The sequence below is a fragment of the Salvelinus fontinalis genome, chromosome 2 (genome assembly GCF_029448725.1).
Source record: "Salvelinus fontinalis isolate EN_2023a chromosome 2, ASM2944872v1, whole genome shotgun sequence".
Classification (NCBI taxonomy): domain Eukaryota; kingdom Metazoa; phylum Chordata; class Actinopteri; order Salmoniformes; family Salmonidae; genus Salvelinus; species Salvelinus fontinalis.
Window position 1 is genome coordinate 72187500 of NC_074666.1, and position 142306 is coordinate 72329805.

The 142306-nt window shown below is 44.7% G+C and overlaps 10 protein-coding genes and 3 non-coding genes across 14 annotated transcripts in view; 7 read left to right on the forward strand and 6 right to left on the reverse strand.

Moving 5' to 3' along the window:
• Positions 1–6842: 6842 nt before the first annotated feature.
• Positions 6843–12783, reverse strand: LOC129825004 (potassium voltage-gated channel subfamily A member 1-like). Its single transcript, XM_055884637.1, has 2 exons — positions 12049–12783; positions 6843–8933 (listed from the first exon to the last, which is right to left on the reverse strand). Exons 1-2 carry the CDS (start codon positions 12781–12783, stop codon positions 8025–8027), a joined length of 1644 nt encoding a protein of 547 aa, XP_055740612.1. The 3' UTR covers positions 6843–8024.
• A 3724-nt stretch (positions 12784–16507) lies between these two features.
• LOC129825011 (17-beta-hydroxysteroid dehydrogenase 14-like) lies at positions 16508–21355 on the forward strand. The gene is made up of 9 exons (XM_055884649.1): positions 16508–16869; positions 16971–17009; positions 17579–17676; positions 18658–18724; positions 20034–20125; positions 20285–20389; positions 20489–20556; positions 20725–20821; positions 21004–21355. The coding sequence occupies exons 1-9, from the start codon at positions 16779–16781 to the stop codon at positions 21145–21147; spliced, it is 801 nt and encodes a 266-aa protein (XP_055740624.1). The 5' UTR covers positions 16508–16778; the 3' UTR covers positions 21148–21355.
• An 11385-nt stretch (positions 21356–32740) lies between these two features.
• Positions 32741–42869, forward strand: LOC129825142 (branched-chain-amino-acid aminotransferase, cytosolic-like). The gene is made up of 11 exons (XM_055884979.1): positions 32741–32848; positions 35857–35928; positions 36417–36617; positions 36862–36972; positions 37083–37202; positions 37582–37745; positions 38260–38402; positions 40278–40363; positions 40533–40673; positions 40772–40846; positions 41010–42869. The coding sequence occupies exons 1-11, from the start codon at positions 32831–32833 to the stop codon at positions 41049–41051; spliced, it is 1173 nt and encodes a 390-aa protein (XP_055740954.1). The 5' UTR covers positions 32741–32830; the 3' UTR covers positions 41052–42869.
• Positions 42870–43006: 137 nt separating this feature from the next.
• On the reverse strand, positions 43007–48595 carry LOC129825146 (interferon-induced 35 kDa protein homolog). Its single transcript, XM_055884993.1, has 10 exons — positions 48533–48595; positions 48123–48159; positions 47964–48041; positions 45571–45729; positions 45274–45390; positions 45011–45158; positions 44828–44937; positions 44418–44604; positions 44138–44247; positions 43007–43764 (listed from the first exon to the last, which is right to left on the reverse strand). Exons 2-10 carry the CDS (start codon positions 48132–48134, stop codon positions 43555–43557), a joined length of 1131 nt encoding a protein of 376 aa, XP_055740968.1. The 5' UTR covers positions 48135–48159; positions 48533–48595; the 3' UTR covers positions 43007–43554.
• Positions 48596–50446: 1851 nt separating this feature from the next.
• Positions 50447–52597, reverse strand: LOC129825237 (60S ribosomal protein L27). Its single transcript, XM_055885161.1, has 5 exons — positions 52489–52597; positions 51680–51762; positions 51364–51533; positions 50697–50807; positions 50447–50536 (listed from the first exon to the last, which is right to left on the reverse strand). Exons 2-5 carry the CDS (start codon positions 51758–51760, stop codon positions 50488–50490), a joined length of 411 nt encoding a protein of 136 aa, XP_055741136.1. The 5' UTR covers positions 51761–51762; positions 52489–52597; the 3' UTR covers positions 50447–50487.
• Positions 52598–53080: 483 nt separating this feature from the next.
• LOC129825076 (RUN domain-containing protein 1-like) lies at positions 53081–59024 on the reverse strand. The gene is made up of 5 exons (XM_055884839.1): positions 58469–59024; positions 56969–57127; positions 56653–56851; positions 56424–56519; positions 53081–56335 (listed from the first exon to the last, which is right to left on the reverse strand). The coding sequence occupies exons 1-5, from the start codon at positions 58856–58858 to the stop codon at positions 55473–55475; spliced, it is 1707 nt and encodes a 568-aa protein (XP_055740814.1). The 5' UTR covers positions 58859–59024; the 3' UTR covers positions 53081–55472.
• Positions 59025–63723: 4699 nt separating this feature from the next.
• Positions 63724–73077, reverse strand: LOC129825038 (progranulin-like). The gene is made up of 17 exons (XM_055884729.1): positions 72994–73077; positions 71832–71972; positions 71425–71562; positions 70615–70743; positions 70361–70445; positions 70166–70272; positions 69798–69948; positions 69612–69686; positions 69400–69491; positions 69018–69260; positions 68383–68593; positions 68171–68262; positions 67789–68031; positions 67049–67378; positions 65573–65815; positions 65087–65332; positions 63724–64873 (listed from the first exon to the last, which is right to left on the reverse strand). The coding sequence occupies exons 2-17, from the start codon at positions 71970–71972 to the stop codon at positions 64730–64732; spliced, it is 2670 nt and encodes an 889-aa protein (XP_055740704.1). The 5' UTR covers positions 72994–73077; the 3' UTR covers positions 63724–64729.
• Positions 73078–74114: 1037 nt separating this feature from the next.
• Positions 74115–94908, forward strand: LOC129825152 (probable mitochondrial glutathione transporter SLC25A39). Of its 2 annotated transcripts, XM_055885007.1 has the most exons (12): positions 74117–74532; positions 79292–79394; positions 87816–87875; positions 88462–88512; positions 91182–91291; positions 91470–91537; positions 91730–91854; positions 92053–92226; positions 92405–92514; positions 93166–93247; positions 93368–93448; positions 93565–94908. In XM_055885007.1, exons 2-12 carry the CDS (start codon positions 79301–79303, stop codon positions 93681–93683), a joined length of 1074 nt encoding a protein of 357 aa, XP_055740982.1. In that variant the 5' UTR covers positions 74117–74532; positions 79292–79300; the 3' UTR covers positions 93684–94908. The 2 variants fall into 2 exon arrangements, with proteins under 2 accessions (XP_055740991.1, XP_055740982.1); XM_055885016.1 differs by lacking the exon at positions 88462–88512 and having other exon boundaries at positions 74115–74532.
• Positions 94909–95017: 109 nt separating this feature from the next.
• LOC129825128 (60S ribosomal protein L3-like) lies at positions 95018–98847 on the forward strand. Its single transcript, XM_055884953.1, has 8 exons — positions 95018–95103; positions 95750–95942; positions 96208–96376; positions 96815–96950; positions 97225–97411; positions 97606–97964; positions 98269–98388; positions 98727–98847. Exons 1-8 carry the CDS (start codon positions 95101–95103, stop codon positions 98769–98771), a joined length of 1212 nt encoding a protein of 403 aa, XP_055740928.1. The 5' UTR covers positions 95018–95100; the 3' UTR covers positions 98772–98847.
• On the forward strand, positions 97016–97109 carry LOC129833868 (small nucleolar RNA U83B). Its single transcript, XR_008756129.1, has one exon. It is a non-coding gene; the product is annotated as a small nucleolar RNA U83B (small nucleolar RNA).
• LOC129833873 (small nucleolar RNA U83B) lies at positions 97427–97521 on the forward strand. Its single transcript, XR_008756130.1, has one exon. It is a non-coding gene; the product is annotated as a small nucleolar RNA U83B (small nucleolar RNA).
• On the forward strand, positions 98513–98643 carry LOC129833848 (small nucleolar RNA SNORA54). The gene has a single exon (XR_008756124.1). It is a non-coding gene; the product is annotated as a small nucleolar RNA SNORA54 (small nucleolar RNA).
• Positions 98848–124120: 25273 nt separating the features above from the next.
• The window catches only part of LOC129825171 (voltage-dependent calcium channel gamma-2 subunit-like), a 69001-nt gene continuing 50815 nt past the window's right edge, over positions 124121–142306 (reverse strand). Inside the window, exons 3-4 of the mRNA XM_055885052.1 lie at positions 127772–127912; positions 124121–126173 (exon numbers count right to left, since the gene is read on the reverse strand). Coding sequence (XP_055741027.1) covers positions 125611–126173; positions 127772–127912 — 704 coding nt within the window. The 3' untranslated portion in view covers positions 124121–125610. The remainder of the gene's footprint in view (positions 126174–127771; positions 127913–142306) is intronic.

Below are 142306 nucleotides of genomic sequence, written 5' to 3' on the forward strand. Positions count from 1 at the left end.
ACATTTCAGAAAAACATATGGTGGATAGCTAATGAAAGACAGATATCGTGTGAATAAAGCCAATATTTCCGATTTTTGAAGTGTTTTACAGCGAAAACACAATATATCGTTATATTAGCTAACAACATAAGCTAGCATAAGGCAGCACTAGCATAAGTCAAGCGCTAGCCTAGCACAGTTAGCAGAGTTAGCATAGCACAGTTCGACAGATATATGAAAAAGCATCCCAAATTGGGTCCTTATCTTTGTTGATATTCCATCAGAATGTTGTAACGGGGTCCAATGTCCAGTAGAGTCTTTAGTTGGGTTCCAGAACGAACTATTTCCCTCTTTGGTTAGCAAGCACAATAGCATTGCGGCGCTAACCTCTCCTTCTTCAAAAAATTCTTCCAAAACATCACGTCTAAAGTCCAGAATAAATTGCAATAATATAATTAAAGTATATTGAAAAAACATACTTTAGGATGATTTTGTGACATGTATCAAATAATATCGCAGTCAGAGATCATATTCACCGTTATCGACCTTCTTCCAGAAGCCGAGACCAAATTATGCTTCGCGCCCGGATTTTTTTTTTAACTGCGCAGGTCTTACAAGAAGGTGTGTTATTCAGTCCATGGACGAGATATTCGACTGCTTTCAATTCTCACTTCCGCATTACAGCCTGATGAAGGCGTGTGACGTGTTTCTACGGTCCTAAGTGTAATGACCTTTTATAGACAAGGTCTTAAAGAGACACATCTCAATTCGGCTGGGAAAATGGCTGTAAAAATATTTCTGTTCGACTTAGAGAAACAATTCAAACCTTTTTAGAAACTATAGACTGTTATCTATCCAACAGTAGTAAATATATGCATATTGTAAATTAAAAAGTTTCTTAGGAGGCCGTTTGAAAATGTGCACATATTTTCCAGTTTTTTCAATATTCAGCTTGCAGCCCAAACAGGTTAAATTCATTATGTCAAATTACCACGCTGCACATTGGTCCTCTGATCCTTCTCGCCTCTCCTTGTCTGAGGAGGAGGACGAAGTAGACTGCCGTTACAGAACCACTCACCAAACCCGGATCAAGCAGCGTGAGAACGGGCAGCAGCGACAGCAGCGGCGGTACCAGGAGGGATGGTCATGGGAGCAAATATTGAACGGAGAAGGACCCTGGGCTAAGGTTGGAGAATATCGCCGCTCTCGGGAAGCGATGGAGGCAGCTAAAGCCCAGGAGCGGTGGTATGAGGAGGCAGCACGGAAGCGTGGCTGGAAGCCTGTGATGGAAGCCTGTGAAGAAACCCCAAAAATTTCTTGGGGGGCTAAAGGGTAGTGTGGCGAAGGTAGGTAGGAAACCTGCGCCCACTTCCCATGCTTACCATGGAGAGCGGGAGTACGGACAGACACCGTGTTATGCGGAAGAGCGCACGGTGTCTCCTGTACGGGTGCATAGCCCGGTGTGGGTTATTCCACCTCCCCGCACTGGGCGGGCTAGAGTGAGCATTGAGCCAAGTACCATGAAGCCGGCTCTCCTCGGGCCGGTGTATATGGCACCAGCCTTACGCATGGTGTCCCCGGTTCGCCAACACAGCCCAGTGCGGGTTATTCCACCTCCCCCGCACTGGACGGGCTACGGGGAGCATGCAACCAGGTAAGGTTGGGCAGGCTCAGTGCTCAAGGGAGCCAGTACGCCTGCACGGTCCGGTATATCCGGCGCTACCTTCCCGCTCCAGCCCAGTACCACCAGTGCCTACACCACGCACCAGGCTTCCAGTGCGTCTCCAGAGCCCTGTTCCTCCTCCACGCACTCTCCCTGTGGTGCGTGTCTCCAGCCCAGTACCTCCAGTTCCGGCACCACGCATCAAGCCTCCTGTGCGTCTCCAGAGCCCTGTACGCACTGTGCCTTCTCCCCGCACTCGCCCTGAGGTGCGTGCCCTCAGCCCGGTACCGCCGGTACCACGCACCAGGCCTATAGTGCGCATCGAGAGTCCAGTGTGCCCTGTTCCTGCTCCCCGCACTAGCCTTGAGGTGCGTGTCTCCAGTCCGGTACCATCAGTTCCGGCACCACGCACCAGGCCTACTGTGCGCCTCAGCAGGTCAGAGTCGGCCGTCTGCCCAACGCCGCCTGCACTGCTCGTCTGTCCAGCGCCGTCTGAGCTGCCTGCCTGCCCAGCGCCGTCTGAACTGCCTGCACTGCTCGTCTGCTCAACGCCACCTGCACTGCTCGTCTGTCCAGCGCCGTCTGAGCTGCCTGCCTGCCCAGCGCCGTCTGAACTGCCTGCACTGCTCGTCTGCTCAACGCCGCCTGCACTGCTCGTCTGCCCAGCGCCGTCTGAGCTGCCTGCACTGCCTGCCTGCCCAGCACCATCTGAGCCATCCGTCTGCCCAGCGCCGTCTGAGCCATCCGTCTGCCCAGCGCCGTCTGAGCCATCCGTCTGCCCAGCGCCGTCTGAGCCATCCGTCTGCCCAGCGCCGTCTGAGCCATCCGTCTGCCCAGCGCCGTCTGAGCCATCCGTCTGCCCAGCGCCGTCTGAGCCATCCGTCTGCCCAGCGCCGTCTGAGCCATCCGTCTGCCCAGCGCCGTCTGAGCCATCCGTCTGCCCAGCGCCGTCTGAGCCATCCGTCTGCCCAGCGCCGTCTGAGCCATCCGTCTGCCCAGCGCCGTCTGAGCCATCCGTCTGCCCAGCGCCGTCTGAGCCGTCCGTCTGCCCAGCGCCGTCTGAGCCGTCCGTCTGCCCAGCGCCGTCTGAGCCGTCCGTCTACCCAGCGCCGTCTGAGCCGTCCGTCTGCCCAGCGCCGTCTGAGCCGTCCGTCTGCCCAGCGCCGTCTGAGCCGTCCGTCTGCCACGAGCCGCCAGAGCCATCCGTCAGTCAGGAGCCGCCAGAGCCATCCGTCAGTCAGGAGCCGCCAGAGCCGCCAGCCAGTCAGGAGCCGCCAGAGCCGCCAGCCAGTCAGGAGCCGCCAGAGCCGCCAGCCAGTCAGGAGCCGCCAGAGCCGCCAGCCAGTCAGGAGCCGCCAGAGCCGCCAGCCAGTCAGGAGCCGCCAGAGCCGCCAGCCAGTCAGGAGCCGCCAGAGCCGCCAGCCAGTCAGGAGCCGCCAGAGACGCCAGCCAGTCAGGAGCCGCCAGAGACGCCAGCCATATATAGGTGGCTTGTTTTGTGTTGGGGATTGTGGGTGGTTGTTTCCTGTCTCTGTGTTTGTGTTCTGCACCAGCTAGGACTGTGACGGTATGTTCTTTTGTTATTTTGTATAGTGTTTTTGTTTTGTCCATTAAATTCATTATGTCAAATTACCACGCTGCACATTGGTCCTCTGATCCTTCTCGCCTCTCCTCGTCTGAGGAGGAGGACGAAGTAGACTGCCGTTACACACACTTTTTGTGACTAAAGACAGGGATGAAATCCAGTGGACAAGGATATTACTGGACGTTCAAGTTGCAACTGACACACCAAACCTCGCACACGCACACGCACACGCACACGCACACGCACACACACAGCATCACATTTACACATTGATGAGACAAAGACACACAGAGATATCAACACACTTAATCCTCCCAAAGAAGAGTTGGGGAGGGATGGGAGAGGAGAGGAATAGAAGAACGGCAGATGGCCAGAAAGACGTCAATCCAACTCATTCTTCCAGACAGCATAGGGCACTGTGGGTAATTGCAAACAGGACTGACGTTAGTGTTGGGACCCTGCACGTCACGGAGAGGAGGAGAGGATGAGAGAAACAGGTAGATAATGAGGGAAAGCTTCAGGCCACAACAGGCCACCACCACCTAGTGAAGCCAGTGAACAGGGACAGACATGCCTCGACTCTCTGGGTGAAGGTATTCAACAAAACAGACAAACTATGATTCATTTATTTTCGACTCACATACAGGAATTCCTTACACAACAAGATTGCCACTTGTATTTTTTTTGTCAATTCAATGAATAGCAACCAAAAACAAGCATAAATCACTCAAAACCACAAAATGAGTTGTCCATATATCACAGTAGAAACCTCTAACCCACAACACGACATCGGAATGTCAGCCAACCCGGGGGGAGAGGGGGGTCAGGGTATGTAATCATTGGGACAGTCATCAAGCAGTGAGGGCATGAAGAGACTCATCTGCTCAAACCGTCAGTGTTACTGAAAACCCATTCATTTCAACTTCTCTTCAGTCTGGCTTTTCTCCAGTTTTATTTAGAAGCATTTAATTCTCTCTTTTAGCAAAAGTCACTGAGTTTCCTCAGTCCTCCCTGGCAGAGTAGAGGAACGGGTTGATGTTATTTCTATGTAGAGGATGGTAATTGATATCATTACATTAGTGTCACAGTTATTGCATGTTTATTTAATCCCACAATTCACCATTTCTGCCAACTAGGCTTTTATCCCAGTAGCGCGGAGGGTGAAGAATGTTGCAGAAAGAAATGCATTACAGACATGAATCACTGTACTTATGGGAATGTTTTGTATGGTTGTCCCATAAAATGTATGTTGTTTGTATAATTCGTTATTGTTTACATAATTATTTCAATCTGCAATATACACAGTACATGTTTCTTCTGGCTTCATGGCTCAGAAGAAGCAACCACAGAGTCCTCAGTATGATGTCCCTGAGCTGGGATGACTGGGAGGATTTGCACTGAGTGCTTTGACCTCTAGAGACTAAAGAGATAGTTGCAACAACGGAAATCAACTCAATCCTTCGGGGTGCGTGTGAAGTGGGAACTCAAATGATCCAATCTGCTCTCTTACCAAATTAAACAGATGGTATCTAAATCTACCAAAAATATCAGACATTTAACATATTATGTCAACATTTTGAAAGACTTGACATTTTGGTTGTTGTTTTTTAGATAATTGTTTTGTGGTGAAGTGGGCATCTGCTGACTCATCTCCCCTCTGTTAACAAAACAGGGACTCATTTAGATAACTGATAAAATACCATCTTTATTAAATACAACAAATATAAACAGGGTTCACAGTCATAGAACACATACTGGTAACCACACCCACGTGCATACACACACAGACGCACGCACACACGCACGCACACACACACACACACACATATAAACAGGGCTCACAGTCATTGAACACGTACTGGTAACCACACACACACACACACACACACACACACACACACACACACACACACACAGACAGACAGACAGACAGACAGACAGACAGACAGACAGACAGACAGACAGACAGACAGACAGACACACACACATATCAACAGGGCTCACAGTCATAAAACGCATAATGGTAACCGCACACACGTGCATACACAGTCATAGAACACATACTGGTAACCACACACACAGACACACACACACAGACACACACACATACACACACACACACACACACACACACACACATAAACAGGGCTCATAGTCATAGAACACATACTGGTAACCACACACACAGACACACACACACACACACACACACACACACACACACACACAGTCATAGAACACATACACACACAGTCATAGAACACATACTGGTAACCACGCACGCACGCACGCACGCACACGCACGCACGCACGCACGCACGCACGCACGCACACACACACACACACACACACACATATATAAACAGGGCTCACAGTCATAGAACACATAATGGTAACCACACACACAAACACACACACACACGAACACACACAGTCATAGAACACATACTGGTAACCACACACACACACACACACACACACACACACACACACACACACACACACACACACACACACACACACACACACACAGTCATAGAACACATACACACACAGCCATAGAACACATACTGGTAACCACGCACGCACGCACGCACGCACGCACGCACGCACGCACGCACACACACACACACACACACATATATAAACAGGGCTCACAGTCATAGAACACATAATGGTAACCACACACACAAACACACACACACACGAACACACACAGTCATAGAACACATACTGGTAACCACACACACACACACACACACACACACACACACACACACACACACACACACAGTCATAGAATACATACTGGTAATCACACACACATATACACATACACACACACACACAACCTACTCTCTTATACAATCTGTGCAGCTCACAATCTCTGATCATAAGAACATATTTATAAAGCACATTATAAACACTGAACACTGTGCAAAGCATTTTGTTCAGACACATTCTAAGTAGGCAAGGTAATTGAGGCACCATGGTAACATGGACAGGGGCAGGGATGTGTCTTTGGATGACCAGTAAAGTACTTCTACCCAGTCGGGTGAGTATGGATTAAGGCCAGTGGTATCTACTAGTGTTAGCCCTGCACAGCCATTGGGAGGAAGGGTCAGCTGGAAGCCTGACAGGTCCAGGATCAGATTTCCCTGCCGCCCAGCCTAGCTGTCTCCATTACACACTGAAAACTCTCCACTGGCCCAGGACCAACACTTAGTGCTGCTCTCTGTTTGCACCACAGCCCCCAGGCTGATTTCTTTGTGTTCCACGTCAACACAATATCACTGCAAAGCATTTCTGCCATAGTTTTCAGAGACGGGTGTCCAGTCCCATCAGGACATTCAGAGTGTTTTTACACATAGTCCTCTTTAAAAGAACTGATCTTTGAATGAGGACTCAACTCTTTTGTCAGTTCACTTCACCTATTTTGTGGTCCGAGTCCTCTTTGCATTGGCATTGCCATGGTTAGAAAAGAACCAAGATCTTTTTCCAAAATTCAGTCAATGCACTCCGGGTTTTTACAAAGTGCAGTGCAGGACAAGCCATTCCATCAAAACGTGTTATCGGACAGCTATATACACCTGCTTACATTTTGAAAGCTAATAGACTGCATTTAGTGAAAAAAAGGGAGAAATAATCATTTTAATCAGAAGACATTATTAACATGTAAATATTATTGGTACCAGAATAAATAGCAGAAGAATAACTGCCGATTAAATAATACTGTAATTGAAAATTATACACCCAATGTAAGCTACCACCCTTTTAAGAGCTAGAATTGATTTTGGACCGTATGTTGTGATTCTCACCAAATATGTTGTTGTCTTCTCACACTATTCAAACCCCACAATCAGATAAACAGTTTATGAACCTCTCTTAGCCTATAGATCACATATGGGAAACAAATCATCTGAACTAAAAACTAAACATTTCGGTGGATTTTTGACAATTGCTAATCAATATAAAAAAACATCACATTTTTTCCCATGAACCTGCACATCCACTTCTCTCTTTTGTGGCACCAATGTGAGTGTTTAAGGCAGGGAAACAATGCTGCAGTAGTCTAGTGTGTCTCGCGGAAATAATGACAAGTGAACCTGGGGAGCTTCGTGTTCACATTGCACTAAAAAAGGAACCGAACCTCGGAATTCAAGAGAACCGAACTCAGACCAGCTCTCGAGATGATCTCAGTTCGGTTCGCTTAGTGGGCTCTTCTGAGGGGGTCTGAGTTCCTTTGGGAGTGTTCACACTGCACAAAAAAAATTGCAAACTGCACTGGGTTCACAAAAATGTTAGAAACGCCCTTAGTCAACCCTCTACACACATTAAAAATGGCCCTGTGCATTTAGCTAGATAGCACACAATAACAAATAAAATGGCACTGCAATTCACTCATGTCTTAAAAACACCAACATTTACAATTGCTAGAGTTGTATGTACTGTATAGACTGTTATTACAATCTGGTAAATATATAATAAATAAATATACATTCTGTTTCAGCTGTTTTTATTGTCAATATGATGGCATCATACTCGATTCTCAGTGACATTAGCAAAAAGCAAGCTGTCACAATATCTCTGCCATGGTCTCATCAGTTCTGTTTGTAGTAAACGGTGTGAGCCATTGACGGTGCAAGCGTGCAAGTAAGTCCTTGAGTAAAACAGTAATTTTTTTGTATCTCTTCTCCTTTACTTTGCCATCCTCCTTTATCTTTCTCTCTATTTAACTTAGAGGCAGAGTACCAGGGTTGTATTCAGCAGATCCTCTGTCTATCTATCCATCCTGTCTCACACCTGAGTGACCAGGGGTTCCCTGAGGTACACGTTGCCTTTGTTCTCCCACCCGTCCTGCCCCGCACACAGTCCTGACAGCAGTGTCCTATTGAGGGGGTTACAGATTCCCTTGCAGTCGCCCACATACAGGGGAGTGTAATCTCCCTCCCGCTCGTCTCCCTCCTCATCCTCACCCTCCCAGACAGAGGTGCTGATGTGGGTGTACTCACTGATTTTCTCGAGACACTCCGTCTCTCGGTGATAGAAGTAGCTGAAGTTGGACACAATGACGGGGACTGGCAGGGAGATGGTGAGCACGCCAGCGATGGCACACATGGAGCCCACCAGCTTGCCCCCCAGAGTCGTAGGGTACATGTCCCCGTATCCCACTGTCGTCATGGAGACCACGGCCCACCAGAAGGCCTCAGGGATGCTGGTGAACACCGTGTCGGGGCTGTCCGCCTCGGCGAAGTAGACAGCGCTGGAGAAGAGGATGACTCCGATGAAGAGGAAGAAGATGAGCAGGGCCAGCTCTCTCAGGCTGGCCTTCAGAGTCTGGCCCAGGATCTGCAGGCCCTTGGAGTGACGCGACAGCTTGAAGATCCTGAACACCCTGACCAGCCTAATGACCCTGATGATGGCCAAAGACATGCCCGGGTCCTTGTTGGAGGTTTTGTCCCTGGCCAGCTCTGTGCCCAGAGTGACGAAGAAGGGAATGATGGCGAGGAAGTCGATAGTGTTCATCACGTCCTTGAAGAAGTGGAGCTTACTGGGGGAGCTGGCTAAGCGCATAATGAGCTCAAAGGAGAACCAGAAGATACATATGGTCTCCACCTGGAAGAAGGGGTCATGGAAAGCACTGCCAGTGGGAGGGACCAGGATGGTGATGTTGGGGAGGGTAGGATGGGGCTGGTAGGTGAATTTCTGGAGGGAGAGAAGGAGAGAGGGAAAGTGAGTGGTAGAAATTAAGCAGGAGAGATTGAGGGGAGGTAGAACAGTGAAGGGGGGAATGACTGTGGTTTAGACAAGAGATAACAAACAGGTTGTAACGTCTGCTTCCAACTCACACCCTCCAACACGTAGATCCCCTGAACGCTGCTAACTTTCCAGCCCACTTTCCAGCTCACACTCTCAAACACCCTGAACGCAGCTCACTCTCCAGATCCCAATCACCTGAATTCTAATCAACTGTTCACACACCTGTATGTCATTATCACACACTATTTAGTTCAGTTCTTTGCACCCCATCACTGTGAGGTATTGTTTGTTTTGTGACACACGTCTTACACGTCTTTCATAGCACTGGTTTTCCTGTGATTTACGCCTCCCGTGTATGTTAGATTTTGTTTTCCTAACAACGCCTTTTGCCTATTCCCTGCCTGTACTTTAGCCTATCGGATTTCCTGTTATCTACCTATTGCCTGATCTCCCGGACTACATTACTAGCTTTTACCCTGCCTGTACTGTTGCCCTTTTGGACCCCCTGTGTATGACCTTCTGTCTGTCCCTGGACCCAGCTACCTGCCTCCTCCTGTGGTCCTTTACAATAAACACCTGCTGCGCCCTGCGCTTGAAACCAGCTCTCTGTCTCCCCTCGTGTTCATTACAAGGGTAATGAAGGACATCAATTAATAAGAAATAGTAAGGAGGGAAGGTTAGACAGAGATCGGGGAGAACCATGATGACTACAGTAAACATGAGAAGGAGGAGATAGGGAGGAGAAGTGATTATTTTAAAGGTGGCAAAGTCTTTCCTCAGCACATGTGGAAAATGTATCTGTCATCACGGTCTGATTAAGACTGTGATAACTGTAATACTGTGTTAACATAAATTCACTTGTGCAATCACACTCTCTTTCTTTCCGCAGACTTTGATACAAATGTGTTTGGTCTCTATATTTAAACAGAAGAAAAACATTACAGTGCATGACTGCATGTGACAAAGGCTAATGTTACAGCACAGCGTCTGGACTAACGGAGGAATCTGACACTTCATTTCATCCTGACAATGTTTTCTAAGAAGCAGTCTTGGGGTTCAAAGTGGTACAAAGGTTCAAAGGTTTTATGGTATGTCCAGCCATGAGACGGATTGGAGTCTAATGGCTCAGAATCTTTATTGCCTATGATAAAATTATAGTGAAGCAAAAGTCTATGATACTCTGTTTGTGTGTTAGTGCGTGTCCATGTGCCTGCATGAGTGTGCCTGTGTGAGGTACATATACAGCAGTTGTTTGTTTGTGCATATACTGCATATGTTAGTCTTTATGTAGAGGCCTGGAATGCTTTTACCAACTGAAATGACAGTGACATTTGCCCTCACATTTGTCACCCACTTTAGTTCCATTTCTCCTCACCTTTATGAGGTTCAAAAGCCATGATCACACTGCCCCGGCAGACATTCTCACTCTTTGTCACCCAATAACAAAGGTATAACAACTAGCCGCTCATTCCAAATGGTCACAGAACCATACAGCATGTCTTTCAATACTGTATGCAGTGTCTAGAGCTACCGGTGCAACGAGAGGTGATCGTAAAATATTTATTTTCAGTTGCTGCCACCTATGCTGCCATTTTGAGTCTGTACAGAGCACTGTGTGTCTTATGTCAGATGTTCTGATCATGTGAGTGTGTGTGAGTGACTGAGTGAGTGTGAGAGGTCGGGTGTGTGCATATGCGCTTCGGTAAGACCCACCGTATACCTTGTGTTCTGTGCTTTTGCATGATCCCTCAAAATCCAAAAGCAGCTAAGCCAACCTTGTCGGTAAGCCACTTGGCGTGTGGGGTTCATTTCATTTTGTGCGAGTCATCAAATAGGTGTTCTGTACTACTCTTTCCATGCCTCTTTCAGTGGGTATGAGTCAGTGTGTTTATTAATGGGAACCAACGTTTACGTGTTGATGTGCTCTTAGGGTTGTGCTTACGCTATATATAGCTCCTTTAGATCTCTAAGGAGTAACGTGAGACACGCTCCTCTCCACTCTCCTCTGCATTCCACTCTTACTTACCCTCTCTTCCTCCCTCTCTCCCTCTCTCTCTCCCTCTCCCTCCCTCTCTCCCTCTCTCCCTCTCTCTCTCCCTCTCTCCCTCTCTCTCTCCCTCTCCCTCCCTCTCTCCCCTCTCTCTCTCCCAGTTTATATGTTCCTATCAACTCCATCTATTCCCGTACGGAGTCGTCTTGGCAGTGATCCTGGAGCACCAGTCAAAGTGAGACACAGATGGACAGTGATCTGGAGATACCATCAATAAAGCATAATGTTCTTTGTGCAGTCCATATTTACCCCTCCCTTCCTGCCCCTCATCTCTCTCTGTCCCACCCCTTTTTCTCTCCCGCTCTTACCTGCAACCTCCCTCTTTCTCTAGTTCCCTAACTGTGATTCTCTTTCTCCTCCAATCTATTTCTCTTGTATTCCTACCACACTTTCGTTCCCCCTCTCCTCACCACCCTCTCTTCCCATTCCTTTCCCTCAATTTTAACGACATGACTAAAATATTCTCAGAAATGTCTGTCGTGTGTGTGTGTGTGTGTGTGTGTGTGTGTGTGTGTGTGTGTGTGTGTGTGTGTGTGTGTGTGTGTGTGTGTGTGTGTGTGTGTGTGTGTGTGTGTGTGTCGCATGTTGTGTTTAACCCTGTAAGGGGCCTGTGTCGTCACACATGTAGTATTTATGTTCCACAGGGTGACATCTGTCATTGACTTTCACCAACTGTCATCCACTAACTGTCATCCTTCACTAACTGTCATCCTTTATTAATTGTCATTCTTCACTGACTGTTGACGATCACCCCATCATCAGTCTCCCAATGTGCTAACCTCTGTTCTCTTAGCACCCTGTCGAGATGCATTCCTTACTCTTTCATCCTCTCTTCATTCCTCTCCTTCCTCTATCTGTGCTTTATGCACATCTCCCGCAGCCTCTCCTTTCTCCTGGTCCCTTTGTTTGTTTCCTTTTCTACTATTCTCTGTTTCTCTCTCATTCTCTCTCTCCTGTGTGTCATTTCTGTTTGGCCCTCAGGCCCCTGGCCCCACATCGGTCCCCTCTCACCTCTCGGAGCTCCTTCTCATTCCTGAAGTCAGGCAGCGTCTCCAAGCAGAAGATGGCGATGGACACCACAATGACCATGACGCTGATGATGGCGATGATGCGTGCGCCCGAGGAGGATTCTGGATGCTCAAAAAGCATCCAAACCTTCCTCTGCATCTCGTTCTCAGGCAGCGCTGGCACCTCCTCCTTGGGGAAGCCCTCATCCTCCTTGAAGCGTTCCATGATCTCCTCACCAAGCTCATAGAAGCGCAGCTCATCCAAGAACACATCCAGGGGCACGTTGGCAGGCCGCCGCAGCCGCCCGCCAGACTGGTAGAAGTAGAGGATGGCATCGAAGCAGTTCCGGTTCCGGTCCAGGAACAGCTCATTGCGCAGAGGGTCAAAGTAGCGAATTCTGCGGTTAGGGTCCCCCAGGAGGGAGTCAGGGAACTGGGCCAGAGTGCGGAGCTGTGTCTCGTAGCGCATCCCCGACACGTTGATGGCTAGCCGCTCCGTCAGGGCCCAGCCCCCCCTCCACAGGGAGCCTGAGCGACGGCAGCTTTCCCTTTTCCCCTCAACCCTCTCCTTTTCACTGCCGTTGTTCTCTGTCTCCTTCTCTCCCTTCTCCGCCTTGTTGCGCTGGTCCTTGGTCTCCTTGTCGCTCTCGCTCACCTCCTCTGGGAGATGTTTCTTGTCTCCTTCTCCTCCTCCTTCACCTCCACCCTTGTCATGGTTCTCCATTCCTTGGTCTGTCATTCAACTTCTATTTAGTTCTTTGTGAGGACAGTTTGTCCCCTTATTCTAGAGAGAAATGCACAACGCTGCTGAAGTTATCAAGAAACATATCAGGTACTGCAGAAGAAGAGACATATCAGGTACTGCAGAAGAAGAGACATATCAGGTACTGCAGAAGAAGAGACATATCAGGTACTGCAGAAGAAGAGACATATCAGGTAATGGCAGATAAAGAAGTGGGAGGAGAAACAACTCACATTATTGGCAATTTTAATACTCATAATTATTTAACAGAAATGTAAGCTTTAAGTAATTTCAGCCAATTCACCCGCAAATACACTACCGGTCAAGAATTTTAGAACACCTACTCATTCAGGGGTTTTTCTTTATTTTTACTATTTTCTACATTGTAGAACAGCTTTGAACACTCTTGGCATTCTCTCAACCAGCTTCACATGGAATACTTTTCCAACAGTCTTTAAGGAGTTCCCACATATGCTGAGCAATTGTTGGCTGCTTTTCCTTCACTCTGCGGTCTGACTCATCCCAAACCATCTCAATTTGGTTGAGGTCGGGGGATTGTGGAGGCCAGATTATCTGATGCAGCACTCCATCACTCTCCTTCTTGGTCAAATAGCCCTTACACAGCCTGGAGGTGTGTTGGGTCATTGTAACTGACTTGCCTGGTTAAATGAAGGTTACATTTAAAAAATAAAATAAAAATGTCCTGTTGAAAAACCAAATGATAGTCCCACGAAGCCCAAACCAGATGGGATGGTGTATCGCTACAGAATGCTGTGGTAGCCATGCTGGTTAAGTGTGCCTTACATTCTAAATAAATCACAGACAGTGTCACCAGCAAAGCACCCCCACACCATAACACCTCCTCCTCCATTTTATGGTGGGAAATACACATGCGGAGATCATCCGTTCACCCACACAGCGTCTCACAAAGACACGGCGGTTGGAACCAAAAATCGCCAATTTGGACTCCAGACCAAAGGACAATTTCCACCTGTCTAACGTTCATTGCTCGTGTTTCTTGGCCCAAGCAACCCTCTTCTTATTATTGGTGTCCTTTAGTCGTGGTTTCTTTGCAGTAATTTGACCATGAAGGCCTGATTCACGCAGTCTCCTCTGAACAGTTGATGTTGAGATGTGTCTGTTACTTGAACTCTGTGAAGCATTTATTTGGGCTGCAATTTCTGAGGCTGGTAACTCTAATGAACGTATCCTCTGCAGCAGAGGTAACTCTGGGTCTTCCATTCCTGTGGCGGTCCTCATGAGAACCAGTTTCATCATAGCACTTGATGGTTTTTGCGACTGCACTTGAAGAAACTTTCAAAATTCTTGAAATGTTCCGTATTGAGTGGCCTTCATGTCTTAAAGTAATGATGGACTGTCATTTCCCTTTGCTTATTTGAGCTGATCTTGCCATAATATGGACTTGGTCTTTTACCAAATAGGGCAATATTCTGTACACCCCGCCTACCTTGTCACAACACAACTGATTGGCTCACACACATTAAGAAAGATAGAAATTCCACAAAATAACTTTTAAGAAGGCACACCTGTTAATTGAAATGCATTCCAGGTAACCACCTTGTGAAGCTGGTGAGAGAATGTCAATGGTGTGCAAAGCTGTCATCAAGGCAAAGGGTGGCTATTTGAAGAAACTCAAATACAAAATATATTTTGATTTGTTTAACATTTTTTTGGTTACTACATGATTCCATATGTGTTATGTCATAATTTTGATGTGTTCACTATTATTCTACAATGTAGAAAATTGTTAAAATAAAGAAAAACCCTTGAATGAGTAGATGTTCTAAAATTCTTGACCGGTAGTATGCAAGACACATTTTACAACTACAGTACAGAATAACAAATAAAAGCATGAACTAGACAGGTGTTATTTCAATCAGAACCTATATGTTCGGTCAGAATTACTATTTCTTTAATCAGAAGGTTAGTCTTTACAGTCAACACAGCCATTATTAGAATAACACAGAGTCCTACTCATAAACATCCCAGTTACAAGCCATGCCCAAGCATGCTGCTGTGAAGTAAGAACCATATTATTGGTGTTATTTACAAGAAGCAGCCTGCACTGTCCACTCACCCCTCTGTCAGTCAGCTACTGTTGATAGAGACTAATTACTCAAGAGAATCACGGTGCCTCCACTACTGTACCTCCACCACAGGGTATCTGTCTGGCTGTCTGTCTGTCTGTCTGGCCCTCCCTCTGGCCGTCTGTCTGTCTGTCCGTCCAGCCCTCCCTCTGGCCGTCTCTCTGTCTGTCTATCGCCTGTTTGATCTCTCCGTAAGTCTCTATCTCCCGCCTCCCTAGCTGGGGGGGGGGGGGGGGGGGGGGGGGGGGCACCATGGCTCCTTCAGGGGTGGTGTTAATCTGTCTGCTGATACCCCACCATGGGTGAAGTGAAGATAGTTAAGCTTATTTGTAGGTCACAGCCTTCAGTCTCTCCCCTTTGCTCTCTGTCATGCCTACTATTTCTCTGGAGAATGCTGTCAGGTCGAAATTCAATCCACTGCCTTCTCTCTACAACCTCAGCACGGTGTCCTCTTCATACCCCCGCCCCCTAATGTCAGCCCCCTGCCTCTCTCTTAAAGTCTTTAATTTTCCCTCTCTCCCTGTCATAAACAAAACACACAAAAACACACACACACTATCCTCAACACATGTACTGATGTCCTCACGAGACCCAAATGAACACCCATAAAATCCCAGTGAGAATGTATTTTGGAGTTCCATTCTGGCTTCAGTATTTATATTGCTCCTGACTAGGGCACTGTGTTTTTGTGACCATGTCACCTTACCAGGAAACACACAGGGCGCTAAACGAGTTATGTAGCAGAGCCAATGCATTTCCTGGTGAGGTGTGGTCAGGAAAAATGTAGGGCCCAAGTCACATTTACACACATGTTAACACATGTTATGAGACCAAACAGTAAAACTGAAAGTCTACAACAAAAAACCATGACACTCTTTTTCTGATTATCCTTTCATAAGCCTTTATTCAGTTGGCTTAGTGTATGGTATAGTATAGGGTATGGTGCACACGTGTCAGACAGGTAATGATTCACAGGTGTTGTGTCAACAAAAATGTAAGTGACATATAGTGACCACTGTAAGATGTCAACAGCATTATTTCTGGGCTAGAAAAAGGTTGCATGGGGCGGCATGTAGCCTAGCAGTTAAGAACTTTGAGCCAGTAACCGAAAGTTTGCTGGTTTGAATCCCGAGCCGACTAGGTAAAAAAATATGTTGATGTGCCCTTGAGCAAGGCACTTAACCCTAATTGCTCCGGTAAATCGCTCTAGATAAGATTGTAAGCTAAATGACTCAAATATTAAATGTAAAATAAGAATTGATGGTTGAGTTAACTATTTAGAGACGTGTGCCAGTTGGAAGGGGGGGGGGGGGGGGGAACAAGTAAAATGTATAACAGTTATAACACTGATATGAGGTGGATCTTAAAGGAAGGTGAGCATTAAAGTATTTAAAGTATTTTTTTATTATGCATTAAACAATTGCAAAAACCATCCCATTGGCTTCTTGGTTAATTGATGAATGTAATGGCTTATTTTTTCCATTTCAGAATATGCCTCATACATAGACTGAGATACCGTACATGTTGACACAGCAGGTTGCAGCACCAGGATGTGCGTTAGAACTTGCATGGAGCTTAAACTACAAGTCCCACAAAGCCGCTCACCTGTCTTCACAGGCGACAACAAATCCCATGATTTTTGAGGAACTTGGAGGAGGGAAGAGAAAGTTAACGTAGAAATGTAAAAGACAAAAAGACAACGGGAGGGATGCAATTATATATTTAGCTGCATGTAAAGAAATAGAATAAAAAAGTGTAGCTTGGAAAGAGGTCAAGTAACTTTGTTTGCGTCATTCGACCAACACAGTCAACCAGGTAGTGGCGGTTCTTTGCGAACGTATCATCACTGAAATTATCACCGGTGACGGCTTGGCTCTTGTGAACATGTCAGGCAGTACTTTGCGTTACGGAGACAAAGTTGTCATTGTGACCGGCGGGTCCAAAGGGATTGGTAGAGGGATTGTCAGAGTATTCGGTAAGAATCAAAGTTGCTGATTTGAAGTTAGTTTGTTGAGATTTGAGCAGAGTGAGGTACTGGGGAAACAATAATATGCTATTCTGTTGTTTTTTCCCCAGTGGAGAATGGAGCCAAAGTTGTCTTCTGTGCAAGAGGGGGTGAGTGTCAGCACGTTTATTAGATATTTTTGCTCAGATTAAAGTATACCATTGCAGGTGTGGTGGAACTGGTGGCTTCTACGGTTGTGGCTAGATGGAGTACAGCTACGTACCAAAAATTGCATGTTCGAGTTGCGTCGGTGACAACTGTAGGATTGTAGCTAAGCCTAACCTTAAACTTTTTCTCCTAACTTGCTACGTTAATTCTCCTAACCTGCTACTTTAATTCTCCTAACTTGCTACGTTAATTCTCCTAACCTGCTGCATTAATTCTCCTAACCTGCTGCATTAGTTCTCCTACCCATCTAGCCACAACCGTAGAAGCCATCAGTTCCAAGAAACCATCAGAATCACCACACAGGTATCAATAAAGTGTCTCAGAATCTAAATTAATCAGTAATCCATTGTTGAAGACTTTATGAATCATTTAAAAAATCCATCTCTACATCATCTTTACATTGCATATTCATAAGTTTACTGTATTCTTATTATATATATATATATATATATATATATATATATATATATATATATATATATATATATATATATATATTGTTTTTTTACAGTGGCAGCAGGACAGGCTCTAGAGGCCGAGCTGAACAGGGCAGGGCCAGGGTCATGCAAATTTGTACCTTGTGACATCTCCAAAGAAGAGGACATCAAGGTAGGGCTTCTGGGCAATGACATCTTATAGGGCAGTGAAATGAGAGTCAAATGATCACTCATATGCATAACATTTCAACAGAGTTTATATCCTCATTCCTCAATGGATCACATGACCTGTGGTTTATCAGAATGCTTACTATAACGTTTTGTATTGTAATCTACACTCCACCTATCTTTAGTCTTTGTTGGATTTTCCCTGTCTGTGAAAGGACTCTTCTCCACTGAGTTTACTCTAGCAAGCCCCTTGCTCCTCATTTGAAGGTCTGCTTAGAAATTGCTTAGAAATCACTATTAAAGGCCCAGTCGGTCATTATTTGAAGCTCTCTGTTTCCTGTGCCCTGGTTTCCTGTTTTCTTCCCCTGTTTTTTGTGCTTGCCTCCCAGACTGAGAGTTCGCTCAGGCATTGAGGTCTGTGCTGACATACATGTATTAATTAGTATAAAAGATATATATATATACAGTTGAAGTCGGAAGTTTACATACACCTTAGCCAAATACATTTAAACTCCGTTTTTCACAATTCCTGACATTTAATCCTAGTAAAACACTTTCCCTAATGTTTTAAATTTACATTTAGGTCATTTAGCAGATGTTCTTATCCAGAGCGACTTCTTTTTTTTCTACACATCCAATCATCAATCAGTGTCCAGACCCATCCAATCATCAATCAGTGTCCAGACCCATCCAATCATCAATCAGTGTCCAGACCCTGGTGCTTGTGAACAATAGTGACATTGCTATAACCTGTTTTGTGTGTTTGACTGAGGGATGTGTGTATGTTTCTATGTTATTTTAGTGGTGTGTCTAGCTGGTTTTTCAGCTTAGGCTCTATGTAAGTTACCTCTAGCAAGTTAGGTAGGTACATAGTTAATTGGATCATAGGTCCACATACCTGGAGATAGAAATTCTAAACGTCTTACACAGTGTGGTGGTCAATGACAGAGTGCAGTCAACTCAACGTATGATATTCTCTCTGCAGAGGTTGATTTCAGTGACAGTGGAGCATTATGGTCAAATAGACTGTCTGGTCAACAATGCTGGGTGGCGTGAGTATCTGTTATCATTTTGTATGCGCATTGATGTTGTTAAAGAAAGAAAGGAAATTATATATCCACAAATCAGCTGATAGTTGGTATACCAAGCCACGTCCAGGCACTTATTTTTATTGTTATATATATACTTTTTTTACCCCCTTTTTCTACCCAATTTTGTCATATCAAGCCGTACTGCTTCTTGACACAATGCACACTTAACCCGGAAGCCAGCTGCACCAATGTGTCAGAGGAAACACCGAACAACTGTCAGTGTGCATGCACCCGGCCCGCCACAGGAGTCGCTAGAGCGCGATGTGACAAGGGCATCCCGGCCGGCCAAACCCTCCCCTAACCCGGACGGCGCTTGGCCAATTGTGCGTCGCCTCATGGGTCTCTCGGTCACGACCGGCTGCGACTCAGCCCGGTATATAACCAGGATCTGCAGGAACACAGCTAACACTGCGATGCAGTGCCTTAGACCGCTGTGCTACTTCAGAGGCCCTGGCAAGCCATTATTTAAACAGGCATATTCAAGCATGAAAAACACATACACTGAGTGTACAAAACATTAAGAACACCTTCCTAATATTGAGTTGCACCCCTCCTTTTGCCCCCAGAACAGCCTGGACTCTACAAGGTGTCGAAAGCGTTCCACAGGAATGCTGGCCCATGTTGACTAATGCTTCCCAAAGTTGTCTGGATGTCATTTGGGTGGTGGACCATACTTTATACACACAGGAAACTATTTATGGTGAAAAACACAGCAGTGTTGCAGTTCTTGACACAAACCGGTGCGCCTGGTACCTACTACCGTAACCTGTTTAAAGGCAGTTAAATATGTTGTCTTGCCCATTCACCCTCTGAATGGCACACATACACAATCCATGTCTCAATTGTCTCAAGGCTTAAAAATACTTATTTATAACGTCTTCTTCCCTTCATCTACACTGATTTGAAGTGACATCAATAAGGGATCATAGCTTTCACCTGTATTCACCCAGTCTGTCTGATGTGGAAAGAGCAGGTGTTCCTAATGTATTGTACTTAGTGTATACCCTTTGCAGCTTGCAGCATCGAACCGATCACCTCCTGATCGTCACACCCTGACAAAGGTGCAAGTCGCAACGCGGATGTATTTTTAATGCTATACTGGTTTTCATCGTTTTTTAAGATCTGCATACGTTTTTGTACCACTTAACACTTTTTTTGTGGATATGAAATGCATGTTTTTCCCCCTCTTCTACAGTTCAAATACTCCATAGACATTTGGTTTGTGTTTATGCTGTATTCATTGAGTTCCCTCACTTTCATCCCCTTTCAGACCCACCTCATAAACCCACAGATGACACTACTGCAGATGAGTTCAGAGATCTTTTGAATCTTAACCTCATCAGTTACTTCCTGGCCTCCAAAGTAAATAATTCACTCATTATATTTACTTTACTGAAAGCCTTCAGGTATAATGCTTTATTACTTGTTAAAAGCATGTATGAGCCTTAATAATGGGTTATTATATAGCTTATAATATGTTTTATTCATCACGGGATCTCCCCACCTCTCTCCCCTCCTCAGTATGCCCTGCCCCACCTGCGACAGCGCCAGGGGAACATCATTAACTTGTCCAGTCTGGTGGGCTCCATTGGTCAGAAAAATGCAGCACCATATGTAGCCACTAAGGTGAACTAAAAATCGAGATAACAGTATGCATCAGTACTTTATCCCACTGTTTGGAGAAGTAGGCCTAACAGGGGTGATGTGTTTTTTTTCCTCCACAAGGGGGCGATCATTGCCATGACGAAAGCCATGGCTGTGGATGAGAGTCGGTACCAAGTGAGAGTCAACTGGTGAGTAGAACTGGCATCTGTCTCCTTTTACAAACTTTTAGGATTTTCTACAAAATGTTTTCTCTTGCCCTTTTGTCTGTCCTGTTTTAAAAATACTTTTGTATTTTTCCACTTTTTCTCTTATCTCTAGCTCTGTTTGCTGCAGTCTAAATTTGTATTATCTTGTAGCATCTCCCCTGGTAATGTGATGACACCTCTGTGGGAGGAGCTGGCTGGACAGACTGCAGATACCTTAGCCACCATTAAAGAGGGCGAGAACGCTCAGGCAAGTGCTCACTGGACAGGAGCCAATACAAGATATACGATGAAATATAAGATCTGTTACAATGACATATTTCAGAATGCATTGAAAAGGGAGGGTTGTTAGAGACTTCCTAAGTTCACTTGCATCTCTCGTCTTGATGAACCTGATGCCTTATCTTTAACATTCTTCCTAATCTCCAACAGCTGCTTGGTCGAATGGGGACAGAAGCTGAGAGTGGGTTGGCTGCTCTGTACCTGGCTGCTGATGCTACGTTCTGCACTGGGATCGACCTGCTGCTTAGTGGAGGGGCAGAACTCAACTACGGCTACAAGAGCCAGGTCCCATGAGCAGGCCTGTCACTCCGGGCCTTGTGCCTACCTGACCAATAAAAGGACCCGTTATGTTCTATTGCCGTCTTGCTTGAGATTATTGAACCAATCACCCTGTTTTATCCATAGCCATGGGATGTAGAGGTGCTGGAGATGGTACAGCACCCCCTGGTGGTGAGATGGTAAAGCTGCAATCATTTGTGTTGCAATAAAAACGATTAAGCTATTTTTTCCGTTGCATTGTTGATATAAATGATAATGGGATTGGGGTAGGGGGGAGAGAGAAAAAAAACATGGGATATGTATATATGGGCCCTATTTTACACAGAGAGCTCTCAGCTCTGTTTTGTAAGCTGTGCGCTCATGATATGCTCCTATCTATCCAGTGTGGTTGGTTTGGAGTTGGACACGCTCTGCTGTACGTTAGACCGTTTAGGTTAGTTCGGGTCTGACCCTCTCCACTCTCCATATTCTATTCTTGATATCAAGTGATCTGGAGCAGTTTTCGCAACAGTTTTCTACTAACATTTTCTATTAGTTTACCATCCTAAACTTGGCGTAAAGGGAATGGGAACAAAATCAAATTGCGTTCTCTCGCACTTGACTCGCAGGCCTGCTGCTGCCCATGTCAAACACATAGCCGTACTAGTCAACTATTCTAGCAAGCAACACAGTGCTGGGCGCGGCCCAGCAAGTGACGCTTTCCACCCGCTGGTGCTGGATCGTGGTGAGCAATTTTCTCCGCGATGGATCCCATAGCTGTCCATTTGTGCTCAGTTTTAATTGGCACAATCTTAATTACAACGGCCCTCTAGTTATATTTCTCTTAACCCTCCTGTGTTCCGGTCGAATTGGACCACTTTACAAGTTTTCTCTCTGAAAAATGTACACTGCTCAAAAAAATAAAGGGAACACTTAAACAACACAATGTAATTCCAAGTCAATCACACTTCTGTGAAATCGAACTGTCCACTTAGGAAGCAACACTGATTGACAATAAGTTTCACATGCTGTTGTGCAAATGGAATAGACAAAAGGTGGAAATTATAGGCAATTAGCAAGACACCCCCAATAAAGGAGTGGTTCTGCAGGTGGCGAACACAGACCACTTCTCAGTTCCTATGCTTCCTGGCTGATGTTTTGGTCACTTTTGAATGCTGGCGGAGCTCTCACTCTAGTGGTAGCATGAAATGGAGTCTACAACCCACACAAGTGGTTTAGGTAGTGCAGCTCATCCAGGATGGCACATCAATGCGAGCTGTGGCAAGAAGGTTTGCTGTGTCTGTCAGCGTAGTGTCCAGAGCATGGAGGCGCTACCAGGAGACAGGCCAGTACATCAGGAGACGTAGAGGAGGCCGTAGGAGGGCAACAACCCAGCAGCAGGACCGCTACCTCTGCCTTTGTGCAAGGAGGAGTACTGCCAGAGCCCTGCAAAATGACCTCCAGCAGGCCACAAATGTGCATGTGTCTGCTCAAACGGTCAGAAACAGACTCCGTGAGGGTGGTATGAGGGCCAGACGTCCACAGGTGGGGGTTGTGCTTACAGCCCAACACCGTGCAGGACGTTTGGCATTTGCCAGAGAAGAGAACACCAAGATTGGCAAATTCGCCACTGGCGCCCTGTGCTCTTCACAGATGAAAGCAGGTTCACACTGAGCACATGAGCACATGTGACAGACGTGACAGAGTCTGGAGACGCCGTGGAGAACGTTCTGCTGCCTGCAACATCCTCCAGCATGACCGGTTTGGCGGTGGGTCAGTCATGGTGTGGGGTGGCATTTCTTTGTGGGGCCGCACAGCCCTCCATGTGCTCGCCAGAGGTAGCCTGACTGCCATTAGGTACCGAGATGAGATCCTCAGACCCCTTGTGAGACCATATGCTGGTGCGGTTGGCCCTGGGTTCTTCCTAATGCAAGACAATGCTAGACCTCATGTGGCTGGAGTGTGTCAGCAGTTCCTGCAAGAGGAAGGCATTGATGCTATGGACTGGCCCACCCGTTCCCCAGACCTGAATCCAATTGAGCACATCTGGGACATCATGTCTCGCTCCATCCACAAACGCCACGTTGCACCACAGACTGTCCAGGAGTTGGCAGATGCTTTAGTCCAGGTCTGGGAGGAGATCCCTCAGGAGACCATCCGCCACCTCATCAGGAGCATGCCCAGGCGTTGTAGGGAGGTCATACAGGCACGTGGAGGCCACACACCCGACTGAGCCTCATTTTGACTTGTTTTAAGGACATTACATCAAAGTTGGATCAGCCTGTAGTGTGGTTTTCCACTTTAATTTTGAGTGTGACTCCAAATCCAGACCTCCATGGGTTGATAAATTTGATTTCCATTGATAATTTTTGTGTGATTTTGTTGTCAGCACATTCAACTATGTAAAGAAAAAAGTATTTAATAAGAATATTTCATTCATTCAGATCTAGGATGTGTTATGTTAGTGTTCCCTTCATTTTTTTGAGCAGTGTATGATCCCCAATTAGAGGCAACGATTACCAGCTGCCAACATAGAAATATTGAACTAGAACACCCCCTAGTCATGCCCTGACCTACTACACCATAGAGAACCAAGGGCTCTCTATGGTCAGGGTGTGACAGTACTAAAGAACAGCTGTTGAAGGTTGCTGAACACTACAAGGTTGAAATTAGTGATAAACGTCTAAAATTCTATTACTTTAATATTGAAGGCCAATCTGATGGAGAGTGGTATTCTTGAAGTTACCACTGGGGCAGCCTCTGCTGAGGACTCACCGTCTCCCCGTAACGTTACAATGGCCACTCCATCTGTTAGTCCTAGTAGTCTTCTTTTTGAACAGCAGAAAGAACGGCTTCTGTTACAGCTAGAGCATGATCGTGAGAAGCTAGAGCATGATCGTGAGAAGCTAGAGCATAATCGTGAGAAGCTAGAGCATGATCGTGTAAAGTATGAAAAATAATTGGCTGCTGATCGGTTAAAATATGAAAAGGAATTGGAATTGAAACAGGATTTGGAGTGTGCTAAAATCAAGCTGCAACAAGAGCGGCTAGAGTTGGTTAGGGAAGGAAAGCTCTAAGGGGAGAGTTTGCTCTGGGAAGGTGACCCAGATTTACCTAGGGGTCGTTCCTCTTCTGGTCGTGCCCCGGACACATTTGATGTTGTTGGGAACTTACGGTTGTTGCCTCAATTTAATGAAAAAGACCCTGATACATTCTTTTGTTGTTTGAGCGTGTTGCTGACGCTAGGAGTTGGCCTGATTCTGACCACACTTTAATGTTGCAGTGTGTGCTGACTGGTAAAGCGCAGGAAGCATATTCAGCTCTTAGAGTAGCCTACAGTGTCAGTTATGATAAGGTTAAAACGGCTGTGTTACAGATTTACGAATTGGTTCCTGAGATTTACCGCCAACAATTTAGAACTTTAAAAAGGGATGATAAACAGACTCATGTTGAGTTTGCGTGAAAATGATCTTCACAGTTTAATCGCTGGTGTTCCGCCTCTGCAGTTATGACTTTCCAAGGGCTGTGGGATCTGATTGTGTTAGAGCAATTTAAGGACCCAATCCCTGATCGTATAGCCACGCACATTAACGAACGAAAAGTAAAGACTCGCTGAAGATGCGGTTTTGGCGGACGAGTATGTTTTGACTCACAAGTGTCTTTGCAGGGCCTCATATTCGGAGTGAGTGGGGGCGTTCAGAGAGATTTGGGCCTCGCTCACCGAGATACTTTGGTTCACGGGAAAAGTTTCATTCAACTAGGGTTGAGCCTGACTCCCGTGGTAAAGATGACTTTGTTCAAGAGTGTCACTACTGTCAAGGTTCAGGTCATTGGAAAAACGAATGTCCGGTTCTCAGGGCTAGGGGGAAATGCAGTACTTACGTTAAATCTAATTCTACGGCGTTAGCTGTGCCTGTTCCACAACAGTTCACTCCTGACACATTGTCTCAGGCCCAGGGGCATGTGAAAGTCCATATTGACCCAGACTATTTACCTTTCATTATGGAGGGTTTTGTGTCTGTTAGGTAAGGACCTAGTGCCAGTGAAGATCCTGAGAGACACAGGTGCCTCTGAATTGTTTGTGTTGGAGTCTGTTACCCTTCTCTGCTGAGACTGATTCGGGAATAGTGTTCTAATTAGGGGAATAGGTTTGAACACTGTCAGTCCCATTGCATAAACTGATGTTGGATTGTGGACTGGTGAAAGGTGGGGGTGCGTCCTTCGTTGCCAATTGAGTGTATCGACGTTATCCTTGGGAATAACTTGGCTGGTGAGCGTGTATGGCCTGTCGTGTTTCCATCTCTAGTGGTTTCCACTAAGCCGTTAGTTGCAGGGAATCCAGATGAGTGCGCAGAGTTTCCCAGAGGTGTTCTCTGCGTGTGCAGTGAGGCATTCTATGAGCCGTGGCGAACTGGTCACTGCGCCAACTAGCGACAATACCACAAAGAGGTCTGTCACTGCTTTCCCTGTTATCCCGTTATCTGTATCCCGCTCCGATCTGGTCAATGCGCAACGGACTGACCCCACATTGGAAGAGTTGCGTGACCAAATTGTTCCTGTGGAACAGTTGAGAGATGTCGCCCATGGCTATTTTCTCCAAGAGGATGTCCTGATGAGAAAGTGGGTGTCTCATGGTAGTTGTTTTCTGGGGGAGGCGATTAGTCAGGTTGTTGTACCAGTTAAGCTTCATGAGTTGGTGTTGACAACTTCCCACAATGACGATGCTGGACATATGGGTGTGAGGAAAACCTACAATCGCATATTAAGACATTTCTTTTGGCCTAGGTGAAAGAGGGATGTTTCTGAGTTCATCAAAACTTGTCACACCTGAAAATTAACTGGTAAACCTAATCAAGCTATTAAGCCGGTACCACTGTTTCCTATTCCTGTACTCAGCCAACCTTTTGAGTATCTGATTATTGACTGCGTTGGTCCCCTGCCTCGTTCTAAAAAGGGTAGTAGTTACCTGTTCACTGTGATGTGTCAGACCACTAGGTTTCCTGCTGCCTATCCTCTCCGGTCTATCACAACTAAGTCTGTGTTCAAAGCTTTGACTCAGTTTTTCTCACTGTTTGGAATCCCTAAGGTCATTCAGAGTGATCAGGGATCTAATTTCACCTCTAATCTGTTTGGTCAGGTTCTCCAACAGCTCCATATTAAACACAATTTGTCTAGCGCCTATCACGCGCAATGTCAAGTAGCACTGGAACGTTTCCATCAAACACTTAAGTCTTTGTTGAAAGCTTATTGTACTGAGATGGATAAGGATTGGGAGGAGGTGTTGCCTTGGTTACATTTAGCCGCTAGGGAGGTTTCACAGGAAAGCACGGGTTTCAGTCCAAATGACCTTGTGTTTGGAAATAAGGTGAGTAGACTTCTATCTGTTCTCCAGGATGACTGGAAGTCTCCCGAGCCCCCTCAGTCCCTGTTATGGTATGTGTGATTTCCGGCGACGCCTGTTTTCCGCTGGTGATCTGGCTAAATGTGAGATTGCACAGGTGACCGTTACATACCTTGGAAAGGTGGTTGGGCAGGGTGAAGTGTGTCCTGTTCGGGCTAAGGTGGTAGCTATTGATGCTTTTCCACCACCAACTACTAAAAAGGAACTAATGCGTTTCTTGGGAATGTTATTTTGTGTTTGGTTTTCTCCTATTCTGTCGCTCCTGTCTGTTCCCTTCTGGTCTCGTTTTCTTCTTCCTCTTAAAGGTTGCTTCCTCTTCGCAAAGGTTGCTGAGGTCTGGGGAGGATGAGGTTGGCTAGGGCAAATGGACGCAAAGACTGGGTCAACTTGTATTTGTGACTGGTATGGTGTTCCGGGGTCCTTGCTGGTCTCCGGTTTTATTGCACTACTGATTACACACACCATTGTTAATTGTACTTAGTTTACTTTATTTAATAAATATATTTTGTTATGCCATGTCTCCACGTCGTCTCCCTTTTGTTATGAACTTTGAGCCGGTTCGTGACAACATTATGCCCTGACTCTATTCTACCACGCCTAGAAATCTGCTCTTTTTATTCTCTGTCCCCAACGCACTAGACGACCAGTTCTTATAGCCTTTAGCCGTACCCTTATCCTACTCCTCTGTTCCTCTGGTGATGTAGAGGTTAACCCAGGCCCTGTAGCCCCCAGTTCGACTCCTATTCCCCAACCGCTATTATTTGTTGACTTCTGTAACCGTAAAAGCTTTGGTTTCATGCATGTTAACATCAGAAGCCTCCTCCCTAAGTTTGTTTTATTCACTGATTTAGCATACTTCGCCAACCCTGATGTCCTAGCCGTGTCTGAATCCTGGCTTAGGAAGGCCACCAAAAATTCTGAAATTTACATCCCCAACTACAATATTTTCTGCCAAGCTAGAACTGCCAAAGGGGATGGAGTTAATCTACTGCAGAGATAGTCTGCGGAGTTCTGTCATGCTATCCAATTCTATGCCCAAACAGTTGGAGCTTCTATTTTAAAACCCCACCTTTCCAGAAATAAGTCTCTCTCACTGTTGCTGCTTGTTATAGACCTAAATCTGGACCCCTACAAATCAGCTGGGCTAGATAATCTGGACCCTCTCTTTCTAAAATTATCCGCCGCAATTGTTGCAATCCCTATTACTAGCCTCTTCAACCTCTCTTTTGTATCGTCTGAGATCCCTAAAGATTGGAAAGCTGCTACTGTCATCCCCCTCTTCAAAGGGCGAGACACTCTAGACCCAAACTGTTACAGATATCTATCCTACCCTGCCTTTCTAAAGTCTTTGAAAGCCAAGTTAACAAACAGATCACCGACCATTTCGAATCACACCGTACCTTCTCCGCTATGCAATCTGGTTTCCGAGCTGGTCATTGGCTGGCGTTGGCTGGACCTCGCTTCATATTCGTCGCCAAACCCACTGGCTCCAGGTCATCTAAAAGTCTTTGCTTGATAAAGCCCCTCCTTATCTCAGCTCACTGATCACCATAGCAGCACCCACCTGTAGCACGTGCTCCAGCAAGTATATTTCACTGGTCATCCCCAAAGCCAACTCCTACTTTGGCCGCCTTTCCTTCCAGTTCTCTGCTGCCAATGACTGGAACGAATTGCAAAAATCACTGAAGCTGGAGTCTTATTTCTCCCTCACTAACTTTAAGCATCAGCTGTCAGAGCAGCTTACCGATCATTGCACCTGTACACAGCCCATCTGTAAATAGCAGAGGTGTGGACTCGAGTCACATGACTTGGACTCGAGTTGAACTGGAGTCACAAATATGATAACTTGCAACTCGACTTTGACTTTAACACCAATGACTCGTGACTTGACTTGGACTTGAGCCTTATGACTCAACCTGATACCCTCCCCAAGCCCAAATATAAAAAATGATGCTATTAAAAAAAGTGTACAGCGCATCAACTCTTCATTTAACGGATTACAGTTTGAATCGGACAGCAGCCAATCAAATTGTGCCAGCTGAGAAAAAGTTGTGGTGCCAGTGCAGAGGAATGTCTGCGAGTGAATTCAGGTGGAGCCCTTGGAAAGATGATACCCAAAATTATTATTTTCAGACATAAAGACGACGCTGTATCAACAAAAAACGGATTGCAACTTGCAAAACATGCGGGAAGAAAATTACAAACTGAGGCGCAAAAATGTCCAACTTTGTTCGATATTTGAAGCTGCACAAAGAATGCTAATATCGTGGCTAATATAGCCGACTGTCACGACTCCAACCGAGGCAGGCTCTCCTTCCCGTCCGGGTGGCGCTCGGCGGTCGTCGTCACCGGCCTACTAGCTGCCACTGACTCTTTTTCCTCCCCCTCCTTAATTGTTTATTTGTATCACCTGTGTTCAGTTAGTTTTATTAGTGTGGCTTTATTAGCCAGCCCGTACGCTTCGTTGTGCGGGATTGTTTCATTGTAGCTTTTGGGATTTCGGGAGTGTTTATGATTATTGTGGACTGGGTTTGTTTCGCGTGTCATTTGGACCGTTGTGTATGACACCCAGTACGTCCGTGTTGGACATTTCGTTTGTTAGTTGGGTATTAAAGACTCAACATATTGAAGCTCTGCTGTTCCTGCGTCTGACTTCGCACCCCCCGACACCCATTGCGTTACACCGACAGCTATAACTAGGCAGTTGGTAGCCTAAATCCTGCCTGATGTTACTGCTGTTCCTAAAACCATTGACATACGTTAGCCTACTGTAACCACACAGAGAGAGTGTGTGTGTGTGTGTGTGTGTGTGTGTGTGTTAAGGTTGGGCGATTGCGTACAAGCCTACATAGCCCGATTGCGCCCCATAGCGATCCTCGATAGTCGATCACTTTTGGGGGGGTGTCTTTCTCATGGCTACTCATGTGTTTCCATGGAAATATAACGTTTATTTAGAAAGTAATAAATATATAGATATTTTTAAAATCAATCATGATTTGAGTAAATGTAATATACTATTACTCTTGTTAAAAATATGAAATGGTATTACATTTGGTGAAGAGCACATTATAACTTGTTTAGGACTCGAAACTCAAAGTTTAGGACTTGATACTTGACGGTCTTGACTTGAGACTTGACTTGGACTTGCCTGTCTTGACTTGGGACTTGACTTGGGACTTGAGTGCTAAGACTTGAGACTTACTTGTGACTTGTAAAACAATGACTTGGTCCCACCTCTGGTAAATAGTCCACCCAACTACATCATCCCCATATTATTTTTTTGTTTTTTTGCTACTTTGCATCCCAGTATCTCTATTTGCACATTCATCTTCTGCACATCTACCATTCCAGTTTTAATTGCTAAATTGTAATTATTTCACCACTATGGCCTATTTATTGCCTTACCTTCCTAATCTTACTACATTTGCACACACTGTATATAGATTTTTCTATTGTGTTATTGACTGTATGTTTGTTTATCCCATGTGTAACTCTGTGTTGTTTGTGTCGCACTGATTTTCTTTATCTTGGCCAGGTCGCAGTTGTAAATGAGAACTTGTTCTCAACTGGCCTACCCGGTTAAATAAAGGTGAAATAAAAAATACATGTAAAAAATGTTTTGCATGTCAGCACTCAAGTTTTCAAGATATGTTACTTTCAAAATACAGAAATCATCCCCACATGATGCATTTTTCTGTAAAATTACATGTCTTGAAAACTTGAGTGCTGACAAGCAAAACATTTTGGGATTATGTAATCAATGGACTAATTAAACAAATACCAAAATATGGTTTTTGGGTGGAATTGTCCTTTAATCCATGCATTAACCGAATTGAATGTAACCAAATTATGCAGATTAACGGTAAATGTACTACTGGTGACATATGTAAAGGTGAATTTATAAAAAAGAACACTCAACAGTCAAACAATTAATACAAACAAGGAATGCGCAAGAATTGGCGGGAGACAGCTAATCACATTCTGGAGAGCTGAGCGCATTCTGGAGAGAGATGCACCAATATCGCCACATACCCCTCCCCTTCTTCTTGTCTCAACATTTCAAATGATAGTCAAGACACATTATCTTCACACATATTTTAGATGCATTGCTTTTCACTGACAGCCGCATCTCAATAATTAGCTTGGCCTATTGCTACTGTATGGAGGTCAATGAGAGAGTGTAGAATTTGGTCAATAAAAAAGGTAATTGCTAATTTGCTGCAAGAGGCTTGTTAATGGAATAGAAGTTTCGTAATGGTTAGGTTGTTATGAATGCACTGATATAATTGGACGCAGGTGGCATTTCGGCAACTTTGAAAAAAATTGACACTATATCTGAGGTATGCCTGTTGTCAAAGAGATGGATAGAGGACTCATCATGGATCTAACTCGTTTTGGCATGGGCATTGCCATTGAGGAGTGGGGATTCCTTTGAGTTGGGAGCAATCAGCCAATAAAGAAGAAGAAAATTGACTGCTTTGAAATGGAGATAGCTTCAATTGTGCTGCCCATGCTGTCACAGACGCTATAATGGCACAGATACAAAGATGAGTCCTCTATCTATCTCTATGGCCTGTTGTTCACACGCATATCTGCCCTTTTAAATCAAATGAAATCAAATTGTATTTATCACATGCAACAACAGGTGTAGACCTTACTGTGAAATGCTTACTTACAAGCCCTTAATTAACAATGCAATGCAGTTCAAGAAATAGAGTTAATAACAGATTGACTAAATAAAGTAAAAAAATACTACTAATAATAAATCTATCAAAAGGTACACAAGAAATGTACATAACAACAATGAGGCTATAAACAGGAGGTACCGGTACCAAGTCAATGTGCGGGGGTACAGGTTAGTTGGAATAATTTGTAATGTGACTATACATAGATAATAAACAGCAGTGGGGGGTGGGCCTTCCTCTGACAACACTAGTTAGTATTTTTATTTAACTAGAACAAATTCTTATGTATAATGATGGCCTACCCCAGGCCAATTGTGCACCACCCTATCAAACTCCCAATCACAGTGATGTGATGCAGCCTGGATTTGGTACTGCAGTGATGCCTCTTGCACAGGGATGCAGTGTCTTAGACCTCTGCGCCACTCAGGAGCCCTGAGTATATAGGTCCTGGATGGAAGGAAGCTTGGCTCCAGTGATGTACTGGGCCGTACACACTACCCTCTGTAGCGCTTTACGGTCAGATGCCGAGCAGTTGTCATACCAGGCGGGGATGCAACCGGTCAGGATGCTCTCGATGGTGCAGCTGTAGAACTTTTTGAGGATCTGGGGACCCATGCCAAATCTTTTCATTCTCCTGAGGGGGAAAAGGTGTTGTCGGCCCTCATCACAACTGTTTTGGTGTGTTTGAACTATGATAGTTTGTTAGTGATGTGGACACCAAGGAACTTGAAACTCTTGACCCGCTCCACTTCAGTCCTGTCGATATTAATGGGGGCCTGTTCAGCCCTCCTTTTCCTCATTGGCTAGAATGGTCCCACTTGATCTCGCCTCCTCCCGCCTATCTTCCATCTTTGAGGACATACATTTCTATTGTTAGAGCTGCCACTTGACTATCTTTCAATATAATAGACAATCTTTGTGGACACGGTATTGGACAATGCAAGTGTGCTGAATGCTGATGGACAACATTGGCATGTAAAGAAAACGACAGGGTTCAACATATTATTATTACAAAGATTTAGAGAAATTATGCATTATATAACAAATACACATCCAAACGATGGTTACGTTGTAGTATTTAAATGCCAATCCCACCGAAAGCACGACGTCCAGTCAAATAACAAGATTGCTACAACTCCCCGTTCGTAGACCAATCGTGGCCATCTCCACTCTTGGTCGTTTGAATTTGATTAACCTCGTTTATTCGAACCCATCTAACCCTGTCTGTTTTGTCCAACCAGATGGCAGAGATTCGTCACGCATATGTCATCTTCAACAACACACTGCTGTGCTGACTATTATCATCTTCCATTATAATTTGCTGTATATTTTATTAACAATGAATTCAGTATTCATACCAACATGTCTTCAGATGACGTCTTTATTATTTCGTGTAAAGGTAAAATAGCCTACTTGAAATTCAATGGAATTTGCAAACCTATTCTTGCACAATTTACAAATGAAATATATAAGAAATATATATCACATACAAATTTGGACATGGTTGGTGTTTTATTATTTTAATCTCAAGAACATTGTTGTCATTATGCCAAGGTTCAATACGGAACACAAATGACCACTGCTTATAGTATTCGCTCCCACACGGACACCATTCATTAGCTACGTAGCGGCGATGGCAGCTCTGAGGACGGTGAGTCCAAAGATCACTCTCTTATATCGCTATTGTCTCTTTATCGTCTCTGTAAATAGTTAACAATGCGGGGCTAATGTGTTGAACAAGTAAGAGTTAATGGACCTCCACTATTTACTTGTTTAACTGATGTGCTACTAGTCCCGCGCTGCTTTACCTTCAGTCTATCAGCTACACAGGCGCAGCTCCTGCTTTTGGTGACGTTATTCATGTTGGCAGTGTCGACATAAAGCGTGCAGTCACAGATTAATAGGCCTAGGGGTGTCTTTGCGCCAGTATTCGGAGCAGGGTTGATAAATAAATGTGTGGCGTAAAAATACGATCCTTAACAGATTTTCATTGTTATGCAAAATAACAATGCAGTAATGAATATTTAGGGTGGATTACATTATTCAGAATATTTAGCCAGTCAGAAACTACAGATGTAAGCTTTAAAATGTGAAGGGTGTTTTTTTATGATACAAGCGAAATCTCAATGCATGGAAATACAGTGTCAAATTACGTTTCATTGTAAAGAGGTGGTTTTCCCTAGAAATGGCATGGCATGCCTGCTATGAGGTGTTGGCTATGTCTCCAACACACACACGCTCTCTCCGCATACCTTCATCAGACAGGCCAAAACATACAGTACCAGTCAAAAGTTTGGACACCTACTCATTCAAAGGTTTTAATTTATTTTTACTATTGTAGATTTTCTACACTGTAGATTAATAGTGAAGACATTGACTATGAAATAACACACATTATGGAATCATGTAGTAACCTAAAAAGTGTTAAATAAATCAAAATATATTTGAGATTCTTCAAAGTAGCCTCCCTTTGTGCAAAGCTGTCATCATGGCATTCTTGGCATTCTATCAACCAGCTTCATGAGGTAGTCACCTGGAATGCATTTCAATTAACAGGTGTGCCTTGTTAAAAGTGAATTTGTGGAATTTCTTTCCTTCTTAATGTGTTTGAGCCAATCAGTTGTTGTGACAAGGTAGGGGTGGTATACAGAAGATTGCCCTATTTGGTAAAAGACCAAGTCCATATTATGACAAGAACAGCTCAAATAAGCAAAGAGAAACAACAGTCCATCATTACTTTAGGACATGAAGGTCAGTCAATCCGGAAAATTTCAAGATCTTTGAAAGTTTCTTCAAGTGCAGTCGCAAAAACCATCAAGCGCTATGATGAAACTGGTTCTCATGAGGACCACCACAGGAATGGAAGACCCAGAGTTACCTCTGCTGCAGAGGATAAGTTCATTAGAGTTAACTGCACCTCCGATTGCAACCTAAATAAATGCTTCACAGAGTTCAAGAAACGGACACATCTCAACATCAACTGTTCAGAGGAGACTGCGTGAATCAGGCCTTCATGGTGGAATTGCTGCAATGAACCAACTACTAAAGGACATCAATAATAAGAAGAGACTTGATGAGACCAAATTTGAGAATTTTGGTTCCAATCGCCGTGTCTTTGTGAGACGCAGAGTAGGTGAACGGATGATCTCTGCATGCGTGGTTCCCACTGTGAAGCATGTAGGAGATGTGATGGTGTGGGGGTGCTTTGCTGGTGACACTGTTGGCGATTTATTTAGAATTCAAGGCATACTTAACCAGCATGGCTACCACAGCATTATGCTGGGATACGCCATCCCATCTGGTTTGGGCTTAGTCCCACTATCCTTTGTTTTTCAACAGGACAATAACCCAAAACAAACCTCCAGGTTGTGTAAGGGCTTCCAATTCATCCCAAAGTTGTTCAATGGGGTTGAGGTCAGGGCTCTGTGCAGGCCGGCCAAGTTCTTCCACACCGATCTCAACAAACCAGTTCTGTATGGACCACACTTTGTCATGCTGAAACAGGAAAGGGCCTTCCCCAAACTGTTGCCACAAAGTTGGAAGCACATAATCGTCTACAATGTCATTGTAGGCTGTAGCATTAAGATTTCCCTTCACTGGAACTAAGGGGCCTAGCCCGAACCATGAAAAACAGCCCCAGACCATTATTCCTCCTCCGCCGAACTTTACAGTTGGCACTATGCATTGGGGCAGGTAGCGTTCTCCTGGCATTGGCCAAACACAGATTTGTCCGTCGGACTGCCAGATGGTGAAGCGTGATTCATCACACCAGAGAACGCGTTTCCACTGCTCCAGAGTCCAATGGCGGCAAGCTTTACACCACTCCAGGCGACGCTTGGCATTGCGCATGGGGATTTTAGGCTTGTGTGCGGCTGCTCGGCCATGGAAACCCATTTCATGAAGCTCCCGACGAACAGTTCTGTGCTGTCGTTGCTTCCAGTGGCAGGTTGGAACTCGGTAGTGAGTTTTGCAACCGAGGACAGACGATTTTTACGTGCTTCAGCACTCGGCGGTCCCGTTCTGTGAGCTTGTGTGGTCTACCACTTCGCGGCTGGGCCGTTGTTGCTCCTAGACGTTTCTACTTCACAATAAGAGCACTTACAGTTGACCGGGGAAGCTTGAAGAACTGACTTGTTGGAAAGGGTGCATACTATGACGGAGCCACGTTGAAAGTCACTGAGCCCTTCCGTAAGGCCATTCTACTACCAATGTTTGTCTATGGAGATTGCATGGCTGTGTGCTCGATTTTTATACACGTGTCAGCAACGGGTGTGGCTGAAATAGCCAAATCCACTAGTTTTGAAGGGGTGTCCACATACCTTTTTTTGTGTGAGTATATATATTATTAGTGTATTTACAGCCTACTGCTTTGCTCCAGCTGTCTCTTACACAGACACAGTGCAGGTACTGAACAGAATATATATATATATATATATATATATAACGTCACGCCAGACACGTGTGGTGCTTTACTGGTTTACATCTATCTAGAAGAGGGGCAACATTGTCACCTTGGTTGAGAAGGCAAGTTTCCAATGTGGGAGTAGATTGTATTACAAGGCTCTTAGTAGGTTATTTGTCATAATGTGAGTTCTGGTAGCCTATATTCTTTTAACTTTACCGGGATTATTACATGTAATGTTTTCTCTTGTTTATTAGGCACTTCATGGACGGTTCATTCAAGCCATCCCCTACTCTTTGGGGTCGTTGCGGTTTGCCAGCTCATTCAAGGTAATATATAAAGGAGAAGTAATGACCAGACACCTGAGACAGTTTCCTGAGTCATTGTATTACTCTCTATTGTCTGAGTCATCACAACCCCCAACACAGGAGGGTTTTTAGGAGCTTGGCATGACTCTAAGGCACGGCTGTTTATTAACAGAGGCCGGCTGAAGCTTGTCTACAGGCAGAAGTGTCATTTGGCACCAGTTCAGTAGCCTACCAGTCAGCCCGGGGGTCTTTTGATCAAACTTTTTCTTAGTCCACCACGTGACTCTGTACCCTTTCTTCTCTTCTCTCACTTCCTTGTGCTTTGATTATTTAATTCAGTTTAATTGAAGTGCTTAATTGGCTCCCAAGACCACCATTAATTTCCGCTCCAAGCATGCCCTTTCATTACAATAAAGAAAATCATTGTGTTCGGCCCTCGCTCTGTTCCTTTCCCCTCCTCGTCTGTCTGTCCGTCTGTCTCTTCTGCTCCGCCCCGCTTCCTCTCTCAGGCTGCAGACCTCACTATCGAGCGCAACACTGCGGGGAAGCCCAAGCCAGACCCCGCCTCCCTGGTGTTTGGCAAGCAGTTTTCAGACCACATGCTGACCATCTATTGGTCAGAGAAAGAGGGCTGGAAGGTTCCCCAGATCAAGCCCTTTCAGAACCTGTCGCTGCACCCTGCCACCTCTGCCCTGCACTACTCCATAGAGGTGAGAGAAGGAGCCATAGTGCAGACATAGGAGACATTTGACTATGTTAGCCTCGTAAAACCAGACAGACGTCGCAATAGTTCACATTCTGTTTCATAAAGGAAATGTGAGCGCAGCGGTCAATTTTCCTGACGAGGCTAGCACTGTCTTACTAAGACGTCGGCCCTTGATACAAGTCAACTAGCTTATTCTTTCAGAGATGGTTCATTCTGCTTGATGTATGAACAGTGTGTGTGTCTCTCAGCTGTTTGAGGGCATGAAGGCGTTCAGAGGGGTGGACAACCACATCCGTCTGTTCAGACCCAACCTGAACATGGAGAGGATGCACCGCACTGCAGACCGCAGCTGTCTCCCTGTGAGTCTCTCAGACCTGGTCCTGAAGAACCCCATGTAAGCGCTGGTTTTCCACTCAACTGAACTGAGCCAAGTAGTTACAGGTCCTCTGTCCCTCCCGTGTCTGTGTAGTTGTTTGATAAGGTGGAGCTGTTGGAGTGCATCAGGAAGCTGGTGGAGGTGGACCAGGAGTGGGTCCCCTACTCCCTAGATGCCAGCCTCTACATCAGACCCACCTTCATTGGGATTGAGGTGAGCACTGCTCCCCCTCTCACAGACACAGGAGACAGTCTCCATGGTTTCACATTTCACATTTTGGGGGGGGGGGGGGGGGGGCTGCCTAGTGGTTAGAGCGTTGGGCCAGTAACTGAAAGGTTGCTAGATCGAATCCCTGAGCTGACAAGGTAAAAATCTATCGTTCTGCCCCTGAACAAGGCAGTTAACCCACTGTTCGTAGGCCATCATTGTAAGTAAGAACTGGTTCTTAACTGACTTGCCTAGTTAAATAAAAAAAATGATCATATCTATTTTTTAACCATCTACACTTAGCCCTAGCTAGTGACATAGCGCTGTCACTGTTTCCTCCAGTAACACCCCTCTCCTTCCTCCCCTCTCTCCCTCCTGGCCTTAGCCTTCCCTGGGTGTGTCGAGGGCCAGCCAAGCCCTACTATTTTGCATTGTGGGTCCTGTAGGGCCCTACTTTACCACAGGGGGCTTCAGCCCAGTCTCTCTGCTGGCAGACCCAAGCTATGTCAGGGCCTGGAGAGGGGGGGTCGGAGCCTACAAGATGGGGGGGTGAGTATCACACTAACACACAAACTTCCAAGTAGAAGTGACTCAACAATTTGCGAAAGCAACAATGGGTTGCTTTGTTGCGTTGGAATTTCCGAAAAACGAGACCGTGGTTTCTTAATAGCTTATTAGCTATATAACAACTCGTGTATAACGTCATGGAATTATGAAGATAGGGTTTGACTCTGGGGCCCCAAGTTTACTTCTGAATAGAGAAAGCTTGAGGCTTATAATGTAATTGTTTAGCTATTTTAACCATGCACATTCCTCTAGATTACAACATGTTGGCTGCATGTTAGCTGAACATGAACTTAATGTCCTGTCTGTCCTCTGGTAGCCATGTTGCTTTGACCTCTCTCACAAGGTCAGCCCCTCCAGCAGGAGGAGCTGTTTATGAGGATTGTGTGTTTCCAAGGGAGCTGCCTGCTGAAATGAAATATTCCACCACCCCTCCTCTCTCCCACGTCTATTCCGCCCTTTCACTCTCATACTTTCCGTCTCTCTCCCTCTCTGTCAGTAACTATGGGCCTACTATAGCAGTGCAGAATGAGGCTATAAAGCAGGGCTGTCAGCAGGTCCTGTGGCTGTATGGAGAGAAGGAGGAGATCACAGAGGTCGGCACTATGAACCTCTTCATCTACTGGACGAATGAGGGAGGAGGTCTGTTTCACTGTCTATAGTCTGTACAGCGCCTTCAGAAAGTATTCACAACCCTTGACTTTTTCCAAATGTTGTTACAACCTGAATTTAAAATGGATTAAATTGAGATGTAATCACTGGCCTACACACAATAGGCCAGTGATAATGTCAAATTAAAATCCGAAATGTCTTGAGTCTAAGTATTCAATCCCTGGCAAGCCTAGATAGGTTTAAGTCACATAAGTTGCATGGACTCACTGTGTGCAATAATAGTAATCAACATGATTTATTAATGATTACCTCATCTCTGTACACCACACATACAATTATCTGTAAGGTCCTTCAGTTGAGCAGTGAATTTCAAACACAGATTCAACCACAAAGACCAGGGAGGTTGTCCAATGCCTCGCAAAGAAGGGCACCTATTGGTAGATAGATAAAAATAAAATAAAAAAAGCAGACACTGAATATCCCTTTGCGCATGGTAAAGTTAGTAATTACACTTTGGATGGTGTATCAATACACCCAGTCAAACAAAGATGCAGATGTCCCTCTTAACTCAGTTGCCGGAGAGGAAGGAAACCGCACCGGGATTTCAACACGAGGCCAATGGTGACTTTAAAACAGTTACAGAGTTTAATGACTGTAATTAGGAGACCACTGAGGATGAATCGACAACTATGTAGTTACTCCACAATACTAACCTAAATGACAGAGTGGGAAAAAAGGAAGCCTGTACGAACAAAAATATTCTAAAACATTCATCCTGTTTGCAACAAGGCACTTAAGTAATAAGGCAAAATATGTGGCAAAGCAATTAACGTTTTGTCCTAAATACAAAGTGTTGTGTTTAGGGCAAATCCAATACAACACATTTTTTTATTTTATTTTTTTATTTCACCTTTATTTAACCAGGTAGGCTAGTTGAGAACAAGTTCTCATTTGCAACTGCGACCTGGCCAAGATAAAGCATAGCAGTGTGAACAGACAACAACACAGAGTTACACATGGAGTAAACAATAAACAAGTTACATTACTGAGTACCACTCCATATTTTAAAGCATAGTGATGGCTGCATCATGTTATGGGTATGCTTGTAATTGTTAAGGACTGGGGAGGTTTTCAGGATAAAAAATAAATGGAGCTAAGCACAGGTAAAATCCTAGAGGACAACCTAGTTGTCTGCTTTCCACCAGACACTGGGAGATGAATTCACCTTTCAGCGGGACAATAACCTAGGCCAACTCTACCTCAAAATAAGACTGTCAATGTTTCTGAGTGGCCGAGTTACAGTTTTGACTTACATCTACTTGAAAGTCTATGGCAGGACCTGAAAGTGGTTGTCTAGCCATGATCAATAACCAATTTGACAGAGCTTGAAGAATTTTGAAAAGAATAATGGGCAAATGTTACACAATCCAGGTCTGGAACGGTCTTAGAGACTGACCCAGAAAGACTCATTCAAAGCTGTAATAACTGGCAAAGGTGCTTGAACAAAGTATTGACTCGGGTATGTACACGTAAATGAGATTTCTGTATTTCATTTTCAATAAATTAGCAAAAATGTGGTTTTCACTTTGTAATTGTGGGGTATTGTGTGTAGATTGAGAGATTTTTCAAATATTTTTGAATTCAGGCTGTAACACACAAAAATGCAGACTAGGTCAAGGGGTATGAATACTTTCTGAAGGTACGTATGTCTGTTTGACTGTCTCTAGTCTGTATGTTTGTGCTTGTTTGCTTAGTGTCTGCCTGGACTGTCAAAATAGGCTGTGTCAGTGCTTCCCCCTGTTGGTTGTTAATGTTTCTGTTCAACTTGAAATGGTGAATTCTGTTCAACTCCAAACAATGGTGTACAGCTTATGTATGTGAGTAAGAGTACCTGTTTGTATGCAGAGAGAGAGTTGCTGACTCCTCCTCTGGATGGCATCATTCTCCCAGGAGTCACCAGACAGTCTCTGCTTGACCTGGCCAGAGAATGGGTAAGTAGGGGAGGAAGAGGAGGTTATAATGGGAAAAGATAAAAGTTATTTGAGAACGGATATAGAGGATTTAAGACCAGTGTAATCCTTTGACGAAGATGGTTAGCAGAATTATTTTGTTGGAATTATAGTGATGCAGAGTCATACGGACTTGTTTTGTTTCCTTCAGGGAGAGTTCAAAGTGACCGAGCGCACCATGGGCATGAAGGAGCTGCTCGGTGCTCTGGACTCAGGCAAGATTACGGAGGTGTTTGGTGCCGGGACGGCCTGTGTCGTCTGTCCCGTCGGCAGCTTGCTCTACAAAGGGAAGGTAACCACAAGTCTTGGTGTATTTACATTTTTCTGAAACCCTTTTGTTTTGCCCTCAAACAAAATGCTCCAGATTATGTTCTCTCTCCCCTCCCTCAGACCTACCAAATTCCTACAATGCAGAATGGTCCAGACCTGGCCAAGCGATTCCACAAAGAGCTGACAGACATGCAGGTAAGCAGGTCTGCCCTAATGCTTGTTTTGACCCTTAAAACAGAGTACCCTCTGATATTAATTTGAGCTAAATAAATTTTGTCTGCTCTAAGCAACAAAATAAAGATGATGCTCTTTTTTTTGTTTCCACTCTTCACTTCTCCTGGCGCCATCCACTCCTCAGTATGGCCGGAAACAGAGTGACTGGGCACCACTGGTCGTTTAATTGGCAGCTTGCACATGCCAATCAAATCGCGACCAGTACCCCGCTCCATCTTCAAGACCAGCAGCTTCAGCACAACCCATAATGCACTCCTTCTGATAGGCTGGCTGACCGGCAGAGATGAACAGGTCACGTCTGTTACTCTTGGTGTTCCTGCGGGGACTTGTAGGATAGGGTTAGTCTGTCATTCAAATGTTGCAACTTGCATGGAATACCGACAGTTACACAATGCTGTGAAACGGCCGCAGCTTCGGTTCAACCAACCTAGTCTGTATTTCTGTATTAGGAACAAAGTCAGTCTTTTTCCTATGCAGTCCTTTATCATACTGTAGCACAGGTTACAGAAGAAATCGTCCTCCAAGCTATTTAATAAACACTACATGAGATGGTCTATAGGGTTGTCCATGCTATTAGATACAAACTGATATATTGTTGTATTAGTTTAAATATGCAATACGCACAACTATTGTAGGTGATTACTGGTATGTTATATTGGTAATTTGCAATATGGGAATAACTTTTTACAGGTACTTAATAGGAAGAATTGAGTCTGTTAGACATTTTCACTGGCTGACATCAGGAATGTGTTGACTGTACTGTTATTGTTAAGTGACTGTAGGAACAGATCAGATCAAAACCACGTCACAGGATTTGTTACTTTCTAAATGTCACTATATAACCTGAGGAAGTACAATATGATTTAAAATACTTTTTTGTTGCTGTAGAACCCATGTATATCAGGCCAGGAATACAAATGGTTATACATACCATGCTTTTCAACAATCTCCTAGAAATGAGTTTACACTGACCTTAGTTTGATATAAGTGTGTGACTGAGCAGAAGAAAGTCAGTCAAGTGATCGGTGTGTCTTTCTGGATTGGAAAGGTGCCACTAAGAAAGTGATGTTGAAAATATTGAGATTAAAATGGAGAGGTCAAAGTGAACTCAAGCATGCACAAAGAGGTTAGCTATAGCTACATGATATACTTAAGCAATAAGGCCCGAGTGGGCGAGGTATATGGCCAATATACTATGACTAGGGGCTGTTCATATGCGGAGTGCCTGGATTCAGCCCTTCGTCGTGATATATTGGCCATATACCACAAACCCCCGTGGTGTCTTATTAAGCAATAAGGCACGAGGGAGTGTGGTATATGGCCAATATACCACAGCTAAGGGCTGTTCTTAGGCACAACCCTAAGCCATGGTATATGGGCCATATACCACAAACCCGAGGTGCCGTGTTATTTTAAACTGGTTACCAACTTAATTAGAGCAGTAAAAATACATGTTTTGTCATACCCGTGGTATACGGTCTGATATACCACGACTGTCAGCCAATCAGCATTCAGGGCTCAAACCACCCAGTTTATAATTGCTATTATAAACTGGTTACCAACGTAATTACAGCAGTAAAAATAGTCATACCCGTCTGTTACCATAGCTGTCAGCCAACTAGTTTATAATGTAGCCTTCAGAGTACGAGTGAGACCGTAATCATCATGTAAACTTAAGGTAACAATGAGTAGTTATTTGGCTGTGGGTTTTTCTTGTCAATTGGAACAACCGTCTTCCCAATTATTAACTGTATATCCAGGTTTATGTCCTCACCCTGCTGCTTTCCTTTCTATTAATGTATTTGACTCTTTCATATCGTTGGTTTTCTCCATTCCTCCATAAGTGCCTAACTGGGTGTGTGGACTGTCGTTGTCCTGTGGATCTAACTTGTTTTTAGTAGTTGCACTAGGCTATCCTGCTGGATCTTTGTGTTTTTGTTGTGGGACAGTTACTAGATTTTTACAATAAACTCCATCTGTGTTCCATTGTCTGACTGGGTGTGGTTTTGCTAAACTATTTGTACTGCTTTGATGCTCATGCACTTTACTCGATTAACTTAAATCTCACATTGTCAGTGTAGTCCCTTCTCAGTAATAATGAACGAACCACACACACCATCGTAATGTCTGACTTGGTCCATTGGACAGACTTTATTACAGTCACTGATTCTACCGTACAGGATTGCTCATTCAATACTAAGAATGACAGAAAACAATAGAACACCACAATTATAGAACACTAAATAGTGACACCTTTAGAGAGCTGTAGAATACACATTCCTTCTAAATGTTAACTTAAAGATATCTAAATTAGTCTTGTCAAGCATAAGTTACATTTCTTTGGCAACTTTTGTTCTGAATATTTTTTCCTTCACTAAAAACATTTCACCCAAAATGATCTGCATACATAATCAGAAATTCTATATAAATAGATGGTTCTACCAAATTCTGTTTTGAAACAGGAAAAGACAATCTCAGACAAAAGCTTTGGCACAGTGCCAACCCCTAAGATTAGCAATTGATTGAAAGATTGAACATGCTGATAGCAGGCCAGGATTAGATCCCCAGGCTGGATTTAACTGATCCTGTACTGAGATGGGATAGATGAGCGGCAATAGAAAGGTGTCTGTTGAGCTCACTAGGGGGAGTGCTATCAGTGCCTGGCCCTCTCACTGGCTCTGGTCTTCAGTGGGACAGTCCTCCTCGAACAGGGCCAGGGTGTGCTGCCCCAGGGGGTTGTAGAGGAAGGCGTCCACCTCTCCCCCACCGTTACTGGTCTTCTGGAAGTGGATCTCCAGCAGGTCCTGCAGGTTCTCCTGCTCCATGACGGCAGGGATGCCAGTCAGCAGCACAGTACGCCCACACGCTGACAGCCGTGTCTGGTAGAGGGGTCAGATTGGAGGATATTGCCTTACTGCAGACAGCTTCTAGACACTAAGGGTTGGACTAGCTTGTCTGTAAGTTCCAAACAATGAGTTGAGCACCTATTACCTAGTGTATAGGGCCTTGAGTTTCCTAATTGTATAACAATCCCTTTGTAGTTGTAACTTGTAACCAAACTTGAATGGGCGCACAACCACAGACTGATACTGTGTACGGTTTATAACATTGCTCCGAATTGATGATTTCACTAGGCATAAAGGTATTTCTGCTGATAGTGTAGTTGGCCTATGATAAATTGCTTTTTTTATAGTCTGGTTATCATGGAGTTAAAGGGATAAACTCACAGCCATGAACATGAAATCTGCTTACCTGGAAACTTGTGATCTCTCCGTTCAGAAATGGAGTCACCTTCACACTGTGCTTCCTCCCTTTCTCAAACTCCACATCGTGGTACTGCTTGTCAGTCAGGCCTTTGGCAACTGTGGTAAACAATGCATAGTATGCTCAGTTAGTCAAAAGTTGTACATTTCTCATTATATAAAGTCAGAAAGAATGGACAGAAATAACAGTATGATGAAAATTCATTAGTCTGAGCTTTTTCCCTTTATGAAGAAAACTACATTTTCTGAAAGGAACTTGACTTGCGTACTATTGTTTTCTATAAAAGTGATGACCACGTTGCCAGAATCATGCAGCATGTCAGACTCTTCAACCTCCCCCCCTCCATTCTTGCTCTTGGCAAAGTGGATCTCCAGTTTGTCAAGTAAGCGGTCCTCCCCGGCCTTCTTGGGCAGGTTGGAAACCAGGATACGGCGGGAACATACCTCGGTGTCCATCTGAGGTAGAGAGACAGGTGCACACACAGACACTGGTTCACACAAAGAAATGCAATGACATACATACAAATTAAATAAACTAACTGGATGTAATCCAAGTTATTCTGCACATGACTCTGTTCATAACAGAGCCACAGTTGTTCAGGCCCTTGTATTGCACTCATTACATCATCTTCCTGACACCTAAACACTAGTGAATGGAGATGGGTCTCTGTGGTTGTACCTCTACTTGACAGGGCATCAGCAGCCGTACGAGTTTGGCCTCCAGAGTGATGGCACAATCCCCGCCCAGATCCACCTTATGCTCCCTCAGGCTCAGGATCTTCTGGGCCACTGTGGAGGAGAGGCGGTATAATAACCACCTAAATAAAATAGTTGCTAGACAGAGTGAAGGTTTCGGTCTTACCTTCCTCATCCTCAAAAGTGATCAGTGCAGTGCCCTCCTCCATTGGATACACTATATGTGGCTTCACATCAAAATTGAGTGTGTTTGCACCATCACCCGTTTCTCCAGTGAACACAACCTTCTTTTCAGGCACTGCATCAGTAGACACCTAAAACCAAGAGTGACAATCTTCAATAGTCAACTAAATCTCAACACACCTACTACAGTACACAGCCACATCAAGACTAATAATACAGCTCCTTAGTTTTGGGGTTTGGCCCTACATCAGTCTGCTGCTTGAGGTGGTGGGTGCTCTCCTCCTCAAGCTGCAGTTCTTCCTCTGCTCTCTGGATCTCCCTCTTCAGTCTGCTCTCCTCATCATGCAGGGCAGCTATCTTCTTCTGCAGAGAAACATTACTCCTATCAGTCATTCAGGCAGAATCCAAAACCTCGATCAAGACCTCTCTCAACCCCGCAAAAAGCCACTAAGTATAGGAAAAGCGAAATATAGCAATATCCTAAGACAAATGTTAATTCTAGTGTTGATCTTCGGTTTAGTGGTTTGCGAGAGGTTGTCATACCCTTTCAGAGTCTACATCTCTGGCTTGGTTGTTGTCATCCTCTTCCAGAGATATCCTCAATTTGACTACGCGCTGTCTGAACTGTTTAGCAAGGTCCTCCTGGTCATCCCTGGCTCTGGACAGGTCCTGCTGCTCCTTCAGCAACTGATTGTGTTGAACCTGAGAACACAGATTCTATGAGGCCCTTGAGCCATAGGCTACACTCACAAACCAAGGAGATTAAATATGCATTAATTATTATACAGTAGACAAAGCCTCTCTTTCTCTAACTCTCTCTATATATCTATATATACACACACACAGTGGCTTGCGAAAGTATTCACCCCCTTGGCATTTTTCCTATTTTGTTGCCTTACAACCTGGAATTAAAATAGATTTTTTGGGGGGGGTTGTATAATTTGATTTACACAACATGCCTACCACTTTGAAAACAAACATGAAATAAGACAAAAAAAATAGAACATTTGAGCGTGGATAACTCTTCAACCCCCCCAACGTCAATACTTTGTAGAGCCACCTTTTGCAGCAATTAAAGCTGCAAGTCTCTTGGGGTATGTCTCTATAAGCTTGGCACATTTAGCCACTAGGATGTTTGCCCATTCTTCAAGGCAAAACTGCTCCTAGTTGGATGGGTTCCGCTGGTGTTCAGCAATCTTTAAGTCATACCACAGATTCTCAGTTGGATTAAGGTTTGGGCTTTGACTAGGCCATTCCAAGACATTTAAATGTTTCCCCTTAAACCACTCAAGTGTTGCTTTAGCAGTATGCTTAGAGTCATTGTCCTGCTGGAAGGTGAACCTCCATCTCGGTCTCAAATCTCTGGAAGACTGAAACAGGTTTCCCTCAAGAATATCCCTGTATTTAGCGCCATCCATCATTCCTTCAATTCTGACCAGTTTCCCAGCCCCTGACGATGAAAAACATCCCCACAGCATGATGCTGCCACCACCATGCTTCACTGTGGGGGTAGTGTACTCAGGGTGATGAGAGGTGTTGGGTTTGCGCCAGACATAGCGTTTTCCTTGATGGCCAAAAAGCTAAATTTTAGTCTCATCTGACCAGAGTACCTTCTTTCATATTTTTGGGGAGTCTCCCACATGCCGTTCGGCAAACACCAAACGTGTTAGCTTATTTTTTTATTTAAGCAATTGCTTTTTTCTTGCTACTCTTCCGTAAAGCCCAGCTCTGTTGAGTGTATGGCTTAAAGTCGTCCTATGGACAGATACTCCAATCTCAGCTGTGTAGCTTTGCAGCTCCTTCAGGGTTATCTTTGGTCTCTTTGTTGCCTCTGATTAATGCCCTCCTTGCCAGGACTGTGAGTTTTGGTGGGCGGCCCTCTCTTGGCAGGTTTGTTGTGGTGCCATATTCTTTACATTTTTTAATAATGGATTTAACGGTGCTCCGTGGGATGTTCAAAATGTCTGATATTTTTTTATAACCCAACCCTGATCTGTGCTTCTCCACAACTTTGTCCCTGAACTGTTTGGAGAGCTCCTTGGTCTTCATGGTGCCACTTGCTTGGTGGTACCACTTGCTTAGCAGTGTTGCAGACTCTGGGGCCTTTCAGAACAGTTGTATATATGTATATATATATATACTTAGATCGTACACAGGTGGACTTTATTTAACAAATTATGTGACTTCTCGAGGTAATTGGTTACACCAGATCTTATTTAGGGGCTTCTTAGCAAAGGGGGTGAATACATATGCACGCACCACCTTTCCGTTTGTATTTTTGTTTTAAACAAGTTATTTTTTTCATTTCACTTCACCAATTTGGACTATTTTGTGTAGGTCCAGTACATGAAATCCAAATAAAAAAACATTTAAATTACAGGTTGTATTGCAACAAAATAGGAAAAATGCCAAGGGGGATGAATACTTTTGCAAGGCACTGTATATATATATATATATTTAATTCTGCAATTCAAATCAAACTTTGTCACATGCACCGAATACAACAGATGTAGGTAGACCTTACCGTGAAATGCTTATTTAACCAACAATGAGAAAGATTTAAGAAAATATTTACCAATTATAAAAAGTAACAATAAAATAACAATATGGAGGCATTATACAGGGGGTACCGGGTCAATGTGCAGAAGCACAGGTTAGTCGAGGAAATGTGTACATGTAGGTAGGGGTAAAGTGACTATGCATAGATAAACAGCGAGTAGCAGCAGTGTAAAAACAAATGTAAATAGTCCTGGTGGCCATTTCATTGTCTTATGGCTTTTCGGTAGAAGCAGTTAAGGAGCCTTTTGGTCCTAGACTTGGCGCTCGGGCACCGCTTGCCATGCGGTAGCAGAAAGAACAGTCTATGACTTGGGTGACTGGAGTCAGATAATTTTTGGGGCTTTCCCAATCAATATCCTTTCTTTGGTCAAATATACCTTGCATTTGCTGATAGCACGTAGGATTCCATCCAAGGTGTTTTGTGATCCCTGGGTGTCTGTCATTAAGGAGAAATCCTGAAAAACAATTCCATTCCATTAGGTCAGCCGCCTGTTTATAAAAATTATAGGACTCACTGAAGATGGGGTCCCCCTTACCTCATCACACATGACTGTCGGAGAAATTGACGCTAATCTGTAAAGAGTATAAAATGTCGTGGAAAATGTGTTTATAATGAAAAAGAGCTGTGGTAGATCAAAATATCAATTAGTGAAAAAAATATCCGAATTGAGCTGGCTGTCTAAACGGAGCCAACGTCTCCACTGACTGGTGTAGGCTATATTAAAAAAATAATGTTTGAAACGATCTAGTAAAAAGCTTTCGGTATTCATATAGGCTACACATTCCTTTTTGAGTCAGCCCAACTATCAACGCGTCCAAGTACCATTGACCATTAATTTTAAATCTTTAATAAAAAAAGTATGACTCTTAACACATATCCAATCTATTTTAAATTAAAATTAGTTTAAAATAATTTAGTTAAGACAAAGCTGAGTAAACCACTTACCTTAGTTAGCTGTTGTGTAATGGTACGTCTTTTTCTTTCAGTTTCAGTTTCTTCAATCCGACACGGCAGATTTCGACAAGAGGTAGGCGCTTGGGTAGCCCTGACGCGCACTCATTAAATCCTTGATTCTGCTCCAGCACAGCACTCAATACACCAGCTTTTACTGAATATATATATATAAACTCAGCAAAAAAAGAAACGTCCTCTCACTGTCAACTGCATTTATTTTCAGCAAACCTAACATGTAAATATGTGTATGAATATAACAAGATTCGACAACTGAGACATAAACTGAACAAGTTCCACACATGTGACTAACAGAAATGGAATAATGTGTCCCTGAACAAGGGGGGTCAAATCAAAAGTAACAGTCAGTAGTTGGTGTGGCCACCAGCTGCATTAAGTACTGCAGTGCATCTCCTCCTCATGGACTGCACCAGATTTGCCAGTTCTTGCTGTGAGATGTTACCTCAATCTTCCACCAAGGCACCAAGTTCCAGGACATTTTGGGGGGGAATGGCCCTAGCCCTCCGATCCAACAGGTCCCAGACGTGATCAATGGGATTGAGATCCGGGCTCTTCGCTGGCCATGGCAGAACATTGACATTCCTGTCTTGCAGGAAATCACTCACAGAACGAGCAGTATGGCTGGTGGCATTGTCATGCTGGAGGGTCATGTCAGAATGAGCCTGCAGGAAGGGTACCACATGAGGGAGGAGTATGTCTTCCCTGTAACGAAGTGTTGAGATTGCCTGCAATGACAAACTCAGTCCGATGATGCTGTGACACACCGCCCCAGACCATGACAGACTCTCCACCTTCAAATCGATCCAACTCCAGAGTACAGGCCTCGGTGTAACGCTCATTCCTTCGACTATGAACGCGAATCCGACCATCACACAAAACCGTGACTCGTCAGTGTAGAGCACGTTTTTCCAGGCCTGTCTGGTCCAGCGACGGTGTTTGCGCCCATAGGCGACGTTGTTGCCGGTGATGTCTGGTGAGGACCTGCCTTACATCAGGCCTACAAGCCCTCAGTCCAACCTCTCTCAGCCTATTGCGGACAGTCTGAGCACTGATGGAGGGATTGTGCGTTCCTGGTGTAACTCGGGCAGTTGTTGGCATCCTGTACCTGTCCCGCAGGTGTGCCGTTCAGATGTACCGAGCCTGTGCAAGTGTTGTTACGCGGTCTGTCACTGCGAGGACGATCAGCTGTCCGTCCTGTCTCCCTGTAGCACTGTTTTAAGCATCTCACAATGTATTGCCCTGGCCACATCTCCTTGCAGCATGACTAAGGCACATTCACACAGATGAGCAGGGACCCTGGGCATCTTTCTTTGTTTTTCAGTCAGTAGAAAGGCCTCTAGTGTCCCAAGTTTTCATAACTGTGGCCATAGTATCCCAACGACCGTTCCACAGGTGCATGTTTATGGTTCATTGAACAAGCATGGGAAAGTGTTTAATCCCTTTACAATGATCTGTAAAGTTATTTGGATTTTTTACAAATTAACTTTGAAAGACCGGGTCCTGAAAAAAATAAACTTTTTTTTATTTATTGAGTGTTACCTTGAATAGATTTCTCAGGTGTGCTAGGGGCTGGAAAACATGCATTCAGTAGATTGGTGACCACAGTGCCATACTGATACCATTAGACCAATATGATAGTGTGGAAATGGATATGAGCAAAATGTTAAAGAACAAGCTTGAACTTTACTGCGTTTCCAACAAATTTCCACTTATGTTTTTACTTGTCAATGCCATGTTCACACAAGTCTGGTTGGGCCAATAAGTTAATTCATGACATTATCATTAACAAGCAGCTTTTGTAAACACCTTTGAGGCAATAATCAGCTGTATTGCTTAATATCCAACACATCTTACACGTGTCAATAAAACCACAAATGAAAACACCAGTCAACATTTTTTATACATTTATTAGTGAAACCAATTAACGCCTAGAATCTAAGCTTCTGGAAGAACCATTTGTTCTTGCCTGTCTTGTACCTGTGGATAGAAAAAAAACCATTTTAGAAAAGGTTTACAATGGAGCTATTTTATTTTCCTATAGTAGTTAAGCTACTTGTATCATGTGTCAGATATTATCAGGACAAAGAACCTGTGCATTTCTCACAAGTCCTGGTTCCTGGTGTGGGAAAAGACTCACCTCTCCTCAAACTTAATCTTGGCCTCGCGTCTGGCTTTGCGTTTCAGGGCAGGGTCTCTGAAGACATCCTTGTTGACGACGGTTTTGTCCAGAGGAATGTCCACGGAGTATCTGAGCACAGGGAAAAACACAGCAAGAGGCTTAGTAAGACACCTACGTCAAATTCCTATAAAGGACACAAACACAAGTGGATAAAACTTCTCCATCAACTACTCTGAACATTCCAAGAATCAAGAATGAAAATCAAACCAAGCCATCTATCAAGTTTACTAATGCATGCAGAGTTGAAATGTGTTGAGAAGCCAGACTTCACTAGCGTGCTGACCCAAACTGTACTTTGCTGGCTCAGATTGCTCTTTCCAGCACAGCTACTGCAACTATGGTGGATATGGATACATAACCAGGCCAGCTCGCTACAACATGGCTTAGGAGTGTGAAAGGGTAGTTCACCACATCCAACAGAATAGGGCCCACTCTGTACACCATCTATACATTTGACATTGCATCCTACTTAATAGATCCCTGTCAGTTTGGCCACTGCTAGAATACCATAAAAATGTAGACATATTGCATGGATGCAATACTGCTAGTCACCTACAGTTTAGTCTCACATGTCAGCAGGTAGCCACCTAAACAACCATTACTCCCATGTCCACCTGGCACTGACCTGGTGGGCATGAGGTGATTGTAGTTGTACACCTTCACGAAGGCCTTGATCTTGGACCTCTTGGCAACCTTCTTCTTGCCCATGGTTGTGGTCACTTTGCGGGGGTAGCGGTCAATACCCGAGACCAGTGCGTGGCTATAAGGGCGGTCTGAGGTGCCATCGTCAATGTTCTGTAGGAAGAGAATCAATATTTAGTTAGCTCTTCAGTTACCAGTGTTTATGGACCACATTGCAAGAGGATTATCCAAGCAAACAGTAACTAATCAAACTGGGAGTGAAATATGCATATTTAGCAATAACTCAGGATCAAACTTACCTTGACTATAACAGCTTTACGACCAGCGTAGCGCCCAGCAAGGACCATCACCACCTTCCCAGGTTTCATGAACTTGCCCATCTCTGGGTGACAAGAAGTGAGTTACAAAAGAAAAGCATTATTACTAAGACGCCATGGAATGGTCAATATTCACTGCTTCTAGATATCAGTAGTATCTTTGTTATCTACGGAATACCGGTATGCTATTAGCTAAACTAGCTACGTCAGGTTGGACGTCAGATGACCAATGACTGAACGCGATTGCAGGAGCAACAACGACGTAAATTAGCGAAGTCATGCAACGAAAAACAGTATTTTATGAAAAGTTAAATTACATGTCTTAACCAACGTTCTTTTGCTGTTTTTCAGCCTTGAGTACATTTTGACTCGTTCTATTGTACATCCCAGCTAGACAGCCATCACTGTTTATTTACCTAGCTAGCTTATTAACGTTACCATTCAGGTGAGATGTTGTATACATTCATGCAATTACATTTAAATAGGCAACCGAACGCCATTAACCGAGCACATTGTGGTTATCCGATTATATAAATGACAAAACCGAAGTGGTTGGTTTTGAATCGACATGGACCTCATCAAGCCAGCTGCCATGTTGAAACGCTAGCTATATGGATAGCGGACACTATATAAAAGTACACCTTTTTCCAATTTAAATGTCAAATGAAGGGAAATTATCCCCAAACCCGGATCTTAAACGTATACTTTAGGGTAAAAAACAATTAAGACGTATGTAAACGTCAGGATTTATCAAGATGGTTGAAGATTATTGTGTTGAGAAAATCACTCACTGTTGCTATTCTGTGGCCACCGCTAGCAGGAAAGGAAGTTGAGAAGATTTTCGTGACCTTTCACATCAAATCAACGATGCGTCATTTCCGCTGAACGGAACACCTCTATGCTCAGAACTGGCATTGGAACAGTTCTTTATTTTGGAACATCATTTTTTGTTTAAGGCAAGTCATTTAAGGACAAATTCTTATTTACAATGACGGCCTATCCTAACCCAGACGACCCTAGGCCGATTGTGATATAGCCCAGGATCGAACCAGGGTCTGCAGTGATGCTTCTAGCACTGAGATGCAGTGCCTTAAACCGCTGCGCCACTCAGGAGCCATTTATGTCAAGCTTATAAAAGGGAACCTAGTCAGCCCTATATTGAGTTTCTCTGTGACATGTGGCAATCAAGGTGTCCTATTCAGTTGTTGGCACAGTTGCCAGTGTTCTCTGATGCTGCTATGCAAAGTGAAGGCCTGCAACTTGACTAAAGACAAAAGTGGCAGGCATCATTATTACCCCTGTATTTTATATGACTTATTAATGTGCATTGACAACAAGTGTGTTGAAAGCAATGAATGGATACAAATTGTGCATGGGCTGAAATAGGATTTTGAAATAGTTTATTTTCTCACATTCATCGTTATTGAACAACAACAATAAACAGCTGTATAACTTTTTCTCAATCTGACCAGTAGGGTATGCACAAAAAAACAAAAACAAATCAGAGACAGTAACTAAGTCTCATTTTTCATACAGAAATGTACATTTCTTAGTAGTAGTAGTTGTGATGTGTGCGTGTCTATGTTTGTGTTAACAGTAGTTTTGACAAGAGCACAGTGCATTTGAAAAGTAACAATGCAGGCTAAATGAAGGGGGTATTGATTATTCACATTAACACCTCAGAAGTATGCAAACCAAAGTATCGCTTTCGATGTAGGACAACCTGTCCTCCCATACACTACATGGAGATGCACACCAGTAAAGCACAGACCAGATCCAAGCATAGTCTGGTAGTGGTCCGGCTGAGGCATTTGCAATTTACTATACAACAAAATAGATCCCAATACAATACCATAGACCATAAGAGAATAGAACAGAAAGTCTGGGAGTAGCACTTAACCAGTAACAAAGTAGGTTATACCTTAATATGAGGAGGGTTGGAAAAGCCATACCAGGGATGATAAGTTTTCACTCATGTGGAAATGAACAGTATCTATGGTTTGTACATTCAGCTTTTCAGGATACACCCCATGTGATTCACATGTAATAGGAAGATTTCACTTCAAGTGGTTTTCATTCACCATTAAGAAAAACAAATAGAAACAGATTAAACGATCACATCCCACAACCATCTTAAATATTGGACGATTAAATATATAATTACATATAAGCTAAATAGTTAAATCATAAATGTTTTTTTTTTTTTTTTAATCACTTCCATTTGGACCAGTAAAGAAGCAGCAGTTAATACAGGGTCTCTATGTTATCCACCTTCTTTAAGACACGTTAGGCAGGTTCTGCTTATTTCTCAACAGAGAGACACTACATGCTGCCTGAGTGATCCTTTTGATTTTCAGAACACTTGTGACATCTTTAGAATTTTGACCTCTCTTGTACATTCATTGGTGAGAGCATACACTGTTGCCATGTTCATTTGACCTGAGTGCATTGAATAGTGCGCGTCTTCTGTGAACACAACAGGGGAGCTTTGAGTAACCACAGACAGAGAGCAATGCTCAGTGAATGTGAACTGTAGTAACCCATATTATTCTCTTCCGTAGAGAACACAAAATGTACAGTTTAGTGACAGTGCAGGATACTGGTCTGTTTTTGCCCATACTACAGAATATGGGGAGGGAATGACTATACATTTGGTCACATTGATGATCACGCATTCTATAGGTAATCATTATACAGTAGTGAATTACTGTAAAAGGCCAACCTCACGATATTATCTGCATAGGTCTGAGCTACTGTATCTCATCTCCATAGGGACAAGTCAAACAACATCACATAAAGGAAGTGTTTCCTAAGGGGAGGCAACAAGCTCCATATAATGCAACGTAACAAGTCATTAGGATCTTGATATGCTCCCTTTGAGTGGTTATGGGGGGGCATTGATATTTTAAATGTTAGTTACAGATTTGCTATATAAAAATCAGATTTGCTATATAATGCATCAACATTGCACACTTGATTTTTGTTGAACAGCTTTGCACAAAATTCATGCCATGTTTTTAGACAGGATGCTAACAAAAATGTTTTGACCCAGGGGCCTCCCGAGTGGCGCAGTGGTCTAGGGCACTGCATCACAGTGCTAACTGCGCCAGCAGAGTCTCTGGGTTCGCCCCCAGGCTCTGTCGCAGCCGGCCGCGACCGGGAGGTCCGTGGGGTGACGCACAATTGGGCTAGCGTCGTCCGGGTTAGGGAGGGTTTGGCCGGTAGGGATTTTCTTGTCTCATCGCGCTCCAGCGACTCCTGTGGCGGGCTGGGCGCAGTGCGCGCTAACCAAGGGGGCCAGGTGCACGGTGTTTCCTCCGACACATTGGTGCGGCTGGCTTCCGGGTTGGAGGCGCGCTGTGTTAAAGAAGCAGTGCGGCTTGGTTGGGTTGTGCCTCGGAGGACGCATAGCTTTCGACCTTCGTCTCTCCCGAGCCCGTACGGGAGTTGTAGCGATGAGACAAGATAGTAATTACTAGCGATTGGATACCACGAAAATTGGGGAGAAAAGAGGATAAAATGTATTTAAAAAAAATAATAATAATAATATTTTTTTTTTGACCCAATGACCCAAGATACATTTAAAGTAAAACGGATAAAGCAACATTAGCACAAATCTTTTATGCCAATTATAATTTCAGCACTTGAGGGAGACCCAAACCATGCCTTCCGGTCCTCAAAGGCCAGTTGATTGTATTATTTTTTACCCTTAAATCAGGCCTGGTAACCATGTGAGCTGAAAGCATGGTTTTAGGTGTCTCTCGACAGTCCCTTCTCAGAAGGCATCCTTGATGTTCTTGAGCTGCCTCACAGCCAGGTCCACCGGCAGGTTAAACTTGAGGTGGCTGATACGTCCCAGGATGCGCAGGGCTCCCTCGAAGCCTGTCTGGGCCATGTAGCTCCAGTGCTGGTAGTGCGGGTACACCAAGGCCCCTGACTTGCACAGCAGGTTAAGCCATGACACTAGCCTCTGCTCGTTCAGAGCCATGCATACCAGAGCCTTGAACTCTGAGTCTGCTCCTCGCTTGTAGCGATCATGCTCCAGCAACACTGAGTGAATAGCCCAGAGCAGAGACTGCTTGGGTGTGACAGTGACCGGATTGCCCACAACAGGTAGGCTGAAGGACTGCGAGAGTTGGCGGGCTGGCGACTCCACGAAAGCCTTGCCATTTTTGGAGTGGTAGTACTTGACAAAGAGCTCCCAGGGGTGGATGGTTGTTGGGCCAGGTCTGTAGGGCAGCAGGCAGGAGATGGGGGCCAGCACCAGACTCATGCCCTGGGAGGGGGAGTAGAGACCGTGGGCTAGCAGGTCTCTCAGAGCCATGGCCAGCTCCTTCCTCACTGAGGCAGTGAGCTCATCACGGGACCCCAGGGCCAAGCTGCTGTTGTAGCTGACCACGTGATCTACTGAGGGCTGTCTGCACGAGGCCTGCACTCGAACCCGGTCTACAGCCCCCTCCAGACGCTGCAGCAGAGGGCCGTAGTCCTGGCCCCCTTCCCCCTGCGACCACATGCTCTGGGGAACGTGGCCAGCAGCACAGCCAAACTGGCTCACTGCAAAGATCTGCAGCACAGCCAGGGCCCGCTGGATCAGCTGCAAGCCTGTCTGCCTCATCTTCTGGGCCTGCTCTGGGTCCACTATGAGCAGGAGAAGATAATCGTTAGAACAGATGTATTGTGAGTGATGTTGTAGAGCCTATGATAATAATGCTGGGTGATAACTGACTTTTCTTCCTCCCTCCAGGGGCTCTGGTGTTGGGCCCTGCTGTCCTCGGTTGCTGGCTGGGTTTACCATCAGACAGAAGAGGGTTCCCTACCTCATCTGTTGGGTAAAGGGAAAATACAGTAGTAAGTCAGAATATTGGTGGAATATTTCAGTAACAAAGTGTGTATTAGTGAGCTTCCAAGACACCTAACCACAGCCAACATGGCATCCTAGGCCCACTACCACCTACCCTGGATGAAGTTGATGAACATCTCTAGGTCCCTGATCTGGGTCTTGAGCTGGTCCACCAGCTGCTCCTTGACCCTGGCTGGGTTGACTATTTGAGCGATGGCAGCGTCCACTCTCTGTCTTAGCTCCTCAGGCGTCAGGTTCCCTATGTCCTCATTGAAGTTCACATCCAGCTTCTTGATCAACTCGTCAATGATTACCTGGCAGTGGAAGAGTGGAACCGTAATGAGTATTACCAGGATATTACACATGGGAAGGAAACAACATTGTATCGAATAGACTTTTAGGAGACTTCTGGTACATGAACGGAGCCCTACCTTCTGTCTTTCCATGACCACAGACTGGGGCAGGGAGTCGTAGCTGCCCTCCTGGTAGGCATAGCGCTCCAGGTCATCCAACTGGGTCTTCAGCTGGACGATGAGCTCCTTCTGCTTCTCCCTCTGGACCTCCAGACGCTCCCTCTTCTCCCTCTCACTCTGTGTGGAGAAGAGAGAATACAGAATACACTGTCAGTGGAGGACTGGGGTGTACAAAGAGGACAGGGAGTGATGGGGAGGGTCTATACACAGCCCTTATTCATCATGCATGTTTACTAAAGACAGACAGACGAAACAGATGCTGGAGAGGAACAGAGAGCTGTAGCCATACTCACCAGGTCCTCCTACAAGTAAAGCATGTAGACACAGAGGAAATCAGAAAAAGAAAACCTTTAATCAAAGACAGTATTACATAAGCAGGCATTATCTCGAAGGTAAATGGAGAGCTGCAGGGAGCAAACAATGGGGTTTGGTTTAGTTGTGCATACAGAAGCTATTATTACAGAGATAATGATCTTCTGGAAGATGTTAACTGAGCCTGTGAGTCACTTATTCTGTTGATGAGATACCACCCTTTTCTATCTTCCTCTGGAGATAACAGACCTCAGGGAACAGAACAGAGATCACAGCCTTGGTGTTTTGATGCAAACCAAAGCCTTAATCAAAAGCCAGGTAGCCGCAGGATAATTTCATTTCCTGTGAGATGCGGGGCGGCAGGGTAGCCTAGTGGTTAGAGCGTTGGACTAGTAACCGAAAGGTTGCAAGTTCAAATCCCCGAGCTGACAAGGTACAAATCTGTCGTTCTGCCCCTGAACAGGCAGTTAACCCACTGTTCCTAGGCCGTCATTGAAAATAAGAATTTGTTCTTAACTGACTTGCCTAGTTAAATAAAGGTAAAATAAAAAAATAAATAAAAAATCAAAAGCCAGGTAGCCGCAGGATAATTTCATTTCCTGTGAGATGTTTGACAAGACAGTGTGTGTGTGTGTGTGTGTGTGTGTGTGTGTGTGTGTGTGTGTGTGTGTGTGTGTGTGTGTGTGTGTGTGTGTGTGTGTGTGTGTGTGTGTGTGTGTGTGTGTGTGTGTGTGTGTGTACATGTTTCTGAGTGTTGCATCCCAGGGTGTGTCTGAGTCTATATGTGTCCAGTGGTCATCCTCACAGCTGTCCTACTGACACTGAATGATGACCAGCCTACGTAAGGGTAGCAACTAATGTGACCACCACAATCACCCCCATCCCATCACCAGGTATCACTGGTGGAACACTGTACTGACATTGGTGTAGGCCTAAATTGGTGTCTGTCTGTGGTCTGTTTTGTGGGGGACTAACATAACCTATTTTTCTACACGTAATGGATAGCTTATAGCTTGCATAATCACACAACCTCAAGCAATTGAGTGTTTGTGTTGACATCATTTTTCCACTTACTGAAGAGGAACCATTGTTTACATTCTTAGATCTACCAAGTATGACCAGCCGTGGGCTAGATGGACTACTTACCGCGTTTTCAAGCTGTTGAGTATCCTGTGGCCTGCATCCCACAACGTGAGGACAGCCTTTGAAGGCAAACTCCTCGAGTTCTACCAGCATCCTCTCCTTCTCATCAGTCGGAGCGTGAACTATCTGCTTCAAGCGGAACTGCACTTGTGCAAAATGAGATGTCAACGCGAGGAGCGAGGAATTCAGCAGGCCCTGTTCGTCCTCCAGTTTCCTCAATCTTGCGGTCATCTCCGTCTCACCAGACACAGCTGAGCCTTTCCTCCTCGGCTCGACCGCGTTTCCCTTCCCGCTCTCATCCTCCGGACTGGCTACAGCGCCGACGGGCGCCCATCGCTTGCCAGCCCCAGCAACTGCTTCGCTGTCCGAGGTTGACAGTTCCTCTGTCGACATGTTTGAAAGGTAATAAAGACAACGTTGTCCTCCGATGTTATTGTCAACTGGAAACGACGCTTTGTTTTATCGTTTATGTACACCGTTTTAGAAATTAAAAGAATTACCACCGATGAAGCAGGTGCATCGCCATCTTGAAAGATTCATAAATCAAAGGGAGAGGCGGGCTTCCAGACGTCATAAACAGTGCACGTCATCGTAAAAGCACTGATCTGGTGTGCATATGAACTGCCTGCAAGAAACAGCAATATGCCATTTTAACCTATCCGTAGCATAACTTCCAGTGGGGCACAATGACGAGAATAGTAGGAGTACGGTTTGTTGGTGGTTGAGCAGAGTACCAATCTTGAAGAAACCATTTGAGTTATTCAAACTGATGGAGAGAGTACTGGGTAAAGTGAAGGTTGTGAGGATCACGAGAGGCGGACTTGTTTTGATTCTGCGGATGTTAGCTATAATATTGTTATAATGCCTTCATTATTAAAGCAGACGTGGTTGTAACACTTTGCTGCACCCCACAGATGAACCAGTTCTGCCTGTGCCAGATACTAACCTTACTCCCACACACACACACACAGAGAGATGGCTGACACAAACCATTTATGAGCTCTGACCTCAGGGGGGCGCTCTGACCTCAGGCGCCAGTTGCTGGTGTCTGCTTCAACATCTTGTCAATACAAGAGACAACCCAGACCGGCATGGCACTCAACGAGCATGCGCATGCATACACACACACACACACACACACACACACACACACACACACACACACAAACCCCTGTTTCAGGCGGGAGTTCCAAGGACAAAGAACACTACTGAGAACCAATGGAACATTGATATCAGCCTGAAGGGGACCGCCCTCCACTCACAGCGACCAGTCAGGAGAGCAGAACTACTAGAATCTAACTACGTCATTTCACTGTATAAAATGTATTGCACAATATGAGTCGGGGCTCCTCCTGCTAGCTCCCTCTGAGCTAAATGGACGAGCCCGTGCACGTGTTGTCAGATATCTTTGCAACTTATTAAACTGCCTTAAATATCATACCTTATCCACCTGGTCTAGCGTCTCAACTTGGTCTCTCTCTTCTAGTAAATATCATCAATCTTTAACACGGATCAGAAGGAACGTGCCTTAATCGATTTTCTAAGTTGCTAGCCCATCCCATACTGTATTTATTTATTTATCTTGCTCCTTTGCACCCCAGTATCTCTACTTGCACATTCATCTACTGCACATCAATCACTCCAGTGTTTAATTTGTATATTGTAATTACTTCGCCACCATGGCCTAGTTATTGCCTTACTTCCATTATTTTACCTCAATTGCACACACTGTATGTAGACTTTTTCTACTGCATTATTGACTGTATGTTTGTTTATTCCATGTGTAACTCTGTGTTGTTGTATGTGTCGAACTGCTTTGCTTGATTCTTGGCCAGGTCGCAGTTGTAAATGAGAACTTGTTTTCAACTAGCCTATCTGGTTAAATAAAGTTGAAATAAAATAAACAAGTTTAAAGTGTCGTGTGTGTCTTCGGAACAGGGCAACTCTCAAGGGGGTTATATCAGGCCGTCGCAGGCGTCTCGTGGGAAGTTGATTTTGAAGAGATGAAAAATATTCCTGGAGTAATTGAAGCACGTTGGCTAAACCATGTGATGAATGGTGAAAAAATGAAGTCTATTTGTTCTTTTGTTTTTTTGATGTGGAGTCTCCCTACTCAAGTGCAGTTAGGGTATATTTATTACAGAGTCAGATCATTTATACCAAGACCAATGCAGTGTGATCATTGTGAAGCTCTTGGTCATGTAGCAAGTGTTTGCAGAAGGGAGAAACCGAGATGTCCAAGTGGAAGGGACCATGTGTTTATAAAAGTGATGAATATGTGACATATTGCAATTGCGGTGGGAACAACGAAGCCACGTTGTCCAAATGCAGCACAAGGGTGAAAGAGAATGAGGTGGCTTAGTCAGGGTTGAACAAAGTATTTCATATGCAGCAGCTATGAAAAGGTATGAATGGTGCTCCAGAAGAGTCCAAGGTAGTGGATAGGCCTAGCCTGCAGGGGTTGCCTTTCACCAGCAGGACCCTGATGTTTTAAAGGTTAAGAAGGTGGACCTTGTGGCATTTATAGCTATCGTAATTATTGGCACCGCCAATGTGGGGAGAAGGTTCAGGAAGATAGAAATCATAGTGATTGAGGCGGAGCGATTCCTGGGGCAGAAAGATTTCACAGCAAAGGAGTTATGGAATATTGCCCCAAGCCGTACCACCCTCTCAGGTCCTAGAGCCTAAGGGAGATATGGGGATCTAAAATAGAAGTGGGAGTTTGTTTTGTCTATATACAATTTTTTTATTGGGGTGGATTAAGTTAGTATCATTATTACGTATGGATTTATTCATTTTATTTTATTGGTTTCGAACCGTCCAGTTGGTGGCGCCAATACACCTTTTTGGGTGTAAATCAAATCAAACCAAATCAAATTTATTTATATAGCCCTTCGTACATCAGCTGATATCTCGAAGTGCTGTACAGAAACCCAGCCTAAAACCCCAAACAGCAAGCAATGCAGGTGTAGAAGCACGGTGGCTAGGAAAAACTCCCTAGAGAGGCCAAAACCTAGGAAGAAACCTACAGAGGAACCAGGCTATGAGGGGTGGCCAGTCCTCTTCTGGCTGTGCTGGGTGGAGATTATAACAGAACATGGCCAAGATGTTCGAAATGTTCATAAATTACCAGCATGGTCAAATAATAATCAGGAATAAATGTCAGTTGGCTTTTCATAGCCGATCATTAAGAGTTGAAAACAGCAGGTCTGGGACAGGTAGCACTTCCGGTGGACAGGTCAGGGTTCCATAACCGCAGGCAGAACAGTTGAAACTGGAACAGCAGCAAGGCCAGGTGGACTGGGGACAGCAAGGAGTCATCATGCCCGGTCGTCCTGACGCATGGTCCTAGGGCTCAGGTCCTCTGAGAGAAAGAAAGAGAGAAGGAGAGAATTAGAGAGAGCATACTTAAATTCACACAGGACACTGGATAAGACAGGAGAAGTACTCCAGATATAACCAACTGACCCTACCCCCCCGACACATAAACTACTGCAGCATAAATACTGGAGGCTGAGACAGGAGGGGTCAGGAGACACTGTGGCCCCATCCGATGATACCCCCGGACAGGGCCAAACAGGAAGGATATAACCCCACCCACTTTGCCAAAGCACAGCCCCCGCACCACTAGAGGGATAACTTCAACCACCAACTTACAATCCTGAGACAAGGCCGAGTATAGCCCACAAAGATCTCCACCACAGCACAAACCAAGGGGGGGGGCACCAACCCAGACAGGAAGATCACGTCAGTAACTCAACGCACTCAAGTGACGCACCCCTCCTAGGGACGGCATGAAAGAGCACCAGTAAGTCAGTGACTCAGCCCCTGTAATAGGGTTAGAGGCAGAGAATCCCAGTGGAGAGAGGGGAACCGGCCAGGCAGAGACAGCAAGGGCGGTTCGTTGCTCCAGAGCCTTTCCGTTCACCTTCACACTCCTGGGCCAGACTACACTCAATCAAATGACCTACTGAAGAGATAAGTCTTCAGTAAAGACTTAAAGGTTGAGACCGAGTCTGCGTCTCTCACATGGGTAGGCAGACCGTTCCATAAAAATGGAGATCTATAGGAGAAAGCCCTGCCTCCAGCTGTTTGCTTAGAAATTCTAGGGACAATTAGGAGGCCTGCGTCTTGTGACCGTAGCGTACGTGTAGGTATGTACGGCAGGACCAATTTGGAAAGATAGGTAGGAGCAAGCCCATGTAACGCTTTATAGGTTAACAGTAAAACCTTGAAATCAGCCCTTGCCTTAACAGGAAGCCAGTGTAGGGAAGCTAGCACTGGAGTAATATGATCAAATTCCTTGGTTCTAGTCAGGATTCTAGCAGCCGTATTTAGCACTAACTGAAGTTTATTTAGTGCTTTATCCGGGGAGCCGGATTCAAGTTTATTTTATATAGCCCTTCATACATCAGCTAATATCTCGAAGTGCTGTACAGAAACCCAGCCTAAAACCCCAAACAGCAAGCAATGCAGGTGTAGAAGCACGACGGCTGGGAAAAACTCCCTAGAAAGGCCAAAACCCAGGAAGAAACCTAGAGAGGAACCAGGCTATGAGGGGTGACCAGTCCTCTTCTGGCTGTGCCGGGTGGAGATCATAACAGAACATGGCCAAGATGTTCAAAATGTTCATAAATGACCAGCATGGTCAAATAATAATCAGGAATAAAGGTCAAATAAGAATCACCAATAAACAGACATTATGACAAATGTTTTTAGTTTTTAGTGGTGCAACTGCATCTAGGGTATTGCGCAAGGTTAAATTGAGTTCCTCAGTTAGGTGGTTAACTGATTTTTGTCCTCTGACTTCCTTGGGTAGGCAGAAGGAGTCTGGAAGGGCATCAAGGAATCTTTGTGCTGTCTGAGAATTTATAGCACAACTTTTGATGCTCCTTGGTTGGGGTCTGAGCAGATTATTTGTTGCGATTGCAAACGTAATAAAATGGTGGTCCGATAGTCCATGATTATAAGGAAAAACATTAAGATCTACAACATTTATTCCATGGGACAAAACTAGGTCCAGAATATGACTGTGGCAGTGAGTAGGTCCGCCATAAAACCCACAGAAACCTTCCCAGTGATTGTTAATTAGTATCAGATGTTGAATGTGGTTTTTCTCCAACTGTAGTCCACTCGGTACTCACCTTTATCACCTCTTGAGTTTTTGCCTTTTTAGTTGCAAGGCCTACTATAGTTACATCCTGGGCACAGAATTGAGTGAACACTGACCACAAAACCAACACATGCATAGTGTACAATTGATTTGGCAATGACTTATTCTTTATTAAAATTTTACAGCAAATTAATTCCCTTTGGTAGCAACAGCCAGAATCATTACGGACTATTTAAAATGGCATAATTTCTAAAACACAAGGAAGTGGGATAATCCATCTCTTACTTAAAACGTGGTAGCAACAAGACGGAGGGCATATGGCGCAGCAGGTAGCCTAGTGGTTAGAACGTTGGACTAGTAACCGAAAGGTTGCAAGCTCGAATCCCCGAGTTGACAAGGTACAAATCTGTCGTTCTGTCCCTGAACAAGGCAGTAAACCCACTAGACCGACATTAAAAATAAGAATTTGTTTAACTGACTTTCCTAGTTAAATAAAGGTTAATAAAAATGAGGGAGGGTCATGTTTCAAGTTTTCCCAAGTAGACAGTTTCAGTTCAGCCACAGGGTGGCATATTTATTTTATTTAACCTTTATTTAGCTAGGCAAGTCAGTTAAGAACAAATTCTTATTTACAATGACAGACTAATGTAAAGGGCATTTCAAAGGTATACCTGAAACTATGAGGCACAATGCACTTCACATGGTCAACTAAAAAACACAACACTCTTAATGTTTTAAGGTAACATCAAACATTGTAAAACAGTACTAAGTTCTTGTCATTTATATGCTCCTCTGTGTCAATCTTGATAGTAGCTTACAACTAGTTTTATATCACATTCCAATCCTTCCCTGAGCCACAACCCTAAAAGATTGTTCAACATTGGTATCTCATTTTTGGAGTGATTTCAAATTCTTGATAGTTTCTGTTCATGAGCAAGCATTGGAATTTCTTGAAGTAAATGTAGTAACATTCCAAGCACCTACCAATGGCGCAAAATGTTAGTTATTTTCACTTCCCTTTCCTATATATACACACTATTTTTCCTCTGTAAAAAACACAATTTGATATACTGTAACAGTGATATTAAGTTCCTGCGTCCCTTCATTAGTGCAATGCGTCTGGTTGGACTGATAGGTCTAGCCCAAAGTTGTCACACACGCAGGGCTCTCTTCTTGTTGGAGAAGAACACCTGCCAGTGGTCCCATTTGAAGCCAGTGGACTGGGTGCAGGACCGTCCCTCACCACAGGAGTAGCCTGTAGTGCAGCAGTGCTTCATGTCACTGCAGCACACCGCCTAGGAGGACAGGTGGAGGAAGACAGGGATAAGGTGGAAGGGAGAGTAAAAAAAGAGATCGAGGAAGCAATGAGAGAAACCATATAGGAATTTGACTATTCAATAGAAGGAGAGTAGATGCCTTAGTCTTGAACTTCACTAACATAAGTATGACATTTTCATTTCTAGAAGTGTTTGTGGTGTCTGGTGAGAGGGCAGAGGAGTATATCATACATTTGGAACGGGACAGCAGGCCCATGTAGTGGCGGAGACCTTGCAGCATGTCTCCTCATTATTGCAGACAAACGGCCCCCCACAGTGGATTTCCTTCTCCTGTGAGGTCGGGGGCTCAGGCGCAGACACCCGAGTTTGGGGTACCGTCTGGAACTGAAGAATCATTCGCTTCTGGCAAGTCCCTGAGCCCATGTTACAGCTGTAGCCCTGTGGACAGCAGTGCTCCTCATCTGCACAGCACACAGCCTATACAGAGAATTATTTTTTATTTAATTTAACTAGGCAATTTACAATGACAGCCTACACTGGCCAAACCTGGACAAATGCTGGGCCAATTGTGCGCTGCCCTATGGGACTCCCAATCACGGCCAGATGTGGTACAGACATGAAAGGTTCCCCATGTGAGATAGCAGAGCAAAACTGTTTCTAGGGTTCTCTATACGCATGTGCATACCAACACACACCCTCGCTCACACAAACACACACCTTGCGCAGGGGGCAGCAGCCCCAATGTCCTGTGGAAAGTTGGCAGCAGCTGGAGCCTTCAGGGCATCTGTTCTGGGTGTCACACTTCACAGAGAGGGGGGCAGTGAGGGCACTGTCATCTGGCTCAGCTGCCAGCTTGTTGTACCATGGGATCACCACCCCACCCTTAGAGCAGGAAGTCTTGCGCATATCACATATGTAGTCTTTGGGACAGCAGTGCTCTCCATCAGCACAGCACACTGCCTGGGGAAGAGGGAACAGCGAGTAGTGAGGGAAAGGGCTTTCATTCCCTAAAATCCTTCCTCACTAGTTGGGAACACCATTAATAGTGCTGAGTGATTGACCAACATTTTGGTTATCAAGCAACTAATTGACCGATGTCAGTTAAATTATTTAAATTCCATTTCGTTCAGTTTTTTTTTTTTATGAGCTCAATGCGCACGTTGCAGTTTCTTTAGAGATAAATCAGATCCAGCCTGAACTGTGAGATGTTGTAGGGGGTTGTTTCCAACAGGCCAATATTCTACATAGTTTAGCGCATAAAACATTGTAATTAACTACAATGACTATAATCCATTGCGCATTGATTTGTCCGGTCTGTGTTTCTTTTATGCCTGCTATTGAAGGGATATAGAGAGCGCTTGAGAAGCAGACCAGGCTGGGGTTTTAGAAGTCACTGGGACAAGTAAAAAGTGTCCTTACATTTTTTTCTTCTTCTCCAAATCAAATTAAAAAATGTTTTCTCCAAATCTAAAGGTACAACCCAGATTCGAGCCAATGTCTTACGTAGTTGAACATGTTATTACTCCAACCTCGTGAAAGTGACAATCTTACACGTTTTAATTTTTATCAAAAATTACTATATTGAAGAAGTGCCTTTGATTTGATGGTGCAGTTTGGCACGTGATGCCCGTTAGACCATTGGCATTTCTGCGCATGAGCTTAGCTAGCCAACGTCGCCATGACATCGTCTACAAGCGTGATTGGATATTTCTATTGGTGAAGCAGTTTCTGCCTATCTTCATACTGTACTGTCTTTGGAGCAGCTGTTGCTTCGCGAGGTATCTCTACCTAAAAATACATGATCAAAGTGATTGCTAGTTGGTATTCAGCAGTCATAAACGTATGCCTTATTTATGTTGAAGAACTACAAAATAGTGATTTTGTCAGACAGCATAGGCATCAGCTCTATAGAGATGAAATGATTAATTGGAATGAAATAACAAAGTTATAAATTAAAACAAATGTAATACACACAAAACCTAATATTTTATTAAAGTAAAGCAATGTGATAAGCAGTAAATGGGCAGTCACTTCCACCATGGGACTTTGATTGTTTTATTCTGTGCTGTTACAGCATTCAACCCAAATAATCAAAACCGAAATCCGTTATTATTTTTTTTATAATCTAACCGAAACCCGAACAGACCTCAAAAGCACCAATTGCTCAGCACTAACCATTACTGTAACACTCACCTGTGGCAGTGGGCAGCACCCCCATTTCTGGGTGGATTTCATAAAGCAGCAGGTGGCGTCCTTTGGGCAGCTGGTGTGGGCGTCACACTGTGTCCTGTGCAACTCCTCGTCTTCGTCACTTTCATCATCCTCTGTAGGCAGCTCCATGTCGTCCATCTGCACCCCCTGGTGGTCTGCGGGTGCCTCCTCATGATCAGGTGCCTGGGTTGTGAGGGCGGGCACCTTCCCCACCATCGGCTCTGGCCCTGAGGGGCCATCACAGGTGAGGGTAGCCAGATCACAGGTGCTGCCATGGGGGCAACAATGCTCGTGGTCCTCACAGCAAACAGCCTTAAGGAAGGGAAAGGACACACAACAAGCCTTTATAGAAATTATGTAGAAGTATTGCTGGTAGCAGAAGAGATTATGCAAGGTTAGAGAAAAGTTGTGACCCCCTATATTACCCAGTTTCCCAGTTCCACTTTTCAATGAAACATAGCCCCTCTTGCTATAAAAAGAACATGTAAAGGGGTTTTGGAGCTTGAACCACAAGGCAGAAGAAAGGTTAAGATCACAAGCAGCAGCAAGCTGACAGGAGTAAAGAATGAGGAAGTGATATTGGGATGTCGTAAAGACCAAAACTAAGTGCCTCTTTGTTAGCCATACAGAATCTCTCACTGCATCGCAGAGCAGTCAAGTTAAGAGGCCATTCATTAATTTGCCTATCCACAGCAGTAGTAGCCATATCTATTTGTCCCTACCTCAGGCAAGTGGCAGCAGGCCCAGTCTCCTGACGCTGTCTTGCAGCAGGTGGTGTTGTCGGGACACACATGGGTAGGGTCACAGGTAACATCCCCTGGCAATTTACCCTCACGAAGCACGGCAGGAACCTTCTTCAGCCAGGGCTCAGAGGGGGAGCCTGAGGGGTCGTCACACGTCTGGGCAGCCAGGTTGCACTTCTTACCATGAGGGCAGCAGTGGACCAAGTCACTGCAGCAAACTGCCTGGAAGGGAGAAGAGCACAAACAAAAAGGAGAAGCTGTCACGGGACAAGCAAAAGACATGCAATCAGGTTGATCTATCTTGAAGAAATGGATTAGCTAAGAGAATGAATGGCCCCCTACAGTATGAGACATAGTATACCTGTGGCAGAGGACAGCATGCCCATCCTCCTTCCTGTGTTTTACAACATGTGGTTCCATCCGAACAGGCCGTTGACTCATCACAGGGAACGTCTGGAGAGACAGCAGGGTGTTAGCGATCAACACAACTGGACGAGCTAACAACATATTTAATAAAGCAGCAGGTGGTGTGGGTATCATACTGTGTCCTGGGCCCCTCCTCATCTTCATCACCTTTGTCATCCTCTGTAGGCAGCTCCATGTCATCCATCTGCACCCCTTGCTGGTCTGTGGCTGCCTCTTCATGATCAGATGCCAGGGTTGTGAGAGCTGGCACCTTCCCCACCATGGGCTCCGACCCTGAGGGACCATCACAGGTGAGGCCAGCCAGGTCACAGGTGGTGCCATGGGGGCAGCAGTGCTCGTGGTCCTCACAGCAAACAGCCTGGAAGGAGGAAGGGATAGACACACAACAAACATTTTCTGTCATTTAAGACTGTCACAAGCCTTTATAGAAATTATGTAAAGGTATTGCTGGTAGCAGAAGAGATTATGCAAGTTAGAGAAAAGTTGAGACTCCCTAGATTACCCAGTTTCCCAGTTCTACTTTTCAATGCTATAAAAACAACATGTGGTTCAAGCTCAAAATCCCCTTAACAAGGCAGAAGAAAGGTTAAGATCACAAGCAGCAGCAAGCTGACAGGAGTGAAGAATGAGGATGTGATACTGGGATGTCGTAAAGACCAAAACTAAGTGCCTCTTTGTTAGCCATACAGAATCTCTCACCGCATCGCAGAGCAGTCAATTTAAGAGGCCATTCATTAATTTGCCTATCCACAGCAGTATTAGCCACATCTCTCTGTCCCTACCTCAGGCAAGGAGCAGCAGGCCCAGTCTCCTGACGCGGTCTTGCAGCAGGTGGTGTTGTCGGGACACACATGGGTGGGGTCACAGGTAACATCCCCTGGCAATTTACCCTCCCGAGGCACGGCAGGAACCTTCTTCAGCCAGGGCTCAGAGGGGGAGCCTGAGGGGTCGTCACACGTCTGGGCAGCCAGGTTGCACTTTTTACCATGAGGGCAGCAGTGGACCAAGTCACTGCAGCAAACTGCCTGGAAGGGAGAAGAGCCCAAACAAAAAGGGGAAGCTGTCACGGGACAAGCAAAAGACATGCAATCAGGTTGATCTATCTTGAAGAAATGGATTAGCTAAGAGAATGAATGGGCCCCTACAGTATGAGATATAGTATACCTGTGGCAGAGGACAGCATGCCCATCCTCCTTCCTGTGTTTTACAACATGTGGTTCCATCCGAACAGGCCGTTGACTCATCACAGGGAACGTCTGGAGAGACAGCAGGGTGTTAGCGATCAACACAACTGGACGAGCTAACAAAATATTCCACAGCACTATTGCATTGTTCTAAGAAGAAGTGTAATGTCATAATGAAGGGTGGAGAAGTACCCTCCCAAAGAGAAGCAGGACTCCTATTGGCTGAGGTGGTAGTGTCTGGAATAGGTGTTGTCACTTGGGCAACTTCTGAAAGCACGTACAGCAAAATAATCATATACACATTAACATCCAGACAGTGATTGGTACAAAAATAGACCAGGAAAATATGCCTTTTTTTGGGGGGGGGGTGAAACCTACCATTCTGGTTTTCCCACTCTGCCCTCTTGCGGGCAGGGAACTTAGCCCACATGGGCATTTCCTTGTTGGTAGTGGATATACACTTGGATTGCTTGATGTCACAGGTGCTGCCCTCAGGACAACAGTGAATCTTATCCTCACAGCACACAGCCTGGTCAATACACACAGAGAATCACCTCATGAGATGACCATATATAAACAAAGGGTTATCACATAGGCCATGCAAATCCTTGATTAGACATCTCTCCATGGAGTGATTACAGACACTGGAGAGTGTACATGTCACACATTCAAAGAACCAATATTATTTCTGACTCGCAAATCCATGATGGTAACCCCCTAACCCCCTCCATATAGCCCCCCTGTACCTTGGGCATGGGGCAGCATCCCCAACTCCCATCTGGAGTCTCACAGCATGTGGTTCCCTCTGGGCACTCAGACTCTTTGTCACTGCACATCACTGCAACAACAGGCTCTGCCGGGGTGGAAGAAGGCAGAGGGGTTAGTGATTATGTTGCAACAGAAGCATAAGATGGCAACATGTGACTCCACAAGAGTCTAACCTGTCTGTTTGATGCAGGAGCTGCAGTCTGTGCTGCACTGGTGGCCTTCAGGACAGCAATGTTTCCCATCAGAGCAAGGCACAGCCTGTGTGTACAATAGATCAATTTACTATTCACTCAGGCCTGCATCCTAACTTGATATCTGTGCACATAACTCCAGTTTTTCCATTGACACCAATGTATGTTTATGTGAACCGTTTAACAGTATGAATCTGGCGCAAAAGGCTAGATTGCAGCAGTGGTCAGGTTATTACATGAGCAACAGGACAGCAACCATAGCCTGTAGTGGCCTTCAGACAGGAGAACTCTTCGGGGCAGTGGGACTTGTCAGGGCAGATGTTATCATCCTCATCCCCGGCATATGCACTGATCATTCTGAAAGACTAGAGGGGTAGAAAAAATACATTAGACTTTTTCAATGACAAAAAAACATGACTGATCATAGTATTTTTGATTTCCTTACGTTCATCTAGGTTAATTACATTGTTGGGGGAAAATGGTTTTGTTACAGTCTAATGCTATGTAAATGCTTGAGTTGAATAGTACTGTATGTACTTTTCACTGTTAATTTTCAGTACCCTCTTCACACACCGCACAAAGGATTGATTTGTTTTTGGCTCCTTATCTCTGGGGCACTAAAGGCATAACCAGGCTGAATTCTAGTTCTGTCTATTTAGGCTCTAAAGATCTTATCACTCCCCTATCTTAGGCTGTGAGAACTGGTTAGAACCAATTATTGTTTGTATAAAGCTTTAAGAGAGGGGTAAGCAGTTCTTTGTGTAGATGAAGAATATAAATGACTGTGTGATTCTGGACATTTTTAAGTTCCTCTCCAGTTTCATCCAGAAAGTGATCTGTTGCTTTCTTGCAGTTGCTTGAATAAACTCTTATTGCTGATAAATGAGTTCTGCCTGATTCCTCCAATGTGTTTTCCTCAACAATGTGAATGATTGAAAACAGGAACACCTGTTGCCATGAAAGTTAACTGGTGTCATTGTTACAGTGCATTTCAACGTTGTCAATAGTCAGCTAAACTTTCTTCCTGGATTCACTGACATTCTTACTTTAGGATATATGGACTGTTTAGCAGAGACTCTCTCCACCCATGGTAGGGAGACAGTTCCATTCACACACATGGACTCATTCACAACGCAGAGTGTTCCCTCAGGGCAGCAGTGGGTATGATCCTCACAGCACTCAGCCTGAGATAAATGGTAAGAGTAGTTTGATTAACAAAGTGTGTTAGAATCTCACATCTTATAGACCAAACAGATACTACGAGAGAATGCTAGCACAAGGGTGCAATTAAAGAGGTATCTACTTCAGGGTAAGAGACAATGACACCATAGTCTACCTATTTGGTTTGTACACTTCTAATAGATATAATTCAGTGTACAAGGGTTAGGGAACTCGGGTTCAGGCTGCAAATAAAGCTAAGGGCTAAGCTCTGCAGGCACCACCCCATACATACCTGATACATTGGGCAACATTCATAGCCATTGGAGGGGACCTTGCAGCAGGTGTTGCCCTCCTCACACGCCTCTCCACCTGGGTAGTCATCAGCAGAGACCTGGGCCAGCAGGACCATACAGAGCACCAGATACCTCTGCATCTGGAGAGAAGAGAGAGACAGAAATAACTTGTAACACAAACTGTATATTATATACATTTATTGTACAATCAATAACTGACAAATGTTATAAAGCTCTTTTGTACAGAAATGCATAAAATCACAACAATGGAGTCATCAGAACTAAATCTAGACAGAACTCTCACTTTCGTCTTAACTAGAGAAACTTTCAGACAATCTCCCGAGGTAGTGCTGTAGCCTACTAAAGTATATCAAAATTCCCCAAGCTATTTTCATAGATTCACTTCCTCTTTTATGTTCCATGGGGTGAGTTTCAGAAAGTTAACAGTTCCACATTCTTACCAAGACAAAGCCCTCCTCATATGCAACCACATTTAAAGAATGAATCTATGATGCAGAAAAGGGGATATGATTATACTGTTACTAAGTGTTGAGCTTCATAGGGGAGATCATTAAAGCAGTCTACCATTGCTTCAATGTTGTTTAGGCTACTAGACACAAAAATGATGCAGCATACAGCATTTCTACTTTCAGTTTACCAGTTTTTATGAAAGGAAAATTCCCCTTAATCTGAGCCAAGTACCCCCCATAAGAGATACTTCCCTTCATTGTGGTATCAAGAGCAATAGGGAACACAGGTTGACCACAGACAATATTCACCTGACAATCAGTACTGTTCACTTACTGTATTTTGTGACAAGGTGGTTTTAAAAGGAGAAGAAAATGGGCTTTAACAGTTCCAGAAGAACTGTGGACCCCGACATATAATTTATATTGGCACACACTCAATCATGTTGGTCAGAATGTGCATTTAGAATTTTAAAAGATCGACCCACCCACCTAGGTCCATATTAAATTATTTGTAATTGTTATCACAAAAGACAATGAAAACAATTTGAAAGCAATGACAAGGATAGCATAAACAATATATGCAATTAATTTGAAGTAGAACATTTGGTGCAATTTCACTTGAGAAGTTAAGAATTTAATATATTTTTCATTGAGATCTTGCCACTATCTAAATAAAAAAAGTTGACCTTACCTCTATCTCAGTGACTTTACAGGTGTCAACGCTCCTTGACAATGTAGCCGACTTCTGAACGCGCTGAAGTTTCTCAACAACAAAATGTCCAGTAGAGGAAATATGTTCACGCCCCTAAATGTCTTCCTAGCTATTCGACATTCTGAATGGTTTACATAGGTGTCAATCTACCACACACGCGCCACTGACAGGTACTAGAAAAGCGTCAGTAGTTCAACAACTGAACAATTGAGCAACTGCAGTAGTTCAAAGGACAAATACAAATACTGTCATTGGGACAAACCAATAATAACAGATAGGATGGAGGAGAAACAAGCAAGGGCAAGGACTCAGTTAATGTAGTGGGGCGTTTCGGACCTCACCAGTGGCTGCGTTACAGGTGTAGATGGGGGATATGACATTGTAGATTAGGAGACAGCTGTTGGCAATTAATTATGGGGTCAAAAGGGACATGGGGTGTTTCATCCTGCAAAGGGGTTTTACAGGCATGCTGGGAACATGAGCGAAGACAGAACACACGTTTTAGGTGGGTAATACCCAGTCGAAGGAGATGGGACTTTAATGAAGGGAGTTCAGTCTGACGGTAGTTATTCCTGTAAATCCACAATAACTACTCCGGTCTCCAGTAGTTGATCTAGAAGTGCTGGAAAGACTACAGAATGATAGGGAGGGTGTTGATCCATCTGATTTGTTTAAGAGATGTCTGGATACTGTGTATCAGGATATTGTGAGGCCATTTACACAGATGGTTCAGGACGTACTGGGTCAGCGTTTTCGGTGCAGGAATGTGGGGTGGCAGTCAGGAAACATTTTACAGATTATCTGGCTGTATATAAGGCAGAGTTGATAGCCATACTGTTGGCCTTGCAGTGGGTGGAGGAAGTCAAGCCAGACAGAATAGTTATTTGCTCTGATTCATGTGCAGTGTTGATGAGTCTCCAATCCTTTAGGTCACATAGCAGACAATTCCATGTTTTAATGAGGGTCTACAAACCCTTGGCAAGATTAGACAGATGGGTATACAGATAATATTTACTTGGGTCCCAGCCCATGTGGAGGGGAACGAGGCAGTTGATGTACTGGCTAAACAAGCACTTAGTAGTGGGGATGTTGTAGTTTCACTGAGCAAGGCAGAGGCAACAAGCCTGATATGGACAGTGATGGTGCAGAGATGGCAGGAACAGTGGAATAGAGATACGAAGGGCAGGCATTTATTTCAAGTACAGAGGCAAGTCGGGGAGGGCGCACTTAAAATTCTAACAGCTTTTTTGTTGGCAGAGTATTTAATTGTCTTAAAATATAGTTAAATTTCCAAGCAAGAACCGTGGTCAGACTAATGGAAGGCGTGTCTTGTCACGGCAGACGAATCAGGGGTTGGTTTACTAGTGCCTATCTCGATAGCTTTGTCAAATTAGCTAACAGCAGCTCACGTCTGTCGACAGCATGTCCACTCAACACTTAGGGAAACAGGCAACATGCCATGAAATCCAATCAAATTCACAACGCAGATACCCTTTATAGCAACGCTATAAACTAGAGGTGAGTATCACGCTTTGACATGTTTTATCTTCTGTTTTGCTATATTTAGTCAGCTAGCTAGTGTCTGTTAGCCAGCTAGCTAGCCTTAGCTATCAAGCATCTTGAATTGTGGAGGGCTGGCGTGTGTTCGTGTTTTGCCGTTAGATTAGCTACTGTACATGCATGATCGCTCATGTCTAGCAAACGTTAGTTAGCTACCTAGGTAGGTTCCACAACAAATGTTTTGTGAGCGTTTTATAATTTGAGAAAGGAGCACGACAACATGTTTAAATAAAAAAAATTGAGTTTCACAACATGTCCGTGTTAGTCGTTCATCATTACATCACCACGCCAACAAAACTACAAGGTCAGATTTGCAGACTGGGTGGAGATGTCACAAAGTATCTTTGTAGATGTGCATGTAGTGCAAACATGAGATGCAGTACAGTGCAATATTGCAGTTACTTAGCTAGCTACAGTTTGTTGTCCTGCACCAGAATATAACTTTAGCTGGGTCATTCCTACTGAGCGGTGCCTTTTGGACCTAATAACTTTTGGGGAAATAAATTATCTTTTTTTTTCTATCAGAAAAAGGACATGTTTGACTTTCAGAAAAACATATTGATCAAACTCAGGCACTTTCATCAGGTGCATTTTCCAATCTGTTATGTGCATAATCCCAACAGGGTGGAAATGTAAAGAATAAATTAGCCATAGCTCTGTGAGTGAGAGATTGAACTAGCACAGTGGTTCCCAAACTTTTTATAGTCCCGTACCCCTTCAAACATTCAACCTCCAGCTGCGTACCCCCTCTGGCACCAGGGTCAGTGCACTCTCAAATGTTTTTTTTGTTGCCATAATTGTAAGCCTGCCACACACACGCTATACGATACATTTATTAAACATAAGAATAAGTGTGAGTTTGTCACAACCCGGCTTGTGGGAAGTGACAGAGCTTTTAATAGGACCAGGGCACAAATAATAATATAATTTATCTCTTTATTTAACCATCTTACATATAAAACCTTATTTGTTCATTGAAAATTGTGAATAACTCATCACAGGTTAATGAGAAGGTTGTGCTTGAAAGGATGTTGGGTTGTATAGGAGAGTCTGTCTTAAATAATTTTCCACATACAGTCTGTGCCTGTATTTAGTTTTCATGCTTGTGAGGGCCGACAATCCACTCTCACATAGGTATGTGGTTGCAAAGGGCATCAGTGTCTTAACAGCGCAATTTGCCAAGGCAGGATACTCTTGAGCACAGCCCAATCCAGAAATCTTCAATTTCGATGAGGCTCTCTTGTTCAGATATTGGTGGACTGGAAGCAGGGCATGAAAGGGATAACGAATCCAGTTGTTTGTGTCATCTGTTTTGGGAAAGTACCTGCATAATTGCGCACCCAACTCACTCAGGTGCTTCGCTATATCACATTTGACATGGTCCGTAAGCTTGAGTTAATTTGCACACAAAAAATCATACAATGATGGAAAGACTGTGTTGTCCTTGTTAATGCAGACAGAGAAGAGCTCCAACTTCTTAATCATAGCTTCAATTTTGTCCCGCACGTTGAATATAGTTGCAGAGAGTCTCTGTAATCCTAGATTCAGATCATTCAGGTGAGAAAAAAACATCACCCAGATAGGCCAGTCATGTGAGAAACTCATCATGCAAGCGGTCAGAAGTGAAAATGATGGTCAGTAAAGAACTTTAAGCTTATCTCTCAATTTAAAAATAAATAAATAAAGGTCAATACTTTATCCCTTGATAACCAGCGCACTTCTGTATGATGTAAAAGTTTTGCGTGGTCTCTGCCCATATCATTGCATATTGCAGAATATACATGAGAGTTCAGAGTTCATGCACATTTGTGGCCTGCTGGAGGTCATTTTGCAGGGCTCTGGCAGTGCTCCTCCTTGCACAAAGGCGGAGGTAGCGGTCCTGCTGCTGGGTTGTTGCCCTCCTACGGCCTCCTCCACGTCTCCTGATGTACTGACCTGTCTCCTGGTAGCGCCTCCATGCTCTGGAAACTACGCTGACAGACACAGCAAACCTTCTTGCCACTGCTTGCATTGATGTGCCATCCTGGATGAGCTGCACTACCTGAGCCACTTGTGTGGGTTGTAGACTCCGTCTCATGCTACCACTAGAGTGAGAGCACCGCCAGCGTTCAAAAGAGACCAAAACATCAGCCAGGAAGCATAGGAACTGAGAAGTTGTCTGTGGTCACCACCTGCAGAATCACTCCTTTATTGGGGGTGTCTTGCTAATTGCCTATAATTTCCACCTTTTGTCTATTCCATTTGCACAACAGCATATGAAATTTATTGTCAATCAGTGTTGCTTCCTAAGTGGACAGTTTGATTTCACAGAAGTGTGATTGACTTGGAATTACATTGTGTTGTTTAAGTGTTCCCTTTATTTTTTTGAGCAGTGTATATTTTTATATGTGAATCACATTTTTATTTGGCCCTGATATCATTGCTCCTACCCCAGTTTGGGAATACCTGAACTAGCATAATGGATTTTAATTAATCTATCAAACATTTTAAAATGTTTACATTTGGTGAATTTTGTAAATTTTGCCTAACAGTAGAGATGTACGAGTGGGACATACAGACAAAAAAATATAAAACTCTTTATATTTATTTAGCTTTGCGCCATTGTTTTCCCACCAAAGAAATTACACTTCCTGAATGGTGTCATTGTAAGAAGGGGTTGTTTTCTTAAATGGAGAATTACAACAAACTATTTTATCTTTATTTAACTAAGCAAGTCAGTTAAGAACAAATTCTTATTTACAATGACGGCCAAACCCTAACGACGCTGGGCCAATTGTCCACTACCCTATGGGACTCCCAAACACGGCCGGTTGTGATGCAGCCTGGAATCAAACCAGGGTCAGTAGTGATGCCTCTGAGATTTTTATTTTATTTAACTAGGCAAGTCAGTTAAGAACAAATTCTTATTTACAATGACAGCCTAGGAACAGTGGGTTTACTGCCTTGGTCAGTGGCAGAAGGACAGATTTTTTACCTTGTCAGCTCGGGGATTCAATCTAGCAACCTTTCGGCTACTGGCTCAATGCTCTAACCACTAGGCTACCTGCCGCCCCAGATGCAGTGCCTTAGGTTCTCCCGAGTAGAGCAGCGTTCTAACAGGGTGGAAAGTGATATCAGGGACACGCATAATCTTAAATAAAATAATAAATACAAAAATCACGAAAACATTATTGTTGAGAGAATTTAACTAGGACTATAAAATAATGAAGAAAGATTTTATTTATTTTATGGCATATTTCTTGTGGAAGTTGATGAGTAACACCCTTTTGGACATGGTAAAAATGCCTGCATCCACTGAAAAGTTTTCTAAATGCATAACATTCCCTTTCAAGATCCATATTTTTGAGTTTAAGGTAAAGGACAGATGACCTTATATCTAACGCCTTTTGGAATCCACCTTTTACACAAAATGGGAAGTTATATTTCCTGGGGACAGAAAAGGCACCATTGTAGGAATCACCCTGCCATTTATCACACAACACAGGGCAAGATTGATGAAGCACATGGATTAGAAATATTATGCATAATAATCAGATGCATGAGCCATAGAGGAAGTAGTTATCATTTTTACTCGTAACAACTTGCTATAACCAATGCTGTCTTAATTCTGTGAAATTAGCATAGACAATGTTGTAAATGTAGGAACCAGTTCCTGGCCTGTGTTCATGTTTTTGCTGAGGGTCGGGATATGGTGGGATTTGTTTTAGGGTAATCCTGCCACAGTCAGCTGCAGTAGGGAGAGGTGATAGTCAGGGAAATTGGAACGTGATCGTCTGCCAGCAAGCCTGCAGTACGAGACATTCGGCATGGCTTGATAAGTGCTCAGTTCCTCTGCAGTGCACAAACACTTTCAGCAACACATTCGATCATATGCTTGAGATGGCTCCCTCTGATCAAGAACTGGGCTAAGAAACAATTAGCCCTTTACAGGGCTATGTTAGTGGTACTGTAAAGAGAGAGGTAGATGTTCTCTCTTGTTGCTTTCTAGACTCTTTCATTCATAATCTGCCAATTATTAATTTCTTAGTAAACACATTTGATGTCACCCATTTTTCAATCCGCCAGGTTCTAATCCCCCCCCCCCCCCCCGCTGTCTGTATTGAATGTGGGCTTAGTCAATATTCTGTGGATAGTAGTTTTTATGTTACCAGATGTGCTATTGTATCAGTGAGGTGTTGTGGGAGTGTGTGCGGTTTGAAAACTGGGTGTAGTAGCTAGGAGACGGGAGACGTACACATAACAGATACCTTATCTTAGTGTGTCAAGCTCTCTATTATAACCCCTCCTATCCCACATGAATGAGGCTACTGGACGTCTAGTCACTATCACTTAGAAATAGACTCCTGAATAACAAGCTGTTTGTCATTTGGACTAGTAGTGGCTATTCAAGGACCCCTAAGACACACGTTTGGATAATATGCAGGAGCCTAGGGTTAGGCTAAGCTCAAGCTTTACAATAGCCATGCTGTTGTCCAGGCAGTGACCAGGCTGGCCGACTTGCCCTGAGGACATTCTGTATTTTGTCTCAGTAATCAAGCACAGTTTGACAGAGTATAGCTTAGCTCAAAGCAGAGGCACTCCCCAACAGCCTTGTTTATTTCACATATAATGGAATCTGTCAAGCACTAACTAGCCTCTCATTAGAAGAGAAAATTAAAGTAACACTATGACAATGACATTTGAAAAGTGTGGTTAAAGTTGATGTTTTCTGTCTCAGGTGGTCAGGATGGGGGAGCGGCCTGTTACCCCCTCAGCTGGGATCACTCCAGTGCAGCAGATGCTGGCCTCTGGCACTGGGGCGCTGCTCACATCAGTGTTCGGTAAGATCAATGTCCAATAGAGGGGCACAACAACAAACATGTCCTCTCTCTGCCAATAAATAAATAAACCTACCTAGGGAAATTTAGGGGAACCAGTAAAAGCACAGATTGCAAACACTAAGATGGTGGACTGAACACAGCTATGTAGACCACCTCAAGATAAAAACGTAATATTCAAAATCGGTAAATTAGGCTACATATTAGCACTACACAATCTGGTGGGGAATAACCTTCAATCTGGTTAACAACACAAAACAAGTCATAAGACTAGAGAAATGTATCAACAAATATGATGAAAACAAGCAACACCCAAACATGGCAGAGTAAGACAGAGGAACCTATTTCAAAACGAAAACGTGACTCTTCTACAGAGACGGACGATTTAATATTTTCACCACCGGGAATGGTAAAGGACAAAACCGATCTGTTAAAATCAATAAATGAAAAACTGGATATACTTGAACTAGTCAGTGTTGGTCAATTTCCTGAACAGATGATCAGGTCTATATAATGATCAAACTTATATATACAGTTGAAGTCGGAAGTTTACATACACCTTAGCCAAATACATTTAAACTCAGTTTTTCACAATTCCTGACATTTAATCCTAGTAAGAATTCCCTGTCTTAGGTCAGTTAGGATCACCACTTTATTTTAAGAATGTGAAATGTCAGAATAATAGAGTGATTTATTTCAGCTTTTATTTCTTTCATCACATTCCCAGTGTGTCAGAAGTTTACATACACTCAATTAGTATTTGGTAGCATTGCCTTTAAATTGTTTAACTTCGGTCAACCGTTTCAGGTAGCCTTCCACAAGCTTCCCACAATAAGTTGGGTGAATTTTGGCCCATTCCTCCTGACAGAGCTGGTGTAACTGAGTCAGGTTGGTAGGCCTCCTTGCTCCACACGCTTTTTCCAGTTCTGCCCACAAATTTTCTATAGGATTGAGGCCAGGGCTTTGTGATGGCCACTCCAATACCTTGACCTTGACTTCTATCTCAAGGCCATCAGACTGTTAAACAGCCACCACTAACATTGAGTGGCTGCTGCCAACATACTGACTCAACTCCAGCTCACTTTAATAATGGAAATTGATCAAAAATGTATCACTAACCACTTTAAACAATGCCTCTTAATATAATGTATATGTGTATATACTGTACTCTATATCATCTACTGCATCTTGCCATCTTTATGTAATACATGTATCACTAGCCACTTTAAACTATGCACTTATGTTTACATATCCTACATTACTCATCTCATATGTATATACTGTACTCGATACCATCTACTGCATCTTGCCTATGCCATTCTGTACCATCACTCATTCATATCTTTATGTACATAATCTTTATCCCTTTACACTTGTGTGTATAATGTAGTAGTTGTGGAATTGTTAGGTTAGATTACTCGTTAGTTATTACTGCATTGTCCGAACTAGAAGCACAAGCATTTCACTACACTCGCATTAACATCTGCTAACCATGTGTATGTTACAAATACAAATTGATTTGATTTTACTTTGTTGTCCTTAGGCCATTTTGCTACAACTTTGGAAGTATGCTTAGGGTCATTGTCCATTTGGAAGACTCATTTGCGACCAAGCTTTAACTTCCTGACTGATTTGAGATGTTGCTTCAATATAGCCATATAATTTTCCATCCTCATGATGCCATCTATTTTGTGAAGTGCACCAGTCCCTCCTGCAGCAAAGCACCCCCACAACATGATGCTGCCACCCCCGTGCTTCACAGTAGGGAGGGTGTTCTTCGGTTTGCAAGCCTCCCCCTTTTTCCTCCAAACATAACGATGGTCATTATGGTCAAACAGTTCTATTTTTCTTTCATCAGACCAGAGGAAATTTCTCCAAAAAGTATGATCTTTGTCCCCATGTGCATGTTTTCTTTTAATTTTCCCATAATGTCAAGCAAAGAGGCACTGAGTTTGAAGGTAGGCCTTGAAATACATCCACAGGTACACCTCCAATTGACTCAGGCTAATTGACATCATTTATCAGAAGCTTCTAAAGCCATGACATCATTTGCGGGAATTTTCCAAGCTGTGTAAAGGCACAGTCAACTCAGTGTATGTAAACTTCTGATCCACTGGAATTGTGATAGATTATTTCACTCTGTCTGTAAACAATTGTTGGAAAAATTACTTGTCATGCACAAAGTAATGTCCTAACCGACTTGCCAAAACTATAGTTTGTTAACAAGAAATTTGTGGAGTGGTTGAAAAACAAGTTTTAACGACTCCAACCTAAGTGTATATAAACTTCTGACTTCAACTGTATTTCTCCCATGGGCAAAGAAATTCAAAAGGGGTGATATTAACAGTAATTTTGATCCAAATGTGCACATCGTCCAAACAGATCGTCAAGGTAGATGGATTATTTTAAATATGTTATTGGACAATAAACAGATATAAGAATCTATCAACTCTACAAGCAACACTAGACTCTATTATTATGGTGGGGGATTTTAATACGGTTTTAAATACCTCTATGGACCGTAAAGGAAATCGCACTACAAACTATCACCTTCAGGCACTTAAGGAAATCATGAATGTCATGGATATATGGAGGCTTAAATACCCTGAACTAGTGAGATATACATGGCGGAGGCTTATTCAAGCTAGTCGTCTTGATTACTTTCTTAGCTAAATGCTTGGCGCATAGAATTGAAAAGGTATTGTCAGATATTCATCCTAATCAGACAGGTTTTTTACATGGATGATACATTGGAGATAATATAAGACAAGTACTGGAAACAATAGAATACTATGAAATATCGGGGAAACCAAGCCTGGTTTCCATAGCTGATTTTGAAAAGGCTTTTGATAAAGTATGACTAGAGTTTATATATAAATGCATAGAATATTTCAATTTTGGATAGTCTCTTATAAAATGGGTTTATGTTATGTATAGTAACCCTAGGTGTAAAATAGTAAATAATGGCTACATCTCAAAGTTGTAGCCATGTCAAGAGGAGTAAAACAAGGTTGTCCACTCATATCTATTTATTATTGCCATCGAAATGTAAGCTGTTAAAATTAGATCCAACAATAATATTTAGGGATTAGAAATCCCTGGCTTAAAAACAAAGGTGTCATTTTTACGCTGACGATTTCATGTTTTCTTTTAAAACCACAATTAGAATCCCTCCACAGCCTCAGAGAGGATCTACATACTTTTGCTAACCTCTCTGGATTAAAACCAAATTCTAAAAAGTGTACTACGTACTATTACGTATTGGATCACAAAAAAATGCAACTTTTACATTTACAGTGGAGTTTACCAATAAAATGGTCTGTCGGGGATGTGGACATACTCTGTATACAAATCCAGAAAGAAAGAAATTCTCACTCCAATAAATTTGTATAGGAAGTTAGCAAAAATAGATGAGATCTTGCTACAGTTGAAGTCGGAAGTTTACGTACACTTAGGTTGGAGTCATTAAAACTTGTTTTTCAACCACTCCACAAATTTCTTGTTAACAAACTATGGTTTTGGCAAGTCGGTTAGGACATCTACTTTGTGCATGAAACAAGCAAATTTTTCCAACAATTGTTTACAGACAGATTATTTCACTTATAATTCACTGTATCGCAATTCAAGTGGGTCAGAAGTTTACATACACTAAGTTGACTGTGCCTTTAAACAGCTTGGAAAATTCCCAGAAATTATGTCATTGCTTTAGAAGCTTCTAATAGACTAATTGACATCATTTGAGTCAATTGGAGGTGTACCTGTGGATGTATTTCAAGGCCTACCTTCAAACTCAGTGCCTCTTTGCTTGACATTGGGAAAATCAAAAGAAATCAGCCAAGACCTCAGAAAAAAAATTGTTTACCTCCACAAGTCTGGTTCATCCTTGGGAGCAATTTCCAAATGCCTGAAGGTACCACGTTCATTTGTACAAACAACAGAACGCAAGTATAAACACCATGGGACCACGCAGCAGTCATACTGCTTAGGAAGGAGACGCATTCTGTCTCCCAGAGATGAACGTACTTTGGTGCGTTAAGTGCAAATCAATCCCAGAACAACAGCAAAGGACCTTGTGAAGATGCTGGAGGAAACGGGTACAAAAGTATCTATATCCACAGTTAAACGACTCCTATATTGATATAACCTGAAAGTCCGCTCAGCAAGGAAGAAGCCACTGCTCCAAAACCGCCATAAAAAGCCAGACTATGGTTTGCAACTGCACATGGGGACAAAGATTGTACTTTTTGGAGAAATGTCCTCTGGTCTGATAAAACAAAAATAGAACAGGACAACAAACTCGAAGGATTTTAGTCACCATAACAAAGCCCTGACCTCAATACCATAGAACATTTGTGGGCAGAACTGAAAAAGCGCGTGTGAGCAAGGATGCCTACAAACCTGACTCAGTTACACCAGCTCTGTCAGGAGAAATGGGCCAAAATTCACCCAATGTATTGTGGGAAGCTTGTGGAAGGCTACCTGAAACATGTGACCCAAGTAAAACAGTTTAAAGTCAATGCTAACAAATACTAATTGAGTGTATGTAAACTTCTGACCCACTGGGAATGTGATGAAAGAAATAAAAGCTGAAATAAATCATTCTCTCTGTTATTATTCTGACATTTCACATTCTTAAAATAAAGTGATGATCCTAACTGACCTTAGACAGGGAATTCTTACTGGATTAAATGTCAGCAATTGTGAAACTGAGTTCAAATATGTATCTCAGCAAAAAAAAGAAATGTCCCTTTTTCAGGACCCTGTCTTTCAAAGATAATTTGTAAAAATCCAAATAACTTCACAGATCTTCATTCTAAAAGGTTTAAACACTGTTTCCCATGCTTTTCTAATGAACCATAAACAATTAATGAACATGCAACCGTGGAACGGTCGTTAAGACACTAACAGCTTATAGACTGTAGGCAATTTAAGGTCACAGTTATGAAAACTTAAGACACTAAAGAGGCCTTTCTACTGACTCTAAAAAATACCAAAAGAAAGATGCCCAGGGTCCCTGCTCATCTGCATGTGCGTGCCTTAGGCATGCTGCAAGGAGGCATGAGGACTGCAGATGTGGCCAGGGAAATAAATTGCAGTGTCTGTACTGTGAGAAGCTTAAGACATCGCTACAGGGAGACAGGACGGGCAGCTGATTGTCCTCGCAGTGGCAGACCACGTGTAACAACACCTGCACAGGATCGTTACATCCGAACATCACACCTGTGGGACAGGTACAGGATGGCAACCACAACTGCCCGAGTTACACCAGGAATGCACAATCCCTCCATCAGTGCTCAGACTGTCTGCAATAAGCTGAGAGCGGCTGGACTGAGGGCTTGTAGGCCTGTTGTAAGGCAGGTCCTCACCAGACCTCACCGGCAACAACGTCGCCTATGGGCACAAAGCTACCGTCGCTGGACCAGACAGGACTGGCAAAAAGTGCTCTTCACTGACGAGTCGCGGTTTTGTCTCACCAGGGGTGATGGTCGGATTCGTGTTTATTGTCGAAGGAATGTGCGTTACACCGAGGCCTGTACTCTGGAGCGGGATCGATTTGGAGGTGGAGGGTCTGGGGGCGGTGTGTCACAGCATCATCGGACTGAGCTTGTTGTCATTGCAGGCAATCTCAACGCTGTGCGTTACAGGGAAGACATCCTCCTCCCTCATGTGGTACCCTTCCTGCAGGCTCATCCTGGCATGACCCTCCAGCATGACAATGCCACCAGCCATACTGCTCGTTCTGTGTGTGATTTCCTGCAAGACAGGAATTTCACTGTTCTGCTATGGCCAGCGCAGATCTCAATCCCATTGAGCACGTCTGGGACCTGTTGGATCGGAGGGTGAGGGCTAGGGCCATTCCACCCCCCCCAGAAATGTCCGGGAACTTGCAGGTGCCTTGGAGGAAGAGTGGGGTAGCATCTCACAGCAAGTTTTGGCAAATCTGATACAGTCCATGAGGAGGAGATGCACTGCAGTTCATAATGCAGCTGGTGGCCACACCACATACTGACTGTTATTTTTGATTTTGACCCCCCCCCATTTGTCCAGGGACACATTTTTTCATTTCTGTTAGTCACATGTCTGTGGAACTTGTTCAGTTTGTCTCAGTTGTTGAGTCTTATGTTCATACAAATATTTACACATGTTTAGTTTTGCTGAAAATAAACGCAGTTGACAGTGAGAGGACGTTTCTATTTTTGCTGAGTTTATATATACACACACACACACACTACCGTTCAAAAGTTTGGGGTCACTTAGAAATGCTCTTGTTTTTGAAAGAAAAGCCCCTTTTTTTTTGTCCATTTTAAAATAACATCCAAATCGATCAGAAATACAGTGTATACATTAATGTTGTAAATGACTATTGTAGCTGGAAACGGCAGATTTTTTAAATGGAATATCTACGAAGGCGTACAGAGGCCCATTATCAGCAACCATCACTCCTGTTCCAATGGCACTTTGTGTTAGCTAATCCAAGTTTATCATTTTAAAAGGCTAATTGATCATTAGAAAACCCTTTTGCAATTATGAAAACTGTTGATCTGATTAAAGAAGCAATAAAACTGGCCTTTAGACTAGTTTAGTATCTGGAGCATCAACATTTGTGGGTTTGATTACAGGCTCAAAATGTCCAGAAACAAAGACCTTTCTTCTGAAACTTGTCAGTCTATTCTTGTTCTGAGAAATGAAGGCTATTCCATGCTAGAAATTGCCAAGAAACTGAAGATCTCATACAATGCTGTGTTCTACTCTGTTCACAGAACAGAACAAACTGTCTCTAACCAGAATAGAAAGAGGAGTAGGAGGCCCCGGTGCACAACTAGTCCTCAACTGGCAGCTTCATTAAATAGTGCCTGTAAAACACCAGTATAAATGTCAACAGTAATGAGGCGACTCCAGGATGCTGGCCTTCATGAATATCTTGTATGCTGTGTGATGGCACGAACAAATTAATGATTGATTGATGCAGTAGCCTATATAACTATTGAAATATAGGCCTAAGAAAGTTACAGTACACAGGATGTGGTCTTAGGCCTACAGCTCGAAGGTGGTTATACAAGGCTGCTATTCTAAGCCTACTAATTATGTCATTACTTATTATATTGATGATCATAATAATAGTAATGATAACAATAAGGGGATCCATAAATAGGAGGGTTATTATTATAAATAGAATTTTCCTGACAATTTTGAACAGTGTAAACAACACTAAATAATACCAGAGAAGTCCGATTTAATCAACGATAGTCAGTGTAAGTAAAGGTACAAGACTGTGTACATATCTGGCTGTGTCACAGTTCCAAGACCAGTCAGAAACGTCCAGGTAACCCTACGCCAATGACGCCGATGAATCTGAAAACTGATGTTGGGTCCGTTTTAAGTAGCAATGATATCCTTCTCCACCGTCTTACGACAGATTTCACAAACCAGTCATGACTGTTCAACAATTTATTTTTATTTTTAATGTACTTTCCAGCAAATTATAACTATTGTAGCAAAGGAGTTTTGAAGTTGAGGGTGCAGTATTTCTGAAGTTTGGCAATGAGGACAAAAACTAGCATAGTTCAGTAGCCAGCTAGTTTAGCCAAATGAGCTCGGACCTAGTGCGCATGTGCACCAAGCAAATTCAGGAGACAGATTATAGATTTTATGCCCTGATATCAGGAGCAGGTGGTGAAAAGTGAGATGAAACAATTCAGAGACTGAAGCAAATAAATCAGATAACAACTATTTAAGGAGAGTGAATTGATATACAGTACTGAAATCAGCTGTAACTGTTAATTGTAACAAAGATATATTAGATACTGTCTCTACAGAATTAGCTAGCTTGTTGACCACGCTGATTTTCATCAGGTTACGGGCAGGATTACGATTCATGATATCAAGACTTGATCTGCACTCTTAGCTGTTGAAAAATAAAATGTTTGTAAAAAGTATTTGTATAAAACGATTAAATGTTATTAAATATATACAGAATTTACATGAGCTCTCTGCCTAGCCTGCCACTAGGTACCATGGCAACTGTAGAACTAGGATGAAATGTTCAATCATGGGTGACCGAAGCCTCCACGACAACACAGGAGTCTGCCACAACTGCATCAGAGGCTGTCACTGGTTCAGTTTGTGTGTCAGTCTGTGTTCATCTGAGCTCCAGTCTGGTTGTACAGGTTGAGGTCTGACCAGACTCCAAAGCCTGCAAAATAAGTGTCCAAGCCTTGTGTGTAGGAACACCCCCTCCCCCCCACAGATTTCTTTCAGAGAAGACACCGTTCTTGTAGAACACTATTCCATTTTCCCAGATCCATACACACACTGCACCACACACAAACACACGCTCACACTCGTGTATGCACATGTTCCTCATTGACGAGGCTCATGATGGGTGTAAATAGATCAGTATAATTGAATCTGTCTCTTTCACAGTCACACCACTGGACGTGGTGAAGATAAGGCTGCAGGCCCAGCAAACACCATTCTATCAAGGTAGAACACTAACAGATAATATTCACTGCTTATACGATGAGTCTGCTTATTGCTTCTTACCATTGCGGGGATAGCCTATGTATTAGATGTTTATGTCCCCACTCCCCACCCCTGAAAACTGGGGAGCCAGGTAGCCTAGTGGTTAGCGCATTGGGCCAGTAACCGAAAGGTTGCTAGATCGAACCCCCGAGCTTACGTGGTACAAATCTGTTCTGCCCCTGAACAAGCCACTGTTCCTAGGCCGTCATTGTAAATAAGAATTTGTTCTTAACTGACTTGCCTAGTTAAATAAAACATTTATAAATGAAATGTAAAAAAACCCTCAACTGCACTGTCATTGCTTTCACTGTGAGAGACTACATTCAGCCTCTTGCCCATCTGCTCCCTAAGCCTAAATAATAGAATAGGGGTTGAGGTAAAGGGGGTTTAGAAGTCCTTATGTCGGCAATGTTGACCTTCGGCAGCCATGTCAGGCTACATTTAGTGGAATGTGAGACGTGCTTTAGCTTTTCTCTGCTCAAATGCTTATTTTGTGTGTCTTGTCCTCTTTCATTGTCTCTCTCTCTCTCTTTGCTTTGTTTCATAGCTTTAGCTGCTGACTCTGCTTCATGGAGTGGTGTAATCCGCCCCGCCAAATGTGAGTATAACTCTCCGGCGCCGCTTGCTGCATGCCCAGACTTTGCCCAGTCTGACTGACTACATGTGCCTATCTGGCACTGCTCTGCCAATATGACCTAACAAACTGGGTTTCCTGGGAAAACAAAACAAATGCACTTTAACCATAGTCTGAGCAAATTGATTTTGAAGTCTTTGGCATTTATACACTGCTCAAAAAAATAAAGGGAACACTTAAACAACACAATGTAACTCCAAGTCAATCACACTTCTGTGAAATAAAACTGTCCACTTAGGAAGCAACACTGATTGACAATACATTTCACATGCTGTTGTGCAAATGGAATAGACAAAAGGGGGAAATTATAGGCAATTAGCAAGACACCCCCAATAAAGGAGTGATTCTGCAGGTGGTGACCACAGACCACTTCTCAGTTCCTATGCTTCATGGCTGATGTTTTGGTCTCTTTTGAATGCTGGCGGTGCTCTCACTCTAGTGGTAGCATGAGACGGAGTCTACAACCCACACAAGTGGCTCAGGTAGTGCAGCTCATCCAGGATGGCACATCAATGCAAGCTGTGGCAAGAAGGTTTGCTGTGTCTGTCAGCGTAGTTTCCAGAGCATGGCGGCGCTACCAGGAGACAGGTCAGTACATCAGGAGACGTGGAGGAGGCCGTAGGAGGGCAACAACCCAGCAGCAGGACCGCTACCTCCGCCTTTGTGCAAGGAGGAGCACTGCCAGAGCCCTGCAAAATGACCTCCAGCAGGCCACAAATGTGCATGTGTCAGCATATGGTCTCACAAGGGGTCTGAGGATCTCATCTCGGTACCTAATGGCAGTCAGGCTACCTCTGGCGAGCACATGGAGGGCTGTGCGGCCCCACAAAGAAATGCCACCCCACACCATGACTGACCCACCGCCAAACCGGTCATGCTGGAGGATGTTGCAGGCAGCAGAACGTTCTCCACGGCGTCTCCAGACTCTGTCACATGTGCTCAGTGTGAACCTGCTTTCATCTGTGAAGAGCACAGGGCGCCAGTGGCGAATTTGCCAATCTTGGTGTTCTCTGGCAAATGCCAAACGTCCTGCACGGTGTTGGGCTGTAAGCACTACCCCCACCTGTGGACGTCGGGCCCTCATACCACCCTCATGGAGTCTGTTTCTGACCGTTTGAGCAGACACATGCACATTTGTGGCCTGCTGGAGGTCATTTTGCAGGGCTCTGGCAGTGCTCCTCCTTGCATAAAGGCAGAGGTAGCGGTCCTGCTGCTGGGTTGTTGCCCTCCTACGGCCTCCTCCACGTCTCCTGATGTACTGGCCTGTCTCCTGTTAGCGCCTCCATGCTCTGGACACTACGCTGACAGACACAGCAAACCTTCTTGCCACAGCTCGCATTGATGTGCCATCCTGGATGAGCTGCACTACCTGAGCCACTTGTGTGGGTTGTAGACTCCGTCTCATGCTACCACTAGAGTGAGAGCACCGCCAGCATTCAAGAGACCAAAACATCAGCCAGGAAGCATAGGAACTGAGAAGTGGTCTGTGGTCACCACCTGCAGAATCACTCCTTTATTGGGGGTGTCTTGCTAATTTCCTATAATTTCCACCTTTTGTCTATCCCATTTGCACAACAGCATGTGAAATGTATTGTCAATCAGTGTTGCTTCCTAAGTGGACAGTTTTATTTCACAGAAGTGTGATTGACTTGGAGTTACATTGTGTTGTTTAAGTGTTCCCTTTATTTTTTTGAGCAGTGTATGTACCCTCTGTCTTTATATGTAACCTCATACTCTTCTTCAGTGCACCCTCATACTCTTCCTCAGTGCACCCTCATACTCTCAGCTGAATGATTATATGGGCTATAGCCTTGGCGCTCTCTCTCTATCTCTCTCCACTCAGCTACACCATGACTCACTCTGAACATTTTATAAAGAAAACTAAGGACAATTAGCCCAGCTAGTTATTATTAGCATATTGAACTTCGCAACAAAATGATGTGGTAACAATGAGTGCTTTCTGGTACTTGAAAGAATTCAACATGATTCATAGCTACCGGGTATCAAATTGTGCCTTGTGGTACTTGTGTTTATGAATCTCAAAGAAACAAACAAGTAGTTCATAGGTTATACTGTATAACACCCATTTTACTATGTAATTTTCTATTACTAGAGAAGCTCGTTTGTTTATAGATTTTCTCCTAAAATCCTTTGCCTTGGATTGACCATTTGCCAATACCTAAAATAAGGCAAACACTAGTAGTCCAGAGCAGGCCTTGGCTAGAGCATCCTTGAGGTTATCGTCCCCAGTGTCTGTCTGACCGGTTTACCTCTGTTATTAATAGCTTATCTAACCTCTGTCATGGACACCCTCACATCAATATAAGTTAAACTATTGACTGAAAAACAAACTGTTAAAGTATATATTTTTTTACTAATGTCATTATTTTATAGAACTATTGAATATCCATTAATTTGACATAGAACTAGAAGCTATAGATGCATCAAACGGACATACTGTAATTACACATTAATGCGTGCCCTACAGAGACGCCAACGTTTGGCATTACTCTCAGTATGTTCACATTTACGTATTTATAGTCTAGATAGAAGTAGAGCTTCATGTCTCATAGAGTAACGTATTAACCAGTATGGTTATGTTATGGTGACCCTGTTCTTGTGTTTTGTCTCAGGGAAGTGCTTCCTGTATTGTAATGGCCTGATGGATCACATCTATGTGTGTCAGTATGGGGCCAGCTGCACCAGCTGGTACAAAACACCAACCCACTTCAGTGGCACCCTGGTAAGAGACTCAGAACCCTCTTATTCGCTCCCACCAACACAGCACAACATCACCTGGCTTGACATAGTTAAAGCACTGGATGGGGAACGACTTGTCTTTTGAAGTCCCAAATGTTTGTAATTTTTTGGAACTCCACAGTTCCCAAGGACAAACACGGTGTGGTGTTTGTTTTTCTCAGGATGCTTTTGTGAAGATCACGCGCAACGAGGGGGTCAGGTCTCTGTGGAGCGGGCTGCCTCCCACACTGTGAGTCACTGGGGTAGTTCAAGTACATGTATTTGTAATAAAGAACGGTAACAAGAGCAATCAGTCCTTGATTGTATAAAAGAGAAACTCAGAACTATGACTTTATGGTTTCAATTTCAGTGTGTTTTGCACCTAATCAAGTAACAGCTTGCAGAGCTTTGAGATTGACAGTCTCTTGCTGTTTGTGTACAGGGTGATGGCGGTGCCTGCCACGGTCATCTACTTCACCTGCTATGACCAGCTCAGAGACTTACTGCGCTACGGCATGGGGTTCCAAGGCAACTACATCCCCCTGGTGGCAGGGGGTCTCGCTAGACGTAAGTGGACTACATGGGATGGGGGGTCACAATGTCTGGGAGCTGATTAAGTCTTGATTATGATACAGTTCAGTTGTCACACACCACACTAAGAATGTAGATTTATAATAATGCCATTATTACATTGTTCCCTTCTGTAACATATTGTGTTTGTTGCTGCCCCTCTTCCGTTGACTCTCCCGTGTCTGTGTTCTCCAGTGGGAGCAGTGAGTGTGATCAGCCCATTAGAGCTGGTGCGTACCAAGATGCAGTCCCAGAAGCTGACCTACAGCGAGCTGAGGGTGTGTATCCGCTCTAGTGTTGCCCAGGATGGCTGGCTGTCCCTGTGGAGGGGCTGGGGACCCACCGTCCTACGAGACGTCCCCTTCTCAGGTGAGACGTTATGTCACTAACCATCTATCTGTCACTGCTAGGGCTTAGTTGGACTGGTTGATAGTAGTTGGGGGTTACATAATGAAGACCGCCTGTGTGGGTGAATAATAAATAATATCTTTGTTGTGATAAAGTTTCTCAGTGACTTTTCAACCTGACTGTTTTTCTGTGTGTGCAGCCCTGTACTGGTTCAACTATGAGCTGGTGAAGGCCCAGCTGTGTGATCAATACGATGTGTCTCAGGCCACCTTCTCCATCAGCTTCACAGCAGGGGCCATCTCTGGAGCTGTGGGTATCTCATTAATACATCTACTGGGAATTTAGAATGTAAAGCAGATGTCTTCTATTGGATTTCATGAAGAAGATGATGGATGGTTTGTACATTGCAAGGTGTATACAGTTAAATAGTCAAACTCTTTTTTTCCGCTCCTATTCTTTTCAGTTTACTGTGAGGCAGAGGTGTGTTTTATTATAGGTAGATCATTGACAAATATGGATAAGATTTCAGTGTGCTATCTCTCACCAGGAAAGGAAAGCCAGTTGTAACACAGATGTTATTTGTATTTATGACAGAAAGAGGCCATGATAAATAAAACCAAAGGCCTCTCCCTGCTGAAAACAGGCCTATGTTTGTTTAGAGAGATTCTCTCATATGTGAGAGAAGTAGACACACTTAATTAGCCTAGATCTGTAGTAAAACAGGAAATTCCCTGTCAAATCTTGGCAGTTCTACAGTCCTCTCATGAGTTATTATAAGGGTTGAGTTGACACCAGAAAAAAATAGAGAATTGCTGTGTGATTGTGACAACCATTAGACTGTTGATGATTGACTGTTGATAATTGATAGATCAGGGGGTAAGTTATGTTGATTTCACTGGGTATTGCTGTTGATTTCACTGGGTATTGCTTAGAGAGTGTGTCTATTGTCTTCTGTCCCAGGTGGCTGCCATCATGACCCTACCTTTTGACGTGGTGAAGACGCGAAGACAGATCCAACTGGGAGAGATGGAGACACTGGGAGGTGTGTATTTACAGGGGTCTTATGTACCCATATGGCCATTCTCGTCTGAAATCGTATTTTATCCTCTCTGATAGAATGTAGGATTGCCCACTAAATCTGTCTTTCTCCCCTTCCTCCTAGTCCCTGTGAAGAATCCCACATCCACATGGCATATCATGAGGGGAATTTGGGCTGAATCGGGATACAGGGGGCTCTTTGCAGGTAAGTCCAAAAGGATATATAAAAATTATATATTTGCAATGCCTGCAGCGCTGGTATAGTAAGCAGTCTGAATGGAGGACTAAATCAGGTAAATTGTGTCTCTTTATCCCCCTCAGGTTTCCTACCCAGGGTGATCAAAGTGGCCCCAGCCTGTGCTGTCATGATCAGCACCTATGAGTTTGGGAAGATCTTCTTCCAGAAGATGAACCTTGACCGGGAGCAACAGGCCTGCTGAGGGGCTGTGTGTGTGGAGAAGCAGGGTTTGCTGCCTTCTTCTGGGGCAGAATGGGAAGAGACTATTAGCAGCTGCCAATGCACTGCAAGCTGTGCAAGACTGCTCCTGGTTAAGACTTTGCACCTAGAAACCTGAGCTTCAAATCACCCTGGAGGAGTCTCTGTCTCTCAATTCAGACAAAGGCAAAGACATGAGGAATGGGCTTTTTTTGTCTGTTTTCTAGCCCTTTCTATTGGCCCACAGGGAGGCTACTCCTACAACTGTGAACACTGTCATATGTGTATCCATGAATGTGTCCATTAGTTAAATTCAGAACTGTGGGGGAACAGCCCTGTGACCTAAGGCTTATTCAGACTTTAGCATGCTTTTCCTTGCACGCTAAAAGGTGTTCATCTTTGCTAGTACAGCCCCCTGCTGTTCATACCTGGGAGAACACTTCTAACAACAACCCTAAAAAAACTGCATGCAACCTAATCCATTCAATCAAGACCTTCCCTTCAACTACTAGCCCAGACCAAATGCATGGCTGAGCTGGGATGAATAGATATTCTTAATGTAGCATTCTCTCATTATGATTTATCATCTGACCAATGGTAGCCTACTATTCAATGTCCATTTTTGTGATGGGAATAAACACAATACTTATGTAGGTGGGTTACCATGGCTCATTGTCCTAGGATGAGAACTGGGTTTTATGAGTTAATTTGGTACATGTTATTCAATCAAATGAAATACTTCAGACAAAACAGCTGACAAATTGACTATGCAATCTAAAAGGGGTTGACATACATTCAACCATGTAAAAAATAAATAAAATGTATGCAGGTGTTCTGTAGATCCATTTCAGAACTGGGCTGAGTCAATATAGTTTTTTGAAGAATGTTCATTAGATTTCTTTTCAGCATTTCAGAAAGATCTGGAGTTCTACTAACTAGGCTACTGGACTGAACTGAGTTGTTGCCTTGATCTTAAATTTGTGTGTTTATTATTTCTTGTGTACATTACATGGCTGTATAGAATGTTGTATATGCTGTGACTGGTTTTACTCTTTTTTTATTCAGTCAGAGGGATACAGATCATCTAACAGAATGCCTAATTGGATTCAAAGACATTTAAAAAAAAAAATAGATATATTATTTCACCTTTATTTAACCAGGTAGGCTACTTGAGAACAAGTTGAGATGGACAGTTGTAAAATAAAAAAGGTGTTGCACCAATCACAAGAGCTTTTGCCTTATCTATTACCTGATGCATTTCTGTTACACTAGAATTCTAGATTTTGAGCAAGCGTTTATACAGCAAGAAGGCGGAGCCATGATGCTTGTTGGCGACGTTAATCACGTGACGGGCCACGTCCTTGTATAAATATCAGACATCCCCTTACATAGGCCTCTTTTTCAATCGGCTCTGAGACGAAATGGTGAGTTCGTCTTTCTTATTTGAGACTTGCGGTTTCAATCCGTTTTGTATCTTCGCAATCCTTATATGTTCCCCCTCTAAGTCAATAGTTAAGATACAGTTGTACGATGCTAGACCTTACCATAATAACATGGTCTTAGATTGTTACAGAATGAATGTATGCAGTAATCGTTGGCATACTGGTAGTTTAAAATGGCTGATACACTGAGGCCTAGCATGCTTCGTTGCTCAAATACATTTTTAAATAAAAATTGTAACTTTTGTTCACAAACTTGTTTAAAACTGACAACGTGCTAGTTAAGTTTCTACTTTTCACCTTATGAGGCCTGACACCCATTAGCCCGCCCAACAGTAACTAGTCGAGGTCCTCCGAACCGCTAACGACTGACGTTACACATGTTTATTCCAAGACGCTGTTTACATCGTCAGTTGGGATTTATTTAGTGAGGTTGCTACTCAGGTTATTGATTAAATATCCAATAGGTACAAATCATTGGATAGGGGTGACGATTGCCTCGCCGGGCGGACAGAATGGTTGGCCTCGTGCTGTTCCTGTTCAACGTCGAGTTCTGACAAACTGACTCGCGTGCGTTCATATCGTTTTGTATGCCTCATGGACAATGTGCTGAATTGCGTTGTCTTCACAGTCCCACCGTAAATTTTCGGCTCCCCGCCACGGATCCTTGGGCTTCCTGCCCCGTAAGAGGAGCAGACGTCACCGTGGTAAGGTGAAGAGTTTCCCCAAGGATGACCCCAGCAAGCCAGTCCACTTGACTGCCTTCCTTGGCTACAAGGCTGGCATGACTCACATCGTGCGTGAAGTCGACAGACCTGGCTCAAGTGAGTATTTGGCTTCATGCTGTTTTGTTTAATTTACTGGGTGAATATATAACCAAGCCATATTAGCTTCGGTCTTACAGTACTGTAGTTTGTCTTATTTGTTAATGCCTATGATGATCCCCTCGACGGGCGGACATATTGGGTCTAACCCTTGATGAATGTCGAGCACTGAGCGCAGTCAATGAGCTTTGACATTTTGCTATTTAAGTCTACTGTGGAACTCCTGTATTACAAACCTTTATACCTGACTACTATTTTGCTACAGAGGTGAACAAGAAGGAAGTGGTTGAGGCTGTGACCATTGTTGAGACACCTCCCATGGTTGTGGTGGGTGTTGTGGGCTATGTCGAGACCCCCCGTGGCCTGCGTTCCTTCAAGACCATCTTCGCTGAGCACATCAGTGATGAGTGCAAGCGTCGTTTCTACAGGAACTGGTGAGTCAATATACACATGAAAAAGTAATAGACATTTACACAAACATTTTGACTATTGGTTGAATGTGGTGTATAACGTTTAGATAGGAGCTTTACATTTACATTTAAAGCTTTGAAGCATGCTGTTGCTCGACGTATAAAACATGTCGTGTTTTACTGAGCGAGTCTTAACATCCGGTGCCCCCCCTGGTGGCAGCTCCGCTCAGGTACCTCGTGGCCTGATGAGCTCCGGGCTCCTCTGGCCGGTGGAAAGTGCTTCTTAGAAACCGCGCCATGAGCCGAAACCCCTTTTGAAGCTGTAACTGCCCCCTTCGCCCCTGTGAAGGCTGGGTGAGCAGCTGAGTGCAGTGTTCTTCCGCTGGCCCCCTGGGGTTATGAAGGACCTGTGCCAACCCGTTTGCCTCTTCCCTACCCTCCGGTCACGCTGCATGATCTCAGGTACAAGTCCAAGAAGAAGGCCTTCACAAAGTACTGTAAGAAGTGGCAGGATGACGAGGGCAAGAAGCAGCTGGAGAAGGACTTCGCCTCCATGAAGAAGTACTGCCAGGTCGTCCGCATCATCGCCCACACGCAGGTGAGTCTGAGCAGGATAGAATACGCTCCCTGCAATGCCCCATAGTTTTAATGAATCAGATCTCCCTTTGTCTGTGATGAGACCACGGAACACTGCGTCAGGCATGACGTCCGACACGCATGAGGATACATTCCATGCTGCCTTCCTTCTGAGACAATGTCCCTAGTGTCACATTTTAACCCAATTTTGGGTTGAATACATAGTGTTTATACTAGCTATACTGGTCCTTGTTCCAGGACTAGCAGGCTCACCTGCCTCTCTCCTCCCCCTCCAGATGAGGCTGCTGCCCCTGAAGCAAAAGAAGTCCCATTTGATGGAGGTGCAGCTCAATGGAGGCTCCATCTCTGACAAGGTGGACTGGGCCCGTGAGAAGCTGGAGCAGTCTATCCCCATCACCAACGTCTTCACCCAGGATGAGATGATCGATGTCATCGGTGTCACAAAGGGTCACGGATACAAAGGTATGTCTTAAGGGCTTTGCGTCTGTGATGAGACCACAGAACACTGCGTCAGGCATGGCGTCCGACACGCATGAGGATACATTCCATGCTGTTTTTCTTCTGAGACCACAACCCACTAATGACCATGTAGTTAACCAAGCTTCAGTTATTCATGCCAAGTCCTCAGGTACTAAACATTGGAATTTCCCCTTTAGGCGTCACCAGCCGTTGGCACACAAAGAAGCTCCCCCGTAAGACCCATCGTGGTCTGCGTAAGGTGGCCTGTATCGGTGCCTGGCATCCCTCCCGTGTGGCCTTCTCTGTGGCCCGCGCTGGTCAGAAGGGTTACCACCACCGCACAGAGATCAACAAGAAGATCTACAAGATCGGCCAGGGCTACCACACCAAGGACGGCAAGCTGGTGAAGAACAACGCTGCCACTGAGTACGATCTGTCCAACAAGAGCATCACCCCTTTGGGTGGCTTCGTCCACTACGGAGAGGTGACCAATGACTTTGTCATGCTGAAGGGCTGCACGATTGGAGTCAAGAAGAGGGTGCTAACCCTGCGCAAGGTGAGGAAAGAGGCAATTCCATCTTATACATGCTTATTCCAATGCATTGTCAGTTGGGATTTAGGTACTTATAAGTTGGATAAACTGAATAGGTACATATTAAATATGGGTGGTTCCTTCCCTGGGCCGACTGAACGAATGGCCATGTGCTGTCATTGCATGTAGAGTTCTGATGTATACTGACTCCAGGACATTTGTTTCATACCAGATGGACAAGGCGCAAAATATTGTTGTCCTGTATGGCCCGTTAAAGGAATGCATCACTAATCTTTAAAAAAATAAATAATTATACTTCTGTTTTCAGTCTCTGTTGGTGCAGTCAAGCCGTCGTGCCACGGAGAAGATCGACCTCAAGTTCATCGACACCACCTCCAAGTTTGGCCACGGCCGCTTCCAAACATTGGAGGAAAAGAAGGCGTTCATGGTGTGTTCCATTTCCATGACATTTACTTGTCTCTTCACTGTTTCACAAGTCCCCTAGATCAATGTAGTGGACCCACCCTAGTTCACATACAACCGGCATTGCAGCTCATTCCCCTATGCCCATATTGCACTTATCGTAACCTGGTTCACTCTTGGTATGAATTTGGGTTCCATTCAGGTGCTAGATCAAACTTCAGTGAGGCAGGGGAGCGGCATCATTTTTTTGCTGTTCCCTGTTCACTCTCTGGGAACATCACCCCTGGAGCCACAGATGGCGTAGAGGTTGCTTATTAAACTCTATGTGCATTGTCACTGACCACTTGTCCTTTCTGTCTACAGGGACCACTCAAGAAGGACCGCATTGCCAAGGAAGAGACCGTCTAAATGCCATGTCCTCTAGCTCTGTCTGGTGGTATGAGTACTGCACTGCGGAGTTTAATAATAAAACAAGTGAAAACTCCTTTCTCGTTTCTTATGATATGCATAGGGACTGTCTCAAACTTTAATCTGAGGTGATGTGAGGAATAACTGGGCCCAGCAAGATACGTTTTTGTATCAAGGTCAGTGCGTGAATTTGTTTAACAAAAACATAACCTTATTTGCTACATGTGGTTTGGTCAAATTTAGTGTCCTGATAAGTAGCAGTTGACCGCCCAGAAGCTTTCAGGGGAAAATTCAACTAGCTTATTTTTGTGACAGTTGTGTAGATACTGTTTGTACCACCTAAACCGCTGTAATACTGTCGGACACTGGTGTACAAAGACTCAACCTGAATAGATGCATGGAACAGATCTACCCCATAGACTTGCTTTCGATGAGTGCCTCTAACTCACATTTCTATGCGAATTTGGTCGCGTTGCCCAAGAAGTTAAATAATGCGGTTTAAAATTAAGGCGAATGTGTATGCATTTTACACAGTACATTTTGACTGCATGCTGCCTGTTGAACTGCCCCAGTGGGCAAGAACAGTTCCACATCTTGCCACCAATTTGAAGACCTTTCCAGTGTTTGCCGCCTACTGTTAGTATCTTGTTAAGTGAGTATTTTGTTACTGAAGGTAATGTACAAGCTAGTCGGGCTCTATGCGGTTGCACCTGTTGGCAGTATACTTGTCACGATCAACATGGCTCATGAAAGTAGCTGACTTCAAAAGGACTGCTTGCCTGTGTTTCAGTGGAGCGGTTGCCTACCTTGGAGCTGAAGGATGATGCATTTGGGCAGTGCTGGTGCCCATGTACCGCTGCAGATGACAGCTCGTTGAATAATGAAAACGGCAGATGTGGTTAATTACTACAGTTAAAGGCTAATAGATGGTTTGCGAATCTCAATACTACCTGTGTAACGGATGTGAAATGGCTAGCTAGTTAGCGGGTGCGCGCTAGTAGCATCTCAATCAGTTACGTCACTTGCTCTGAGACTTAAGTAGTGTTGCCCCTTGCTTTGCAAGGGCCGTGGCCTTCGTGGAGCGATGGGTAACGATGCTTAGTGGGAGACCGTTGATGTGTGCAGAGGGTCCCCGTGTCGGGGCGAGGGGACGGTTTAAAGTTATACTGTTACATTGATGCTGTTGACCCGGATCACTGGTTGCTGCGGAAAAGGAGGAGGTTGAAAGGGGGGTGAGTGTAACGGATGTGAAATGGTTAGCTAGTTAGCGGGTGCGCGCTAGTAGCATTTCAATCAGTTACGTCACTTGCTCTGAGACTTAAGTAGTGTTGCCCCCTTGCTTTGCAAGGGCCGCTGCTTTTGTGGAGCAATGGGTAACGACGCTTCGTGGGTGTCGTTGTTGATGTGTGCAGAGGGTCCCTGGTTCGCGCCCGTGTCGGGGCGAGGGGACGGTTTAAAGTTATACTGTTATACTGTGTAACACCTGCATAGTTACACAGCAAGATGTACGTATTGCTCTCCGCTGAAATCATTTTTGTGCTTTTGAGTGCGTAATGGGGATTTGGTCAGGGTAACAGATCCCGGCACTTATTCCATCAACACTGAGAAAGTGCCAGGGCTAATGTGATATGGCCCACAGCTGTAGGCTGTCCAGATTTTCGAGGGAACGAACACAACAGTCCACAGAGTGCACTGAGCAGGATGATGGTATGTCTGTAGATAAAGTACGTGTCAGTTTTAGACCATTATTGATTTACATGGCTGTGAAAGTATACAACCACATGTCTTTTTAAATGCACGTCATTTTCCATTCAGCCAACAGTGGCTATACACTACAAAACATTAGGAGCACCTTTCTAATATTGAGTTTTGCCCTCAACAGCCTCAATTTGTTGTGTCATGGCCCATGTTGACTCCTGTGCCTCCCGCACATGTTACGTTTTTATTTAACTAGGCAAGTCCGTTAAGAGCAAATTCTTTACAATGACGGCATACCAAAAGGCCTGTGGGAACAGGAGCTGCGATTAAAAATATAAAAGAGAAATATAGGACAGAACACATCACGACGAGAGACACTACATCAAGAAAGACCCAAGACAACATACTATGGCAGCAACACATGACAACACAGCATGGTAGCAACACATGGCACCAGGACAACATGGTGCAAATATTATTGGGCACAGACAACAGCACAAAGGGAAAGAAGGTAGAGATAACAATACATCACGGGAAGCAGCCACAACTGTCAGTAAGAGTGTCCATGATTGAGTCTCCGAATGAAGAGATGGAAATAAAACGGTCCAGTTTGAGTGTTTGTTGCAGCTCGTTCCAGTCGCTAGCTGCAGCCAACTGAAAAGACAACCAACCCAGGAATGTTTCTGCTTGTTGCAACTTTTGCACAATGTCACTGGCGAAACGGGTGTTGTATGTGGAGGATGAGGGCTGCAGTAGATACCTCGGATAGGGGGGAGTGAGGCCTAAGAGGGTTTTATAAATATGCATCAACCAGTGGGTCTTGCGATGGGTATACAGAGATGACCCGTTTACAGAGTATAGAGTGTCCTATAAGAAGCATTGGTGGCAAATCTGATGGCCGAATGGTAAAGAACATCTAGCCGCTCGAGAGCACCCTTAACTGCCGATCTGACTTTATACACTGCACTCTTTGAGAGAGGTAGTTAGCAAACCAGGCCAAAGACCCCTCAGAGACACCAATAGTCCTTAGCCGGCCCACAAGAATGGAATGGTCTACCTATCAAAAGCTTTGGCCAAGTCAATAAAAATAGCAGCACAACGTTGCTTAGAATCAAGGGCAATGGTGACATTATTTAGGACCTTTAAGGTTGCGGTTACACACCCATAACCTGAGCGGAAACCAGATTGCATACCAGAGAGAATACTATAAACATCAAGAAACCCAGTCAGTTGACAGGCTTATCCAACAGTTGGCTGGAAGTCCATTGGGTGGTAGACCATTCTTGATACCCACAGGAAACCGTTGAACATGTAAAACACAGCAGCATTGCAGTTCTTGACACAAACTGGTGCGCCTGGTACCTACTACCATACCCTGTTCTAAGGCACTTCAATATTTTGTCGTGCCCGTTCACCATCTGAATGGCACATATACACAATCCATGCCTCAATTGTCTCAAGGCTTAAAAATCATTCTTTAACCCGTCTCCTCCCCTTCGTCTCCACTGACGGAAGTGGATTTCACAAGTTACATCAATAAGGGAGCATAACTTTCACCTGGTTAGTCTGTCATGGTAAGAGCAGGTGTACCTAATGTTTTGTACACTCTGTGTATATCCATGTGTTCTACCCATATTTGGCTTCAGTCAGGGCTCACCTAGCTCTGTACAGCAATTAAGCCTTCCACTCTGACTCATCTCAAAAGTGCTTTCACCTCCACTTTAGCAGGTAATGAGGAGGACCCTGAGGGCCTTGCACTCCATTTAGACGTCCCTCACATCTCCCGCTAGACACATCTCTGCATAGTATTCTGCACCCTTTGCAAAAAATTTGATTTTCATAAGGATTTTCAAGGTCCTTATTTCCTATTTACTTAAAGATGTCCTCCAGTGATTTTTTAACTTTTCCCAAGTATAAAGACAGTAAAGTACACACACTAAAGGGTGAACAAATATGTTTTGATTAAAATAGTGTTTTTTAGACACAATTGCAAACTACATGGAGGAGGGCATTCAAGGAGTTGGTTTGATGGGAAGTCCATTGACCTTCCCCTTGCTCGAGGAACAATTGAAGAGCAATAGAGAACTTGTGCCACTTGTGCCATGTCAGACTTACCTAGACCACCTATTGAGATGTGCCTTTTGTTAAGTAAATCAGGTGTTCAATGAGGTGAGAATGAGACTGGAGTGCTACTTTAAGTCTTTGGAGCATTGTTCACATAATAGCACATTTCAGTTTTTCAAAACTTTCCCCAATGGAAGCATTTCTTGTCGTTGAGGTCCAAGGAGGGGAAACAAATCCGAAAGAATGTGATATGAACATGATGCATCCACTGAAAGAAGTGATACAGTGTCTGGGATGACTGTTAGTGAGAAAGACAGAGGCAGAGCAGTATATCATTGTATCTGGAGGGAGAGTCATGGAGATGGCCTGTGTTATGTAATAATAACCTCCAGAGGCACTGACCCTCACTAAAGTGCAAGCACAGATACGTCCAGTCCCAACACCTACAGCGCTCGTATACATCATATCACTTCTTTCTCAAAATCAGCCAGTAACACTGTAAAATTCAGAACTAATTACTCCCTGCCTTTCTAATGGAGGTGAGGTCAACTGTTTTCAGCAGAAAGGCAGGGAAAAGAAAGGCAAAAAAATCTATTTTAATTCCAGGTTGTAAGGCAACAAAATAGGAAAAATGCTAAGGGGGTGAATACGTGGTACCGTGTGGCTCAGTTGGTAGAGCATGGTGCTTGCAACACCAGGGTTGTGGGTTCAATTCCCACGGGGGGACCAGGGTTCAATTCCCACGGGAGGACCAGGATGAATATGTATGAACTTTCCAGTTTGTAAGTCGCTCTGGATAAGAGCGTATGCTAAATGACTTAAAAGTAATGTAAATGTACTTTCGCAAACCACTGTGCCAATTGGATACCACAAAATTGGGTAGAAAAAGAGGTAAAAAAAAAGAATAGCAGAAATGTGCTGTTTCATATTTGATAAGTTACTTCGGAGCAGATGGAGAGATTCTTCCAGAAAGAGGCCATTACCTTTGCTGCAAGCAATTACAGCTGCAAGTGTAACAGTATAACTTTAAACCGTCCCCTCGCCCCGACACGGGCGCGAACCAGGGACCCTCTGCACACATCAACAACTGACACCCACGGAGCGTCGTTACCCATCGCTCCACAAAAGCCGCGGTCCTTGCAGAGCAAGGGGCAACACTACATATAGGTTTCAGAGCAAGTAACGTAACTGATTGAAACGCTACTAGCGCGTACCCGCTAACTAGCTAGCCATTTCACATCCGTTACACAAGTCCCTTGGGGTATGTCTATTAGCTTGGCACATCTAGCCACTGGGATTTTTGCCCATTCTTCAAGGCAAAACTGTTCCAGCTCCTTCAAGTTGGATGGGTTCCGCTGGTGTACTGCAATCTTTAAGTCATACCACAGATTCTCAATTGGATTGAGGTATGGGCTTTGACTAGTCCATTCCAAGACATTTACATGTTTCCCCTTAAACCACTCAAGTGTTGCATTAGCAGTATGCTTAGGGTCATTGTCCTGCTGGAAGGCAAACCTCTGTCCCAATCTCAATTCTCTGGAAGACTGAAACCAGAATACCAAGAATGTCCCTGTATTTAGCGCCATCCATCATTCCTACAATTCTGACCAGTTTCCCAGTCACTGCCGATGAAAAACATCCCTACAGCATGATGGTGCCACCACCATGCTTCACTGTGGGGATGGTATTCTTGGGGTAATGAGAGGTGTGGGTTTGTGCCAGACATAGCGTTTTCCTTGATGGCCAAAAAGCTCAATTTTAGTATCATCTGACTAGAGTACCTTCTTCCATATGTTTGTGGAGTCTCCACATGTCTTTTGGCAAACACCAAACGTGTTTACCTATTTCTTTCTTTAAGCAATGGATTTTTTCTGTCCACTCTTCCGTAAAGGCCAACTCTGTGGAGTGTATGACTTAAAGTGGTCCTATAAACAGATACTCCACTCTCCGCTGTGGAGCTTTGCAGCTCCTTCAGGGTTATCTTTGGTCTCTTTGTTGCGTCTCTGATTAATGCCCTCCTTGCCTTGTCTGTGAGGTTTGGTGGGCGGCCCTCTCTTCTCAGGTTTGTTGTGGTGCCATATTATTTAAATTTTTTAATAATGGATTTAATGGTGCTCCGTGGGATGTTCAAAGTTTCTGATATTTTTTTATAACCCAACCCTGATCTGTACTTCTCCAGAACTTTGTCCCTGACCTGTTTTGAGAGCTCCTTGGTCTTCATGGTGCCGCTTCCTTGGTGGTGCCCCTCAATTAGTGGTGTTGCAGACTCTGGGGCCTTTCAGAACAGTTGTATATATACTGAGATAATGTGACACTTAGATTGCACACAGGTGGAGTTTATTGAACTAATTATGTGACTTCTGAAAGTAATTGGTTGCACCAGATCTTATTTAGGGGCTTCTTAGCAAAGGGGGTGAATACATATGCACGCATCACATTGACATTTTACATTTTTTCGAATTTTTGAAACAAGTCATTTTTTTCATTTCACTTCACCAATTTGGACTACTTTGTGTATGTCCATTACATGAAATCCAAATAAAAATCTAGGTTGTAATGCAACAAAATAGGAAAAACACCAAGAGGGATGAATACTTTCACAAGGCACTGTAGTTACAGTCTTGTCTCATCGCTGCAACTCCCGTACGGACTCGGGAGAGGCAAGGTCGGGAGCTGTGTGTCCTCTGAAACACAAACCAACCAAACCACATTGCTTACACAATGCCCACTTAACCAGGAAGCCAGCCACACCAATGTGTCAGAAGAAACACCGCACACCTGGTGACTGTGTCAGCGTGCACTGCACCCAGCCCACCACAGGAGTCACTAGTGTGTGAAGGGACAAGGACATCCCTGCCAGCCAAACCCTCCCCTAACCAGGACGACGCTGGGCCAATTGTGTGCCGCCCCATGGGTCTCCCAGTCGCGGCCGGCTGCGACAGAACCTGGACTCAAACTCAGAATCTCTAGCGGTACAGCTAGCACTGTGATGCAGTGCCTTAGACCACTGTGCCACTCAGGAGGCCCTGCCTCTGCTCTTCTACTGTAATGATGTTTTATTATTTTTTAAACTGGTGTGTTATGTAGGTTTGTCTCAGATAACCTGGTATGTAATTGTTGTGCCAGTCAGAGCAGTAAGGTTGTTTGTTGTTGTTCTGGGCTGGACTGGGCTGGGGCTTTGGGCCTGGAGCAGTGGAACCTCCAGTCCAGTACAGTGGGACCGGGCCCCAGGCCTGAGGCAGCAGCTGTTAGTAATGGGACTGGAGCCATCTAGCCAGGGAGCATGCTGGGACAGGAGAGAGGAGGGCCAAGCCTTGTGTGAGTGTGTGTGTTTGTGCACGCTCGTGTGCCTGTGTGTAGGTGTGTGAGGGGTGTCCTGGCCTGGGCCTGGCAGATAGGCTGGCAGAGAGTCAGTGTTGTCCTGCAGGGTGAGGGAACTGACTGCGGCACTATGGCAGGGAGTCTGACAGCCAGGGAGACAGACCATCATGGAGGACCTCACACTCAGGATCAGGTCCCATGGAGAAGATGGGGTCAGGAGTCTGTCTGTCTGAAGGAGGCCCTGACTCCCCCGTCCCTCATCCAGCAGGTAATAGAGGGACGATACAGTACTATATTTCAACATGCTGAAACATGAACTGTTGAAGACAGTTGAAGAATAAAAACATGGAAGCTCATTAGTAGATGGCGGATCACAAATCATACACCTATGTAACGGATGTGAAATGGCTAGCTAGTTAGCGGGTACGCGCTAGTAGCATTTCAATCAGTTACGTCACTTGCTCTGAGACTTAAGTAGTGTTGCCCCTTGCTTTGCAAGGGCCTCGGCCTTTGTGGAGCGATGGGTAACGCTGCTTCGTGGGTGACTGTTGTCGATGTGTGCAGAGGGTCCCTGGTTCGCGCCCGGGTCGGGGCGAGGGGACGGTTTAAAGTTATACTGTTACATTGGTGCCGTGACCCGGATCACTGGTTGCTGCGGAAAAGGATGAGGTTGAAAGGGGGGTGAGTGTAACGGATGTGAAATGGCTAGCTAGTTAGCGGGTACGCGCTAGTAGCATTTCAATCAGTTACGTCACTTGCTCTGAGACTTAAGTAGTGTTGCCCCTTGCTTAGCAAGGGCCTCGGCCTTTGTGGAGCGATGGGTAACGACCGTGCTTCGTGGGCAACCGTTGTTGATGTGTGCAGAGGGTCCCTGGTTCGCGCCCGGGGCGAGGGGACGGTTTAAAGTTATACTGTTACATTGATGCTGTTGACCCGGATCACTGGTTGCTGCGGAAAAGGATGAGGTTGAAAGGGGGGTGAGTGTAACGGATGTGAAATGGCTAGCTAGTTAGCGGGTACGCGCTAGTAGCATTTCAATCAGTTACGTCACTTGCTCTGAGACTTAAGTAGTGTTGCCCCTTGCTTTGCAAGGGCCTCGGCCTTTGTGGAGCGATGGGTAACGCTGCTTCGTGGGTGACTGTTGTCGATGTGTGCAGAGGGTCCCTGGTTCGCGCCCGGGTCGGGGCGAGGGGACGGTTTAAAGTTATACTGTTACACCTATATATGTGAAAGGCATGTGTGGTTGCAAAATGTCATATTGATTAACTTCTGTTTTCAGTCTCTGTTGGTGCAGTCGAGCCGTCGTGCCACGGAGAAGATCGACCTCAAGTTCATCGACACCACCTCCAAGTTTGGCAAAGGCCGCTTCCAGTGGAGGAAAAGAACGAGTTCATTGTGCATTTTAGTCTAATGTCTCTTTACTTTCAACATTTAGAGACAGTGTCCCTTATGGGGACCAAAAGGACTGACTGGGGACTTTTGACAAGCTTAGTGGCAAACGCAATGTGGACATGATGAGAGACTATTTCACTGCTGCTATTTGATCAATGTTGTATTATTATCTTTAAGATATTCACAATCGAATAATAGTGACAGGGGGTACCTTGTAAGCCCAGTTTTGACAAAAGGGCAATATTTGATGATAGCCTTCAGACATTTAGAGGACAGCTGTAATGAGAATACCTAAGACCTTGCCAGAATAGACTGCAGCTCCAATGCACCCCTGCACTGTGGCATCAGTATTCCAAGCCCGTTCCCATGGACACAGCTTTCCTTTCTTCCCCAAGCTTATAGGAGCAGGAGTGCTCTTCCTCCCTGCACAAGGTACTGCCTCTCACCACCAGAGTGCAGTGTGGGTAGGATATCATGGCCCATTTCCTCCACTGCCTTTTTTAAAATCCCTGTCATGCTGTCTAGTGGTTCTACTGTTTCTTTATGAGGAACCTTCTTCTTTTCTATTACTGTTTGTTTATCAGGAACCTGTTTCTTTTCTACTACTGTTTCTTTATCAGGAACCTGTTTCTTTTCTACTACTGTTTCTTCATGAGGAACCTGTTTCTTTTCTACTACTGTTTCTTCATGAGGAACCTGTTTCTTTTCTACTACTGTTTCTTCATGAGGAACCTGTTTCTTTTCTACTGCTGTTTCAAACGCTTTTGTGAAAGTACAGATTGCGCATTTAACTATTGTTTCTTCCCTCTGTTTTGAGTATAGCGGTTGTTGTGACGATGTAGTGATTTTTGAATTCGTCATTTTGAACTTAGTGTTTATTTGTCTTCGTGACATGTCCTGTAGAGGAGCCATGCCTAGCTATCTGTAGCCTCTCACCTCTCCCTGACCCAAAAATAACCTAGGTGAGCGCAGTCAGCAACTCTCTGGTCAGCATAAACAAGAGGCGCTCTCCCTCTCTCTCTCTCACACGCACGCGCACGCGCACGCGCGCGCACACACACACACACACACACACACACACACACACACACACACACACACACACACACACACACACACACACACACACACACACACACACACACTCACTCACACTCACACAGTCTTGTACAGCTAACCTTGTGGTGTCACTCTTCAGCTGAACAGTTTCCAGCCGTGCTCAACCGAGCCCTTCTCTTGCGGTGGCCTTTTCGTTGGGGATAAGAGGCGAGTCTTCAGGTGACGTGCCTGACGGTCCCATGGGGTGCTCTGTCCCAGAACACTGGCTGCTAAAGTCAGATAAAGGTCATTGTTGATTTGATGCGAGGTTATGTAACCTTGGAGACTGCTGTACTTAGACACAAAGACAGCCCAGAGAAGAGGATTGTCTCTTAGTATTCCCAGCCAGAAGGGGACAGTATGTTCCTCCGGGCCTCATCTCCCCCCCACACACACTTCTCTGATCACTGCAGAGAGACACACCAGGCACTTTGATCACAACACCGGGAGAGAGAGAAAAGGGAATGGAGGGATAGAGGGAGAGGTACACAGAGAAAGGGAGACGCTCAGAGTGAGAGGCTAATTTCTTGCATGCTAAAATGCAGATATTGACACACAGTAAGAGAGTCGAGAAACAGCGAAAGGGAGGGTAGAGAGAGAGAACCACACACACAATTAGAGTGTGAGAAATCTCTCCCTCCTCTGGCTCCATTTCAGATATGACACTTTGTAACCTTCAGCGACAGAGCATGGTAAACCCAGCCTATGATGCGAGCCGTGTTGCCGGAGCCTTGCTCACCTCTCACTGCGGTGGGCGAGGAGAGTTAACCCTCCATGACGTCACCACGGAATGTCCAACTCTGTCAGGCTGCCAAGAAAGGACTTGACTCTTCAAGGGCACATCTAGCCACTCCAGACTCTAACTCTCCACTGTCAGGATGGGAGACGGGGATAGAGGGATGAAGAGAGGATGGCTGTTGAAGCCACAGAGAATCCAGTGGTAAGGAGCTCATTAGGAGTGTGGCCCACAAATGCATCTTCCCCCGCAGTGAGCTGGGACTCTCGTATGGACGGATACCACCGCCACACGGTCAATTAGATTTCAGTGATGTCAACAGCACTTCCCTCCTTTCATCACATATCCTGCAATCTAAGACAGAGAGAGAGAGATAAATAGAGGGATGGATGAAGAGGGAAGGAGAGATAGAGGGAGAGAGATGTTCTGCATTCATGAGAGCAAGCAAAAACAACAGAAGATGGAGAGAACATAGAGAGACAGACAGAGAGAGAGTGGGAGGAAGAGGAAAGAGATGAGAAAGTAGAGGAGAGGGGGCATATAAGCAGGAAGTGGCATGGTGATAGCAAGAGTCAATGGGGGAAGATGGGTGGGAGAATGGAGGAGATAGTATGTGAGTGTGTAAGTCACAGAGGGATAGAGAATGAGAGATTGTGCAGGAGAGGCAAATTAAGGACAAGCATGTTAGCCAGACAAGATGGAGGAAGTGAGAGAGGGAGGGACAGAGACAGAGATGAAAGAGAGAGGGAGAACGTCCATTCCCAAAACATAAAAAACTGACGTGTATGTGTACAGCTAGTAGGACTCGATGTGGCTTCATGGTAATGTCAGTATCTCCTCTCCTCCACTTAGGATTTAATGTAATCCAGCCTTGTAAAATGGCTGCTCCTTATGAATTCTGAATAAAAATGCCTATACTGTACATAAAAAGCCGTATTCATTCAGAGTGCTTCGTGGACACATTCTTAGACACATTTATGGAGAGAAGCTTTTGTCAGTGAACTCAGATAATACAGTGAATCAAGATCTCAGCACTTTGTCTAATAGAAACAGTTTGGGGTCTTTTTCTTTTCCCCATGAACCTGCTGGCCGTTTAATTTGAATGGAGTTGGAACCCAAATAGATTGCAGATGGCTCATTGCTCCCACACTGCACAGAGACCATAATAGGATCCCTTGAAGTTATCAGCAAAGTTAGTGCTAGTAGTAAAATACAAAAAAATAAAATAAATTGGGCAGGGACTCTGCTGTCCTAGCATCAGGGGAAACTGGTTCCACCATTGGAGTAATGGGACAGAGAAGGGCTTTGACTGGCCTGTGCAGGAGCTGATCCCGTACTCTTCATTGGCTCTCCTGGAGACCCATTTCATGAGCCATGCTGGAACGAGACACCACTATATTACTCCCTCTTCATGAGCCATGCTGGATAGAGAGACCACTATATTACTCCCTCTTCATGAGCCATGCTGGATAGAGACCACTATATTACTCCCTCTTCATGAGCCATGCTGGACAGAGAGAGCACTATATTACTCCCTCTTCATGAGCCATGCTGGACAGAGAGACCACTATATTACTTCATCTTCATGAGCCATGCTAGACTGAGAGACCACTATTTTACTCCCTCTTCATGAGCCATGCTGGACAGAGAGACCACTCTATTACTCCCTCTTCATGAGCCATGCTGGACAGAGAGACCACTCTATTACTCCCTCTTCGTGAGCCATGCTAGACAGAGAGACCACTATATTACTCCCTCTTCATGAGCCATGCTGGATAGAGACCACTATATTGCTCCCTCTTCATGAGCCATGCTGGACAGAGAGACCACTATATTACTTCATCTTCATGAGCCATGCTAGACAGAGAGACCACTATATTACTCCCTCTTCATGAGCCATGCTGGATAGAGAGACCACTCTATTACTCCCTCTTCATGAGCCACGCTGGACAGAGACCACTATATTACTCCCTCTTCATGAGCCATGCTGGACAGAGAGACCACTATATTACTCCCTCTTCATGAGCCATGCTGGACAGAGGGACCACTATATTACTCCCTCTTCATGAGCCATGCTGGATAGAGAGACTACTATATTACTCCCTCTTCATGAGCCATGCTGGACAGAGAGACCACTCTATTACTCCCTCTTCATGAGCCATGCTGGACAGAGAGACCACTATATTACTCCCTCTTCATGAGCCATGCTGGATAGAGAGACCACTATACTACTCCCTCTTCATGAGCCATGCTGGATAGAGAGACCACTATATTACTCCCTCTTCATGAGCCATGCTGGACAAAGAGACCACTCTATTACTCCCTCTTCATGAGCCATGCTGGACAGAGAGACCACAATATTACTCCCTCTTCATGAGCCATGCTGGATAGAGAGACAACTATATTACTCCCTCTTCATGAGCCATGCTGGATAGAGAGACCACTATATTACTCCCTCTTCATGAGCCATGCTGGAACGAGAGACCACTCTATTACTCCTTCATCATGAGCCATGCAGGACAGAGAGACCGCTATATTACTCCCTCTTCATGAGCCATGCTGGATAAGACCACCATATTACTCCCTCTTCATGAGCCATGCTGGATAAGACCACTATATTACTCCCTCTTCATGAGCCATGCTGGACAGAGAGACCACTCTATTACTCCCTCTTCATGAGCCATGCTGGACAGAGAGACCCCTATATTATTCCCTCTTCATCAGCCATACTGGACAGAGAGACCACTATATTACTCCCTCTTCATGAGCCATGCTGGACAAAGAGACCACTATATTACTCCCTCTTCATGAGCCATGATGGATAGAGACCACTATATTACTCCCTCTTCATGAGCCATGCTGGACAGAGAGACCACTATATTACTCCCTCTTCATGAGCCATGCTGGATAAGACCACTATATTACTCCCTCTTCATGAGCCATGCTGGACAAAGAGACCACTATATTACTCCCTCTTCATGAGCCATGCTGGACAGAGACCACTATATTACTCCCTCTTCATGAGCCATGCTGGACAGAGAGACCACTATATTACTCCCTCTTCATGAGCCATGCTGGATAAGACCACTATATTACTCCCTCTTCATGAGCCATGCTGGACAGAGACCACTGTATTACTCCCTCTTCATGAGCCATGCTGGACAGAGACCACTATATTACTCCATCTTCATGAGCCATGCTGGATAGAGAGACAACTATATTACTCCCTCTTCATGAGCCATGCTGGACAGAGACCACTATATTACTCCCTCTTCATGAGCCATGCTGGATAAGACCACTATATTACTCCCTCTTCATGAGCCATGCTGGATAGAGAGACCACTATATTACTCCCTCTTCATGAGCCATGCTGGACAGAGAGACCACTCTATTACTCCCTCTTCATGAGCCATGCTGGACAGAGAGACCACTATATTACTCCCTCTTCATGAGCCATGCTGGACAGAGAGGCAACTATATTACTCCCTCTTCATGAGCCATGCTGGATAGAGAGACCACTATATTACTCCCTCTTCATGAGCCATGCTGGAACGAGAGACCACTATATTTCTCCCTCTTCATGAGCCATGCTGGATAGAGAGACCACTATATTACTCCCTCTTCATGAGCCATGCTGGATAGAGAGACCACTATATTACTCCCTCTTCATGAGCCATGCTGGACAGAGGGACCACTATATTACTCCCTCTTCATGAGCCATGCTGGACAGAGGGACCACTATATTACTCCCTCTTCATGAGCCATGCTGGATAGAGAGACTACTATATTACTCCCTCTTCATGAGCCATTATGGAGAGAGAGACCACTCTATTACTCCCTCTTCATGAGCCTTGCTGGACAGAGAGACCACTATATTACTCCCTCTTGATGAGCCATGCTGGATAGAGAGACCACTATATTACTCCCTCTTCATGAGCCATGCTGGATAGAGAGACCACTATATTACTCCATCTTCATGAGCCATGCTGGACAGAGACCACTGTATTACTCCCTCTTCATGAGCCATCCTGGACAGAGAGACCACTATATTACTCCCTCTTCATGAGCCATGCTGGATAGAGAGACCACTATATTACTCCCTCTTCATGAGCCATGCTGGATAGAGAGACCACTATATTACTCCCTCTTCATGAGCCATGCTGGACAGAGAGACCACTATATTACTCCCTCTTCATGAGCCATGCTGGACAGAGAGACCACTCTATTACTCCCTCTTCATGAGCCATGCTGGACAGAGACCACTATATTATTCCCTCTTCATGAGCCATGCTGGATAGAGAGACCCCTATATTATTCCCTCTTCATGAGCCATGCTGGATAGAGACCACTATATTACTCCCTCTTCATGAGCCATGCTGGACAGAGAGACCACTATATTACTCCCTCTTCATGAGCCATGCTTGATAGAGAGACCCCTATATTACTCCCTCTTCATGAGCCATGCTGGATAGAGAGACCAATCTATTACTCCCTCATCATGAGCCATCCAGGACAGAGAGACCGCTATATTACTCCCTCTTCATGAGCCATGCTGGATAGAGAGACCACTATATTACTCCCTCTTCATGAGCCATGTTGGACAAAGAGACCACTATATTACTCCCTCTTCATGAGCCATGCTGGATAAGACCACTATATTACTCCCTCTTCATGAGCCATGCTGGACAGAGAGACCACTCTATTACTCCCTCTTCTTGAGCCATGCTGGACAGAGAGACCACTATATTACTCCCTCTTCATGAGCCATGCTGGATAAGACCACTATATTACTCCCTCTTCATGAGCCATGCTGGATAGAGAGACAACTATATTACTCCCTCTTCATGAGCCATGCTGGACAGAGAGACCACTCTATTACTCCCTCTTCATGAGCCATGCTGGACAGAGAGACCACTATATTACTCCCTCTTCATGAGCCATGCTGGACAGAGAGGCAACTATATTACTCCCTCTTCATGAGCCATGCTGGATAGAGAGACCACTATATTACTCCCTCTTCATGAGCCATGCTGGAACGAGAGACCACTATATTACTCCCTCTTCATGAGCCATGCTGGATAGAGAGACCACTATATTACTCCCTCTTCATGAGCCATGCTGGATAGAGAGACCACTATATTACTCCCTCTTCATGAGCCATGCTGGACAGAGGGACCACTATATTACTCCCTCTTCATGAGCCATGCTGGACAGAGGGACCACTACATTACTCCCTCTTCATGAGCCATGCTGGATAGAGAGACTACTATATTACTCCCTCTTCATGAGCCATGCTGGAGAGAGAGACCACTCTATTACTCCCTCTTCATGAGCCATGCTGGACAGAGAGACCACTATATTACTCCCTCTTCATGAGCCATGCTGGATAAGACCACCATATTACTCCCTCTTCATGAGCCATGCTGGATAGAGAGACCACTATATTACTCCCTCTTCATGAGCAATGCTGGACATAGAGACCACTCTATTACTCCCTCTTCATGAGCCATGCTGGACAGAGAGACCACTATATTACTCCCTCTTCATGAGCCATGCTGGATAGAGAGACCACTATATTACTCCCTCTTCATGAGCCATGCTGGATAGAGAGACCACTATATTACTCCCTCTTCATGAGCCATGCTGGAACGAGAGACCACTATATTACTCCCTCTTCATGAGCCAAGCTGGATAGAGAGACCACTATATTACTCCCTCTTCATGAGCCATGCTGGATAGAGAGACCACTATATTACTCCCTCTTCATGAGCCATGCTGGACAAAGAGACCACTATATTACTCCCTCTTCATGAGCCATGCTGGACAGAGAGATCACTCTATTACTCCCTCTTTATGAGCCATGCTGGATAGAGAGACCACTATATTACTCCCTCTTCATGAGCCATGCTGGATAGAGAGACCACTATTTTACTCCCTCTTCATGAGCCATGCTGGATAGAGAGACCACATTATTACTCCCTCTTCATGAGCCATGCTGGACAGAGAGATCACTCTATTACTCCCTCTTCATCAGCCATGCTGGATAGAGAGACCACTATATTACTCCCTCTTCATGAGCCATGCTGGATAGAGAGACCACTATTTTACTCCCTCTTCATGAGCCGTGCTGGATAGAGAGACCACTATATTACTCCCTCTTCATGAGCCATGCTGGACAGAGAGACCACTATATTACTCCCTCTTCATGAGCCATGCTGGATAGAGAGACCACTCTATTACTCCTTCATCATGAGCCATGCAGGACAGAGAGACCGCTATATTACTCCCTCTTCATGAGCCATGCTGGATAAGACCACCATATTACTCCCTCTTCATGAGCCATGCTGGACAGAGAGACCACTCTATTACTCCCTCTTCATGAGCCATGCTGGATAAGACCACTATATTACTCCCTCTTCATGAGCCATGCTGGACAGAGAGACCACTCTATTACTCCCTCTTCATGAGCCATGCTGGATAAGACCACTATATTACTCCCTCTTCATGAGCCATGCTGGACAGAGAGACCGCTATATTACTCCCTCTTCATGAGCCATGCTGGATAAGACCACTATATTACTCCCTCTTCATGAGCCATGCTGGATAAGACCACTATATTACTCCCTCTTCATGAGCCATGCTGGACAGAGAGACCACTCTATTACTCCCTCTTCATGAGCCATGCTGGACAGAGAGACCCCTATATTATTCCCTCTTCATCAGCCATACTGGACAGAGTGACCACTATATTACTCCCTCTTCATGAGCCATGCTGGACAAAGAGACCACTATATTACTCCCTCTTCATGAGCCATGATGGATAGAGACCACTATATTACTCCCTCCTTATGAGCCATGCTGGACAGAGAGACCACTATATTACTCCCTCTTCATGAGCCATGCTGGATAAGACCACTATATTACTCCCTCTTCATGAGCCATGCTGGACAGAGACCACTATATTACTCCCTCTTCATGAGCCATGCTGGACAGAGACAACTATATTACTCCCTCTTCATGAGCCATGCTGGACAGAGAGACCACTATATTACTCCCTCTTCATGAGCCATGATGGATAAGACCACTATATTACTCCCTCTTCATGAGCCATAATGGAAAGAGACCACTGTATTACTCCCTCTTCATTAGCCATGCTGGACAGAGACCACTATATTACTCCATCTTCATGAGCCATGCTGGATAGAGAGACCACTATATTACTCCCTCTTCATGAGCCATGCTGGACAGAGACCACTGTATTACTCCCTCTTCATGAGCCATCCTGGACAGAGAGACCACTATATTACTCCCTCTTCATGAGCCATGCTGGATAGAGAGACCACTATATTACTCCCTCTTCATGAGCCATGCTGGACAGAGACCACTGTATTACTCCCTCTTCATGAGCCATCCTGGACAGAGAGACCACTATATTACTCCCTCTTCATGAGAAATGCTGGATAGAGAGACCACTATATTACTCCATCTTTATGAGCCATGCTGGGCAGAGACCACTGTATTACTCCCTCTTCATGAGCCACCCTGGACAGAGAGACCACTATATTACTCCCTCTTCATGAGCCATGCTGGATAGAGAGACCACTATATTACTCCCTCTTCATGAGCCATGCTGGACAGAGAGACCACTATATTACTCCCTCTTCATGAGCCATGCTGGACAGAGACCACTATATTATTCCCTCTTCATGAGCCGTGCTGGATAGAGAGACCCCTATATTATTCCCTCTTCATGAGCCATGCTGGATAGAGAGACCCCTATATTACTCCCTCTTCATGAGCCATGCTGGATAGAGAGACCACTCTATTACTCCCTCATCATGAGCCATCCAGGACAGAGAGACCGCTATATTACTCCCTCTTCATGAGCCATGCTGGACAAAGAGACCACTATATTACTCCCTCTTCATGAGCCATGCTGGATAAGACCACTCTATTACTCCCTCTTCATGAGCCATGCTGGACAGAGACCCCTATATTATTCCCTCTTCATCAGCCATACTGGACAGAGAGACCACTATATTACTCCCTCTTCATGAGCCATGCTGGACAAAGAGACCACTATATTACTCCCTCTTCATGAGCCATGATGGATAGAGACCACTATATTACTCCCTCTTCATGAGCCATGCTGGACAGAGAGACCACTATATTACTCCCTCTTCATGAGCCATGCTGGATAAGACCACTATATTACTCCCTCTTCATGAGCCATGCTGGACAAAGAGACCACTATATTACTCCCTCTTCATGAGCCATGCTGGACAGAGACCACTATATTACTCCCTCTTCATGAGCCATGCTGGACAGAGAGACCACTATATTACTCCCTCTTCATGAGCCATGCTGGATAGAGAGACCACTATATTACTCCCTCTTCATGAGCCATGCTGGACAGAGACCACTGTATTACTCCATCATCATCAGCCATCCTGGACAGAGAGACCACTATATTACTCCCTCTTCATGAGCCATGCTGGATAGAGAGACCACTATATTACTCCCTCTTCATGAGCCATGCTGGATAGAGAGACCACTATATTACTCCCTCTTCATGAGCCATGCTGGACAGAGAGACCACTATATTACTCCCTCTTCATGAGCCATGCTGGACAGAGTTACCACTCTATTACTCCCTCTTCATGAGCCATGGTGGACAGAGACCACTATATTATTCCCTCTTCATGAGCCATGCTGGATAGAGAGACCCCTATATTACTCCCTCTTCATGAGCCATGCTGGATAGAGAGACCACTCTATTACTCCCTCATCATGAGCCATCCAGGACAGAGAGACCGCTATATTACTCCCTTTTCATGAGCCATGCTGGATAGAGAGACCACTATGTTACTCCCTCTTCATGAGCCATGCTGGACAAAGAGACCACTATATTACTCCCTCTTCATGAGCCATGCTGGATAAGACCACTATATTACTCCCTCTTCGTGAGCCATGCTGGATAGAGAGACCACTCTATTACTCCCTCTTCATGAGCCATGCTGGACAGAGAGACCACTATATTACTTCCTCTTCATGAGCCATGCTGGATAAGACCACTCTATTACTCCCTCTTCATGAGCCATGCTGGATAGAGAGACCACTATATTACTCCCTCTTCATGAGCCATGCTGGACAGAGAGACCACTATATTACTCCCTCTTCATGAGCCATGCTGGACAGAGAGGCAACTATATTACTCCCTCTTTATGAGCCATGCTGGATAGAGAGACCACTATATTACTCCCTCTTCATGAGCCATGCTGGAACGAGAGACCACTATATTACTCCCTCTTCATGAGCCATGCTGGATAGAGAGACCACTATATTACTCCCTCTTCATGAGCCATGCTGGATAGAGAGACCACTATATTACTCCCTCTTCATGAGCCATGCTGGACAGAGAGACCACTATATTACTCCCTCTTCGTGAGCCATGCTGGACAAAGAGACCACTATATTACTCCCTCTTCATGAGCCATGCTGGACAAAGAGACCACTATATTACTCCCTCTTCATGAGCCATGCTGGATAGAGAGACCACTCTATTACTCCCTCATCATGAGCCATCCAGGACAGAGAGACCGCTATATTACTCCCTCTTCATGAGCCATGCTGGACAAAGAGACCACTATATTACTCCCTCTTCATGAGCCATGCTGGATAAGACCACTCTATTACTCCCTCTCCATGAGCCATGCTGGACAGAGAGACCCCTATATTATTCCCTCTTCATCAGCCATACTGGACAGAGAGACCACTATATTACTCCCTCTTCATGAGCCATGCTGGACAAAGAGACCACTATATTACTCCCTCTTCATGAGCCATGATGGATAGAGACCACTATATTACTCCCTCTTCATGAGCCATGCTGGACAGAGAGACCACTATATTACTCCCTCTTCATGAGCCATGCTGGATAAGACCACTATATTACTCCCTCTTCATGAGCCATGCTGGACAAAGAGACCACTATATTACTCCCTCTTCATGAGCCATGCTGGACAGAGACCACTATATTACTCCCTCTTCATGAGCCATGCTGGACAGAGAGACCACTATATTACTCCCTCTTCATGAGCCATGCTGGATAAGACCAAAATATTACTCCCTCTTCATGAGCCATGCTGGACAGAGACCACTGTATTACTCCCTCTTCATGAGCCATGCTGGACAGAGACCACTATATTACTCCATCTTCATGAGCCATGCTGGATAGAGAGACCACTATATTACTCCCTCTTCATGAGCCATGCTGGACAGAGACCACTGTATTACTCCATCTTCATGAGCCATCCTGGACAGAGAGACCACTATATTACTCCCTCTTCATGAGCCATGCTGGATAGAGAGACCACTATATTACTCCCTCTTCATGAGCCATGCTGGATAAGACCACTATATTACTCCCTCTTCATGAGCCATGATGGATAGAGACCACTATATTACTCCCTCTTCATGAGCCATGCTGGACAGAGAGACCACTATATTACTCCCTCTTCATGAGCCATGCTGGATAAGACCACTATATTACTCCCTCTTCATGAGCCATGCTGGACAAAGAGACCACTATATTACTCCCTCTTCATGAGCCATGCTGGACAGAGACCACTATATTACTCCCTCTTCATGAGCCATGCTGGACAGAGAGACCACTATATTACTCCCTCTTCATGAGCCATGCTGGATAGAGAGACCACTATATTACTCCCTCTTCATGAGCCATGCTGGACAGAGACCACTGTATTACTCCATCATCATCAGCCATCCTGGACAGAGAGACCACTATATTACTCCCTCTTCATGAGCCATGCTGGATAGAGAGACCACTATATTACTCCCTCTTCATGAGCCATGCTGGATAGAGAGACCACTATATTACTCCCTCTTCATGAGCCATGCTGGACAGAGAGACCACTATATTACTCCCTCTTCATGAGCCATGCTGGACAGAGTTACCACTCTATTACTCCCTCTTCATGAGCCATGGTGGACAGAGACCACTATATTATTCCCTCTTCATGAGCCATGCTGGATAGAGAGACCCCTATATTACTCCCTCTTCATGAGCCATGCTGGATAGAGAGACCACTCTATTACTCCCTCATCATGAGCCATCCAGGACAGAGAGACCGCTATATTACTCCCTCTTCATGAGCCATGCTGGATAGAGAGACCACTATATTACTCCCTCTTCATGAGCCATGCTGGACAAAGAGACCACTATATTACTCCCTCTTCATGAGCCATGCTGGATAAGACCACTATATTACTCCCTCTTCATGAGCCATGCTGGATAGAGAGACCACTCTATTACTCCCTCTTCATGAGCCATGCTGGACAGAGAGACCACTATATTACTTCCTCTTCATGAGCCATGCTGGATAAGACCACTCTATTACTCCCTCTTCATGAGCCATGCTGGATAGAGAGACCACTATATTACTCCCTCTTCATGAGCCATGCTGGACAGAGAGACCACTCTATTACTCCCTCTTCATGAGCCATGCTGGACAGAGAGGCAACTATATTACTCCCTCTTTATGAGCCATGCTGGATAGAGAGACCACTATATTACTCCCTCTTCATGAGCCATGCTGGAACGAGAGACCACTATATTACTCCCTCTTCATGAGCCATGCTGGATAGAGAGACCACTATATTACTCCCTCTTCATGAGCCATGCTGGATAGAGAGACCACTATATTACTCCCTCTTCATGAGCCATGCTGGACAAAGAGACCACTATATTACTCCCTCTTCATGAGCCATGCTGGATAGAGAGACCACTCTATTACTCCCTCATCATGAGCCATCCAGGACAGAGAGACCGCTATATTACTCCCTCTTCATGAGCCATGCTGGACAAAGAGACCACTATATTACTCCCTCTTCATGAGCCATGCTGGATAAGACCACTCTATTACTCCCTCTCCATGAGCCATGCTGGACAGAGAGACCCCTATATTATTCCCTCTTCATCAGCCATACTGGACAGAGAGACCACTATATTACTCCCTCTTCATGAGCCATGCTGGACAAAGAGACCACTATATTACTCCCTCTTCATGAGCCATGATGGATAGAGACCACTATATTACTCCCTCTTCATGAGCCATGCTGGACAGAGAGACCACTATATTACTCCCTCTTCATGAGCCATGCTGGATAAGACCACTATATTACTCCCTCTTCATGAGCCATGCTGGACAAAGAGACCACTATATTACTCCCTCTTCATGATCCATGCTGGACAGAGACCACTATATTACTCCCTCTTCATGAGCCATGCTGGACAGAGAGACCACTATATTACTCCCTCTTCATGAGCCATGCTGGATAAGACCAAAATATTACTCCCTCTTCATGAGCCATGCTGGACAGAGACCACTGTATTACTCCCTCTTCATGAGCCATGCTGGACAGAGACCACTATATTACTCCATCTTCATGAGCCATGCTGGATAGAGAGACCACTATATTACTCCCTCTTCATGAGCCATGCTGGACAGAGACCACTGTATTACTCCATCTTCATGAGCCATCCTGGACAGATAGACCACTATATTACTCCCTCTTCATGAGCCATGCTGGATAGAGAGACCACTATATTACTCCCTCTTCATGAGCCATGCTGGACAGAGAGACCACTATATTACTCCCTCTTCATGAGCCATGCTGGACAGAGTTACCACTCTATTACTCCCTCTTCATGAGCCATGCTGGACTGAGACCACTATATTATTCCCTCTTCATGAGCCATGCTGGATAGAGAGACCCCTATATTACTCCCTCTTCATGAGCCATGCTGGATAGAAAGACCACTCTATTACTCCCTCATCATGAGCCATCCAGGACAGAGAGACCGCTATATTACTCCCTCTTCATGAGCCATGCTGGATAGAGAGACCACTATATTACTCCCTCTTCATGAGCCATGCTGGACAAAGAGACCACTATATTACTCCCTCTTCATGAGCCATGCTGGATAAGACCACTATATTACTCCCTCTTCATGAGCCATGCTGGACAGAGAGACCACTCTATTACTCCCTCTTCATGAGCCATGCTGGACAGAGACCACTATATTACTCCCTCTTCATGAGCCATGCTGGATAAGACCACTATATTACTCCCTCTTCATGAGCCATGCTGGATAGAGAGACCACTATATTACTCCCTCTTCATGAGCCATGCTGGACAGAGAGACCACTCTATTACTCCCTCTTCATGAGCCATGCTGGACAGAGAGACCACTATATTACTCCCTCTTCATGAGCCATGCTGGACAGAGAGGCAACTATTTTACTCCCTCTTTATGAGCCATGCTGGATAGAGAGACCACTATATTACTCCCTCTTCATGAGCCATGCTGGAACGAGAGACCACTATATTACTCCCTCTTCATGAGCCATGCTGGATAGAGAGACCACTATATTACTCCCTCTTCATGAGCCATGCTGGATAGAGAGACCACTATATTACTCCCTCTTCATGAGCCATGCTGGACAAAGAGACCACTATATTACTCCCTCTTCATGAGCCATGCTATACAGAGAGATCACTCTATTACTCCCTCTTCATGAGCCATGCTGGATAGAGAGACCACTATATTACTCCCTCTTCATGAGCCATGCTTGATAGAGAGACCACTATTTTACTCCCTCTTCATGAGCCATGCTGGACAGAGAGATCACTCTATTACTCCCTCTTCATGAGCCATGCTGGATAGAGAGACCACTATTTTACTCCCTCTTCATGAGCCATGCTGGATAGAGAGACCACTATATTACTCCCTCTTCATGAGCCATGCTGGACAGAGAGACCACTATATTACTCCCTCTTCATGAGCCATGCTGGATAGAGAGACCACTCTATTACTCCTTCATCATGAGCCATGCAGGACAGAGAGACCGCTATATTACTCCCTCTTCATGAGCCATGCTGGATAAGACCACCATATTACTCCCTCTTCATGAGCCATGCTGGATAAGACCACTATATTACTCCCTCTTCATGAGCCATGCTGGACAGAGAGACCACTATATTACTCCCTCTTCATCAGCCATACTGGACAGAGAGACCACTATATTACTCCCTCTTCATGAGCCATGCTGGACAGAGAGACCACTATATTACTCCCTCTTCATTAACCATGCTGGACAGAGACCACTATATTACTCCCTCTTCATGAGCCATGCTGGATAAAGAGACCACTATATTACTCCCTCTTCATGAGCCATGCTGGATAAGACCACTATATTACTCCCTCTTCATGAGCCATGCTGGACAGAGAGACCACTATATTACTCCCTCTTCATGAGCCATGCTGGACAGAGAGACCACTATATTACTCCCTCTTCATGAGCCATGCTGGACAGAGAGACCACTATATTGCTTCCTCGTAATAAAAAATACACAAACACAGCCAGTGTTGCCACAGCCTCAGACCCTTTGGTTCCACTCAGAGGGCTGCTATTACGTGTCTGCCTCACACACTCACGTGTGCTTGCATAAACACACACACGTTCATGCTTGCCACACACACACACACACACACACACACACACACACACACACACACACACACACACACACACACACACACACACACACACACACACACACACTCACCTCATTGCAGAGAAAAACGGGTGCATCAGGTCCTGAAAGGGATGCTTTTAGGGCGGGCGTGTAGAAAGGTGTCGTATATCATTTCTACATGGATAGCTCCAGCTACAGAGTACTGGTTTTATTGCAAACCTGTGTTCCCTTTTCAGGAATGTCATGTCCTAGAAAGACACCACGTGGTGATGTGTCTTATGTGCTGTTTTATCTTTACAATCATGGTTTCTCCCATACTGTAGCCTAAAGACAGAAACATGCATGTTAACACAAGTGTACGTACATGGTAGAGAGTAGAGACACACAGAGAGACAGTGTGAGAGTGTATCAGACACATAGAAGTTAAGTGTAAGTTAAGTGTAAGGATACAGTAGGTTAGAGACACAGTGAAACAGGCTGATTTGTTCTCCTAGGATTGGTATTTTATTCATCAGGACTTGATGCATCCAAGTAAAGGATCATTCGGTTTTGGCACCTTTAAAGATTTCATTTTCAATTTGAGCAACACATTGAAAATCAAAAGAAACAAAGAAATGACTAAGGCTGTGTGAATTTGAAAAATAAAATACATACATATATATATATATATATAAAGAATTAAACCAAACCATTTAAAAAAATCTGTTTTTGTTCAATGTAGATTGTTTGGTTTCTTTCACAAAAGCATAAGATAAAATGAAGTAAATAAAAAAACATAAGAAAAAAAATACTCATGAAATATTACTGGTTTAAACGTTCGCGTCATCACTTTTCCCCTTCTAATTATCATTATCCTTTAAAACTTAAGTCTCTCAAGAGCAGATTGCTGTAATTTTATAGCATGCATTTAATTTCAGAAAATTTGATTCACTTAGCTTCTCTTGTACTATTTCATATTTTTCTTGTTGCTTGCCTTTTACGCAAGTATTTATTTTTGTATTTGGCGTCCTCTTCTTTTCCTTCCCCTCTCCTCCTTCCTTTTTCTTCGAGAAGTCGTGTTTGGAGTCTTTTTTTCTTGGTGTGAACTTTGACCCCATTGTTGTTGTTGGTGGTTTCTCTTGAGGGGTTCAACACTCCCATGACGACCCCCCCCAAAAAGAAAGCGAACAGGGACTCAGAAAAAGGCGAGAAGGTTCTATTAAAATAATCTCTATTTTTCTACTGTTGACTGTCTGCGTCTGTCTCTCGTCATGTTTCAGCAGCTCTGTCGTGTAGTGTACCTACAGTACTTTCTCTCTGGCTCTGTCATCCTTCCAGCAGATCCTAAAAGAGTCTTTTCTCGTGTTACCAACAGCACTTAGTTTAGGTTACATGTTTGTTTTTTTGCTTCAGTAAAGTCTGTATCTCTTGATTATTAACTTAATAATTTATTTATAAAAGTTATGCACATATAGTACCTTTGTTAGAGTTTACAGACTGGGCTAATTCTTACTGAATCCCAAGCTGCAAAAATTCACAGTTTTAATGCAGAAAATAAATGAATAAATATGACAACAAATCAGAGGCATATGGCAGGTGGTATGATGGGAAAGTACAGCAGCTTGTTGCACCACCAAAACTGTGGAGTCAAACTGTCAAAACCAAAAGGTTATGAAATCATGAATCGAATTTAAATCATAACCCTCCCTTTCAGTGTCCCACCCTCATCACCCATCCCCACCCATAAAAATGACTCAGTCTCTAAGGACAATCTGCCCCATTCTCCCAGTACAACCATTTACTCAAAAGGAAGTCAACAAACCCCTTTAGACTCTCTCAACAATGGTAGATGGGAAAATCATACAGTTGAATTAAATAAAATCATCAATCTCTATAAACATGGAAACTCATCCTGGCCTATGGTATATTAGAGACCTGGGTGGGGGCCTCCCTGTCTCTGCTCCCCTGGGCTCTGCTCTCAGGGCTCCCTCATACGGGTGTGGTGCGGCGGTTGGCTGTGTTGGTGTTGGCCGAGTCTTTTTCCTTCTGAATACAGTTGTGGACCTGCAGGAAAGTATGGTCCCTCTCCGAGTTGTAGGTGGCGGTCGGCGTGCCCCCGGCCTTCAGGGTGTCCCGGGGCAGCGTGTACATGGAGATCTCTGTAGAGGGCAGCGTGTACATGGAGATCTCTGTAGAGGGCAGCGCGCTGAAGCCCTTGAGGCCCACAGGCGATGTGTCGCGGGAGTGCGAGGGGTCTGTGGACCGGGAGGAGGAGCGCGAGCGGCGCCGGTAGCGGTAACGGTAGGATGGGATGCGTGTGATGGCCGAGGCCTGGAGGTAGCCGGCAGCCCTGGCCCCTGCCCGGAGCTGCCGATGGCGGTCGATGAACATGTGGGCTGCCAGGACGCCCACCATCTCGGCCATTATGAAGGACAGGGCTCCGAAGTAGAAGGACCAGCCGTAGGAGTAGCTGTTCTTCTTCGAGTCGCTCTTAGAGGGGTCCCCTGCATTGGCTGATATGTACACGATGATCCCGATGATGTTACTCAGGCCTGAGGGAGGGGGGTGGAGGGTTGGGGAGTTGGAGGGGCGAGATGAGAGAACAGAGGAATTATGCAATCATTTAAGACAGGACATTTACCTTTTCTAGGCATACCACATATGCAGTAGTCCTCCATGAACCTGTTCTACAACTGAGTGCATCTATCCACCACAGTGAATACGCCATTACCAAGACAAACCTTTTCAGACAAGTACCACGGACTCACCAAAGTATAATGTACATACATACTGTACTTCTCACTGTCAAAAATATGACTGAATACAACCCAGAAATATGACCCAAGCCAGAGCCTCTGCCCTTATAGTGTTTAAGAACAAAGACTGAGATCCTGAGTCAGATCAGTTGGGACAGCACATAACATGATCATACATCTGATTCACATAGGGATCACAACCTATGATAGGGATAATAATCATATACTCATATACAAAACATTAGGAACACCTGTTCATGACATAGACTGACCAGGTGAATCCAGGTGAAAGATATGATCCCTTATTGATGTCACTTGTTAAATCCACTTCAATCAGTGTAGATGGAGAAGAGTCAGTTTAAAAAAGTCTTTTTAAGCCTTGAGACAGTTGAGACATGGATTGTGTATGTGCCTTTGAATGGGGTACGGGAGTAGGTGCCAGGCGCACCGGTTTGAGTGTTTCAAGAGCTACAACGTTGCTGGGTTTTTCACACTCAACAGTTTCCTGTGTGTATCAAGAATGGTCCAACACCCAAGAGACATCCAGCCAACTTGACAGAACTGTGGGACTCACTGGAGTCAACATGGGCCAGAATTCCTGTAGGACACTTTCGACATCTTGTAGAGTCCATGCCCCATCAAATTGAGGCTGTTCTGATGTTGAGGTCTAATGTTTTGTTACTCAGTGTATATACATCTACTTAGACTGTAGCGTTTAGTCACGGAGAGAGAGAAGTGAGGTGACACAGTAGAGCTGGGATGATGGATCATTGGGAAAGTATGTCAGGGACACCATATTTTTAGAGTTGAATCCCAATGGGTAGCTTCTAGCCCAGCACCCAGATCAGGAGAAAATAAGTGGATAAAGAGGGAAGAATGGAGTGTGTGACTTGTGGCTGCTGCTGAGTGGAGGCTGAGAGCAGTACTGGGGATGACCAGCAGAGAGAGAGAGACTGCTTGTGCACTGCACCTTAGCTGGATTAGTCAACAGTCTCTTCTTTGCTGGACTTACATCCATCTGTACAACTGTTCTATGTAAGTGAACCATAATAACATTGCATGTTAGTGACTAAAAAGTAGTGACTGAAAACATTTGCATTTGTGTACACTTTGTATCAATGAAACCAACTAATTTTAAGCTAGTCTCCCTAATTTAACACCTAATATCCCTCTCCACCATAGTAACTGTTTCTCTCTTTCTTTTTCCCAGTCTTCCTTCCTCTCTTCCTCTACCTGCCCTAGATATACACCCCTTCCTCTCTCTCTTCCCCTCTCTTCTCCTCTCTCTCTTCCTCTCTCTCTTCCTCTTTCTCTTCCTCTCTCTCTTCCCCTCTTTCTTCCCCTCTTTCTTCCTCTCTATCTCTTCCTCTCTCTCTCTTCCTCTCTAGACTCACCTGCAGACACAAAGAAGATCCCTGCGCTGAGGATGATGTTGTGGCGTGACTTGTAGAACTCGCTGGCAGCTATACACAGGCCTCCCATGAAGAGCAGGATGACACTGAGGATGGGGAAGATGCTGGAAGCTCGCACCGCACCTGAGAACAGATAGAGGACAGGAGAGGAGGAAAATAAAAGAGCGAGGGGGGGGGGGGGCATGGGGGGTTATATAGGGATAGAGAAGAAGAGAGAGATGGGATAAATAAAATGGTAAATATAGAGAGAGAGATAAGAGAGGAAGAATAAGAGCAGGGAACAGTGAAAATGAGGGAGAGAGAAGAGAGAATGTAAATTAGACTCCCAACATCAGCTCCCTATCTAAGCCACATCATAATCAACACTCCATCAGCGCTGTGAAAGTCTTGATCAACACCAACCAGTGAGTGTATCCCCTCAGTGAGCCTCTGTTACCCAACTTTATGTAATCACGCCACCTGACTACACACAACACAACACTCAGTTAGCACACACAGCTCCCCAGGTTGGAGCGTTATATTACGCCATGTCATGTAGTGCAAATGACAATAACTCCACCAGAGCTCCAGGGGCCTAACCTGTGGGGTGATGGGGGGCAAAGCTCTTCAAACCAAGCTCACGTCCTTGGCTGATACTGGTACGGATGACAGAGCTAGAACCGAAGGGTTAAGGTACTGATGACAGAGCTAGAACTGAAGGGTTGAGGTACTGATGACAGAGCTAGAACTGAAGGGTTGAGGTACTGATGACAGAGCTAGAACTGAAGGGTTGAGGTACTGATGACAGAGCTAGAACTGAAGGGTTGAGGTACTGATGACAGAGCTAGAACTGAAGGGTTGAGGTACTGATGACAGAGCTAGAACTGAAGGGTTGAGGTACTGATGACAGAGCTAGAACCGAAGGGTTGAGGTACTGATGACAGAGCTAGAACTGAAGGGTTGAGGTACTGATGACAGAGCTAGAACTGAAGGGTTGAGGTACTGATGACAGAGCTAGAACTGAAGGGTTGAGGTACTGATGACAGAGCTAGAACTGAAGCGTTGAGGTACTGATGACAGAGCTAGAACTGAAGGGTTGAGGTACTGATGACAGAGCTAGAACTGAAGGGTTAAGGTATTGATGACAGAGCTAGAACTGAAGGGTTGAGGTACTGATGACAGAGCTAGAACTGAAGGGTTAAGGTACTGATGACAGAGCTAGAACTGAAGGGTTGAGGTACTGATGACAGAGCTAGAACTGAAGGGTTGAGGTACTGATGACAGAGCTAGAACTGAAGGGTTGAGGTACTGATGACAGAGCTAGAACTGAAGGGTTGAGGTACTGATGACAGAGCTAGAACTGAAGGGTGAGGTACTGATGACAGAGCTAGAACTGAAGGGTTGAGGTACTGATGACAGAGCTAGAACTGAAGGGTTGAGGTACTGATGACAGAGCTAGAACTGAAGGGTTGAGGTACTGATGACAGAGCTAGAACTGAAGGGTTGAGGTACTGATGACAGAGCTAGAACTGAAGGGTGAGGTACTGATGACAGAGCTAGAACTGAAGGGTTGAGGTACTGAGGAGCATTAAGGTGTTGAGGAAGGAACCCACAGGTGAGACTGAATGTCGTGCTGAGGTCTATAGAGCATAGAGGAAATACTTCAACCTCCTCAGGTCACCCTTGCCCATCCTTCCTTCCTTCTTCCTTATGCCTCCCTCCTCTCTCACTCCCCCATCCTCCCTCTCCTCATATTCTCTCTTTCCTGTTTAACTTGCACACTTAAACTTTCATCAGGCTGGTTACATTTTTTCCACCACTTTTTCACTACTTCACCTTGCCTCTCCGCACGGCTGCCACCTCAGCACTTTCCCCAGCTTCTCCCCAAAATGCTGACGCCGTCGCCAGGGCTGGGTGGCTGTCCGCTGAACTCTGCCGCCTGCACCTCCGCAGGGACCAGGGGGTCCTGGCGGCCCAACTGCCTCCCCTGCCTCCCTGCTGCCCGCCTCCGTCCCTTCCCCTCTCATCCTTCCTCCATGCCCTAACGTGCCACATCACACATCACACAGCCTAAAATCCCCTCCATGCACGGTAGGGGAGAGGAGAGGAGAGCCACGGTGAGCCCACAGGCACCCTGGGAGATGGCAGTAGCAGCAGCAGGCCGACAGCTGAGGAGGACTGGGCCAAGTGGTGGCCACGGCTGGCTGGGTCACCATCACTCACTCACCCTCCACTGGGCCCATAACAGTAACTACAGTAAGACTGGAGACAGGAGAGACTGAGGAGGCCCTGTAGGGTACTGAGGATGGATGTTCATCAAGACTGTATTGTTACTGTATGTGGTTGTGGAGTTATGCTTTACTAGTAGGAAGTGTAATTTGTGTTTTATGCCATTATTTTTTGAAGTGCTGTATCTCTTTCTTCATCTCTCTCTCTCTGTCTCTCTGTCTCTCTCTCTCTCTCTCTCTCTCTCTCTCTCTCTCTCTCTCTCCCTCTCTTACCCTCTCCCGCTCTCTCTCTCCCTTTCCCCTTCTTTCTCTCTCTCCATCCCTTCATCCTCCTCCTCTCCCTGTCCTTGGAGCAGAGGGAGTAGTGGGGTGTAGAGTTACAGGTGGCGTGGTGATTAAATATGAAGTTGTCCTGGGAGTTGACCCTGCTCTTTTGTCCCCCTTCTCACACCTCCCCCTCCTCCCTCCATCCCTCCAATCCGGCTCACGTGAACCCTGGAGATATTAAAATGGCCAGTCACTCTACATTACCTGGGAGAGGGCAGAGGGGCTCTTTCTCATCCATCAGCTTCATTTGCACTGACAAAAGAGGGATAAAGGGCCAGACAAATTGTATTGATTGTTGACAGAGAGAGTTTGTAATACTGCAGCTCTCAAGGTGACGCCAATGTGAAGGAAACCTCAGAGAGAGAGAGTGAGAGTGAGAGAGAGAGAGTGAGAGTGAGAGAGAGAAAGAGAGAGAGTGAGAGAGAAAGAGAGAGAAAGAGAGAGAGAGAGAGCGAGAGAGAGAGAGAGAGAGAGAGAGAGAGAGAGAGAGAGAGAGAGAGAGAGAGAGAGAGAGAGAGAGAGAGAAGGGCCAGCTCAGTGGTTGCTAGGTAAGTTTGCCACGTTGCGTAAAAAAAGTTGAATAATTTAGCTCTTTGGTATGTTCAGCTATCATTTGGGCCTTGTTAAAAAACGAATGTCATTCTTTATTAAATGCATTGCTACATTTAATGTGCTTTGAGTCAAAGATTTAAGAATCACTTACTGGACTGAGAAGCAGCTGGACTCCCAGGCAGAACTCCCTAGGTTATGACCGCAGGGGGAAATCTTGAAAGCAACTATAGTATAGACTTTCGATGGGGAGCTTTTCAAGGGCAAGAGAATGGTATCAGTCAGCCCAGAGTGCCTATGTATTCTCTTTATATTACCTACCATGCTTAGCAGCGCACTCCTAAGTGCACTGACCTTCACAGTAACCTCCCAGCATGCTGTGCCTTCCCTCGGTTCAGGATGCCGTTTGCTGCGCCAAGTGCCCCTGGGTTTGGCTAAGCACGCTCTACCTCCGAAATGAAGAAAGGCTGGGTTCCCTGCAGATTTCTTACGCCAGAACTCACTCTATTTTACTATAATGTTGAATATGTCGGTGAAGTGTTCGCTTAGTGGATGTATGAAATTCAGACAGGTGTTTTTATGAGGGCTCCTGTTCCTTCGTTCCAGTGAGGGAATGAGTGAGGGCTGGAGATGGAAATTCTCGGAGGGAGACGGAGAGATAACTATGCCCCAAGGCAGTGAGTGCTGCTACCTCCACCCAGTGAAAAGTACCTCAGTGTTGCCAAATATAGGAAGTTTCACATCTTCCTTGGTTCTTTTAAGCGTCTGTCAGGGGTTAGGCTCCAGCCTGGAGGGGTGTGTTTTAACATGGCAGATAACCTGCGGGACGCTGGACAGACAGACAGTGTTCTCCAGCTGAGTAAAGGATTGATTATCACAGTAAGTGAAGGTTCCTCTCCACAGTCATGCCAGTGTGATGTGTGGCTAACAGTGGGCTTTAGTGAACAGTAGTAAGATTTGTGTGAGTGAGAGTAGATGGATTTCAGATTGAGAAACTGCAGTTGTGTTTGAACAGCTCAATTCAGAGCACTTCTGATAAGCTTTCCCTAAACTTTCAGGTGTAATGAAACACATACAGTACACTCACTGTAACAGCTCAACATAATCTATGAACCAACAACACACCGTATGCAGACTAAGTGTCCTGTGATTAATTATCCTACTGTGGCAGGTACAGTATTATCCCATTATCTGAGTAGGACATTATTCTGACTTTGGGCTGCTGGGAGGTGGACTATGGACCCTGTCCTGGGAGGTGGCTGTGGGGACTCTCTTGTGTCTCAGAAAGCTGGAAAACAATGACCCTGTCTAAATGAAAGCATTGACCTCTCTGCTGATAGCCAGAGACAGCGGCGACCTCGGTCGCGTCTTGTGTTTCCGAAGTCCCTCTCGGCGACGCGGCACATGAAAGGCGGAGTGCTAATCGAGAATGTGCTCTGGAGCCCTGTGATTATCAGCCAGGTCACCGTTTTGATTTGGGTCGAGGTCACTATCACAAAGAGCCTCGCCAGGGCCCACTTCTGTCTGTGTGGGTCGCCTGGGACCTATTTGGGGAGAGGCATCTCTGCCTCCTCACCTCGTCCCCTCCCTGTGTTCTCACTAAGCCCAAAGCGTTACCAGACAGGCTGGTTAGTAAAGTAGTGACACACAGCAGCCCTATGCTATCCTGTCCTTTATCAGCTCCACTACCACATACCCTCCATCCTGCCTCATTAGACAGACAGAAAGCAGTCCTGCCTGGGATGGATGTGTCCCTGTCCCTGTCCCTGCCTGTCATTGCTCCTATTAGGATGGGAAAGGCGTAGTGATGACTAATAGTGGCTTGCTGGAGCTGCCCTGCCCCGCCTGTCTGTGAGTGCCAGCGTGCGTGCCAGTGTGCGTGCCAGTGTGCGTGCCAGGCTGCCCGCAGAGATACAGAGCTGGTGTGCGCTGTATTGATTGGCACAACTACAGTTTAGGCTGGCACCTGGGCAGCTGCAGTGGCACTCCTGAACACTGACGGACCCCGTTCTTACACACTACTTCACGCAGACTATTGTACACATATGTAACACATCAGTGTCTTTACAGTATCTAACCACCTCTCCACACATGCTGATCACCTCATAATGAAGTAATAGGGGAGAGTGTGCTGATCACCTCATAATGAAGTAGTAGGGGAGAGTATGTTGATCACCTCATAATGAAGTAGTAGGGGAGAGTATGCTGATCACCTCATAATGAAGTAGTAGGGGAGAGTATGCTGATCACCTCATAATGAAGTAGTAGGGGAGAGTATGCTGATCACCTCATAATGAAGTAGTAGGGGAGAGTATGCTGATCACCTCATAATGAAGTAGTAGGGGTGAGTGTGCTGATCACCTCATAATGAAGTAGTAGGGGAGAGTGTGCTGATCACCTCATAATGAAGTAGTAGGGGAGAGTGTGCTGATCACATCATAATGAAGTAGTAGGGGAGAGTATGCTGATCACCTCATAATGAAGTAGTAGGGGAGAGTATGCTGATCACCTCATAATGAAGTAGTAGGGGAGAGTGTGCTGATCACCTCATAATGAAGTAGTAGGGGAGAGTATGCTGATCACCTCATAATGAAGTAGTAGGGGAGAGTGTGCTGATCACATCATAATGAAGTAGTAGGGGAGAGTATGCTGATCACCTCATAATGAAGTAGTAGGGGAGAGTATGCTGATCACCTCATAATGAAGTAGTAGGGGAGAGTGTGCTGATCACCTCATAATGAAGTAGTAGGGGAGAGTGTGCTGATCACCTCATAATGAAGTAGTAGGGGAGAGTATGCTGATCACCTCATAATGAAGTAGTAGGGGAGAGTATGCTGATCACCTCATAATGAAGTAGTAGGGGAGAGTATGCTGATCACCTCATAATGAAGTAGTAGGGGAGAGTATGCTGATCACCTCATAATGAAGTAGTAGGGGAGAGTATGCTGATCACCTCATAATGAAGTAGTAGGGGAGAGTATGCTGATCACCTCATAATGAAGTAGTAGGGGAGAGTATGCTGATCACCTCATAATGAAGTAGTAGGGGAGAGTATGCTGATCACCTCATAATGAAGTAGTAGGGGAGAGTATGCTGATCACCTCATAATGAAGTAGTAGGGGAGAGTATGCTGATCACCTCATAATGAAGTAGTAGGGGAGAGTATGTTGATCACCTCATAATGAAGTAGTAGGGGAGAGTGTGCTGATCACCTCATAATGAAGTAGTAGGGGAGAGTATGCTGATCACCTCATAATGAAGTAGTAGGGGAGAGTATGCTGATCACCTCATAATGAAGTAGTAGGGGAGAGTGTGCTGATCACCTCATAATGAAGTAGTAGGGGAGAGTATGCTGATCACCTCATAATGAAGTAGTAGGGGAGAGTATGCTGATCACCTCATAATGAAGTAGTAGGGGAGAGTGTGCTGATCACCTCATAATGAAGTAGTAGGGGAGAGTATGCTGATCACCTCATAATGAAGTAGTAGGGGAGAGTATGCTGATCACCTCATAATGAAGTAGTAGGGGAGAGTGTGCTGATCACCTCATAATGAAGTAGTAGGGGAGAGTATGCTGATCACCTCATAATGAAGTAGTAGGGGAGAGTGTGCTGATCACCTCATAATGAAGTAGTAGGGGAGAGTATGCTGATCACCTCATAATGAAGTAGTAGGGGAGAGTATGCTGATCACCTCATAATGAAGTAGTAGGGGAGAGTGTGCTGATCACCTCATAATGAAGTAGTAGGGGAGAGTATGCTGATCACCTCATAATGAAGTAGTAGGGGAGAGTATGCTGATCACCTCATAATGAAGTAGTAGGGGAGAGTATGCTGATCACCTCATAATGAAGTAGTAGGGGAGAGTGTGCTGATCACATCATAATGAAGTAGTAGGGGAGAGTATGCTGATCACCTCATAATGAAGTAGTAGGGGAGAGTATGCTGATCACCTCATAATGAAGTAGTAGGGGAGAGTGTGCTGATCACCTCATAATGAAGTAGTAGGGGAGAGTATGCTGATCACCTCATAATGAAGTAGTAGGGGAGAGTGTGCTGATCACATCATAATGAAGTAGTAGGGGAGAGTATGCTGATCACCTCATAATGAAGTAGTAGGGGAGAGTATGCTGATCACCTCATAATGAAGTAGTAGGGGAGAGTGTGCTGATCACCTCATAATGAAGTAGTAGGGGAGAGTGTGCTGATCACCTCATAATGAAGTAGTAGGGGAGAGTATGCTGATCACCTCATAATGAAGTAGTAGGGGAGAGTATGCTGATCACCTCATAATGAAGTAGTAGGGGAGAGTATGCTGATCACCTCATAATGAAGTAGTAGGGGAGAGTATGCTGATCACCTCATAATGAAGTAGTAGGGGAGAGTATGCTGATCACCTCATAATGAAGTAGTAGGGGAGAGTATGCTGATCACCTCATAATGAAGTAGTAGGGGAGAGTATGCTGATCACCTCATAATGAAGTAGTAGGGGAGAGTATGCTGATCACCTCATAATGAAGTAGTAGGGGAGAGTATGCTGATCACCTCATAATGAAGTAGTAGGGGAGAGTATGCTGATCGCCTCATAATGAAGTAGTAGGGGAGAGTGTGCTGATCACCTCATAATGAAGTACTAGGGGAGAGTATGCTGATCACCTCATAATGAAGTAGTAGGGGAGAGTATGCTGATCACCTCATAATGAAGTAGTAGGGGAGAGTGTGCTGATCACATCATAATGAAGTAGTAGGGGAGAGTATGCTGATCACCTCATAATGAAGTAGTAGGGGAGAGTATGCTGATCACCTCATAATGAAGTAGTAGGGGAGAGTATGCTGATCACCTCATAATGAAGTAGTAGGGGTGAGTGTGCTGATCACCTCATAATGAAGTAGTAGGGGAGAGTGTGCTGATCACATCATAATGAAGTAGTAGGGGAGAGTATGCTGATCACCTCATAATGAAGTAGTAGGGGAGAGTATGCTGATCACCTCATAATGAAGTAGTAGGGGAGAGTGTGCTGATCACCTCATAATGAAGTAGTAGGGGAGAGTATGCTGATCACCTCATAATGAAGTAGTAGGGGAGAGTATGCTGATCACCTCATAATGAAGTAGTAGGGGAGAGTATGCTGATCACCTCATAATGAAGTAGTAGGGGAGAGTATGCTGATCACCTCATAATGAAGTAGTAGGGGAGAGTGTGCTGATCACATCATAATGAAGTAGTAGGGGAGAGTATGCTGATCACCTCATAATGAAGTAGTAGGGGAGAGTATGCTGATCACCTCATAATGAAGTAGTAGGGGAGAGTATGCTGATCGCCTCATAATGAAGTAGTAGGGGAGAGTGTGCTGATCACCTCATAATGAAGTAGTAGGGGAGAGTATGTTGATCACCTCATAATGAAGTAGTAGGGGAGAGTGTGCTGATCACCTCATAATGAAGTAGTAGGGGAGAGTATGCTGATCACCTCATAATGAAGTAGTAGGGGAGAGTATGCTGATCACCTCATAATGAAGTAGTAGGGGAGAGTGTGCTGATCACCTCATAATGAAGTAGTAGGGGAGAGTATGCTGATCACCTCATAATGAAGTAGTAGGGGAGAGTATGCTGATCACCTCATAATGAAGTAGTAGGGGAGAGTATGCTGATCACCTCATAATGAAGTAGTAGGGGAGAGTATGCTGATCACCTCATAATGAAGTAGTAGGGGAGAGTATGCTGATCACCTCATAATGAAGTAGTAGGGGAGAGTATGCTGATCACCTCATAATGAAGTAGTAGGGGAGAGTATGCTGATCACCTCATAATGAAGTAGTAGGGGAGAGTATGCTGATCACCTCATAATGAAGTAGTAGGGGAGAGTATGCTGATCACCTCATAATGAAGTAGTAGGGGAGAGTATGCTGATCGCCTCATAATGAAGTAGTAGGGGAGAGTGTGCTGATCACCTCATAATGAAGTACTAGGGGAGAGTATGCTGATCACCTCATAATGAAGTAGTAGGGGAGAGTATGCTGATCACCTCATAATGAAGTAGTAGGGGAGAGTGTGCTGATCACATCATAATGAAGTAGTAGGGGAGAGTATGCTGATCACCTCATAATGAAGTAGTAGGGGAGAGTATGCTGATCACCTCATAATGAAGTAGTAGGGGAGAGTATGCTGATCACCTCATAATGAAGTAGTAGGGGTGAGTGTGCTGATCACCTCATAATGAAGTAGTAGGGGAGAGTGTGCTGATCACATCATAATGAAGTAGTAGGGGAGAGTATGCTGATCACCTCATAATGAAGTAGTAGGGGAGAGTATGCTGATCACCTCATAATGAAGTAGTAGGGGAGAGTGTGCTGATCACCTCATAATGAAGTAGTAGGGGAGAGTATGCTGATCACCTCATAATGAAGTAGTAGGGGAGAGTATGCTGATCACCTCATAATGAAGTAGTAGGGGAGAGTATGCTGATCACCTCATAATGAAGTAGTAGGGGAGAGTATGCTGATCACCTCATAATGAAGTAGTAGGGGAGAGTGTGCTGATCACATCATAATGAAGTAGTAGGGGAGAGTATGCTGATCACCTCATAATGAAGTAGTAGGGGAGAGTATGCTGATCACCTCATAATGAAGTAGTAGGGGAGAGTATGCTGATCGCCTCATAATGAAGTAGTAGGGGAGAGTGTGCTGATCACCTCATAATGAAGTAGTAGGGGAGAGTATGTTGATCACCTCATAATGAAGTAGTAGGGGAGAGTGTGCTGATCACCTCATAATGAAGTAGTAGGGGAGAGTATGCTGATCACCTCATAATGAAGTAGTAGGGGAGGGTATGCTGATCACCTCATAATGAAGTAGTAGGGGAGAGTGTGCTGATCACCTCATAATGAAGTAGTAGGGGAGAGTATGCTGATCACCTCATAATGAAGTAGTAGGGGAGAGTGTGCTGATCACCTCATAATGAAGTAGTAGGGGAGAGTATGCTGATCACCTCATAATGAAGTAGTAGGGGAGAGTATGCTGATCACCTCATAATGAAGTAGTAGGGGAGAGTATGCTGATCACCTCATAATGAAGTAGTAGGGGAGAGTATGCTGATCACCTCATAATGAAGTAGTAGGGGAGAGTGTGCTGATCACCTCATAATGAAGTAGTAGGGGAGAGTATGCTGATCACCTCATAATGAAGTAGTAGGGGAGAGTATGCTGATCACCTCATAATGAAGTAGTAGGGGAGAGTATGCTGATCACCTCATAATGAAGTAGTAGGGGAGAGTATGCTGATCACCTCATAATGAAGTAGTAGGGGAGAGTGTGCTGATCACCTCATAATGAAGTAGTAGGGGAGAGTGTGCTGATCACCTCATAATGAAGTAGTAGGGGAGAGTATGCTGATCACCTCATAATGAAGTAGTAGGGGAGAGTATGCTGATCACCTCATAATGAAGTAGTAGGGGAGAGTATGTTGATCACCTCATAATGAAGTAGTAGGGGAGAGTGTGCTGATCACCTCATAATGAAGTAGTAGGGGAGAGTATGCTGATCACCTCATAATGAAGTAGTAGGGGAGAGTATGCTGATCACCTCATAATGACGTAGTAGGGGAGAGTGTGCTGATCACCTCATAATGAAGTAGTAGGGGAGAGTATGCTGATCACCTCATAATGAAGTAGTAGGGGAGAGTATGCTGATCACCTCATAATGAAGTAGTAGGGGAGAGTATGCTGATCACCTCATAATGAAGTAGTAGGGGAGAGTGTGCTGATCACCTCATAATGAAGTAGTAGGGGAGAGTATGCTGATCACCTCATAATGAAGTAGTAGGGGAGAGTATGCTGATCACCTCATAATGAAGTAGTAGGGGAGAGTATGCTGATCACCTCATAATGAAGTAGTAGGGGAGAGTGTGCTGATCACCTCATAATGAAGTAGTAGGGGAGAGTGTGCTGATCACCTCATAATGAAGTAGTAGGGGAGAGTATGCTGATCACCTCATAATGAAGTAGTAGGGGAGAGTATGCTGATCACCTCATAATGAAGTAGTAGGGGAGAGTGTGCTGATCACCTCATAATGAAGTAGTAGGGGAGAGTGTGCTGATCAACTCATAATGAAGTAGTAGGGGAGAATGTGCTGATCACCTCATAATGAAGTAGTAGGGGAGAGTGGGGTAAGGTGAACCTTTCTTACATTCAGCATCTCTCCATCAAGGGAAATATAGTATTCATTCTAAGAATGATATCTACATATATTTCAGGATGTTGCGTATCCCTAGAAATAATTAGAATTCATGTAAACTTTACAGTTTTGAAAACAAAGCTTGTCCAAAAAACTGGTCTCTTGGCACAACTTACTTCGGGTACGGGGTAAATTTAGCTGCGGAACAGGATAATTAAGCCGCCTACAAATGTCTGTACTGAATGAAATATTACCACTACCATTTTAAAATCATGTCTATCTTTATTTCCCAAACACAATTCAACACAATCACAATCCCTTTTTTTGTATTTTAATAATTTTAAGCATCTTTTAAGACAGGCTGAACACCTAACAAACCCTTTTAACATAGGCCCTGTTGTTACTTCATATCCAAGCGATAAATCCTTGCATTATGTCTGGAAAGAAAACACTTAAATTTGCTCAACTTACCCCAAGGAAAACATGACTATATTAGCCCACACAGCTATAAACCTCTAACACAATAAATACATTAGACTTGGTGAAAATCTGTTTTTTGGACTGAACTTGCTTACCACTTTTTCCATGTGTTTCTTTCCTTCACATACTCCATGAAATGATGACCTCTTCCTAAATATTTGGTCAAATGAGACATTTTGTGTATGGTGTCTTAGAAACAATGGTGGCTCAACTTACCCCACTCTCCCCTACCAACACTACCCAACACAGCTCCAGAGTGACTCACAGTGACTCACAGCCAGGGATCACTCTATTGCATTAACGCCACATATCACATATTCACACTTAACATCATGTCCATTTACCAGTACATTGCCAGTTAATGGCTTCAGGATATAACCCAAATAGTATGTTGTATACACACACAAAGAAATGCACGCATGCATGAACGCACACACACACACACACGTACATACACAGACACACACACACACACACACACACACACACACACACACACACACACACACACACACACACACACACACACACACACACACACACACACACACACACGTACATACACACACACACACACACACACGTACATACACCAATAAATATGCAACGAGTTCTCTTGACAAAGGCATCTCTTTGAACCTTCTCTCTCTTCTCTTCTCTCTCCCTCTCTCATTGACAGCGTTGTGAGAGGAAATTAGCATTGGCTCTTAATCAGCCTCCCCCAGCACTGAATGTGCTGATGTGCAGGACAGGGTCATGCTAATCAGGTGCCTCAGCTCCCAGGCACATTGATTTAAAACTACAAACACTTAATCCAGCCCCGCCCTTCTCCTCCTCCTCCTCCTCAATACTCAGCCTCAACCAAGAAGCCTCCTGCAGGAGGCTGGTGAGGGGAGGATCGCTCATATTAATGCCTAAATGGAATGGTATCAAACACATGGAAACAGCGTGTTTGCTGTGTTTAATACCATTCCATTTACGCCGCTCCAGCCATTACTATCCTCCTGTCCTTTCAAATTACCGTGCCACCAGCCGCCTGTGACACACATATGCACACAAAGTTATCATATGCCCTCAGAGTTTCACACAAGCATGTGTATGCACACTCTCACACTACCCTTATACACGTACACTCTCTATATGCACACAGCCAAAGTATATTTTTCTAAAAATAAATCTTACACGGAAAAGTACTTTATGACATAGGCCTACAGTGGGCTGCATGCTCTCTGACACTGCAGTCCCCCACTGAATATCGCTCTGTCATACTAACATAACATATCACACAGCAAAATCCCTATCCACACACACCCCTCACACACTCATCCACACACAGACTGGTCACTGGAGCACGGTGGAAAAGAATCTGGGCCACCCGACACATTGAAGTTCCTTCACATGACAGGACTGCTAAGACAATTAAAGACCACATTTCAATTACTGTAATTACCCTCCACTCCACTGCTGATGTCCCCATAGATCAGGCCTGCCCGTCTGCCTGCCTGCCTGACAGCACTGTGCCATAGCTAGCTGCTCTGGGTTAGCTTAGCACCAACAGCCCAGAATCACTACTCGCTCTGTTATCTTAGCATTGACACAGTAGCCTACATAATCACTGCTGTCTGTGTTAGCATATCTTAGCCTTAGCGTTTACACAAACAGCATAGTAGCCCATAGACTAACACAGGGTAGAGGAGGCCCTATTAGTTTGAACAAACTGAACAGTAACCCTGCTTAGTATGTTAGCTAGCTTAGCAGCCAGAAAAGCATGATTAGTAGCCCAGAGCACAGGGCAGAGGAAGCTCAATTTAAAATTAGCCTGGTACAACAGTGAATGGCATGATAGCACAGAGGGATGCTCCAATACATATGGATAAGACTGGTAATACTGTGGTTTATGTCACGATACGCCACTGTTAGCATAGTACCACAGCACGGACTAACATGGGTCAATACAGAGAAACTCTGCATTCAATGTGGATATGTCAATGTGTGTGTGAAGGAAGGCTAACAAGTGTCCATATGCAGTCACAAATAACTGTTGTGTAATCTCTGTGTTACTGTTACTGTCCCTTTGTTTACGAGATACTGTACATTCTCTCACCTCTGAGTTTATAAGAGCAGGCTTCCATATGTCCAGCCTTAATGAGATGTGTAGTTAGAGCGCTGGTACTTGCTCGCTCCACCAGGCCACTAAAATGATCGCCTTTTCATTTATGGGCCTGTATGTGTTTATGTATCTGTCGATGGACTCCATATTTGTCGCCAAGGCCACCACTGTTATCCAGCAACACTGTGACATCTCTCTCTAGCTACCTAACACCACACAGTAAATCCAAGAGGACAGTCATAGTAATAATAGTCTCTAATAGAATCCCTTTAAGGCTGTCACTCATGATTAACACATTATCCTGATGACTATCCTCTACCGAGGCAGTGGAGGTCATGTGGTGTAACCCTCCCTCTGGTCCAATGGCTGTGACCATGGTCCACGGTCCTGGCCTCAGGTGGAACCGGCGTGACCCACCAGGGCTCAGGGCCGAGCGACCGGCTGCCCATCCCCCCTCTGGAGCTGGTGCTGGAACTTTCATGCTGGGCCACAATCAATGATCTCCCCAATGTCGCCTACACCCCCCATCGCCCCAGAACCCCCACTGTCCCACCCCTACTGCCCTACATGCAAGCCCCCTGTGTGTGTCCTACCCCAGACCCATTGATTTTATTGGGCCAGATTAGGCCAGAATCCAGCCCCCCTCTCTGTATTAACTATGTAGCTCATCACAC

Excerpts from the sequence above, each read along its gene's own strand:
- LOC129825128 (XM_055884953.1), top strand. Across the intron at positions 97,412-97,605 it reads AAAGGGTCACGGATACAAAG|GCGTCACCAGCCGTTGGCAC; the intron begins GTATGTCTTAAG and ends TTTCCCCTTTAG. Across the intron at positions 97,965-98,268 it reads GGGTGCTAACCCTGCGCAAG|TCTCTGTTGGTGCAGTCAAG; the intron begins GTGAGGAAAGAG and ends TTCTGTTTTCAG.
- LOC129825038 (XM_055884729.1), bottom strand. The coding sequence starts at position 71,972 with ATGCAGAGGTATCTGGTGCTCTGTATGGTCCTGCTGGCCCAGGTCTCT. Across the intron at positions 71,563-71,831 it reads AATGTTGCCCAATGTATCAG|GCTGAGTGCTGTGAGGATCA; the intron begins GTATGTATGGGG and ends CATTTATCTCAG. Across the intron at positions 64,874-65,086 it reads CCTGCTGTCCCGTTCCAAAT|GCGGTGTGCTGCAGTGACAT; the intron begins GTATGATATACT and ends CTGTCCTCCTAG.
- LOC129825237 (XM_055885161.1), bottom strand. The coding sequence starts at position 51,760 with ATGGGCAAGTTCATGAAACCTGGGAAGGTGGTGATGGTCCTTGCTGGG. Across the intron at positions 51,534-51,679 it reads GTAAAGCTGTTATAGTCAAG|AACATTGACGATGGCACCTC; the intron begins GTAAGTTTGATC and ends CTCTTCCTACAG. Across the intron at positions 50,808-51,363 it reads AATCACCTCATGCCCACCAG|ATACTCCGTGGACATTCCTC; the intron begins GTCAGTGCCAGG and ends CCCTGTGCTCAG.
- LOC129825011 (XM_055884649.1), top strand. The coding sequence starts at position 16,779 with ATGTCAGGCAGTACTTTGCGTTACGGAGACAAAGTTGTCATTGTGACC. Across the intron at positions 18,725-20,033 it reads GGTCAACAATGCTGGGTGGC|ACCCACCTCATAAACCCACA; the intron begins GTGAGTATCTGT and ends ATCCCCTTTCAG. Across the intron at positions 20,557-20,724 it reads TACCAAGTGAGAGTCAACTG|CATCTCCCCTGGTAATGTGA; the intron begins GTGAGTAGAACT and ends ATTATCTTGTAG.
- LOC129825142 (XM_055884979.1), top strand. Across the intron at positions 36,618-36,861 it reads CCCTGCACTACTCCATAGAG|CTGTTTGAGGGCATGAAGGC; the intron begins GTGAGAGAAGGA and ends TGTGTCTCTCAG. Across the intron at positions 40,364-40,532 it reads TTGACCTGGCCAGAGAATGG|GGAGAGTTCAAAGTGACCGA; the intron begins GTAAGTAGGGGA and ends TGTTTCCTTCAG.
- LOC129825004 (XM_055884637.1), bottom strand. The coding sequence starts at position 12,783 with ATGACAGACCAAGGAATGGAGAACCATGACAAGGGTGGAGGTGAAGGA. Across the intron at positions 8,934-12,048 it reads ATGAGAAGGAGCTCCGAGAG|AAATTCACCTACCAGCCCCA; the intron begins GTGAGAGGGGAC and ends CTCTCCCTCCAG.
- LOC129825146 (XM_055884993.1), bottom strand. Across the intron at positions 45,730-47,963 it reads GTGCTATCAGCAAATGCAAG|GTTCAACACAATCAGTTGCT; the intron begins GTATATTTGACC and ends CTGTGTTCTCAG. Across the intron at positions 44,605-44,827 it reads TGATGCCCTGTCAAGTAGAG|ATGGACACCGAGGTATGTTC; the intron begins GTACAACCACAG and ends TCTCTACCTCAG.
- LOC129825076 (XM_055884839.1), bottom strand. The coding sequence starts at position 58,858 with ATGTCGACAGAGGAACTGTCAACCTCGGACAGCGAAGCAGTTGCTGGG. Across the intron at positions 56,520-56,652 it reads GTTCATCAACTTCATCCAGG|ATGAGGTAGGGAACCCTCTT; the intron begins GTAGGTGGTAGT and ends TTTACCCAACAG. Across the intron at positions 56,336-56,423 it reads CCCTGGAGGGAGGAAGAAAA|TGGACCCAGAGCAGGCCCAG; the intron begins GTCAGTTATCAC and ends TCCTGCTCATAG.
- LOC129825152 (XM_055885007.1), top strand. The coding sequence starts at position 79,301 with ATGGGGGAGCGGCCTGTTACCCCCTCAGCTGGGATCACTCCAGTGCAG. Across the intron at positions 92,515-93,165 it reads CAGGGGCCATCTCTGGAGCT|GTGGCTGCCATCATGACCCT; the intron begins GTGGGTATCTCA and ends CTTCTGTCCCAG. Across the intron at positions 93,248-93,367 it reads AGAGATGGAGACACTGGGAG|TCCCTGTGAAGAATCCCACA; the intron begins GTGTGTATTTAC and ends CCTTCCTCCTAG.